At 36.6% G+C, this 144,179-nt stretch overlaps 2 long non-coding RNA genes across 2 annotated transcripts; both read right to left on the reverse strand.

Annotated features, from left to right (window-relative positions):
• Window positions 1–1,440: 1,440 nt before the first annotated feature.
• On the reverse strand, window positions 1,441–5,350 carry LOC145667791 (uncharacterized). Its single transcript, XR_014127915.1, has 2 exons — window positions 5,226–5,350; window positions 1,441–1,682 (listed from the first exon to the last, which is right to left on the reverse strand). It is a non-coding gene; the product is annotated as an uncharacterized LOC145667791 (long non-coding RNA).
• Window positions 5,351–36,749: 31,399 nt separating this feature from the next.
• LOC145667799 (uncharacterized) lies at window positions 36,750–115,078 on the reverse strand. Its single transcript, XR_014127917.1, has 2 exons — window positions 114,429–115,078; window positions 36,750–37,306 (listed from the first exon to the last, which is right to left on the reverse strand). It is a non-coding gene; the product is annotated as an uncharacterized LOC145667799 (long non-coding RNA).
• Window positions 115,079–144,179: the final 29,101 nt, after the last annotated feature.

Below are 144,179 nucleotides of genomic sequence, written 5' to 3' on the forward strand. Positions count from 1 at the left end.
AGTGCTTCAGCGCAACGAAGTTCTCTAAAGCTATGTTTTCTACAATTTAGCACATTGATTATTAGCAGTACTAATTGGGCCACGGTGGTTCGGTGGTAGAACGTTTGTCTCTGGTGTGTGGGGTCTCTGGTTCGATCCCAGCTTGTACCAAGTGAATTGTCAAACCCCTGTGAGTGTGTTTCCTCTAGATTTTCCTATCTTCTCCCACTTTCATATTACACCATTTTCTTCATTATCATCATCACCGTCTCCCATAATTATAATCATGAGACGTTAAACTAAAAAAAAAACAAACTAAAAATTGGTATTAATCAAGGCCAATACGATAAAATGTCGTCTTTCTTCAACAGAGTTGAATATGCGGATTTATTACGTAATAGAATTATAGTGAAATGAAAAACTAAACAAATTTTCTTAGTAGCAGCAAAAGTGTCAAAAAGGTATAAGCGGCCACGAGGAAACTTTCGATGAGTCTGGCGTTGTCATTGTTATCAAGAGTTAATTTGTCATTATCGTCATGAGGCACCTTATTTTTTGAACAATGCCTTCCTCCGATACTGGCCCTTTAAGGAAAAGGTTGGAAGTTGTTATTTCAAACTAAAACGTGAGACATAACCAACCGATGGCGTGTAGCCTAGATGAATGAAATGAAGACAAGAGCACGTCTAATTCAGGTGTACCCTCGGAAAATATGCGAAACGTACTTCGCCTCCACCCCCGCCACCCTCCCTTTCCTTAGGAAAAATATGTGAATGACCTTAGCTGTGTTGCCAATTTGTTATTGAGTCGTTTGATCTTGAGTGAAGATCGTAGGCTACTTAGAATAACTAAGAAAACAGAACACAGCGAAGTTCGTGAAATAATTCATTGTGGCAACGGTTCCGCATCCAACAATTGAAAGATCTCGGCCGCAGTAACTTGTTCCCCCTCTTTCGAGGAAAGTATGGGAAAACACTCATCGACAGCAGCGACAGAAGAGGCACAGTTCAAATAGAAAGGCTCTAGGACGCGACATTGTTGGGTAATAAAGGCATGGGCTAAACAGGCGCTCTACAGCGCGACCACATGAACAGCTGACAGATACATCTCGTTAATTTATACAAAGATGTGACAACATTATAGGTCTCTCATTTGCTATCAGTTCAAAGGAAACTCGGAGTGCTGCCTTCTAATACCATCAGTGGCGTATTTAGGATTTTGTTTCCGGGGGGATATGCACTACACGTGAATAAGCACTTATATTTTTCCTTTTACGTGCTGACAGATTTTAATGAATTTGTGCATATAACAAATTTATTTCGGGGAAGGGATTGAACCCGATAGCCCTCCTCCTAAATACGCCACTGAACACCATATACCTTATCCTTTAACATAACTCCAAGAAGTTTGCAGACTGTTTCATAAGTAACAGTAACTGATCAGAATTGAAAGAACTATTAATGTAGGTATGGTATATATTTATTTACATAGGTACAGAAGCCTGGAGAAGACAATTAGTTATTGTTCTTCCTCATTTAGATGTAATAGGCTCCCAAGCCCACAAGTCCAGGATTGTAGGATTGGATCCTGGAGCTTGCGCTGCTGGCGAAAGGCCCATGGAGAACAGCGCTGCCCTGAGTGGAAAGAGCTGATGGAAGCAGCAACTGAGCAGAGGCAGCGGCCAGAACGAGCAGAAGAACGAACTGGAAAAAGAAAAGTAATTTTATGTTAGTGAAACAATCTTTAAAACAGGGTTTTAAATAAGTAAGTAAATAAAGTAATCTGATATTTACACAGCGTTCATGTATGCAAGAGCTTTCCTAAAAGATTTTGGAATATTTTTCTTCAAAATACATTTTGCATACATATAGGCGCGGATCCAAGAGGGGCTATAGCCCCCTTGACACTAAGGTATACACGTGATAAAACGGGCTTTAATCCTGCTTTACACTAGATATAGCTGCAAACTATGGTTTAGCACCTCCCTTGATCATATCCTGGATCCGCCACTACATATATATATATATATACAGTGGCGGATCCAAGGGGAGGGCTATAGGGTCTATAGCCCCCCCTTGACGCTCAGGTATACACTGGATAAAATGGATTTCAATCCTGCTTTACACTGGATAAAACGGCAAAATATGTTTTACCCCTCCCTTGATCATATCCTGGATCCGCCACTACATATATATACCATACATTCAAATTCTCATCGTTCTTGGAAATGCATCAAAGACACACATTACTGCATTTTCTTAGGAAATACAACCGTAGAGCAATAAAACGATACAACTACTTCATGCTGTAAAGGCACTTCCTTGTTATTCAATGGTTGACGTCACTGAGTGTGTGAGATCATGATTTGTTATCTGGTGGAAGCACTAAGAACCCTCATTAAGCGAAGATTTATATATTTTCCTAAGTGAAAATTCAAAAACGAGTTAAGATAGTTTCCTATATTCTTTTTAAGCTTTCATGTCAGTAGAAAGCAAACATGAGTCCTTATTCCAGAACACTTTCTCCGGGGAGAGGGGAAGGAGCAAAATCAAAATGTGAGGAGGCTGCATTAGTATACTATTTGCTTAAAAACGTATCCTGCACAAGAAATGAAATTTTTCAGGTTTACGTCCCACGGTTATGCCGGTTAGGCTAAAGGAGACGGTGATGATAAGTGAAATGAAGAAAGTGGGAGAACCCCGAGAAAACCCACGAGCACGGTGTTTGTCCACCAGAAAGTCCACACAGCGCGAGCTGGGATCGAACCAGGGACCCCAAGCACCGGAGGTAAACGCTCTACCACTGAGCCACCGCGCCCACATATCCTACACAAGAGTTACATGTAGTGGCGTACTTACGATTTTGTTTTTGGATGGCTTTGCTAACTTTATTCCTGGAAACGTGAAAATTCTGCAAGATATTCCAATATTTTAAAATAGTTTATTGAATTTCGAGGGGCTTAAGCCAGGAAGCCCGCCCCCTTAAATACGCCATTGTTGGCATGTAATCGTAATTTAATTTACCTAAGCTCGAACAGGGAAGGGGTAATGGTTCCTAGAAGTATACCTAGAAAAAGCACTGGTAACATTGATATTAGTTGTGGTAAGACACTTCTTGTAGTGATATGAAGCTACACACCGCGCACTGAACTTTAAAAACATCAACATAGGATTTAACGAACTAAAAAACCTGTGGTGCATAAAGAACCTAGATAGATTGGGATTGAATGAACAACCTATTATATCGTTCTATCACCAAGCCATCGTGCCTGCTAATAGGTATCTGGGACTGAACATGGAGCATTCTAAATATGAACATTGTTAACTCGCTCTGACATTTGAGTTAAAACCAGTGGCGACTTTAGCGGGTAGGCACGGGCCTGCCCCAAAATTTTGAAAATATATTAATTCTAAAAGATACAATAAAGAATAACTATATTTCATGTGTATCCATAAGCGAGGGAAGGGCCTACCCAAAATTCAAATCCTAAGGGCGCCCCTGGTTGAAACACTTTTGACATCTACATTAACTGTTAGTTATGTATATTCAAGGGTGAAATCAGAATTCCAGAACTAAGGAGACGGTCATTAATTGACACAGTCTGATCAGGCGACGCCATAATACAAGCCCAGGGGGAGGGATCACAAGTAAACTTTCGTGGGCCACCAACTAAAACATCAGTGTTTGATGCAGAACAAACAACAACCAAATAAAATTAAGATCACTATCCAAGTTTTTTACTAATAACCACGGCTATTCTTCCCTATTTTGAACAAACACTGCAGCATATTAAGAGAATGGCGTCCCTTCGAGTCCCCTCTCATTTTCAACCCCTGCACTGAACTTTAACTTTGGACCCAAACTACATGCACCTCATTGGTTGGTTAGTTGATTTCAAGTTTAACATGCCCTTCAACACCGAGGGTAAATGAGATATGGACTTACATCTCAACATGGGATTCGAACCTCATGAGCTTTCACCTAGAATCGAAGCCAGATACAATCACCGTGCATGTATGTATGTATGGTCACCATGTATGATGTATGATCACTACATATATCTACACAAGAGAGCTCATGCACTTCATCCGAGAACAAACCCAAGAACATATATTCACAAAGCACGACCGAGTGGATACTAATACATGGTATTCTATTTAAGAAAATAAAGTTCTTAAATAAACCAGCTTAAAAATATCTTTCTAAACTAACCAAATCCCATTTATTTATTTCAGAACTTCGAAGTACTGCAAGCGAAGACAATTTACATTAACTTCATTAAAAATCAACCACTAATAAAAGTTTTTAAAAAATTAAAAAAAAAAAAAAACTATCCCAGAACTTATAACTAAAGATCGCGTAGCGGAACAGGAAAGCGCTAAAAGAACTTTGACCAACTAGCCATTAGGTTCGAAGACGGGTCTTCTCAATTATGAAACAAGAACGTTAACCACTAAATTTCACTTGCCAGGTAAATTAAATTATAGGTAATTTACGCTAACCACGATTAATTAAGATATCAATAAACTAATCATCTTCGCAACACCTGTTAATCAAGTTGATTGTTTTGAAAGATAACATGAAATCTTTGTTCTACATCCCACGGTTATGCCGTATAGGCTAAAGGAGACGATGATAATGAGAAATGAATGAAATTGTGGAATGAAGAAAGTGGGAGGAAACGGGAGAATCCTGAGAAAACCCCACGCACACGGTGTTTGTTCACCACAAAGCCCAATTGGCACGAACGTGGATCGAACCAGAGACCCCGCTCGCCAGAGGTGAACGCTCTACCACAGAGCCAACGCAGCCCCTGATTGTTTTGAAATTTAACATTCCTTTATCATGTAGATACAGATCTATAACTTAAAATGGTCTCCGAACAACGCGCATTCACAATAGAAAAAGTTGTAATATGTTGGATATTTTGATACTGTGAATATGTATGGTATATTGAACTTATTAAAACTGCCTACTAATTCAACATAAAGTTAACAAGCATTAACAGTAACAAGCATTTTTCACTTAAAAAAAAAAAAAAAAAAATACGCGAAATTAATTTATCATTAAACAGACCTGGCATTTGCATTTGAAGTAACAACTGAGAACACAAATGACTGTAAAAATTAACACCATTTACTATTTCCATTAAATCTTATTTTCTGGGAGATGTTGAAGTCTGTCTTTAGACCGGATAACTGAATTAAATTCCGAAAGAAAGAAAATAACACCCTGTCTATACTTACCAACTTGAACATCTTGGTAGGTGTGAAGGATAGGCTTCTCAGATCAAACTGATATCTGGTCAACTGTTCTCGTACCTTTATATACAGTTTGAGAACGGAAATTCAAAACCCCTTATGTCCAGCTGAGCAATCATTTTGAAGATGTAAGCACAGGGGAAAAAAATACCATACAAGGTCGTATGAAAAGTAAGAGCGTGAGAGTCATTGACCACGCCCGATAAATAGACAAACAAACTGTATATATTATAACAAAGAGGGATTTTTGCGTCAACCAGCTTCAGTTTCCGATAATTACCAGAATGCCTGTTTCTTGTGGTGCGTAAAAGAGTGTTGGATTAGGACAGCTTAATCGCTCTTGTTCTTCCGCATGTGGAGAAGACCTTCAATCTTCCGTGAGTGGACGTGAATTCTTCCTGTTAAAAAAAAATGTTGTAGTTCCCTTCAAAGGAATTTGTTTTTGTCTCATTATGAAGAGCCCTTGATCTTCATGCACGAAAGGTTTTCTCTGGAGGTGATTAGTGTACTTCAAAGAAAGAAAAGTGGTTTATTCTCTTCGAATGGTTACGCCCATTTTTCATACTCAATTATTGAAAACCATAATCGATATATAAATGGATTTTGGACTAAATGAGATCGTTGAAGAAAGCAAGAAGAGTAGATATTTGTAATTGTCTTCTGCGTCTTTTTCCAACCAGTGTCAATCCTAGAAGACGGGACAGGAGCGCGCGCACCCCCTCGTGACTACAACTGCCACGCTCCCGTCTGATCCCCACACATGTAATATTATAATATAGATTAAGTAATACAAAAAACATCCTTCTCGGTATACGAACAAAATAATTTACCCCTAAATGTTTTCTATCCTTCCGTTTGCTCCCTTCTCCAAGAAATTAAAGGTGGAATCGCCAATGCCGTGCCGTGGGGCGACGATTCCGGGCGCCAAACTAAGGGGGCAAAAAATTCGGAAGGAAAGAAGAAAAGAAAAAAGAGAGAGGAAAATTACTTGGAATATTACTAGTATGTACTTAAATCCTCTTCTTGTTTTAGGAAGTGGTCCTATGATGTTACTAATGTTATGAAAATGCATGTTCACATATAGTATATAAAATGGAAGGAAAAAAGTAATGGAAATTGCTCAAAATCGAGGAAAAGCAAGGTTTTGCGCCAACCATGGTAGCACTTCGATGCTGGTCTGTCGACATCGCTCATATGTACGGGGGCGCGTCGTCGTATATTCTTGCCCCGTGCGCTGATTTTCTATGGCACGGCACTGGGCATCGCCATTGTTTTGCAACACCAAAGTTACGAAGCATTATTATCATTAGAAGAAGCTTCTATGCACTACGATCCCCAGGCGACGTTTTCGCCTTGTCAAGTATAGCCTGTCTTCCTCTCTCTAGTTTTCCTTCCGCCACGTATACTACATAATTTCTTCTCAAGCAACCTTCTAAACAGTTTTTTTTCCCTTCTCATTAATTGTTCAATCTTATTATTATCTTCCTTTCTACTCCTAACACTTTCTCGTTGATTTCCCATTCTGCCTAGCTAATTTCTCCAGTTTTCTCTACATCTGCATTTAGATTGTCTAGCTGTTTCTCGTTGAGTTTCCGTAATATTCCACACAAAGTATTTCCGTAATGTTTCTGCTCCACACAAAGTATTTTATGCCTATTAATTTAACTTTATGTAGCGTAAATTTAGAAACATATGACCTACTAATAAACTTGGATTCAAATTACTACTATAAATTAAATGAAATCTTATAGTTTTACGTTCCACAGTTATTCCGTGCAAGCTAAAGGAGACGGCAACGAGGAGAAAGAATGAAACAATGAAATGAAGAAAGTGAGAGGGAAGGGAGAACCCCGAGAAAATACACGCACGTGGTGTTTGGCCACCACAAAGCCCACTTGGCAAGAGCAAGTTTTTAGATTAACTCTCAAAAAGATTTGAATCTGTAATTACGCTTTCCTTTAACCCTTTCGTAGGCAATGGGAAGTACACTTCCCCTCAAAGAAGCCTAAGTATGCTCTTATTTGCTTCACTGAAAAAAGTTACCCGTACTACAGCCGAGTTTTTTTTTTCATAGGGAAATAGGATTTTTTTTTTTTTTTTTTGTCTTGAGCGTATGTTGCGTAAAATGGAAAGGGTATCGTTCTATCACATCTAGAAAAAAAAAGTGGCTCAAGAAAGGGTTAGAACTAAAAATCTTCAGACTGGAGGAGAGTTGGAATAGAATAAGGTAAGATCATGGATATAGAAAGAGCATTAAGTTAAACACGAGGATTAGTTGTAGTTATTAACAAGTGCTTTACATTTAAAATGTGTAACAAAGTGTATATTAAAGCCTGCGACAAACATCTTGGCATTTCAGCTAAACGAATAAAACTCAAGCTCTAGCGCGACGTTTTCAAGTGGTAAATGGGTGTGGCTATGGCTAAACAGACAAACTACGGGGGATCAGATGACAAGGGATAGACGTGGATGTGTACAAAATAAACGTGGCAATAACGCTGGTCTCTCATTTGCTGGCAACATTTAAAGAGATTTTGAAGCGCCGCCTTCAAATGCCAAGATGTTTGACACGCCGTTTAGTACAGTATTTCTTAAAAAAAAAAAAAAAAAAAAAAAAAGCGTGTTTATTAAGTCATAAAAAGAAAACATTCTGTTCCTTTTTTTTAAATCACTGCATAGATTATAGTTTGAGATACAATATCGATATTTGTTGTGAAATTACGGATTCTGTGCTCAGTACTACATAGTGCCACTACTTTAAAGAAACTAGTAGGCTTACACCAGGGGCGTACCTACGCAAGAGGTACAGCAGGTACGGAATTCATAAATCAGTATTCATTTGTATACTTTCTTAATAAAACTGTATTAGATTAGCAGAGAAATTACTGATGTAGCCTAAAGATTTGACCTTACCCTCTACCTCCATCTTTTCCTTTCCTACAAAAACAAGCTAGTTATTTTATTTATTTATTTATTTTGAGAGTATAGGTGATAGTACTTAAAAATTATATATGTGGTCTTTTCGGGTGCAGAATAATGCCAGTTTAATATTACATAAACCTAGTGTCCAATGGCGTATTTAAGGGGGGCTTCCGGGCTTAAGTCCCCTCGAAATTTTACTTACTATATTAGAGTAAATGAAATATCTTGCAGAAGTTTCACATTTCGAGGAATAAAGTTAGCAAACCCCCCTCCGAAACAAAATCGTAAATATGCCACTGGTAGTGTCTAACAGTATTGGACCCCTTCCAACAAAAAATTCTGTATGAGTTCGATTCCTGGCGGGAGCTCATGTGGTTTGGATCCCTCGTTAAGCTGTAGGTCTACATGTTATATAGCCTTGTTGCTGAAAGGGACGTTAAACTTAAAACCAAGTCATTGAAAAGAAATTGTGAATGTAAGGTTAACTCAAGTTAACTCGTCCCAAAATTATATCGAACCCCTTGTTTTAGTTTTCTCACTACGGGCCTACAGCAGATCTTTTATTACGTTCGTCAGAATACAATTGCTTCTTCGACAATGCCCTAACAACCTTTATTTACTCTTCTAAGTATAATATTGTTCTCTCCTTTCCTCCTATTCTCAACACTTTTTCATGGGATTTCCATTTGACCCATCTAATTTTCTTCTTTCTTCTCCAAAATTAACGCTCCATAGTTTTGGAGCTATGGACCTTTAAAGTTCATATTTTCATATTTTCGGCAGCCTATAACTCCGAAAGGAAGCATTTGTGCACCCAGATTAATGTATACTTTTGGTCTTATTTTGGTGTCAGGAATCACCTCCCAAACGTTGTCGGTGTTGTTTTGAAACACCCTGTATAAATAAATTATGATTGACTTGTTGTTCACCCAAATCTTTATCTTTTAACTAATCTGTACTAAGTGTGTACGATCATTACTTAGATCTGAAGCTATCATATGTAAAATTAATAAGTCGAAAGTAGGGGAGACGGGGGGAATCCCGGTCATTGGGTAATACCGGTCACCCTGATATCTCGAACACGACGTCACGTGAGAAAGTTTAACATGTGCTATCCTCTTGCTGTCTGTCTTACAATTCCACACGTGAAGCCCGCCAATCTGGAGAAGAACGACAAAGAAACAGGAAATGAAATGGTGATTTTGCAACTTTTCATATAAAATTCATAGATTCGAAGAAGTGCTGTAATTACCATTATTATGATAATTATTTTCGATAACCTGTTTGCATTTAATATATATTCCTTGTACATTTTAAACGTGCATTGAAGTTGCTTCGGAGTTTATGATTAGTCGTGGTGTTATTACGTTTACGACAATGTGCGCGATGGGGGTAACAGCAGTCATGGTGACTGGCATTCCCCGTAGGATACAGGGATTTCCTATAAAAATATTGTCTGCTAATTATCGTGTGGATGTGTGCTAGGTATGTGCATGAGAGAGTGCATGTAAAAATACAAACATGTGTGCCACTTACCAGAGACTGAGTGTAAGTATGTGGTTTTGTTGTACGCTTAAGAGTAGACTGGACCTTTGGTCCAAAAAAAATTGATCTTTTGCCAGTTCTCACAAACGAAAGTAGATAATGAAATATAAATTAACATGATCAAAAGTAATACTGTTCTATACAACCCGCGACTGGTTTGAATCATCTTCAGTGTGTCATCTTTAGAAATTCGCAGTGTTGCCAGAATATTAAAACGCAAAAAAATTTGATTAAGACAACAGATAGAACAATGAACTCAACGGCATGATACTTTCATGCGGCTAAATTCTTTGAAAGTAACAAGACCACATGACTTCACGGCATTGTTCAGCAAAGCATATTCTCATGTAGCTACTGTTGCAAAAGTTGTATCTTCTTTTTAAAGCCACTGGTATTTATCCTCTGGATGCGAGACTTTGTGGAAGATGTATGTAAGGCTAATGAGGTTGTACCTACAGCTGTAAACAGCTGTCAATCTCCAGACATTTCTGTAGATAATAACCACTTCACAGCTCCATCTGCATCTCCAAATTCTCCGGAAATTCAACCAGGAACTTCCACATCTGGATCCACAGCTCCATCGCATCTTCAAATTCTCCGGAAATTCATTCTGGAACTTCTGCATCTGTATCCACAGCTCCGTCTGCATCTCCAAGTTCTCCGGAAATTCAACCTGGAACTTCTACATCTGGATCGACGACACCTTTTCGTGAAATATTACCGTTACCTGGACCAAGTCATGAGAGGTAATCATGTCAAACAAGTAAAAAGTTCCGCTCAGAAGCTTTGACTGGCACTCCAATGAAAACATCTTTGCAGCTAAAGAAAAGAAAGAAAGAAGAGAAGCTCTTGCAGGAAAAGAAGGCAGAGGCGATAGTCAAGAAGGTATGCAGAAGAAAACACCTTTCGGGAATTCTAAAAGACGTTTGGACAAGTCTTTTGAAAACATTTCTCAGAAGGCAACAATATTCAAATAAGTGATAATACAAACCGGGGGAATCTTCTAGTAGATCAAGTGGATACATGTTTGGTTTGTGAAGACGTTGGCATGGATGATGAAATGTGGTATAGATATACTGTTTGTGGTCAATTTGCTCATTCATAGTGTTCTAGTTGTGTTATTGCTGAGGGATGTATGTGCGATAATTGTAACAGGAGGCCTAAATGGGTGTAAGTGTATTAGTAGGGGACTAAAGTGTACTATAGATGTACTGTTTGTGGTACACGGGCTCATTCAGAGTGTACTGGTTGGAATACCTACAGCTGAGTGATACATGTGTGATACGGGTAAATGGAAGTAAGTTCCAAACATAGGACATTAAATGTATATTACAATTACTTATGCAACCTGCTAACTCAAAGAGTAGTCAAATATACTGACGATTATTATGACTGTCATTACCCCGCCTTTGGGAAATCCCGGTCAATCGTATGTTTTTTGTTTTTTGTATTTAGAAATAACACTAAAGTTGCAAATCTATTTACCCCTATGCTATCTTGTACTAAAGACTCTACTCTACATTATAGAGTTTTTTTTTTGACGAATCTGCAGTTATTTTTTGTCATTGAAGTAAGCCTTCTTCCTTAGGTGACCGTCATTCCCCCCGTCTCCCCTAATGGTTTACTATTTCCGGTTTTCAGTTTTTGGTGATTTGGTAGAAAGCAGCTATAGCCTAAATACATTACCTGTTTCATAAAAGAGCCACATTCACCAAGCAACACCGGGTACAGCAAGATTGATGAAGGTAGTCAATGGGCACCCAGTACGTTACGTAATAATTGTGCTTCGCGTATCCGGGCGTGCTTAAATAAGTCCAGTTACTATGCCATTGGGGTCCAGATATGAGACAGTAAAATACCAAAGTATCTTGACAATATTATGTTTGCAGACAGTGATGGCTTAACCGGTTCCTGTACCCCACAGGAACATTCAATGAAAGAGGATGATATGGATATAGCCAGTGGTGCCCCCCTTATGTCCATGACGCACCCTCCAATTGTCTATCCATAGGTGTTCTTCCATGAAAAAAAATCTTTTCGATTAATTTTTACACCCCGTCAAACATTTTTATATAGATTTTTAACCCTCCAAATATTTCAATGACGCATTTTGCGTCAACCCCCCCCCCTTGTGGGCACCCCTGAATAGCTGCTTCAGAATCGGAAAATGTAAGCTCAAATTTTGAATCTGAGGAATGAAAGACGACATATTTTTGCAACACAAAGTCACTTAAATAATCTTGTGGGAGATTTGCAGCTAACGTAAGTCACAAGCTAAGATTTTTGAATTTAGAATCAAACAGTGAAATTTACCGTACTTGTTACGTGTATAACTCTATGTTTGCACAGGAAATGGCATCTGTCATTAAGTGCTTTTTGCCAAATGCATTATACACTCTACTTTTGTTGTGATGTCAATTGTTTATTTGCTGTTCTTGACAGGGTACATGTGGCTGCTTTTAGAAGGAGTGGAGGCTCTTTATCGACTTTCAAGATCAATCTTAAGGCTGTTTTGTTACACAAACCAAAATCTTTTCACCTGTACTTGTCCCAGATGAAAGAAATGCATACTATCATGAAATTACAAGAAAATGTTCCATACAACATTCATAAATGGTGCACGTGTACAGATTTGATTTATAGGCATACTTACAGGATATATAAAAACATTGATGCCTCCTATGCGAATGGGATAGCCGAGCCCGACATACCAGAGGAAAGAATGGACACCACATAGTAATGAAAGCAGATGTAAAGAATGTTACACACCCCTCTAATCAACACTAAAATCATATATCTACCTTCACTCCATATTAAGCTTGGTCTCATGAAATCTTTAGTGCCTGCAATGAACAAAAGCAGAATTGCCTTCCAGTATTTGATACGTGAATTTCATATTCTCAGCGCCAATAAAGTGAAAGCCAGTGTGTCCGTAGAATCCGATATAAGAGATTTCATGTGGAATCAGGCTTTCGATACGACACTTGGACCTCTTAAACTGTAATCTTTGGTGTCTTTCAATATGGTTTGTTTCTGTTTCTTTGGCAACACAATTGATAAAAAGTTACAAAGGACTTGATTCGCGTGGACAATTTACTAAACAGGTACGGAAACCATGGAAGCAATGTGTTCCAAAAACTACATTTAATGTACAGTTGCCAGAACTTCTTTCCAGTTAACCATGGAGACGCAAGTGATCAGTATGGTGAACAGTTTAATCAAGTAATATCAACAGTGGAGAAACTTACCAAGGTGAATGGAATCCTTATATATTTGCAGGTTAATGCTAGGGGATGGGTAGGGACACCGCAGACACCGATGAGAAAAAAGATCAATCGTAAAATAATGAATTAGGCATGTATGTCGGTTCATATCATGTACTATTTTACATACATCTAGTTCTATATTATTCGTACAATATGTATTCTATATTTTAATTTCGCTAATTTCTTAGAAAATTCTGCTTAGAACTCACACTAAATGCTAATATGCCGAGGTTTCATTGTGTTTAAAACAACATTCAGAATGAGTTACATATAATACTAGATTTTAACTAGACATCGTGTATGAAGTCTGTACTTAACATCGCATTCATATACACAAACTCAATACTATCCATTGGCATTATTTCTAAATCGGAAAATGCAGGGTGAAAAAAAAAAAAAACTAAGCTCAGATTCGTATTTAGCAGCTCAAAAACTTTAAAGAACAGCAGTTTCATGAAAAAAAAAAAAAAAAAAAAACACTGTCTACCACCGTCATTATCTTTCTTCTTATGAAAGTAATATTTCTTATCCTTGGAACATGTCATACATTAGATTTACAACCTGACTTCACGGTTGTGTAGATTATTATGATATCAAAAGAGCAGTAAAGAAAAGGTTTCCCATATGAAGTAAGGAGAAGTATTACCACATTTCATAATCTACAGAAAAGCATAAGAATCGTCCTTTTTTTCTTTTATTAAAAATGACCTTTACTTCATATTGTGAAATAGAATTCAAGGTTAGCTTCGTCTTTATTATTCAAACTCGAAATTTTCAGTTACTGCATTTCAGAGTCAGACAATTTAGAAATTCATTTTTTTTAAGGAGTAAAGGGGGTAAATATGATCGAGATGATACACGAGATTGCATACAAATGCTGCCTCATCTCGATTTACAGATAATTGTCTCAGTCTTCAGTAAACTCTATCTCAGTTGCAGAAGATACTAAAACAGAAGTACGTAAAATATGTCATAGGAACATAGCCAGTAGTAAATGGTGCGCTTTTCTGTCAAAAAGACAAAGAATTATTTGTTACAATTATTACTATCCGTATAATACATAGTTTCTTTGACAGTGACTGTTGTTGCCTCTATTCGCAGCACAAGTAAAACGTGAATGACATAGGTAACTTTTTGTAGTTAGTTTTTTTTTTTTTTTAATACGTACTTAACTTTATAGTCTATGTAGTTCAGTTCATATAAGTACTTGCAACCATAACTGCAGAACAACAGGAGAAGTAGAACGCGAGAAAGGTTGTCAGTTTACCCACGCTCAAATATACGAATATGTTTCATTTTGGACGTAAAGGTCACCAAAATGTGACCAATCAACTTATGGACCCCAAAAACTACGAATTCGACACTAATATAGGTCATTTTCAATTATTTTTACGTCACCATCCCCCCTTAGGAGTACTAATGGGGCTGAATTTGGATTTAAAAGGTATCAGAAGTGTCACAGTTCGTCTTAGCGACCCCATAAACTATGGATTCGATACTAATATTGATCATTTTCGATCATTTTTATATATCTCCTCCTTCTCCTTCCCCTTGTCGCGGGGCTGAATTTGGATTTAAACGACGTCGGAAGTGTCACTATTCGTCTCAGTGATCCTGAAAACTATGAATTCAACACTAATATCGGTCATTTTGATCTTTTTTATATATCTTCCCCCCCCCCCTAAGTTGCACCGCCGTCAAAGTGAAATTATAAAAAACACTCCAGGCCCGAACCTCATCTATGTTGAAAATTTAATCGAAATCAGTCGGGTGCTTAAAGAGTTAGTAAGTCACAAACGTGGCCACTTTCATTTTTATATACCTTTATATATATGCCCTCCCCTTATTTACACCGTCAAAGTGGTGAAATGATAAAAAAAAAAAAAAACATCCTGGGCCCGAGGCTCATCTGTGTTGAAAATTTGATCAAGATCGGATGGGTGGTTCAAGAGTTATTAAGTCACTAAAATTGACACTTTTATTAATAATATACATAAATAGATTGAAAAACTTTAAATAACGTAACTTTTACAGTTGCTAAACGATGAAAGTAAGAATGACTATTAGGTGAGGTGAGGGGATTTTGAGTTTTACGTCCTGTTCAGCAGCGATGCTATATGAGACGTGGACCTACTGATTAACGTGGAATCCGAACCACATGAACTCCCGCCGGGAATCGAACCCGGGTCTCCCACGCCAAAGGCGCGTACGCTAACCGCTTAGCCACGAAGGAGCTCGAATGACTATTAGAACAACGGTAAGAAAATGTCAAGGTCATTCATCCTTTCTCGGTGAAATTTCTAGCGATAAGTTTGGCAACATAAGAATGGGCCAGTCAAGCTGAGGCATAGTAGAGGTGTTCGATAAAGCTGAAGACCTATCGAACTTCGGGAGTGAAAATTTATCGAGTTGTCATCGGTTACTCAAAACCGTTCGAGTATTTGAAATTATCGAAGTTTCGGGTATTATCGAAATTTCGAGTATTATCGAAGTTTCGGGTATTATCGAAATTTCGAGTATTATCGAAGTTTCGGGTATTATCGAAATTTCGAGTATTATCGAAGTTTCGGGTATTATCGACATTTCGAGTATTATCAAAGTTTCGGGTATTATCAACATTTCGAGTGTTATCGAATTTTCGGGTATTATCGACATTTCGAGTATTATCAAAGTTTCGGGTATTATCAAAAGTAGTGATGAACAGTTCGGTTACTTCACCTCTCCAATGATTTCTTCTTGCAGCCAAACTAGTCAAACAACTTTTTTCATCTGATAAGTTATTGCAAAGTTGTATTTGTCGAAATCATATGTAAATTTTTCTGCCTGCCCCGTTATTGGTGTATTGGCGCAATCGGCAAAGTGACTATTAGTAGACTAATGTTGTCTTCGATTCCAATTCCATTCGTGTGATGCATGTTTTCTCTTCCTCTTTCTCTCTTCTGACAGACTGCTTAAATCTTGTACAGATTTGTGGGGAAAAAACTTTTCCTTCACTACATTGCTAAGGGAGAAGTTTTAAAATGAACACTCTGCATATATGTAATACATATACAACTATTATAACCTCGAATACATCGTTTCTTTCGAACACTCCGATAATCCCGAACTTTTCTAAATATTCAAGCGACTCGACAAATGCGATCATATTGATATATTTCTGTATTTGCTGCTTTCAAACAATTCGAGATTCTCGAACAGTTTGAGTGTCTCGAAGTTGTCTAATGTTTCTTACATTTCGAGTGCCTCAAACACTACGAGAGTCCCGAACATTTCGGGAGTCTCGATCATTTCGAGAGTCTCGAACATTTCGGGAGTCTCGAACATTTCGAGAGTCTCAAACATTTCGGAAGTCTCGAAAGTTCGATAATTCGATAAAATTAAAATTCTTTATCGATGAAACGGTTTTGAAATTTTATCGAATTGTTATCGATTACTCGATTATCGGAACAGCCCTAAGGCATAGGGGATGTAGAGAGAGAATGCCGAGTGCATGAACTGTGTGTCACTTGGACCTTTATCTAGCACGTGATTGAATGAATAGGCAATATGAGCTTCGTTGCATTGCTTACAGTACTGAACCTTGGCTGGGCTGTCCCGTCCTTTGGTCAATATACGGCCAAACTAACAAAAGTCAGTTGTTGCCACTATCTTTCGGCAATATTAAAGTTGCTGGCCTGTGACCTGTGTTAGAAATTAAGTGAATTGTGGTGTGTTTTTATTGCTTAAAATAGCGTAACACAATGCTGGAAATTGATCAGTTGCTTTGACAATATTATTATTATTGTTCGTTTTCGGTTTTGCCTTCTTTCCTTTCTTGAACCGTACTATCTCTAACAGTATGACAACTATTAGTAGCAACGTCGTCCTGCATGGCGTCACCTTCAGCATCAATTCAATTTTGCTGTTCTCTAAAAGTGAGATGGAGTTCAGATCTGCAGACGCTATCTCTCGATCAAGTTTCGATAATATCGAAATTGTGTTTGCCCACCACAAAGTTCACTTGACAGGAGCAGGGTTTGAACCCAGGACTCCATGCAGCAGAGGTGAACGCTCTACCACTGAGCCGCCGCGATTCCAAAACAGGAATAAAATATACAGAGGAATATTTCCGGGGGATAAGTAGACCATGTTCAAGGGTAATATATCAAGCTCAAATCTGTTCAGGTCTGGGCTTTGGGATACAGTAGATCTTTTTCACTCACCGCAAATTTTATTTATTTCACAGCTATTTAAAGATGTCGCCTGCTATTAGCTATCTGAGCTGTTAGCAAAGCCATATAGAAGGTGAAACAGTAGGTGAAAAACTCTCCCCCCCCCCTATGAGGAGGAATTCCTACTTGGTACACTGATAGCCCGTATGACGTCATCAGTTTTTTTTATTTTACAAAACCGGATCAAATTTGAAATTTGCTATGAAATTCACCGAATCAACATTTTTCTTTGAAACTTAGGATTTCTAGGTCAAGAAACTCAATGGTCACCATTAGAATGTTTACGATTCACTTGGAAAAGCAAGTGTTCATATGCCCTATGACGTAAACAGCAGAAAACTCGTAGTAAAAATTGGAATTCGCCGTTAAGGGGATGTCTACCCACTTGCAAGTGTTTCAGGTTCCCTATAAGATAACACGTAGATATTTCTATGTGAATATTTAACAAGATATTGCACTTACCGTCTCAAAATTTTCCATGATATTTTCCAACAGCAATACCTATATGTTCATGGTTTCTGTTTTTGATTTAATGCCCCAGATCAATTTAGATTAATTATAATGTATACTTCCGTTTACACTTGGCAACGTAGAGGATAGAATTTCTCCAGGAATTGAGAGCTCTCTGCTGAACCTCTAGCCCTAATAGTCTTCGCGTCACGTGGTAGTGATTTATGAGCGCTTCTGGCTAAAAACAAATGTTGTCTCTGTTTCTTCCTTTTTTTTTTTCAAAAACTTGTTTTGGGCAGCTTTGTCCTCAGTTTTGTCCACTGCCTCTATCGAGATAGCAGTTATACAATGGAGATCGTTTGCAGATCTCATAGCAGATAATGTAACATTCTTTGAAGAAACTCGAAGACTGACATACGAACCGCGTGACAATTTGGGTAGTGAATCTAGAGCGTTGCAATGTTGTGTTCTGAAGTCCGCCTTATCACACAAGACGAAATGACCATAAACAAGAGACTTGTGAAGGAAGAAGGAAAATGTTCTTAGTAATTGTATCCAAATGTTTCCACATTTTTCACCTTTCCCCCCGAAAGATCCCTTCGAAAAGGGAAAGAGGGGAGGGAGATTTTGTGACCCTTGAGTTTTAGAATAGTCTTGAAACGAACTGCAAAGTGCACTTACTGGAAATTCTACTGTCGTTGTGCTATAATATCTGTGTTGCAAGAAGTGTGACAAAATGAAGGAATCAAAGAGGAAAAGAGTTGATTTTGAGTTTAACGTCCTGTTCAGCAGCGAGGCTATATGAGACGTGGACCTACTGATAAACGTGGAATCCGAACCACATGAGCTCCCGTCGGGAATCGAACCCGGGTCTCCCACGCCAATCAAAGAGGAAAAGAATTTGGTACTCTCTCCTTCCAAAAAAGAAGTCTCGCCAAGCTAATTCATATGTGTGGTCGATCTCAGAGTATGGAGTTCAGAGACTGGATAGTTAATATTTACCATTCAGGATTATCTTACAACCAATTAAATTCCATTTTCACCTAGCTTGGGCTGGGTTTGGGCAACTCCCTTTTGTGCAGTCGCCTGGACCCAGATCAGGCTCGTATTTATGGACATGTGTCTATTTCCGGATCACTTCGGAATTGATCCTTCGTTAATAACCATTCAAGTTCATTACTATATTTCCTGAATTATCCAGTAATCCTTTCTCCTCCAATCCTTTATCTTTCTCCATTCTTTCTCTTTTTCTTTTCTTCTCTGCCTCCCTCTGCTACTCTTCTTTCTCACTCTTCTTTTTCCTAACACTAACAAAACTGAAAAACGGTGTCGTGACGGGGAGTAGTCGCTATCAGCACGGTCAATAAGTTGTTTCGATAGTTTTTTTTTTCTTCGGAAGTCCGATATGGAATGATTAACTCGAAAATGAACATATACAGAAAGAATAATAATAATAAAATTTATTCATGATTTCAATTATCAGATAGGAGAGTATTGTATTTCTTCCTTACTTCGGGCGACTCCTCCTTCCACCCACGAATAAAATTACCCGTATACATGACAATAGGAAGGTATTTCGTTGAAAAATATGCTTTTTGTAGGATCATTTTAATTTCAGGCATATAGTCATTCTACTCCTTTTCATAATGTAATTAATATAGATGTATGCACAGTATAAATGTAATGTGTTCGAGATGTAATAAACTATTTCGTTGATAATTGTTTTTGGTAGAATCATTTGAATTTCAAGCATAACGTCATACTAAGGGGTTCCATAGTCTTGTGGTTAGAACTTTTGACTCCTGTTCGCGTGATTCTAGGTTCGATTCCCTACTAGAATACTCAAATCATTGGCGTTTGCTCATCGTTGTGAGGCAAGCTGGCAAGCTGGGGAGCCACGTGATTAAAAGACGTGACAGTCTATAGAATTAATATAAATGTATACACAGTACAAATGTTGTTTGACAGTAGTAAGATATTTCGTTGATATGTATGTACTATTTCTAGGATGTATACATTTCTTTGTATACGACTTTTATAATGTATAATGTATTCTTATAATCAAGAACGAAATTTTAAAATTCTTCTTCTTCTTCTTATTATTATTAAGTATTCTGCCTTTTGGCCGGTCCTGGGACTGATGAGATTTTTTTCGTTTCTTCTTAATTTTCAGTTTGGACCTTGAAATATTTCTTCCATGTTTCTCGATTTTCAGCTTCTTCTTAATAATAAGTAATTATTAATGCTTAATAATAATTAGGCATAACAATGTTAGAAAACTGAAATATTTTAACAGAGCAGTTGATTTCCACGAATGTCTAATAACAAATTTTACCACCCAAGTGAGATTTATACCACTTGACACTATGGTTCGGAACTCATGACTATCATATTTGTGTTACAAGGTTATTTTCTAAAGACAGCTGTTTATTAGTCTAAAATCTAAACTCAGCAATACAGCCCATAGGGACCTGGACATGCCAGCTGGTAAACATTCACAACCTAGAAGATCGTGATCAGTGCAATGACATCAAACAATCCTTTCGTCTTTCTTGGCCAGAGATCGCTACCACTTTATTCGGATAGTTCTCCATTTCTTTCACGATGTTGACTCAACTTCGGAAGTTGTGAGCTTACACTGGCAATCGAATCCTATTCTACGTACAATGGAGACACAATATAACGAGATTCAGCTAAGGAAAAACTCCTAAATAGTCATTAGTAGGAAAAGAAGCTGAGTACTATTCAGGAATGAATTGTTGATCATCTCTTAGGGGGAGGATATTTTCGAGAAAATGTACGCATGGAAAATAATAATAATAATAATAATAATAATAATAATAATAATAATAATAATAATAATAATAATAATAATAATAACACAGCTACACAAAAAGAATAAAAGTTCTGTGCACCAGACCCCAGGGTATGGATTCAAAATATTTTGGTACCCAGAATCCAAATTTCGAAACCCCAGGACGATTGACCGTGATATTTTTTTAAATGGGCGATAAACATAAGCAAACGTAAAACAGCACTTACGTTCTTCGCCCATAAAACAAAGTTGACACGGTCAAATCGTCCTGGAGTTTCGAAATTTGGGTTCTGGGTACCAAAATACATCGAATCAATACCCTGGGGTCCAGTGCACAGAACTTTTATTTATTTTGTGTGGTTTTGTAATAATAATAATACTGTATAAGGAAAAGGAATGAAGACGTACTAAAGGAAGCTAATGAAGGACGACAGATCATGAAGATAATAGAAAAAAAAAGAAACAGCATGCTTGGACATCTTGTTCGGCACTCCGATTGGATCACCATGTTGATAGGGGAAAAGGCAGAAGAAAAACCAGGAAGTGGAAGATCAAGGATAGAAAAATCTATAAGTTTTACGTCCCACAGTTATGCCTGGTAGGTTAAAGGAGCTAGTGATGTTGAGAAAAGAAGGAAATGCTGGAATGCAGAAAGTGGAAGGAAACGGGAGAACCCCGAGAAAACCCCACACATGGTGTTTGTCCTCCACAAAGTTCACTTGGTGCGAGCTGAGATCGAACTAAGGACGCCATGCATTAGAGGTGAACGCTCTATTACTGACCCACCGCGGCCCGACCAGGGATAGATGCAGTTACGAAGAAGAGACCTTATCAAATTATAAAACAGCTTTCCCAGGGGAGAGAAAAGTTTTAAAATTTCCTTCTTGCGCATCAACCTATGATTGAAGTGAGAAAGATTATTATTATTATTATTATTATTATTATTATTATTATTATTATTATTATTATTATTATTATTATTATTATTATTATTATTATTATTATTATTATTATCATATCGAGAATGTACTTCTGGGTTTCCTCCTTAAAAAATACACACACTATTTCCAATTATGGTTATCCTACTTTTTACAAATTTGTCTTTTTTTTCCTCTGTCTTTCATTCCCATTATGCGATGGGTGGGCCATAGAAGGTGACGCCTTTTCTGTGGCCAGAGTGATCAAATTTGTCTAATTCAATATTGGTTTAAATAGTATTAGTTTTCAAGCTACATATATGAGTTCTTTGACTAACTGAATAGTGCACGCCCCTTCTGGCTCACTCGCCACTATTTAACATTAAATTTCAGATGCCTCGATATACTTGCATAAGTTTATTATTTCTAAAATAAACATTACGTAAAAGGTTATTCAAATTGATATCAAGTTTTTCTGACATTTGTATATTACGCATATCTTTCTTAATTTGCATTACTCATATTACCCCAGAGAACGAACAAATTTTAGAGTTCTGGTTTGAACTTCTCTTACAATAATAATAAGCAAATATACGAGGAACAAATTTACCATTATTGACGATGCGGAGGGGAGGAGATTTTCTGGACTAGGTAGAAATGTGTGCGGGTGCAGAGCAGAGGTCTGCACGGGCCGGAATTTTCAGCCCGGGCCCGGCCTGTGAATTTACAATGTGAGGCCCGACCCGAGTCCAAAATATGTCTTAGCATTTAGGCCCTAGCCCGGACTGAGCTCTGTGATAATCAAATGAGCCCGAAATAAGCCCGAATTGCAGAAACTTAATTATTAATGCAAAATTGTATTTTTATTTACAGCAATTCGAGGTTTGATTTTGCAGTTGTGTTTTAAAAGCCCTCCAGAAAGAACAGTGCAATGTGTATCGTTTTACACTATATTTACAGTTAGGCCCGAAAAAGTCCGAGAAATATGGTTGTATATTTAAAAATTCACAGCCCGAACCCAGGGGCGTCATTTAGGAGGACAGGGAGAGGCATTTGCCCCCTCCCGAGTTTGAGATTTATATAATTTTATCAATAGCATAGTAGTAAATCAGTGAAAAACGCGAAATTTTACATATATCAAGGGGTCTTGGCCCCCCAAGCCAAATCTGAAATGAACCCCTCCCGGGCCCGAAGTGATACATTCTTTGTAGGCCCGAGCACGTGCAGACCTCTAGTGCAGAGGCGTTTCAAGTGGTGGGCGACTGCCCACGGCCTTGCATCTTGAGGGACCTCGCAAAGATCAACGAGCCTAAATCGATTTAGCACTCACTTTTGTCGATGCAACAATAGAAACAAATATGAATTCGGACTTAATTACAGAAAAACAATACGCTTCAAACTAACTTTTCATCTATTCGTATATATTAGATCGCTAGCATACGCGACAGGCGGCGAGTTTATTTTAAAATTGCAATAATGAATGTGTATAAGTCTTTATCGTTGAGATGAATTGTTTTCGATAAATTTTATTATAATTAGCAATTTTTAAAAAAGGGGGCAGGAAGGACTCGTAAACCTTATTCGCCTTCTGTGCAGATGGTATGGTGAAAATCAATACTGGATAATGAAAGTGTAAGTGTAAAGGCTAATATGGAACAGGGAAACAAAAGAGAACTTCTTCAGAAGGGAATTGGGAGGGGAGGGGATGAGAGTACAATGCTGTGACACTTAAAATGCGTCTTGATTTGTATACTTCAACAAACTTTTCTTATTAGATTACGCAATTTCTAGTTTCTTACTCCGATTATTCAAAGTATTCAAATGTTCTCGGAGGGAGTGACCGCCCCTCCCTTTAATCCGTCCGTGATGTCATTCAGTTTGGCTTTTCGCTACTAATTCAAAGTGCTTTCCGAAACAAGTTGTCTTCTTGTAACAGCAGGGGGTGGAAGAAACAAACAAACCGTGAAAGGAAGAAAGAAGAGGTTTTGGGCTCTTCCAGTCCAGACCATTCTAACCACTGAGAAGTGAGAATCACAACGTGATTTTTCTGGTAAGAGCGTCCTTTTAAAAGCAGCTAACAAGCAAACAGATGGTCAGCCCTCTCCCCTCTGCAGCATACTTTTATTCTCTGTTGCCAAACTTACTGAAAAATATATTGCAATTAATCTAACGCATGTAACGTAAATTGGAGACCGTGGTTGGATTTATATGGGTCTTGTGTATTTGTATTAAAAATTTCAAGTTATTACCTGCAATACTTTGTTAGAAATTACCATATTAAATTTTACATGTTATCAAATGGAGAGTTAGAAACCTAAGCGGAGATGGTAGAAGATCCCCTTAAACTAATCACTAAATTCACCGAACCACGTAAATGTTTTTCAAACGTAAGTTTATGACATCAAGAAACCCAACGTCACTATTAGAATGCTTTACCATTACCACTCACCTGGTGACCTGGAGCTGTGTAACTACATAGAGGCCTTATGACGTTATCTGCTGTGACATCGTGAAAAGTCTACCATGAAATTTGGCATGAAATTCACCGAATCGTCTCAACTTTTTTCTTAGATTTTCGAGGCCAGAACATCCAGAGGTCAGACTTAGAATGATGTAAGTACCTGGCAGTGTATGGATTTGGGCCCTGTGATGTCATCAGCTACTTTTCCTTGACAGGAATTTTGAATGGGAAACACACCACTGTAATCGTATAAAATAGCATTACATTAATGTTGGAGAGATTTTGACGTGACTTTTTGTTTTGACTCATTTTTCCCTGTCCATTCAGTAGCCTGTTGACTTCTTGTCTCTAGTAATAATACGTTTTTATGAATGTAGGATTAGATCTGGTCCGGTCGAGTATGTCTAGCAATTGTTTCCCATGTTCTTTTTAGAGAAAAATTTCTCTCTTTCGGAATAAGTTGAATAAGTCTCATGCTCAAATTATCAATGAGAATGGTACGAACGGTTTCGTGTGAAATGTCGAGATCCACGGCCTCCTCCCTCAAGCTAGCACGACAACTTTTCATTGCGATTTCTTTTACTTCGTTGCTGTTTTCATCGTTGGAAGAAGTTGAAGGGCGATCGAAGCGAGGCAAACTTCCAAACACTTCTCGGCCTTTTGGGAATGCTTTGTATCACTCGTATGTATTAGTTTTGAATAAAACTGACTCACTAAAGGTTTTTTCCCAACATTTTCAAGGATTCCGCACACGAAATTCCATTGGCAACACAAAATTTCGGGCCAACTCCTTGCTAGACATACACAATCAATAACACAGTCAGATGTAGACTGACCGCGCTCATGTTGCACATCGTAACTAGAAATAGTGCTGCCATCTTACAGCAGAAAAAAGATTACAGAATATTATACGACGGCTTTATTATAAAAAAAAAAAAAAAAAAAAAAAAACTCCGGATACATTTTGACAATGTATCTTCTTCCGTCGGAACTTAAACGTTCTGTATAATACTTATGTACGGAATAGCACGGACAAAATCCTGATATTTGAGTGAAATCAGCTTTAGGATGGTTAACGATGTGGCAACTATAAGTAAAAACAGGGCTTAACCATGGTTAGTTTACTCAGTATTTATGAGAAGATAACGGATCCAGTATTCCGATTTTTCGCTACATGAGTATTATCGCTGATGCTACCAGAACGTTACAAAGCTTTATCAAGTTTAAATTCTCTCTCCCAGTCCCATAACTGGAAATAGCGCATGGACTACAGGATCTCCTGATAGACTTAAAAAGAAAAAAAAAAAAAAAAAACATTAGATGCTAGATTTCTTTTTAATCAAAAGTACTGCATATTCTGCAAGAAGGAGAGAACAGTGGTCGAAGTGAGACGGTATGCGGTGGTATGCCATACCGCCTCTGGTTTTTCAGTGATAAAGGCATACCGTCTCTGTTTTTTCAATGATTAAAATCTACTGTCACTGGAAAGTAGATGCTAAATACCTTTATTAAATCCATTTATACACAATAATGGACGAATAGCTTTGCACATAGAAATATTTTATTTGTTTTGTAGAAATAATTTCTAAGTTGACAACACCGACATTTTTGTTATCTTTTTCCTATCTTTTTGTTTCTAAAATTGAGATGTCTTCAAAGTAGTTCACCAAGTTTATATGTTGATGTACCATATTGAATTCTTTCTTTGTTATGTATGTGTTTGTGTCTTCTTGCCTAAATACATATAAATGCCGTGTTTTGAACATGGGAGGATTTAGGGATTGTCTGCTGAGGGGAAGGACTTTCCGGGGTGTGGAATACCCCACAGTCAAATGGGGGACCTGGAGTTTTCCCGCAGGAAATTGTTAATATAAAAACTAGGTTTTTGAGCATTTTCGTATATAATTCTCTGTAATACAGCATATTGTGATATTTTAATTTTTTTTTTTCAGGAAATTGTTGGCGGGTGATCAAGGTCTCTTCATGTACCTCCCCCCCCCCGTAACTACAGAGAAGCTCTTCGATGATTTTGAGTCATTATGTAAATAGAAATGCAATCTTTTAGGCAACATAACCTCACTGTATTTCAACACTTAGATAGCCGGTATGACGAGTCAAAATCATAATAAAACATACCACCTTTGCTTCTTTTTTTCCACTTCGAACACTGGGAGAGAGTATACGTAGACGGAATAAAAGTTCCTAACGACAGTGGGTATCGCTTATTCAATGCATATAAAAAAAATACCGAGCATTCTGCACAGGAAGCAGCTGAAGCGAAAGGTGAAAAATGACTAGTGCAGATACGAGAGGTTGACTTATCGCAACTGAGCTGAAATATCATGAATCTTGTCGGAAGTCATACACTAGACAATCCACAAAAAATCAACCTGGTTCAAGTGAAAGCACTTTTGGAAATGTTCGCAGTGCACACAAAAGCATTCGGCAAGCTATACAAATATACTGAATGAGAGATTATGATCAAAATCAGAGACCAAAATTATTTTTCAATGTTCACACCTTGGGCGTTGTACAAAACTTAGTTATGATTAGAACAGAAGTGCTTAGAGGCAAGTATTAGGGCTTTGGATGCTCTCATGAGATTTTATGGGGGGGGGATAATTTTCCATTGAAAATTGCACAATTGAGCTTCAATTGAACCAGAATGACTCATTTATGAACGTTAACTGTGAAAGAGAACTTAGCATGAATAACAATTCAAAATAATTGTTCAGTGGTAGCTCAGCGCTGGCCCAATTGTCGAACGATCACCTCTGTTGCGTGGAAATCCTTGGTTCGATTCTAGCTCGCTAACTGGGCTTTATAATGGACAAGCATCCTTTGCGTTGGTTTTCCAGTTTCTTCCAGCTTTCTCCATTCTACTATTTAATTAATTACAATAATCTCCGTCTCCCTTAGCTTCGGTGCGTGATCGCGGGACGTTACACTAAAAATAAATAAATAAATAAATAAAATTCTTTTGATTGAAAGTAGAAAATTGTGACGGAAGGCTTAAGTGGACATAGGTTGAATTTACGTAAAAAGAATGCAAAGGATTGTCCCTGAGAATTACTTTACCTTGATATATAGTGGGTATATACCAAGGAACAAAATGACTCTTCGGCAAAAAATTGCTCTTGTGTTATTCACATTGGTGCAATCCTTCTGTAACTTTTACAGAACCCGAAATATCAAGCTGTCAGAAACATATTTTTCCTTTAGCCCTAAAAAAAATCCAATTCTTTACAGCAAAATATAAAGTATCCCTGAAGTGAGTATCTTCCCTTATACGATAAGTGATGCACTTTTTGTAGAAAGGTTTCTTTCAGAACGATAACAATAACTATTTTTTTTATTTAATAATCACCCTGGTGCAGTTTCCCAGGTAATGTCTCTTTATAATAAAAATACAGAGAACTTTGCATTAGCCATGATTTTTATTTATGAATCATAGCTAATGCCAAATTACTTTTTTATATATATAAGTTATGACGTATGATTTCAAATTACTCAGTTAGTGTGCCAAAAACTGGATAAATATTGAAAGTGTTATGGTAGATTATGCCCGTTCCGGGCATGGGCGTCTCTGGCATGTTAAAATTGGGGGGACGGGGACGACTAGAATGCTAGTGGACCCGAACTAAAGTTACGTCAAAATTATGAATAAACTGAAATCTACTTTACTAATGGCATCCGCTCTTTCTACCTTTAGCAACACAATTCATCATAATTTTCTTCCATCACTAGTAGACTACTTGCCGATAAAAAAAAAAAAAAATTAAGTTTATACATAATATGGTTTCTAGATAATTTCTTCACCTTGACATTCCTACTGGTGAATTCCTGCTGTGTTCTTAAACGTATTTGCAGCAGTGTGGTTTTATAGTCCTCATATGTTTCGATTGTTTAGCTAACAAAATCTTAACTCTATGAAAGAAGTCTTACGATGACACTTGATTTGATTGCGAATTTTTTATTTTTATTCTTTTGTATTTTTTAATAAACTCAAAAAGTATATTATCTACCTTTTTGTTCGTCATCTCGCTGTATGTTTTTGTCCAATGAACCATCCTCGATTACTTCGTTTTCCGTTTTAATGTCTATGAACAGTTTATTCTTGCTGTAATCCAATGTATTCTTTCAATTTTCTTCAAACTCGAATCGTTCATTACACACTTATTTCTATCTTTAGTTTCTATATTGTCATAGTAGTTGTCCCTTGCTGCCCTTCTACAGTATTCGTATGAAATTTATTCTCATATATAATATTCAAATTTCTCTATCTTTTTAAATTCTTCTTGTCACCTTCGCTCCTATTCTATATTTTCCTGTCTTTATAGATTTCCCTTGTTAATTCGCAGATAAATTTTCTATACATCCTTTCATTCCCTTCCCAGTCTCCCTTCGTCATGGAAACCAATTGTTGCTGGTTAAGCAATGAATATATATATATATATATATATATATATATATATATATATATATATATATATATATATATATATATATATATATATATATATAGGGCTATGTGCCTGCAGCCGATACTACTTTGACTACCAAGAAGCGTACCAAGATGAGAGGTGCCTATTCCCCGCTTTTCCATCATCATAATCATAATCATAGGTAATCTGCCATTATTGGCAGGCCATTGGCCGTAATTGAGAAGCTTACATGCTCCACGACCTTCTGTTAACCTCTTCATCTTCACGCACAGTTTTTCTGTTTTGATATCGTCCATCAATTGTAGCTTCCTTCGTCCCCCCTTTCTTTCCTGCTACCAACCCTCTAGCACGTCTTCATGATACATTGCCTTCTTAACCAATGTTCCAACCAGTTTATCTTCCTCTTCTTTTTCTCCTGCCATTTCTAACACTCTCTCATTCATTTTCCACTCGACCCAACTAATTCTCTCCGTTCTTCTTCACACCTACATTTCGAAAGCTTACAATCGTTTCTCATCATTTTTGGATAATGTCCATATTTCTGCCTCATGCAGTACTGTAAAATACAGTGCACGAAGTATTTATGAGACTTTTCCTCAACGCTTTATTCAGGTTCCACAAAATAGTATATATTTCGTCCTAAAGGCTTCTTTCGCCACTCCTATCCTTGCTTTTATTTCACGTTCACACTTCATATCATCACTAATAATACTACCGATTCATCGAAAACTAGTCACCTATTATATTTTCTCCCCTCCTACTTCCATGTTTGACACCGGCCGCTTCGTTCCAATCACCATGGATTTTGTCTTTCTGACATTTATTTTCATTACATATTCTTCACAGCCTTTCTTCAAGTTTTCTAACATTTTCTTCATATTCTGTAACACGGGCATACCATCCGAACCGTATACATCTAACCATTCTACCTCCAGCTGAAATGTTGTCTTCATTATTTAGGCTATTTTTCACTCTTTTTTTCTAGATAAATATTAAATAATGTTGGCGAGAGACTGTATCCTCGTTGAACTCCTCTTCCAATTGCACTCTCTTCTGTCATTTCCTCTCCTATTCTAACACTTACTTGTTGGTTCATATATGTTTCTTATGAGTCTTCAGTCTTTCCATTTCAACTCATCCTTCTTTAGAACTTTCAACAACAATTCCCAATTCACGCTGTCAAAAGCCTCTTCTCAATCAATAAATACCACATACCTTTACCTTTTCTTATAAACCTTTCACCGATCACCCTTAATAATTCAACTGCATCTCTTGTGCCCATACCTCTTCTAAACCCAAACTGTTCCTCCTCAGCTTTTTCATTTGTTCTCCCATACAACTTTCTGTTCAGAATTCGAAGCAAAATTTTTGCTGCATGAGGCATGAGACTAATAGTTCTATAACCCTCATATCTCTTTGAGTTCGATTTCTTAGCCATCAGTGTAATAATCGTCATCAGTTAGTCTTTTTGCCACTCTCGTGTTTCATATATTTCATTGTACATTCAGAAAAAAATTTTTCTTGCCCTTGTCTTCCATATTATTAATGAATTTGATCGGTATATTACCTATCCCGATTGCCTTTCTATTCCTAAAATCTCAGATATAGCCTTTTCAAACTCATTCCGAAGAATACTAAACCCTTTATCATCCTCGCCTACTTCATTTTCTACTTCAACATCTAGACCATATGGTCTGTCCCAACTCCCAAATAAGTCCTCGACATATTCTTTCTATCTTCCTAAGACTTCATTTCTCTAACTGACTGCCGACCTATTCTTATTTTCTACTACCATCATAAAATTCCATAGATTTCACCTGCTTGTATATACATTTGCTCATATTTCCCAACTCCTTCTAATTCTTCTATGTTCTCGCAATTTCTTTTGTAAAACATTTCTCTCGCCCTATCTGTTTCCTTTCGCAAGTCGTTGTTTAACTTTCTGTACATCTTTGTGCCCTCTTCCGTATCACCCTTCTTCCACGTCTTACTTTCTCTCATTTTTGGAACATCTGTTCTTCTATAGCCCATGTTATCCTAGCTGTTTTGTGTTTGCTACTACTACTGCTACTACTACTATGTAATCTATTACTTTTTCTGCAGCTTTCTGTATGCAAAGTTTAATACACTCCTACCATTTGTTACTATTACTACCTGCACCTATCCTTCCTCGTTTGAGTATTTTTCTTCGAATTTCTCAACGAAAGTTTTCTTACTTCCTCGTCTTTCAACTTTTCAGTATTCAACATCTTGTTGCCTATTCTTCTTCTGTTTACATTTTCCAATTAAATATCCATTTTGGCCAGCACAAGGTTATGATAAGAGAAAATGTCAGTTCTTCAAGCTATTCTGATACCTGTCCTAAACCATAACATGGTCTATCTGTTATTTTCCGCCGTTTATTGGGGATTTCCATGTATATCTTCTTCTCCTGTGCTGATTGAACCATGTGTTCCCAATTACTACTGAATGTTGTCTACAGAAATTGACTAGTCCTTCTCCCCTTTCATTTATTTCGCCTAAACCGTATTTGCCTACGACACTATCTTCATGTCCTTCTCCCACAACTGCACTGAAATCTTCCATTATAATTATACATGCACCCATCTTCTCTCTGTCGTAATTTCTACCATTCTCTCATAATTTGTCTCTATTTCTTGAAGTGTATGTGAAATCGTTTGTGTATATGTCTGTATCACTACTAGATCCTTCTTTTTTAAGTCTTAACATCATAACTATATCTTTAACACATTCTACTTTCACTACCTTCTCTTTTATGCGCTTACCAAAAATAATTCCTACACCATTATGACGGGTTTTTTCATTATTTAAGTAGAACATTCTATATACTTCGCTGTTCAACACTCCGTTATCTTTCCATCTAATTTCACAAACTTCTACCAAATCTACATTATTTTGTTTCATTTCCTGTTTAAGATTTTCTAATTTCCCTAACAGTAAGATTGTATGTACGTTTCATGCCCCTATCCTAACATTTTGCTCTTGGATGTGTTTCTTCCCGATATTGATACTTTTCGTCCAATAGTCCTGAACAACCCATCCTCCTCCCGAAGATCCGAATGAGAGGATATTTTACCTCCGGAACTATGTTTTGACCTGCGAAAGACCATTATACACTCATGTCCAAAATTATTGTCGCATGTCTATAAATATGTTGTTGTAGGAATATAATTTGATAACGAATTCACCCGGTATTTCTTATAATGTTAGTATGTGTATAATCGGTAAAGACATGTATGTGGAAAATTTCATGTCAAAAGAGCAGTAAATAAGAACAATAAAACGAAAATAAAACTTTCTTGTCCATTTAGCAACATTTTGTTTTCCTCATTCTAATTTTCGTATTTATAATTCTTTTCCTATGAAATTTATCACAAATATACATTTCCCGATTATACTCATAGTATCAGTGTAAAAAGTACCCTGTAAAATCATTATCAAATTATATTCTTACAAGAAGACAGTTATAGATATGCGACGATCATTTTGGACATGAGTGCACATATTGCACATATGTTCTCTTTCTGCTGTCAGCAAACTAGGGAAAAAGAGAGTGATGATGCCTTCCCTCCCGCAGTATTCCAATAGTTAAGGCTGAAAATGACTGGTTGAAAATGACCACACCTGAACCCCTGGCTGAAAATGACCACGCTTGGAACTAATGTTCAAGTTACCATACCAATCACTATGATTTGCACCAACTTGGGTACTGGAGAACTGAAAACACTCTTCGTCTCACTACTTCATTTAGGTAAATTCGGTAAGGGTGGCCCTTCTGGTAGCGATTAGCGCCGACATAGCTCTAAATTTCACTGTAGCACTCAATACTTCCCACCCGACACACAGGGGCGTCACAAGAGTGCCACCTACAAGAGTCTGAGGAATACATATACTTTAATCGACTGTCTACTACTATACTATTACAAAACGAGAAAGTCTTATGTCAGTGGTACTCTTGCCCCCCTCAAGCGAAGTCTGAAATGACGCCAATGCCGACACATAAGTGTTTTTGTAAAGATTATGTTTATTGGGGGGGGGGGAGGCAAGATACTTTCTCTGAATACGAGTTTTATTAAAATGTAATGTCCTTGCATATATACACTATGTGATCAAAAGTATCCGGACACCTGGCTGAAAATGACTTACAAGTTCGTGGCACCCTCCATCGGTACTACTGGAATTCAATATGGTGTTGGCCCACCCTTAGCCTTGATGACAGCTTCCACTCTCGCAGGCGTACTTTCATCAGGTGCTGGAAGGTTTCTTGGGGAATGGCAACCCATTCTTCACAGAGCGCTGAACTGAGGAGAGGTATCGATGTAGGTCGGTGAGGCCTGGCACGAAGTCGGCATTTCAAAACATCCCAATGGTGTTCTATAGGATTCAAGTCAGGACTCTGTGCAGGTCAGTCCATTACAGGGATGTTATGGTCGTGTAACCACTCCGCAACAGGCCGTGCAGTATGAACAGGTGCTCGATCGTCTTGAAAGATGCAATCGCCATCCCAGAATTGCTCTTTAACATTTGGAAGCAAGAAGGTGCTTAAAACATCAATGTAAGCTTGCGCTGTGAGAGTGCCAAGCAAAACAAGGAGTGCAAGCCCCCTCCAAGAAAACACGACAACACCATAACACCACCACCTCCGAAGGGCCGCGGTGGCTCAGTGGTAGAGCGTTCACCTCTGGTGCTTGGGGTCCCGGGTTCGATCCCAGCCCCCGCCAAGTGAACTTTGTGGTGGACAAACACCGTGTGCGTGGGTTTTCTCGGGGTTCTCCCGTTTCTCGGGGTCCTCCCACTTTCTTCATTCCACCATTTCATTCATTTCTCATAATCACCGTCTCCTTTAGCCTAACCGGCATAACCGTGGGACGTAAAACTCAAAGATTTCAAAGACCACCACCTCCGAATTTGACTGTTGGCACTACACACGCTGGCAGATGTTCACCGGGCATTCGCCATACCCACACCCTGCCATCGGATCATCACATTGTGTACCGTAATTCGTCCTTCCACACAACGTTTTTCCACTGTTCAATCGTCCAATGTTTACTCTCCTTACACTAAGCGAGGCGTCGTTTGGCATTTACCTGCGTGATGTGTAGCTAATGAGCAGCCGCTCGACTATGAAATCCAAGTTTTCTCACCTCACGCCTGTCATAGTACTTAGAGTGGATCCTGATGCAGTTTGGAATTTCTGTGGATGGTGTGGATAGATTTCTGCCTATTACACTTTACGACCCTCTTCAACTGTCGGCGGTCTCTGTCAGTCAACATACGAGGTCGGTTTGTACGCTTTTGTGCTGTACGTGTCCCTTTATGTTTCCACTTCACTATCACAACAGACACAGTGCACCTAGGGATGTTTAAGAGTGTGGAAACCTCGCGTACAGACCTCTGACACAAGTGACACCCAATCACCTGACCACGTTCGAAGTCCGTGAGTTCCGCAGAGCGCCCCATTCTGCTTTCTCACGATGTCTAATGACTACTGAGGTCGCTGATAATGAGTACCTGGCAGTAGGTGGCAGCACAATGCACCTAATATGAAAAACGTATGTTTTTGGGGTTGTCCGGATACTTTTGATCACATAGTATATATATATATATATATATATATATATATATATATATATATATATATATATATATATATATACAGTGAAACTTGCTTAAACCGGAACTTGAATAAGACGGAAATCTGTCTATAGCGGACATTTTTCAAAGTCCCGGCAGCTCTTATGGGAATTCCCTTACAAATAGTTTCTATAAAACGGAATCTTCCGTAACGCGGAAACGGAAAGCAAAAATAGTCCCAGGGAACCTTTGAAGCTTGCATAAAACGGAATCTCTTTTTCGCAGTGAAAGGCTGAAACAGGTTACCTTTCATCTCTCTTGTGCGTGTCTTATTTGGAGGTGAAGACATCAATATGGAATGCTACTTAATAGAACAAGTGAACCCTCCTCCATTAGTTCTTGCCTTGAAATAATGCATCACAAAATACCGCTAGAGATTTGATCTCGTTTTCCTATGACGATCTTTTGCTGTTCGGAAGCACTGAAGTAGAGGATTGATAGGTTATTGTTCATGTACCATTTTTTCTATCTGCATTTGCTTTCAATCCTCCACCTGTGAACTTCACCTGGTCTTAAAATAATGCTGGAGTCCACAAGTCTTTATGTTGGCGGCTCTCGAAAATCTAAGAATCTTCATTTACAGCTGGTGCTTGTTCACGGTTCACTAAATTTGCCCCAAGCAAATGCATTTCGAGCATAATGACAGAAAGTTGTCATCAAAAACAGAACTAGAGGGGGAGTGGAGCGAGAGACAACTATATTTCTACAGTGTTCTGAGTTTGTATTCAGTATCGTGTTTTTTCTTCTGTGGTTAAAACAAGCTGTTTTTTAATAGTGTTTTTATTTTAGCCGTACACACAATGGCTAAAAGACACGTGACTGTTATTTTGGATGATAAAGTACAAATCATTGAATCCAAGGAAAAGGACAAAATTTCGGTGAAAGAAATCATGTGCCGTTTTAAGTGTGGAAAAACACAAATTTATGATACACTTAAAAACAAGGACAAAATTTTGCAGTGCTGGATGGAAGGAAATGGCGACGCGAAGCGGGTAGGAAAAGTAACTGGCAACGAGAAAATAAACGAACTGGTATGGGAGTGGTTTGTAAGTGCCAGATCAAAAAATTTGCCAATTTCTGGTCCTATCTTTCAAGCTCAAGCTCTTTCGATTGCCAAATCTTTGGGGAAGGTTGACTTTAAAGCATCGTCGGGGTGGTTGGACAGTTTTAAGTCTAGGCATAATGTTGTGTGGAGAGAAGTTTGTGGTGAGTCAAAAGATGTCGATCCGAAAGCAATTGAAGAGTGGATCCCCAAGGTGCGTAAACTGACACACAACTATGAACCAAAAGACATTTTTAATGGTGATGAAACTGGTCTATTCTTTCGGGCACTTCCGAGCAAATCGTTGGCATTGCGTGGGGAGAAATGTACAGGGTGGAAAATGTCGAAAGAAAGACTCACTCTGTTTTTGTGCGCGAACATGACGGGAGAAATGGAAAAGCCTCTAGTGATTGGGAAATCTGCAAAACCTCATAGCTTTAAAAATTTAAATGTTAAATGTCTGCCAGTTGTGTGGCGAAACAACAACAGTGCTTGGATGACAAGTACCATTATGGAAGAATGGTTAAATTCTTTCAATGCGAAGATGAAGAAAGAAAATAGTCATGTTCTGTTATTCTTGGACAATACCCCATGCCATCCCCACATATAAAATTGTCCAACGTTACTATAGCTTGGTTTCCTGCGAATACTACAAATGTGTCACAAGCTATGGACCAAGGTGTAATTTTCATCCTTAAAAGTCACTACAGGCGATTGATGATGGAATATCTAATAAGTAACATGTCATCAAGCAATTCTGCAAGCCAGTTAGTGAAATCGGTGTCTGTACTTGATGCTGTAAATTGGATTGCTGTTTCTGCTAAAAGAATTAGAAAGGAGACCATAGCTAAATGTTTTGTAAAAGCTAGGTTTACTGAAAATTCGTCTTCTGAAAGCTCTGACATACCAGAAATAACGGAGACTGCTGAAGCCGTTAAACTCTTGTGTCAACAAAATGGACAACCGGATGACGGAACAGCTTAAATTTCAAGTGATCAAGATGTAGAAACTTATTCTACGATTGAATCGGCTGCGGATCTCTTGCATGGACCTGAAACTGAAGAAAGAAAAAAAAAAAAAAGACTGTCACCGAAGTTGAAGAAATCAGAGAACCTAAAATTGGTTCTTTAAGAGAAGCTCTTCATTATGTTGAAGACCTCATTGAATATGCGGCTGACTCAAATTATTCAGACCTTCTAGGACCATTCTATTCTGCCAGGGAAGTGTTACAAAAAAAGTCTTGTCACAAAGAACAAAACAACTTACCTTGAAAGAAATGTGAAAAAAAATGTGAATAAGCATAACATTTACTGTATTTGAAGTGTTCACATCACTGAAGTGTTTTAGTGCTGTGAGAATATTAAGTGTTGTGTGTCCTGAAAACTACAAAAATATAGAATATTTTGCGTACGTGTGTGTGTGTGTATGTGTGCAGAGTATGAAAGACTGCATTTTGGAATTCCAGAGAAAATATAAAGGTAAACTATAAAACCATTTCCATCTGTCTTATTTTTGTAGCTATTTATTTTCAGATTTGTATAAAACGGAAATCTGTCCAAAACGGAAACAAAATTTGGACCCGTCGCTTTCCGCTTTATACAAGTTTCACTATATATATATATATATATATATATATATATATATATATATATATATATATATATATATATATATATATATATAAGCTCAGTTGAATGGATGAATGGAGCACTAGAATACTTTGACCTTTACCACACTAACTGCATAATATTAATATAGAATACTAATTTAAATTAATATATGTTACGCCTATTGGATTTTATTTACTACAATGACCAAGCGTCATGGAAACATAAGTGAACAACTAGGAAAGTTAGTTTCTGGAAAAAAAATCCAAGCCAGAAAACAAAAGACATTCTGAAGTAAAAACAAAACAAATAAACAAAGAAATATTTGTATAAAAACAGTCATATATTTTCTTTAATTACATCAAAGAAAATATTGGCCATTGGAAACGAAAGGCCATTGCTCTTATGACGTAAGATGGTTGTATAAGATATTTTTTTCTTTTCTTTCTTTCTTTCATTGAGAGAGCAAGGAAGTTGTCGTGAACTTAATACGTTAAACATACACACACACAAAATGTTCGATGTATATTGATATAGAATTTAATTAGTTCTTTTTCTAGCACATTCTAAACTGTCATCGATATATTCCAATTAAAATGGGCCTTCCATGGTACAGACGCAGCCAAATGGGATGAAGTCTCTGTCCATGAGATAATATGGGATAGTCCAATGCACTTCGAAGGGCCACGATTTGAGCACACACTATGGTCAGCAACGCAAGGAACAGAATCTGGAAAGAAAAGAAGGAATAATGTTAATAACAATTTTTAGATGAAATTCACAATGATTAACAAAGACATTTGATACGCAAATATATATCGGGTGTTCTAAAAATGGCGTCTACGGACTACGGAGCACTATTTTAGAAGTCAAAATAAAGGTATATATAATTGTATATATATAATTGTATACCTTTCTGACTCTTGTATGGAGGCTCGAATTACACTATGTGGCAACGTCACGGATAAAGAACAATGGAGAAGATCTACAAATCCATCAAATAATTACATCGGTTCTTTCTAGATGGAAGTTAAAATCGATATACGTTGACACTATTAGCCACTTATTAGCATAACAATCGATGTAACTGGCTTATGGATTTGTTGAGCAATGCTAATGGTTCCAAGTTAATCTGCGACGTTGTCACATAGTGAAATTTTGATTCCTTATAGTGGCTGAAAGAGGCTCTGAAGGGTATACCATTGCATGGGACTTTCGCTTTATTTTCACCTGAAGAATAGCACTCTCTTGCCTGTGGACGCCATTTTTAGAACACCCCATACATGCGTATATAGACTATATACGTCTACATACCTTCCCTCTATCTATATTAGAGGATATTAATCAACTAGTAATGTCAATACATACTATAATACTATATCTTCTAATGATTTGCAAAATATTTAATCGTGACTGAACTATCTATATTAAACCAACAGTGGACCCAGAAGTGTCGGTCATTTGGAGGGGCAGATATATATAAACTAATTATATTATAACTTTTTAACACATAGTATACATATTTATAACGGAATATATACAAAATTTGTTGTATTTCTGTTGCTAGCTTTTATATACCCTCGATAAGTTAGAAACGCTAAGTAGCTGAGCTTAGAAAAGATAGCCTTTGAGGGGGGAAGTCGGCTCCACCGCTTTCCCCTAGATCCGCCACTGTATTAAACAGCAGTGGAATATTATCTATGTGGTAGTTAAGGAGCTCAAGATCATTACAAAGTCAACTAAAGAAACATAAAGAAAAATTTATATACTACTACCACTGATAAGTTATCTATTAAAATGTTACAATAGCAACAAAAAGCGACTGAACTCCAACCTATAACTTTCAGTATGTGTACTTTAAATAAATTAATTAACTAGATCTTTTTCATAAAGTTTGTTTTAAAATTATTGATCAAAGCCTTTGTACTTTAATAAGCTTTCTCTAAAATCAATGCACGTGAACTGTGCTTCCATCTTCTGAGTTCTTTTAAACTATATGTTGCGGACGTTTATATGTTTGTGGTCAATCCTTTCGACAATGAGATCTCGGAAACTACAGGCTCTAGAAAGATGACGTTTTCACTGATTGATTGGAATTTTTGCGCAGATTGTCCAGTTCTAATTGAATATTTTTTTAAAAAACATGGCCTTTATTTCTTTATTACATTTTTAGGGTACGCTGGAAGCGTTGAAATTAAAAAAAAAAAAAAAACTAAAGCATTATATCCTACGCATTATACATTCCAACACCACACTGTTGTATATAGGGGTTGCATATGTCTTAGGTGTTTGTTTCATGGCTAAATAATAATGAAAAAGGAAGGATAATCATTTCTCCAGTGTAAGATGAATCTTGATTTTGGAGTGTATTCCCCAATGAAACCATACATAACTGACATTATAATTAATTGTATATGTAATAGTATTTGCTTATTATATATTGCATGCAAGAAAAAAGAAAACACTAGTCATGCATGAATTAGAAACTCCAACCGGAAGTAGGCTCAAATCTTGTAAACGGTGCGAGATATTGAGAAAGATATAATCGATAAAATCTCCCCTTTGTGATACGCCTTGCCGATTTTTTTTTTTTTTTTTTTTATCAAGACGTCTTTCACTTGTGTCTGTAAAGGGACATATACAGATGTTATGAGGAATGAGAAGGATATTTATGTCCATATGCGAATGTTGCGCTGTGTAGAGAGTTAGTAGATATATTAAAATGCTGAGTTTATATGTTTGTGGTCAAGAAAAAGTTTATGTTTGTGGCTAATCCTTTCGACAATGAGTTCTCAGGAAGCTAGGCTCTAGAAAGATGCCGTTTTCAGTGATCGATTATAAATTTTGTGTAGATTGTTCAGTTCTAATTGAATATTAAAAATTACCGTTATTTCTTTATTACCTTTTAGTGATGCGATGGAAGTGCTGAATTTTTTTTAAAAAAGCATCATATCCTACGAGTTATACATTCCAACGCCACAAAATTATCTGCGACAAAGAGTACAGAAAGTATAATCCTTTGTTCGTTACTGGTATAAATTTGAAATATATCAAACAGCGTTGTTCATATCTCAAATAAAAACTACTACAAATTCTGAATATCAGTTACGATGGGGGTACGTGATAGAGTTGAGTTGATTTTGAGTTTAACGTCACTTTCAGCAGCGAGGCTATATGAGACGAGACCTACTGATTAACGTGAAACCCGAACCACATAAGCTCCCGCCAGAATCGAACCCGAGTCTTCTACGCCAAAGGCGTGTACGCTAACCGCTTAGCCACGAAGGAGTTGGGTACCTGATAGAATAACGATTATCGTAACAATCTTCGAAAGATATAAATTCTATTGATTACATACTGATAGTACTAGAATATCGTGAATAATATAGCAATTCATTGTGGGAGTATAACAATGTGTCATCAATGACCGATGTTTAGAAAGGCATATATGCTCTGTTTACCAAGTCTTCACATGTCCTGAAGAAAAATACTTGTATAATAGGATTAATCTCACATGATAAACAATTTTGTTATTATCAATTACTGAGTATCACCATCAGTCCTGGAATTTTATTGTCAATCCTAGTATCAACGGATCATAATCTTTCACCATGTGACTATTTTCCGAGTAGGACCTATTCTACTTTTCTTTTCCAAATATTCCCATTAGTGTTGTAAGAATGTTTAAAAATGCTCGGTTACATTGAACGAAGAACATCACTCTCACTCATTCCTTTCTCTTGCTTAACAATGTCTTGTCAACTGGTTTGACCATCAATGTTTACACATTTCTGTTTCAAGGTAAGATAAGGCGCGAGACAAAGGGACAATCTCCCATCTACGTGCTACTATAAACGTTGAATATGACTTGCAAATTTTGCAATTGTTTGACAAGTCCAGAGGCTCTGCACATTGTCCCTTCTTACTTGTCAACGACAATTAGCATTGAAACGAACCTACAGTACAAAGTCTTATTATATAGTCTTACAATATTTTGCTTTTAACCACATTATCACAATGTTTATCCAAATATTTTGTCTAACGATCAAACTTTCATAGGTACGTAGTTGTACAGTATTGCCCCCGGAATCCAAATGCCCCAAACCTCGAATAGCTTGAAATACGAACGAAAAATTCGATTCTCGGTGGGGCCCACTCAGTCGAAAAAGTGTTAAAGCTTTTTCAGGCTTACCATCCTGAGTGCGGTTTTCATTATTCACACCAGGCAAATGCTGGAATGCTACCTTATCTAATGGTCCTAGGGTGCTTCATTCCTTCCCCGTGCCATTGTTTCTCCCCAATTCCCGGGCAGTATGATCGCATACGGACGTCATCCCTCATACGTGATTGGCCAACATGGCCATAGATGCCGTAAGTCAAAAAATCTAATTCCTAATTCTAATCCTAACGAACAAAATATTCTAGCTTTTCCCGGAGTAAAAACTGTGCTTTGGAATCCGAACCCCCAGCACGTTCTTCGTGCGTGTGCTTGGACTACCCATACGCTTTGCCATTCGATTCAATGTCGGAGGGAGCCGCAGTGGCTTAGCGGTAGAGCGTTCTCCTCTCGTGCATGGGATCCTTGGTTCGAACCCAGCTCGCGCAAAGTGAACTTTGTAACGGACGAATACTGTGTGCGTGGGTTTTCTCGCGGTTCTCCCGTTTCCTTCCTCTTTCTCAATTCAACCATTTCATTCTAATAACTCTTCTCGGGCTATCAGCAAGATGAAGGCATTGAAATCCATAATACCTTCAATATGTCAATACCTTCACCAGCCCGAGAAGAGATACTAAAATCACGTAACCAGGAAAAATTCAGTTTTTTCTCCACTATTTCGTTCTCATCATTATCGTCTCCTTTAGCCTAATCGGCATAATCGTGAGAGTTAAGGATTTCATTTCATTTTCCTTGTCGGAAGCTGCAGTGAAAGAATCTCGTGTGATTTTTCGCTGCTAATGCTTTTGTATATGATTTATGTTATTTTCTATTATATAATAATAACTTAGTATATTCGTCATGGATTCTAAAAATGCTCATTTTTATACAAGTATTATTGTTGTTTGATAGTATTTTACCTAGTGTATTTACTGTTAAAATCATTTTGGAAAGAGTTCGTGAACTTTAAACGGATTAATGCAGTTTCTATTATTTTAAAGGGGAAAAATAGTGTATATTGGAACTTGAACGATTCTAGGTTCATTTGAAAAGTTCTCCGAATGACGTACAATACACTGATTTACTTCACGGACACCTCTCATTTACAGACAAATAATCATGTTTCTTCGGTGTTCGTTTCAGAGAGGCACATAAATTGAAATCACTCATGGCTCACGTGGTAATTGTGTGCAGTACACAGTAAATACATTTAGTTATTAATGTAAATACTGTATATGTTAATATCGAAATACTGTACCTAAAGTTCGAATTACTGGATGTTTCATTGTATTTGCAATGTGTGATTTTGCTTTATGCAATTCTGCATTACCACTGCTACCAAGAACGAAGGTTAGTAATAAAGTGTGATCAGTGATACGAACCTGAAAAGTTATAAAATCCCATATCAAGAATCAAAAGTCCCATTTTGGTTTTGATTTCCCTCGTTATACTACAGTAATCACAACAACAAAAAAGGTAATAAAATATGAAAATGAAACTATTCGGTCTTCCACGTGTTTAATATAGTTTGTCAATAAGTATTATCTTGATCAAAAATAAGTATATTTTGTTGACAGAAAAGCAGTGTCTTCATCACGTTTTTGTGTTATCATCTCAAACTGAGCCCAATAATGCTACAAAAACTTGATTTTCCATGGATTTTGCGTGGAACTTTTTTTTTTAATTGATTATCTCTCGTTTGACTTTTTTCGTAATTTCATTCAATTATTTTATTTTTTTTTTCTTTCCTTAGGGTCTAAATACCAGAACCAATTCTCGTCCCTTTACGGTTAGTTATTGAGTAACTTTGTTATCATATGGCCTTTGTTATCATGGACTTTCCTGATTTAAAAAAATACTAAAATTTGATAATTAACACTGAATGTATGTTTGTTGACAACTCATTATGTTTATGTTTTGCTCGTATATAGCTTTGTTTGTATGGATTTTATATCATCATCATCATCATCATCATCATAGGATTCAGTCATTGTTGGCAGGTCACTTGCTGCAACTCAGAAGCTTCCATGCTCCAAGTCTTCCGCTAAACTCTTCGTCTTCACGTACGATTTCTCTGTTTTGATATTGTCCATTAATTCTAGTCTCCTTCGCCCTCTCCCTCTCTTTCCTGCCACCATACCCTCTATCACGTCCCTCATAATACAGTTCCTTCTTAGCCAATGTCCCAAACAGTTTCCCTTCCTCTTCTTAATAATATCTAAAATTGTTCTTTTCTTCCTCACCATTTCTAACACCCTCACATTCGTTTCCGCTCCACTCAGCAAACTCTCTGCATTCTTCTCCACACCAACGTTTCGAAAGCTTCCAGCCGTTTTTCATCATTTTTGCGTAATGTCCATATTTCTGACCCATACAGTACAATACTCCACATAAAGCATTTTATAAGTCTCTTTCTCAACTCTTTCTTGAAGGTCCCACAAAATATTTTCTTTCCTCTAAAGGCTTCTTTCGCCATTCCTATCTTCCCTTTTATTTCACGTTCACACTTCATATCATTACTAATAATACTACCCAGGTATCGAAAACTAGTCACCTGTTCTATTTTCACCCCTTCCTACTTGTATATTTGACACAGACTTCATTGTTCCAATCACCATGGTTTTTATATTTCTAATATTTATTTTATCGCATATTCTTCACAACTAGATTTTATATATGTATATGAAAAATCCCATATAGGCGTATTTTAGCAATTTTCGACAAAAAATCCCATTATTTCTTTTTGAAAAATTGATGTAAAAAATCCCAGGAAATGAAATGTTTCTTATGGATTGGCATCACTGAGTGTGATCGGAACTACTGCTCTGGTCTAGGTCAATATCTGAAACGTTACTCAAACAGGGTAAGAATCTGACGTCACACGCAAAAGCAAATGTTCTAGCAATGAAAGTATGAGGAAGAATTCTAATATTCCAACGTTATTATTCTTCATATTTAACATCATACGCGAGAAAAACTAAAAGTCAAGGTCACTCTTTAGGATAATTATAGTAATATATTAACATAGTAAAAAAAATATGTGAAAAGAAAGTCACGCAATCATTATCTCCTTCTCCCTCCTGTTTTGAAAATTCCCTCATCGTATATTTTCTTACACGCCACATTTGAAAGTCGGAAACCAACAAACATTGCTTTTATTTCTTTCCTTATTACACTTCTTTAGTGCTACTGCAAATCACAGCGTATTAAAGTGTTTGAAATGAAATGGAATATTTAGTTTAACGTCCCGCGATTATGCACCGACGCTACGGAAGACAGTGTGATGATGAGAAATGTATGAAATGGTGGAATAAAAAAGTGGGAGGAAACAGGAGAACTGCGAGAAAATCCACGCACACAGTGTTTGACTACCACAAATCTCACTTGGCGCGAGTTGGGATCGAAGCAGGAACCCTAAGCAGGGGAAAACGTGTATTGGTATACAAACTTTTTCCTCGTATCTATTCCGTCTACCAATATAAAACTTGGTACACACATTTCTTATTCCCTATAGTATTGTTCGAGATACATATGGATTGTGTGCTTTTACGCGGGACCACTCCAGTGGGGCCCAAATTTGATGGGAGGGATTTGTGGAGAGAATTTTCCCGACATTCTTCCAATTTTCCCAGTTAAAGTACATCATGGGCCCCAATGCATAGCACCTCTGGAAAGCTTGTTTCATGTTGAAGAGAATGAACTATAAACTATGACTTTCCAATGAACAGTGTTGATGCAATAGCTATTTAACTGTGAGTCTACGATTTTCTTTGTACTAACAGGGATAATGGGCCCCAGGGATTTACTTCTTTGTCCATGGCACCTAATTTTTTGTGCATGAACATATCTTTGTTTATCGAATGGACTAGGTTTTATTCGGGTGTCCGGATGGCACGTTCATGTCCGTTCCTTGTCAGAAGCTCCTTGAATTAAACAACCCAAACTACTCTATTGTGTTGCAGGTTGTATATTGTTCTGTCTGTGCGAAGAACGGGCAATTCTACTAGTAATTAACACAGCTTGTTAAATTATAAAAGCTATCTATTAATTTAAAGCATTCTCTATCCTTCTATAGCAAAAATGATATTGTTACCTGAACAAAACAGATATCTCATTCTGAGGGAATACTTTTGTGGTTTTAAACATTCGAGGCAAGATGAGGCATTTAAGAGCTGTCTCGTGTTTCGTCTCGAAAGTCCTAGACATTCATTTGTCTCGTCTCGAATTCTACAAAGCATGTCTCGTCTTGAATTTTCTTATTTTCGTGACGAAACGAAACTTGAGACATGACTGGTCAGTACGTGTGCATCACTTAGAAGTGATGCAACATTCAGGTTTGGCTGTCATTAGTGTTGTAAATTATAAAAAAAACGTATTTTTTTAGAAATGTTCTTTTTTTAAAAGAAGAAAACATTGCCTCTCGTTTTTTTCTAAATTTCTTTTTTTTTAAATAGTCATTTGTAATGTATCTTACGTCTATTTAAGTCTGAAGTATTTTTATGTAGGTGTAATTATCGTAAAACATAAACATAAACGCTAGATACTGATACGGTACAAATATTTTACAATTTATATGAGTAGCATATCTACAAATAATCTGGGTTTCTGTAGTGTTTCACCAATATCAACCAAGAAAGAAAAGTATAAATGAAATTTTGTTTTTTCGTGAAAGTATGCCTTTAATAAGTACGAAAATAATATCACGAACAGTATAAAATGCAAATAACTTGTCTAAAGGTAAAAACTAATACTAATTTGCCTAATAGTATTTTTCTAAATATCATATATAAATAATTTGTCTACTAGATATATGATATGCATTACCGGCTCTACCATATGTGCAACACGTGCATTTGCAGGGGGTTGCAATATCTGTCATAAGTATTTTATTTAAAATAAATATTTCTTGTTGGAAACAGACTTCATGATCATGGTAGTTAAATTTACTAAGCTGACCTTCTATTTGAATACTACATTCATAAATTATGTTTAGGTCGCATTAGTTTAAGTCACATGGACAGTGCTAAAGCAAATGGTAAAATAAATTCCAACACAAATTGCTTGATTGTTGTCAAATACAAGAACTCAGTTCTCGAACACCTGTTCCATTTAGTTAGTTATCAGAGTTCTGACATGAAAGCTAGTCTTGTCTTTGTCACATATGAGATCGTTATCATTGAAGGTGGAAACTACTTCTTTTTTTAAAAAAGAAAAAGAAAACATAAGATGTAGAAGGAAAATCAAGAAATAAAGATAAAAGAGATAGTTGCACTATAATTGAAAAATGATATATTGCGATTGAAGCTCGATATTGAATTCTATAAAAAGGATTATCATCTTTCAGATGTGTTTGCTTTATCTTTCACTAACATAATAGATTAATATTTAAAAAAGACACAACGAGGTTGTATTTGTAGTAAGCATTTAAACCTTTCTGAGTGCGAGTGCAGTTCCCTCCCCTTCGTTGTTCATGTTGGAGTAGCATACTTAAAATCATGACTTTTAAGATTTGTTCTTTCTGGAGAAAGAGGGAGGCAGCAAATTACGTCATTGCACTGGACAACAAATTGTCTAGGGCCGGCCCTATGAATATGCACATACAAGACATGAATATAGGATGACATAATTTGAAGTAATGCAGGGTGTTTCAAAATGAATATTAGGGTTTTCAAACTTTGTAATATTTATTACAATTAATAAACTTTATCAAGTGAAAAAGCAACTCAAACCGTTTTGTACGTACGCATGCACATGCATTGTTTCCTCTTTCTACCGTTAGAAAGAGCAAGTAGCGAAGATGGAGACTACTGAGCATAAAGCTTTCTATGTTTTAATTTTGCAAAGACTAAATCTGTAGTTACAGTGAAACCATCTGTGTGAATTGAATGTTTTGTGCCATATGGCGGAAAGTTTATGGGCCTTTTTCACCTATCGACTCGATGTGTGCCGTGTGACGATTGAAGCTCACATCGAACACTTGTAGCAAAAACTGTTTGAGGTGTTCTTTTACTTGATGCATTGTTTACAATTGTAAGTAAAATGTAATAAACTACGAAGACTCTCCCCCGATATTCATTTTGAAACACCTTGCATTTCTCAGCAACAGTATTGGAACTAAGATGTAAAAAGAAGAGAATTTTTTTCTTATAAAGTGATTGTTTACAACAACGATATTATTATTAGTCAAGACTATAACTACTAAAACAACACGAGTTATTAGTAAAAAAAAAAAAAAAAAAAAAATGTAATCAAATGTATATACAATAACCCTTTCGGACCCAGGTGGCCAAAGTGGCACATACGGATGTGTCACTTTTTTAATCCGCTCCTCTGCGGACACTTGCCAAATATGGTGGGACCATAGTTTATTATATTAATTTCTTTTTCTTCTGTGTGTCGAATTTCCTTCTCAAATTTCACCCCAGTCAAATATTCGAGAATTTTCGAATTTTCTTTATTACTTTTCCCCCCTGTAGCTTCCTTCGTTGTAGAGACGACCTTAAGACTTGTCAGGTAGAGACGTCGGATGGATATCTAATTGTTGCCATCAATTGGACTGGCCTGCGCGCAGTGTTGCGAACTACGGAAATTAAAATTTCCCTAAATTTGGGCAAAATTTTCAAAATTTTTGTTTATAAATCCGTACCTATACGTCCGAGTGCAAGTCAACTTACGCCAGTCGAACATTTGTTCTTACTGAACAAACGCGGATACATATCGTTACAGGGGGGTAATTAGGGGGAGCACGAAAAATTTGGATTTAGGTTCTAACCCTTGATTTTTCCCTATTTTTCTGTTTTTCTGTTTCTATTTCTGGTAATTAGAAGCTTTGTTCCTTAAATATCACCATGATATTTGAGGGATATATTAGTGGTGTACCAATATTTATTTTAAGATAGTTTTCGTCTGTATGGTAGCAGTGTTCCCAGCTACATAAAATTTTTATTCCAGATTTTAGAGGGAAATTTTGGAAAAATTCCATTTTGCCTCTATCATTTCCCTCTTGTTTGCTACATTCGAACAAACGTACCAGTGTCTGAAAGCCTCGTCCTTAGCCTACACAGCGCACCATAAAAAGTTGCGGTAGAATAATTATTGGGAGTAGAGTTGAGGTTTATAATAAACCATGTTCTATAAATGGTAAGAAAATGGTGAATTTCTGAGATAGAATGGCATTTTTTAAAATTTCATGCTTACTTTGTTAGATATCGCCATGATACTTGTAGGATATATTCTTGAGGTACCAAGGTTTACTTTCAGATAGTTTGCGTCTGTCTGATGGCAGTGTTTCCAGCCAAAACAATTAATTTCCGATTTTAGGTGAAAAATTCTTAAATTTCCCTTTTTCCCTCTTGCTGGTTACATTGAAACGAATGTACCACTTCTTGAAAGCCTTCTCTTTGGCCTACAGAACGCACTATAAAAAGTTTCAACATTATAATTAGAGAAGCTGTAGCCCCCGCATATCTGTTGATTTTTGCTTCTGAGGCGTAAAAAGTGTCAAAATTTCATGTGTATGATGACAGAGAATTTTTTCTTTCTTTCTTTGAATGGAAGCCAGCGACTTCAGCTTTTCACTGTACCTTGTCAACACACCAAAGAATTTTTTTATGTGACTTAGACCCATATGGCAACAGTGGTGCTAGATACAAAAAAAATCTTTAAATTCGGTTAGGGAATTTTTTGTATATTTTCATCCCTACATTTCCCTCAGTAATTTTCCACCCGTTGGCAACACTGGCATGTAACTTACACCAAAAAAAAAAAAAAAAAAAAAAAAAAACAGCCACATTCCTTTTCTGAAAAACAAGGTCTTAACCATATCAATCGGGTAAATGGTTTTTGAGCAATAAGTCACTAACTGAAACATGTAGGAAAACGCCCAAAATGACCTGGATCCAGAGCCGTAGCTAAGGGGGAACCAGCGGGGCGCCCGCCCCGGGCGCTGACAACAAGGGGGCGCCGAACGAGCAAGGAGAAAGAAAAAGTTGTGTTGGACATGAATAAAAGACGAGTCGCCCCCAGAAAGTATTGGCGCCCTATTAGATCAATATTGCTGTCGGTTATCAATGAAATACGTAGATTTCTTAAAAATTTTCTTGCTCGCTTCGCTCGCAATCCAAAAGTTTAAATAAGTCACAACAAGTTTTTACTTATTACTTAAAGAGTTATAGATGATTTCTTAATGACATGTGGTATACAAGGTGCCGAGTAATGACTTATAGTGTACGCAGGAGCATTTTCAAACTCAGAAACGAACAAAGTCGTGTTCGGCGTTTTGACAGTGATGAGTTTGCTTAGTTCAAAACGTTTTTCTACCCCTGGGGGCTCAGTGGTAGAGCGTTCAACTCTGGTACTTGGGGTCCCGGATTCGATCCCAGCCCCGCCAAGTGAACTTTGTGGTGGACAAACACCGCGTGCGTGTGTTTTCTCGGGGTTCTCCCGTTTCCTCCCACTTTCTTCATTCCACCATTTCATTCGTTACTCATCATCACCGTCTCCTTTAGCCTAACCGGCATAACCGTGGGACGTAAAAATCAAAGATTTCATTTCATTTTTTTTCCTATCCAAACCGATTAATCACGACGCACAGTGGAGCCAAGGCACTGAATTCTTGGCAAAAATAAGAATTCGCAATATGAAGCAGAAAATTGAAAGAAAACCAATTAGTTTGGTGTGTGCAGTGGCTACAATAATGTTATTTCGACATTATTTTATCAAAAACATAGAGTGTTACATCATAAAAGGAAATATTCCTTATATTCGCGCCTAAATAATATAACAGATTATATGATTGGCATAAACAAACGCGTGGGCAATATGCTTTGATTTGGCAACTTACGATTGACTTACATTCTTACGCATGAAAGGAAAAAGTGTACTTATTCTTTTTACAACTGAAGAGTAATAAAATTGAAGAAAAGTTCTTGCTTCTCAAAATTATTTCCAAGTTGTGGAGGATTCGTTATGACAATGAAGATGCAAGGACGCATCAATACATAAAAATTATCTCATCACAAGTTCTCGATATATTATCAGATGTATTAAACATATTATGGTTTACAAGCATCAGTAACCTGTTCAGCTTGTTTCATATATTGCATCGTGCATTACGTGGGCTGATTTCAGGGCTTGATTGGAACACTCTGAGCTGGAGCGAGCGGAGGCTCATTACAGTTGATTCCAATGTCACTTCTGTGCACGCATCGCATCACAAAAAAACGCAATACTGAATTGATCAACACCATTTTAAATATGGTTCTACCTTATGGTCCATAGATTGTTTGGCAAACATTGACGTTTCAAAATATCGCCACCATTAATCACACATGTTTGACTAGAGTTTAGTTCTGTTGGCGAATGCCAGAGAAGTATGATTGGATGTTGGTAACAAGATGGGTCCTAGGGGGCGAAGCACCAAGTAGGTTTGGCGGCAAAATTCCCAGAATCGATCTATATTCAACTTTGTCACTGCGTGCATGGGGATCACACGTCTAATAATCTAAACTTGCTCTCACATTCATCCCACCTCAATTCAAAAGCAGCATTGCATCCAAAATGCGGTTTTCCTTAAACATTTTCATGCGCTATATTTCCCAAAAGTGCAAATATGTGCAGGTTTTCACTTTGCATACAGTAAGAATAATGTTTCCGCTACGATATATTAAAAAATCACAGACATAACATTATTATGCCATATTTTCTACTAAAATGCCATTCTATCGTTTGACTACAGTTTATATGCTTTCAGTACCACAGCAGTTTCCAAATATGATATTAAGTAGGGGATTACCATAGGGATATGATACTGATATTAACATCATTCCAAATATGATTATTGATTACACATTACCTCAACATTCTAAATATACAAAACGATACATACATGTCGGTCGTGTCACCATGTTTACCAATCACGGAATATCTACACGCAATGTAGAAATAGTCACATTCAAAGTCAATTTCCTATCTTCTGTCACTAAGCAGCACCTTTCCTGCTTCGGTGCATAACCAAATTTACACGTCCCATGAATTCATTGTAAATAGCTATCACTTCTTTTCCTGCACACTATCTTATGTGTACACTATTAAGGTTTCATTATAGCAAATTATATCAAGTCAATCTTTTACTTCATTCTTCGAGTTTTTGCTAAGAATTGCCTGGTTTGGCCCCACTGTGCGACGTTGCGAATGAAGGTATGAAAGTGAGAAGAGTGAAGAGACACATTCAAGCTGCTGTTTGCGCGGGAATATTAAAAATAAAAGTAAACGAGGGAAACAATAACATTTTCGAACTTCAAGCAGTTGTAGAATAAGGGCTTAAGGGATCAGAACTTAGCCCGACGAAGTTCGACTTTTTTACACACACTAATCACTACCAATGATTTATTTTAAAATTCCATTGACATATCAAATGCTTCCAATTTGGAGGAATTTATTGAGGTCATTTTTCATCAACTTTTTATATCGGCACCATATTATTTTGTGTATGCGTGTCTAGTTGTGTGATGTTTTTATCTATCTACATACATACAAAACATAAGTACACACATTCTTCATATATGTACGTGTTAGTGTATTTTAATATGTTAATTAATAATAAGTACCTTAAATTCGGAACTGTCATTCATTAAGAAATTAAGTAATTACTATAATTTCAGACATATGTAGTAGCCAAAGTATATTTTGGATTTTAAGTACAAACATTGAACATATTCTTCACCTCCATCGATCAATATTTAGAAATTCACAAAGAAGGATCCTTCTGAATTTCCATTACATTTCACATTTTTTTACCGTTAAGAGATCGAAATTAACATACTATTGATGTGGTCACATACAGAATAAAATTAAAAAGTTTACAATTATTACTGGAAATTAATACTGTCACCATGGGCGGCGATTAGGGGGGGCAAAGGGGGGCAGTTGCCCCCCCACTTTTTTGAAGCAACCCATTAATGTATATACCGTAGTTTCATTTGGAAATGCTGTATAAAGTTTATGTATGTATTACTGTTTCATAAGGAAAATGGTGCTATGTAACATTTGTCGTTGCGTGAGTACGTATTGGTTGTCTTCCCGTGAAGTTAAGAAAGCTACAGGAATTGCGTTTTAAGTGCGATGGAAAACAACCCAAAAATTAACCTATTGGAGCACAACAATTCGAGCATACTTTCAATCCAGAGGTATGGAAGCCAAACCTGCTAAATCCATTTTCAGTTTTGTCAGGAAACGAAGAAGTGATGTCCTTATGTTTTAGAATTCTGTATTGTTTAACAATTTTCTTGTTTAGAGGCCCCTACTTAATACAAATGAGTCAAATCAACCATTAAACAAAAAAGTTGTTCAACAATTCTGAAAACATGAGGGCGTCACTTTTTCTTCGTTCCCAGACAAAATTCAAAAATGGATTTAGCAGATTTTGCTTCTATACTCCCTTACAAGGGCTCGATATGTTAGTCAGCCGCTTTGAAACTAATTGAGAGAACATTTCGCAAAAAAAGAAGTATTTCACAAGTTATTCTTTAATTGCACAAAAATTGACAATTCCTAAAATGTCTTCTCTTCTTTCTAAAATAAAGAATATTGATTAAAAAAAGCGTAATAAGAAACAACTTCTACCTTTTCCATTGTTTTGTAATGTAATATACGAGTGAAGTGGTGTGTGTTTAGGGGTGTAACTGTATATACAATTAAATTTAGTGAATTCAACATAATTCTAGGTTTTAGGATTATTTTGTATAGCTGGAGTGTAGAGTGATTCTAAGTATTGTTGTGTTTTGATGTGTTCCAAGAAAGTAAAAACTGCACCTAACGGCAAGGAACATGTTTCGGGAAGCTGCAAAAGCAAATATCGCTTTAAATGTCGTATCATATGCTTGTATTATTTACTGTCTTTAATTTTCTAAGAGTAATAACATGCATGTAATAGCATGTGTGGAACTAAAAATTAAGTTGTTCGATTATTACCAGTTTCAGTATAGCACCTACAGAACAAGACTCCTTATTTATTACTATGATAAATATTATTATTTCTATTTATTTGGTTTTCAAATTTGTTATTAAATAATCTGATTACACAATTTTCCAGACAGAATTTTAAGATGTTCATGAGCAAGGAATCAAGCCTCTTCTTACTTTTTCGTTATTTCAGAGTACAAAGGTCTAGTACCTACTTGCGTTGGTTTCGTCAATTTACTTAATAAAATATGAAAGGCTTACGACTCGGTTAGGAGAGAAACATTATACAACGTTCTTACAGAGCTTGGAATACCGAGAAAGCTAATTAGATTAATTAAGATATGTTTAAGTGAATCCCAAAGTAAAGTCCGGGTAGGAAAATTTTTGTCCACGAGCTTCCACGTCGAAAATGGCCTGAAACAAGGAGATGCGTTGTCGCCATTATTATTTAACTTTGTGCTGGAATACGCCATAAGGAAAATCAAAGATAGCAACCAGGGCCTAGAGTTGAACGGCATTCACCAGGTTATGGCATATGCTGATGATGTAAATTTAATAGGGGATGATAGGAGAACAGTAGAAATAAATGCAAAGATATTATTAAACGCTTGCAGGGACATGGGTTTAGAAGTAAATGCAGAGAAAACTAAATACATGGAAGTGCGTCGGGACCGTAATACGGCAAATTGTGGAGGCGTTAAAATATTAAATAATACTTTTGATAAAGTGGATACTTTCAAATATTTAGGATCAATATTAACAGACGAAAATCATATTCACGAAGAAATTAAATGTCGACTAAAAGCAGGGAATTCGTGTTACTATTCGGTTCAAAATCTCTTGTCGTCGCGAATTCTGTTGAGGAATTTGAAGCTTAAAATATATAAAACGATAATCATGCCTGTTGTTCTGTATGGTTGCGAAACATGGTCGCTTACTCTGAGGGAAGAACATAGACTGAAAGTATTTGAAAACAGGATCCTGAGAAGAATATTCGGACTCAAAAGGAACGAGAATGGGGAATGGCGGAAGCTTCATAACGAGGAACTACATAGTTTATACGGTTTACCCAACATTGTTAGGGTCGTCAAGTCTAGGAGGCTTAGGTGGGCAGGTCATGTAGCTAGAATGGAAGAAAGTAGAAACGCTTTCAAAGTCTTGAGTGGTAGACCCATAGGAAAACGACCATTAGGAAGACCTAGGCGCAGATGGGAGGATAACATTAAGATGGATCTCGCAGAGATAGGAATACAAAGTAAAAACCGGATCCAGTTAGCTAAGGATAGAAGTCAGTGGAGAGCTTTTGTGAACGCGGCACTGAACCTCCGGGTTCCATAGGCCATAGAGTTAGTTAGTTAGTTAGTTAGATATACAGTATTTTAAATTAAAAATATAGTATCCTATTAGTTATAGAACCTTTCGTGAAACAAAGTGTTAGAAACAACCAGGAAAACTAAGATTGATATACAAATATTCAGATCATGTCTTGCCCCCCCACTTTTAACGTCCAATTGCCGCCACTGACTGTCACCCATTTGGAACAATTTAAAAGCACATAGTTTTTAATGTATTAAAATTTCATTTCTTATCAATAGTATGAAATGTTGTAAATAGTAGTAACTTTCCATAACTGTTCTCCTAGCGAATTTGTATACAACCAAAGGTAGTTTTGTCAAGTTTAACAAAAAGTCCAAAATAAGACTCTCGAAAACAGCTCTTATTTGGAAAAGGATACATAATGATTGTTTTTGGTTGTTGTAATGGTCTTTCCAAGAACATTAATAAAAATTCAGCGTAACAACAAAAGCTGCTTTTCTTATATATATATATATATATATATATATATATATATATATATATATATATATATATATATATATATATATATATATATAATGATTGCTAAAGTGAGTGTAGGGGCGCTGAATTCTACTTCGCCCCGGGCGCAGAAATCTCTAGCTACGGCTCTGCCTGGATCCGAAAGGGATAATCACACGATTTTGCTCGTACAGGTACAAAGAAACAAACGATTTGTAAGTTACGAGGGTTTCGACTCAAGTTCTGTTGATTATTTCAATAATCTTCAACGTAAATCAATAAATAATAGTTGCCAGAAAAAAAACAGACATTTGAAAAAAACATGAAAAAGAACGATGTTTTTATTGAAAAAAAATTCACAGAAAAAAAAAACTTTTTTACAGCACTAGGTGTCAGGGTCTTACTCATGGGCGCCCGAAGTTGGAGGAGGCCCGGGCCCCCTGGCTCACGAAAATCTATACGTAATATAACAAACCACGTATATTAAATACCAGAAATACAGATGTAATATAGCAACCATGGAGATGAACCCCCTCTAGAAAATTTTCTTCGGGCGTCCCTATTCTTCCTCCTGGTTTTACAGCAAATATTCTGTTTTGTTCTTATCACTAGCTCCTTTAAAATAAACCCTTTCCTGTTAGTTTTCTCTGAAGTATTCCTAGCTGTAAACTTAATTACAACTTGCATAGGTAGTTGTTAATTGTACAGCCTGCTCAAAAGGAGTGTTCTCCCCAGAAGCAAATTACTATTTAATAACTTTGAAACAAGAAATTTCACTATAATCACTATAATATTCCTAGATAACCTTAGCATGGTAACAATAGGAAAATACTACTTAACCTTAGTTGTCTATTATTCTCATAACTTACGGAATTATACAATTTTAATCTCACATATATTTTTTTTTTTTTTTTTTTATATATAGCTTTGAAGTTAGACCTTGACACTAGCGATTGTTTATTATTTCAAAGTCAAGGTCATTCATAGGATAATATTACTAATGTTATCACGGTACGTAGGAAAACATAGCTTATTTTATGTTGGCTTCCTGTTTTAGTAATCATTCATTACGTCACATATCCTGGTTAGTACTTAAAGGTCTGAGCAGGGCCGTCGCGTGGGTTGCAAGCGCCCGGGACGAGAATTCCAAGGCGCCCCCCCCCCTAGTGTGTTATAAAAAACAACCAGGGTTTATTCTGTACTCATAGATTTAAATATGGAATGTAAAATCATAATGTAAGATAAAAAAAGAGTTAGTATATGTCATTTTTTAAAAGTGAATGGCTTTTGTAATTAAAACCTAAAAGTTAATGAAAATACTGTTTTGAATTATTGAAATCGAGTGCTATTCTTGTTTATGTTGAACTGACATCAACATAGCAGATACAAATATTAAATTCCAAGATTAAAAAATCTTCTCACAGAAAGCTGGAAAGAGTTCTAGTTGAATAATCCTAGACGATGTTTTACATTACCGATAATTTTCAAGTTCAATACTCTATCGGGAGTCCCTCAAGGATCTAATCTAGGTCCCCTTTTGTTTCTTCTTGTTATTAATGATATTCCTTTGTGTATTAAAACTTCATGTATTAAGTTCTTGTGTTAAGTATTAACTCTGTGTATTAAGTTCTTTTTGCAGACAGTCTCAAATTATACTTCAAAGTAAGTTCAATTGATGACTGCGGGAAAGTTCAATAGGATCTACAAAAAGTTCAAATATGGCGTAATAAGAACGAATTAGTCCTTTAATGTGTTCAAATGTAAATCTGTATCTTTCATGAGGAAAGAAAATCCAATTAACTTAACCTATACAGGAAGTGGCACTTTCTTGTCTATCCCCAAATACTATCAAAGATCTAGGAGTTATATTTGATAGCAAATTAACCTTTGCTCAACACGTTGACGAAATAACGAGTAGTGCATATAGAAACCTAGGTTTAATTTATAGGATAGAACAGGATTTCTACAAAGAATCAACATTTATAAGGTTATATTTTTCGCATGTGAGGTCAAGATTAGAATACTGTTGTACTGTTTGGACACCAAACGTCACTAAATATTCTGATATAATAGAAAATATAGTTTAAATTTTAAAAAATGCTTGCATACAAGAAAACCAGTTTCTACCCAAAATATGTCCCCTACGAAGACATAGTAACGAATTTTAGTTTTCCAACATTAGATAAAAGGATATGGGTGTTTGATCTATTGTTCTTACATAAATTATTAAATGGTAAAATTGACTGTCCGGAATTGAAAACCTGAATTGCATAACATCCCAAGTCCACTCTTTTTCTTCGTATTTTGCTTTTTTTTTTTTTTTGTTAATATGTTGTTAATTTTTTTTTTTGTTAATTAAACGACGTACCGGTATTTGTATAATTGTGTATGATAGATAAATATCTATACGACACTAACTGGGCATTAAGCCTGTTGTGTTGTCCTTATGAAATAAATAAATAAATTTTACTTAGCCGAGACCTCATCATTATTAAAATATCTGATTTATCATTATTTTCTAATTCCTTTACCAAAATAATCTGAATTCCTTGAATTTTGTTGACTTGTCGTTCTGGCATCCGGGGCAAACGCCCTGGTCGCCCTGCCCAAGCGATGGCCCTGGGTCTGAGGGCAATAACTATTATTTTTGCCTTTATTTCTTATGATGCTGCAAGTAAAACTTCTGAAGTATTATTAACATTTTTTTGTGATCTATTTTTAATTTCAGTATATATATATATATATATATATATATATATATATATATATATATATATATATATATATATATATATATATATCTGTCCATAAAATATAAAATATAATCAATCTTTTAACTTCCATTTTATCAGGTTAGCGTTTTGTAAGGTAAGAAAAATTAGTAATATGTTCCGTTCATCAGTCACTTTTACTATTAGTGAAGCGCTCTTTAATATCGGTCATCTTCGATCATTTTTATATATCTCCTCCTCACCTTCCCCCAATTTGCGGGGGATTTAAACAGCATCGGAAGCACCACTGTTCATCTCAGCGACCCCGAAAAGTATGGATTCGATATTAATATCGGTCATTTTCAATCATTTTTATATATCTCCTCCTCACCTTCCCCCAATTTGCGGGGGATTTAAACAGCATCGGAAGCACCACTGTTCATCTCAGCGACCCCGAAAACTATGGATTCGATATTAATATCGGTCATTTTCAATCATTTTTATATATCTCCTCCTCACCTTCCCCCAATTTGCGGGGGATTTAAACAGCATCGGAAGCACCACTGTTCATCTCAGCGACCCCGAAAAGTATGGATTCGATATTAATATCGGTCATTTTCAATCATTTTTATATATCTCCTCCTCACCTTCCCCCAATTTGCGGGGGATTTAAACAGCATCGGAAGCACCACTGTTCATCTCAGCGACCCCGAAAAGTATGGATTCGATATTAATATCGGTCATTTTCAATCATTTTTATATATCTCCTCCTCACCTTCCCCCAATTTGCGGGGGATTTAAACAGCATCGGAAGCACCACTGTTCATCTCAGCGACCCCAAAAAGTATGGATTCGATATTAATATCGGTCATTTTCAATCATTTTTATATATCTCCTCGTCACCTTCCCCCAATTTGCGGGGGATTTAGACAGCATCGGAAGCACCACTGTTCATCTCAGCGACCCCGAAAACTATGGATTCGATATTAATATCGGTCATTTTCAATCATTTTTATATATCTCCTCCTCACCTTCCCCCAATTTGCGGGGGATTTAAACAGCATCGGTAGCACCACTGTTCATCTCAGCGACCCCGAAAAGTATGGATTCGATATTAATATCGGTCATTTTCAATCATTTTTATATATCTCCTCCTCACCTTCCCCCAATTTGCGGGGGATTTAAACAGCATCGGAAGCACCACTGTTCATCTCAGCGACCCAGAAAAGTATGGATTCGATATTAATATCGGTCATTTTCAATCATTTTTATATATCTCCTCCTCACCTTCCCCCAATTTGCGGGGGATTTAAACAGCATCGGAAGCACCACTGTTCATCTCAGCGACCCCGAAAACTATGGATTCGATATTAATATCGGTCATTTTCAATCATTTTTATATATCTCCTCCTCACCTTCCCCCAATTTGCGGGGGATTTAAACAGCATCGGAAGCACCACTGTTCATCTCAGCGACCCCGAAAAGTATGGATTCGATATTAATATCGGTCATTTTCAATCATTTTTATATATCTCCTCCTCACCTTCCCCCAATTTGCGGGGGATTTAAACAGCATCGGAAGCACCACTGTTCATCTCAGCGACCCCGAAAAGTATGGATTCGATATTAATATCGGTCATTTTCAATCATTTTTATATATCTCCTCCTCACCTTCCCCCAATTTGCGGGGGATTTAAACAGCATCGGAAGCACCACTGTTCATCTCAGCGACCCCGAAAAGTATGGATTCGATATTAATATCGGTCATTTTCAATCATTTTTATATATCTCCTCCTCACCTTCCCCCAATTTGCGGGGGATTTAGACAGCATCGGAAGCACCACTGTTCATCTCAGCGACCCCGAAAACTATGGATTCGATATTAATATCGGTCATTTTCAATCATTTTTATATATCTCCTCCTCACCTTCCCCCAATTTGCGGGGGATTTAAACAGCATCGGTAGCACCACTGTTCATCTCAGCGACCCCGAAAAGTATGGATTCGATATTAATATCGGTCATTTTCAATCATTTTTATATATCTCCTCCTCACCTTCCCCCAATTTGCGGGGGATTTAAACAGCATCGGAAGCACCACTGTTCATCTCAGCGACCCCAAAAAGTATGGATTCGATATTAATATCGGTCATTTTCAATCATTTTTATATATCTCCTCCTCACCTTCCCCCAATTTGCGGGGGATTTAAAGAGCATCGGAAGCACCACTGTTCATCTCAGCGACCCCGAAAAGTATGGATTCGATATTAATATCGGTCATTTTCAATCATTTTTATATATCTCCTCCTCACCTTCCCCCAATTTGCGGGGGATTTAAACAGCATCGGAAGCACCACTGTTCATCTCAGCGACCCCGAAAAGTATGGATTCGATATTAATATCGGTCATTTTCAATCATTTTTATATATCTCCTCCTCACCTTCCCCCAATTTGCGGGGGATTTAAACAGCATCGGAAGCACCACTGTTCATCTCAGCGACCCCGAAAAGTATGGATTCGATATTAATATCGGTCATTTTCAATCATTTTTATATATCTCCTCCTCACCTTCCCCCAATTTGCGGGGGATTTAAACAGCATCGGAAGCACCACTGTTCATCTCAGCGACCCCAAAAAGTATGGATTCGATATTAATATCGGTCATTTTCAATCATTTTTATATATCTCCTCCTCACCTTCCCCCAATTTGCGGGGGATTTAGACAGCATCGGAAGCACCACTGTTCATCTCAGCGACCCCGAAAAGTATGGATTCGATATTAATATCGGTCATTTTCAATCATTTTTATATATCTCCTCCTCACCTTCCCCCAATTTGCGGGGGATTTAAACAGCATCGGAAGCACCACTGTTCATCTCAGCGACCCCGAAAAGTATGGATTCGATATTAATATCGGTCATTTTCAATCATTTTTATATATCTCCTCCTCACCTTCCCCCAATTTGCGGGGGATTTAAACAGCATCGGAAGCACCACTGTTCATCTCAGCGACCCCGAAAAGTATGGATTCGATATTAATATCGGTCATTTTCAATCATTTTTATATATCTCCTCCTCACCTTCCCCCAATTTGCGGGGGATTTAAACAGCATTGGAAGCACCACTGTTCATCTCAGCGACCCCGAAAAGTATGGATTCGATATTAATATCGGTCATTTTCAATCATTTTTATATATCTCCTCCTCACCTTCCCCCAATTTGCGGAGGATTTAAACAGCATCGGAAGCACCACTGTTCATCTCAGCGACCCCGAAAACTATGGATTTGACACTAATATCGGTCATTTTCGATCATTTTTATATATCTCCCGCGTCACCCTTTCCCTAAGTTGCACCATCAAAGTGAAATTATAAAAAACATCCCAAACCTGAACCTTATCTATGCTTAAAATTTGATCGAGATCGATCAGGTAGTTCAAGAGTTAAGTCACAAACATAATCATTGATAAATAGATAATTTTTGAGCTTAAGAGCGAATTGTCTCCCTTAGATTCGTCCACGACGCAACCTATGTAGATACTAAAAAATATTAAAATGGCCATCATTTTGTGCTTCACACATATGTACCCTTCTGATCAGGTTCTTGATTATGTCCAAGCTCTCAGCGGTGAGTTAACAACGAATATAAGTATTCTCACTGGGGATCCAACCAGGTTCCAACCATTCCGGAAGCCAGGGAGCGTACGTAGATACTGGGTCCAAGGGATTCGGTACCCCTCAATTTTCAGTAAATTTGGTCTAATTTTAAAGGTAACATTACAAATATTAATATAATTTATACTCATATTGAATTTGTCCCGTCTAAAAGCTTTGGATTCCTCCCGAAATTAATTCCTAAATGCATGCCTGCCAGAAGCACATGTTCAAACTATCTGACATATGGACATATTTGAAGGTAAAGGATTGGACAGACAATGCGTCTAGAAAATATACAAAATTGAAGCGGGTTGAAATTTGTAGTATTTAAGAGAAAATCAAGAAGATCTATTAAGAGATTTAAAGAGATCAGTTCCTGGGCAAAAAGTTTGTTCCCTTTTCTGTGTATAGATGTTTGTGAAATACTTGTGAAATGAAATACTTGTTATATCAGCTTTGACAGCGCGTACAGATTGCTTAATCTTGCTAAGGCTTTGTCCATTATATCGGTGGGTACCTTTCTTCCCAATTTTATGTAGGCCTATATTAAGAAAAAGGGATTTTTTGTTGTCAAAACAATATAATGACCATGCTAGGAATTACGCATATCTTCACTTCACCAGAACGAAATGATTTCGAAACATAAAAATTTACTTAAGTGAAAGTTCCAACAAACTACGGTATTTCTCAAGCACTTTTCGGTCTTCAGTGCTTTGTAGTTACAGAAGTAGATCTGTTACATCTCTCTTTTAGATGAACATGTCATAAAAACAAACAAAATATCCACAACAAGCTGTGAAAAATATTAAGTCATTGTATTGCGTCATAGCAACTAACTTACGGAAACAACATTGAAAAAATACCTGTACATTTGAGTACCTAGAGAACGCACAGAAATAAATCATATTTCGAAGTGCTGTAATTGATTACAGTAATATACTTATATCATGTTGTCTAAACAGTATTCAGCCTCTGGAGGTCAACATTTAATATACATGTATTGTTATTTGAAAACTAGTGTCAATCACCCACTTCGCTAGGTTAAAATAAGAAAAATTAGTCACTCACTTTTTACTATTACTAAAGCGTTCTCTGATATCGGTCATTTTCAATCATTTTTATACATCTTCTTCCTTCCCCAAGTTGGAGGCTAAATTTTGATTTAAACGGCATCAGAAGTGTCACTGTTCATCTCAGCGACCCCAAAAACTATGGATTGGGCACTAATATTGATCACTTTCGATCATTTTCATAATTTTCCCTTCCCCTAAGTTGCACCGTCAAAGTGAAATGATCATCTCAGACCCGAACCTCATCTATGTTGACAATTTGATCGAGATCGGTTAGGTTGTTCAAAAGCTATAAAGTCATCAACATAGACACCAATGGCGTGCCGTGGGGGGGACGAGCGGGGCGATGGTCCCGGACGCCGAAATAAGGGGCGCAAAATTCGGGAGGAAGAAAAGAAAATATATGTAGTATAAAATGGAAGGGAAAATACAATAAAAAGTGCTCAAAATCAAGGAAAAGTCGGGTTTATTTTTTAAAGTTTTCTTACGGTTCGCGCCAACCATAGTGGTGCTTCGCGACTGGTCTGTCGACCTCACTCATATATACGGGGGCGCCGTCGTATACTCTCACACCGGCAGTCATATATACGGGGGCGCCGTCGTATACTCTCACACCGGGCGATGATTTTCCACAGCACGGCCACTGATAGTCACTTTCATTTTTATTTATTTAGCTAGATACTATTACGAAATCACATACGCAACATCTTGTTCGATGATCTGCTAATTTTCCGTCAACACCATAATCTCGTCGCGGTAGGTCAAAACATTGTGACACGTGGTTTTCACAGGTCTCTTTTAAAACTCACTTCATACCGTTCAGAGAGTTCTGCAAAGAGTGAAACGATACTCTGACAGTGTCAGGTCCTTACTACATGGTCGATACATGAAAATATACCAGCGAAGTTCTTTCAATTTCTGATGGGTTTTTAAAGATGTATGTCGTCTGGCGTTATCAATGTGGTATTCAATACCCTTTTTATTGTCCAGTTCCAGCAAGACCTTTTCAATTGCTAAAATACACTCGTGCTAATTATCGACAGTACAATCTGACTCTATCGTCCTGATCCACAATGCCGTTACAATCCCACCAAACGCACAGCATAACCTTTCTGGGCCAGTGTGGGCATCGCCACAGACTATGGAGCTACTTCTCACTCCGACCACTAATTTCTTTCCACACTGTTGTCGTAGGTTATTCACTTTCATCTCTTGTGAACATCCTCCCAGAAATGGCTCAAGTTCGTTACGTTTCAGTAGAGATTCGCAGATGAAAATTCAACTGAGTAAGGGCCGCGGTGGCTCAGTAGTAGAGAATTCACCTCTGGTGTGTGGGGTCCTTGGTTGGATGCCAGCTCACACCAAGTGAACTTTGTAGTGGACAAACACCGTGTGCGTGGGTTTTCTCGGGATTCTCCTGTTTCCTACCACTTTCTTCATTCCGTCATTTCATTCATTTATCACCATCACCGTCTCTTTTAGCCTAGCCAGCATAACTGTGAGACGTAAAACTTTAAGATTCCATTTCATTTTCCAACTGAGTAAATGTTTTTAAGTCAGATCATGTGACACCCAAACGCCGAGCTTCTTTTTGTAGCCAGCTTTCACCAAATGAGGTGAACGGTTTGGTGATGGATGTCCTTTTGGCCAAATATCTAGGGCGACCATACGTCCCGTTTTGAGCGGGACAGTCCCGTTTTAGGGGTGTGTCCCGGCCGTCCCGTCAATAGATGAAAAAAGTAGTAATTGTTCCGTTTTACACAAGTGAAAAAAGTACATAATAAACTCAACACCTTTAGTCCTTAATAATAATAAATAATAATGAGCAATAACAAAAAGGCAAGAATTGAACGGAAATTTCCTAAATTAAACATGATTTATATTTGGTAGTACTGCTCGAAAGGCAGCAGCGGTTTTACCAGTTGCTCGTTTGCTGAACAAACTTCAACGCGACTCTCCTTTCTCATAAGTATCGAATTACTTCACCCACAGGAACCAATTTACTCTCTGACTTGTTTCTCATTTTTTCATGATTTTTAGAAAGCCGGAACCTGTCCCGTTTTCAGCTGAAAATGTTATGGTCACCCTACAATTATCATCCACTTTTGTTGTGATTGGTTGCCGTGCTAGAAGGATCTTTGACATTGAAATTTCCAGAACAATAGTGTCTGAACCATCTTTTGACTGTTGCTTTTCAAAATGTATCTTGTCCATACATATTTTTTTTTTCCACGGGCCTGCGTAGCATTTGTGCTTTTATCGAAATAAAATTTTAAACTGTAGGTGTTTTGCGGAAAGTTCATACGTCTTTACTGCGCAATACCTTACGTCTGATTCTAAGAATTTGAACACTTTTTTTATGATATCTACTAAACTCAACTGTCAGCTGCCAAATGACGTCAAGCCTCTCCTGCTGCGATGCATATACTTTGAGTTAATGTCATCTTGTGCGCAAAAAGGCTCAAAACTTTTTCCACGACCTGATAGTAGTAATTCTGTAACAGGTATCACAGCAGTGGCGCAAAAACTGCCCTGAAGTACGGTTGTTTCCCATCCTTTAGGAGTCCCCAGAAGTAATTAATTTCGTATTATGATTATTAGGGAATTTCAGTCTACCCATAATCTTACAGTATATACTTCTAACGATGTTTTTTTTTAATGCTATGGCAAACTTATGATGAAAAATTTTTAACCTTTCTATATCCCATTCAAAAAATATTTGATGCATGATGCTTTTGTAGGTGACAATTAAAAAGTAAATAAAATAATGAAATCATGATCGGTAATACAACCAGTTTTAAAGTTAGGCATACTCCCTCCCAGACTTGAGACATTGGGATTTTTTTTTTAAAAAAAAGTAAAAAAAAGAAGAAAAAAGAAAAACCCTTCTCCTTTCTTTGGGTTTGTATTTCCAAATAATTTCTTATCTCTTATCTAGGCCTCCACCATAAAAAAAAAACTGTCCAAATTTGAGGCTTCTGAAGAGAACCAGGCGTAAAAGCAAGTGGAACACCGCGGTACGTTGTTCCCCCACTTCCAAAAATATATCTATGACGTCCCTCCACTTCCTGAAAAATTACAATGGATAAAGATAGACACAGAGGAGGGTGTGACGTCATGCGTTCCCCTACCTTTTCAGATCGACTTTTACCCCTGAGTGCAACAGTTCTGGATGGGCGTTGAGGAATCAGTGTTTTACACTGTGCGGTACAAAGAGATTTCAATTAACTTAGTAAATACTTGCATAACGTAAAAACATGATATCACTGTTCTGATAGTACAAGTGAGAAACTTATTTTTAACTGGCATCTTTAGTTAGAGCTATCGCCTAAACGAAAGAAAGTATCTTCCATAAATCAGCTAGCCCTAATGTATTTTTTCCATCAACATAATACTACGTACTAAACTTATTTTTTTAATTTTTCGCTGCCAAAATTCTCTTTATTCATTTCTCTCTTCTACTATTAATATCAAACCGTCATTGTAGTAACACTATTTGCTTTTTCGAAATGTTAAGCATTTGGTATTTGGATACTACACATTCTTGCTTTTCTAACGGACAATAATTTCTGTATTGTCAAGTAAAAAATACTGGCATTTTTATGTGTTGTTCAATCTATTATGCAATATAACAAACATGTGTCGACTTTTTAGAATTCATTTGCCAAAGAAACTTTTAATTAGTGAAGTTATGTGCTGAGTTAGTACTAAATGAGATATATTACATCACACAAACATAGCAGCGGTTCGGTTCACCTGTACTTACTTATGTTCAAGATTTTTTCCTTAGTTAGGTGAATACATTGTTTCATTGCGGAAAATCAGTTGCTTCGTTACAGCAAGAACAGTAAGTAAATGGATGACTAAAACGCCCACAAGATTTTTTTTCAAGGGAGGAAGGGGGACAAAAAACGGAAATAAAAGCGAAGACGAATATAAACAGCTTGGCCGTATTTTTACTGTATTTCAGGTAATAAAAATGGAATATTTCAGTTGTCTCTCGATTATGCTCTTTAGGCTAAAGAGGCATACTAAATATTGTTGAAAAGTTAACAAATTTTCTTTTGCCCGTTTTTCGTAAGTGAAAAGAGATAATGAAATGTAACTTACCACAATAATAGATAATGTTATTCTACAACAGAAAATATGAATCAGAAGAATTATCAGTGTTGCCATCCATAGAAACTACAGTGTGACCAGAATTTGAATTACCCAAAAATCTAGGTTAAGGCAGCGACTAGAAAAATGAACTCAACGGTAGTTGATTACTTATCATGTTGTCTTTGTTCCTTGTTAACTACTTTTTTAATAATATTTGTATTTATTTTGTAATACAGTAGAGCGTCGATTATCCGAACGTCGGTCAACCGAACGACCGCTTAACCGAACTGTGTACTCGCTCGCACCTGTTACTCTCCCACCCAAGGATGTTATAAAATAGAGGATCTGTCCATATGTATCTTCATACTATTAAATGAATTAACCAAAAAACAATCTAGCATCGGCACGTCTGATTGGTTACTCACGTTTCCGCCATCGTCTGATTGGCTACTTTCGTTTCCGCCATGATTGTTGGCTCAAAACATTGCGATCCTATTGGACGGAGTGGGCAGAGTAGGGGTGGTGAAACTGTGACGTATGGCTTCAAGATTTTGTTGTAAGGGCAGATCCTCTATTTTATAACATCCTTGCTCCCACCCTACCGTCCATCATCCCCCTCACTCCCAAACCAAGTTTCCCACAGTAGTCGCCGCACTGAGCCACCGCTGGCGGAACATTGCTTCAAATGGGGACTTCATAAGGCGCTGCTAACCGGCCAAGCCGCCAGTCGCTGTGTTTCAACAATCAGCACACTTTTGTCGGTTTGGCACTGGCTGTAAAAGTAGCGGCAGTATCAAAGCTGTTCACAGCAACAGCTGCGCCAGCTTAGAGTTGAGGCGTGCCGCTCCGAGCAGTTTGAAGGATTGCGCGCCCCCAAGAAGAGCTTCTCACGGTGTAAACAGTAACCTTCAGTTCGATTATCCGAACAAACCAGTTTTCCGAACACCCATGTCCCCCAATTACTTCGGATAATCGACGCTCTACTGTAACTTACATAAGTTATTAGAAAATAAGGTATTACAAAATAAATACAAATATTACTTCAAAAGTAGTTAACAGGGAACAAAGACAACATGATAAGTTATCACGTTGAGTTCATTTTTCTAGTCGCTGCCTTAACCTAGATTTTTGGGTAATTCAAATTCTGGTCACACTGTAGTTTCTATGGATGGCAACACTGATAATTCTTCTGATTCATATTTTCTGTTGTAGAATAACATTATCAACTATTGTGGTAAGTTACATTTCATTATCTATTTTCACTTATGAAAAACGGGCAAAAGCAAATCAATTTTCCAATAGGTCAAAAGGGGCTCCAAATATTGAATCAATTTTTTTGAGGGGAGAAAATGATAGGGAGGAGCTGTTAATTTTTTCAGACAAAGCCTTGTATACACCTATACATACATCCAAGTTTGAACAAAATCGATCGAGCCATTCTTGAGAAATAAAGTAATTCCTCTTTTCCGATTTTGCGAAATTTCTCATGAACCAATGAGAGTTGAAGTTTGAAACGTGAGGGATTATTGTATCTTGGAGGTACCTACATACCACCCACTTGTCATCCCAAGATTCACCTGGGGCCATTTCACTATACTTATCCACCCGCGCCCTTTATAAGAGGAGACGGGACAACCTTGTTTATCGTCTCGTCTCCTCTCGTGGTCAACACTGAACTCACATGTCCAATTTTTATTGGGTGATATGTGGTCAGCATACCAGCTTACATTGCTGTTCATTCTGATTTAGCTACATCGAAACTCATTATCTCTTAATTCAAGCCGACTACTATCTCGTAAATTGCCTCACAATGCTGGATCATCGAAGCCGAAAACTCGAAACTCAGAAAGTCATTATTAATCCGTGGGGCGTTCAGAGCTCAAGGGATTCAAGCCAAAGTTATAGGAAAAAAAGAGTTAAAGTTATAGGAATTGCCAAAGTTATAGGAAAAAGAGAGTTAAAGTTTGTATGTTCCTTTTAAATGCATAGAAAAATGAACACTCTTTCTTACAGTATGAGTTGTTTACAATATTTGGGCGTGAATCATTTTAGCACAGAAAGGAGCTTCAGGTAAAGATCTTAAATGTGAAATATGGCCAAAATGACCAAAACTGGACTTCAATCCCTTGTGTACTGGGCGTTACAAGTATCCTATGTGTTTCCCAAATTTATTTCCTTCACATTACTAGATTGAAACTCAAAGGAAAACAGTTGTCAACTTATATTCCCATAGACCGTTTACTTTGTTTTCTTAATAGGAAAATTACCTGTTAAACGTTGCAATATGAATTTTAAAACACGCTAGTATTTTGTTTTTAGACGCAGTTTCCTTTCTTTCCTTTTCTCTTTCATAATATTTTTAATAGATTATAGCAAGAAACAAAGAAACTTGGTTCACCGTGTGAATCACTAATAGTTGAATATTTCCTTATGAGAACATTGGTTGCAAAAACATATAATGTGAGCATCTGACTCCTTACGTAAGCAACTCGCAAAATTATCCGAAAGAAAAACACTTGTTCCTCTTGAACTGCTTTTCTTTTGCAGCTCAATGCTTTCACTCATATGTTCATAAGTTACATTTTCAAATGATTCGGTCCAATTTCGCGGTTGTCTCAACGACTTCTCAGTAGTTCCTGTGTCTATTGAGGCTGCGTTCTCAGAGTCGAAATCAAAGTTCAAAGAAAGAAAAAAATGAAATTAAATTAAATATTTCAGTTTAACGTCCCACAGTTATACCCTTTAGGCTAAGGAAGACGATGATTAGGGAGACTATGAATGATGATGGGCAAATTGGTGGAATGAGAAAGTGGAAGGAAAGGAGTACCCTCGAGAAAATCCACGGACACGATGTTGTTCACCACACACTTACTTGGACGGGGATTGAACCAGGGACCCCACACACCAGAGCTAAGCGCTCTGCCACTGGGCCATCGTGCCCCCATGAAGTCAAACTTGAAGTTTAGCGTCCTTTTTGGTAATGGTGGTCTATGGTGGAAGTAATCCATCATGTCTTTCTCAGACAAGGTAAAACCAATAATGCACATCGTTACAGTGCTCAATTTTATAAATGCTCTGCAATCTTGTCCGCAATCATCCATCAATAGTCAACAGATATGATGTCCTCATATTGGACGACAATGCTGTCTCGAGGACAATGCAGGCTCTCAATGAGTTGTACTATGAAACCCTTCCTCACCCACCGTATTCTCCTGAAAACTATCCCACTGACTAGCACCTCCTCCGGAATCTCGATCACTTCTTGGAAGGGAAAATCTTCCCTGATGATCGTGCTATGCAACATGTAATTGATGACTTCTTCGTATCGTAGACTCTAGACTCATTTCGTCACAGAATCCAATCATTGGTAAGCGATGGCAAACGCGTGTAATTTCAGACGGCGGCTATTTTGGTTAACCATTTTGTTTTTCGGCATTTTGAACTGACGCACCTTTGACGGACATTTCATTTGCACCAATTTAATATTCATCAACAATATTGCAAATGAAATGAGAAATTAAGGTATGTTCGGATTAAACGTGCACAGATTAAAGTTACTATAAAAACATATTCAGTGTGAATCCCAGTTACCCTGTTCCCCAGGGATAAAAGGGCTGCTTAAACGTAACTCGTAGTAAGTTAAATATTCCTTTGTTTTATGCCATATTGAGTATCTATAACACAAGAGGAAGACCTACAGTTCAAAATGAGTCCTGGACCATTTCATTCAATAAGATCAATACGGAGATCGAATTCAGATCCAGCGTACAGAAAACAAACATATTGGTCATTTGAATATTCGATAGCTCACATGACTACCCACTTATAAATTTAATACCTAAAGGTTCATCACCACAGAATCAAAACATCGCTCTTGGATCGTGTGCATATTTTTAGTAGGCAATTCAATTTGCATGATTATCCACCTCCCTATGTTTTATATTACTCGACCACTTTTTTTCATGATCTTCTCAATAGTCTCTTCCCTTCAACACCCTCTATTTCTTATGAGAGTGACGTATTCCGTATATCTTAGACGTCTTGACCTTACTAATCATATAGGGTAACGAAAGTCATGATGTTGGCGTTCACTAGTTCGAAACTAATGGTTACTCAACCTCAATGTCACGAAGTAAGCGAAAAGTTGAGTGAGCGTGACATCTGACTAGTGATTGTAAGCCTGAGGTTAAGGGAGTTTGATGTCAGATTGACATGAGTGTAAGATTGTGTGATGCAAAGATTAATTGGAGCATCTTTTGCTTACTGTGACTGTCGTAGTTGTCACAAGGAAATATTTGTTTCTTGAAAGTAAATTTTTCTGGAAGCTTATCTGCCATAAAAGAGTAATAAAAAAAGTCAGTTCTATAATACAGTAATTACTTTGACACCGCTATTTAGTATCTAGATTACGTGTAGACGCTTCAGTTTGATAAAGAATGAAAAAAAAAAAAAACACTTCATACCGATCCTTGTATTGATCGATTACAAAATTGTTTAGCTTTCAATCTCCTGTTAAAGAAAAATATTTGGGAATTTTCTAAGAAAAACTGTATTCAATTGTAGAACGTAATTTCTTACCTTATCAGTAGCTCACAATAAGAAATTGTTGAGTAGGTGTATAGATTTAACGTAAGGAATAACGTCACTTCAAAGAATTCTCGTGAAATAAATAAGCGTTTATACTCAATTGCTTCGAGATTAGAATATCAACTTGCTGATAAGTTTAAAGTTGCTGGCGAAATTATTATGCTTTCTTTGTTATTTGATTGAATGACGTTTTTTTTTTTTTATTATTGTAACTAATAGCAAGGTATATTCATGTGAGCATTACAAATATTCATTTGAACATAAAAACTTGATAGGTGGCTACTTGCAATATATTTACGATTCAATAGATGGAATCAAACATGACTGTTGATGTTTTCTCATGAAATAAGTAGAAATAAATATGTAATAATAATAATAAACAACGGTTGACAGGATTTTAATGCCTCTTTTCAGCACGGACCTTGGAATGGTACCGAAACAAGAGACTAGTCTCGAGACAAGATCGAGACAGAGACGGGTGTTTGTAAATCGAGCCGAGCCGAAATTGAGACAAACATTTGTAATACGAGACAATACCGAGACGAGACTAACTCTGTTCTCGAAAGTCTTGAGAGGGCACGGTGGCTCAGTGGTAGAGTCCTTACCTCTGGTGCATGAGGTTCCTGGTTCGATCCCGGGCCAAGTAAGTTTGTGGTTGACAACATCGTGTCCGTGGGTTTTCTCGGGGTACTCCCGTTTCCTCCCACATTCTCATTCAACGAATTATACCATCATCATTCGCTTGCCTAAATCATCGTCTCCCTTAGCCTAAAGTGCATAATCGTGGGACGTTAAACTCAAAGATTTTCTTTTTGGGAAGTATCGGCTTCGTCTCGAATATTGACAAAAAAAAAAAAAAAATACTGAAATTATCTTTACCGAAATTTCGAGCATTGTTAGGATACACATTATGAGATGGTGGAACAACTGCCTTTGCATGGTTAAATTTGAGTTGGAATTCAATGAATTAGATTACTCAGATAGGGTGACCAAACTCTGACATGCGAAAAGTAGGACACAAATATAATAGCATTTGGTAGCCGACTGCGCCGCTAATACTACGCAGGTTCTTATTTCATTTAACATTAACCTTAAGTTAATTATTTATTATTATTATTTTTTTAAAAAAGAAAAGACACACAACAAAAATATTACAGGAAATCATTATAACTTCAAATACTTTGATAAAGTGGTTTATTTTTATGAACGTACAGTGAAACTTCGTGTTGGGTTAAAGACTTTCTTTTTATCGATTTTCAGAGCATTGTATTGTTTTAAGGAATGAGAAAAATATTAGACCGACATAAGGGAACTTCTACTTAACTTGGTTAGCATCACTGTCATAAGTTAGAAAAGAAACCTTTCCTACACCGAAAAAAGTATGTGGCGTACGTAAAAACGTAAGTTTCATGTGTAAAGCCTGTAGTTTTTGGAATTAACATACAGCAAACGTATAACTGAAGAAGTATATTTTATACGTACTATCCGTATAAGTATTCCGAATAAACGTACTTACCGTACGAACGAAAGAACTGTATATAAGTGGCCAGGATCTCACATACAGATGGACGTATGTAACATATAGCTGACATATCTAACATACGTATACGCATGTAATATACAGAAAACTGTAAGATGTCAGACATCTTGCAACGGCATGACGTAACATCTAAGCGGGAAAGAGGTCAATCAATACGTACGTAGCATATGCATATTTCTGTAGCAAACATAAAGATTCCGTATATTTGTACAATATACCGCTGTCCGGATAACGGATTTTTCTCAGTTTACTTTACCGATATCTCAACAAGCTCTTCTTTGTAAAAACAGTGTATTGTAAGAAAATGGTTTGTTGATTACTCTCCTTCTTTCTTTTAAGGAGTGTTATAAAACATAGCGGTTCGTCATTCAGGAAAAGAGTACCTGTGATTTAAAATGTTATGTATAAAGAATGAAACATTCAACTATTGGAAATAAGTTAACTTAGGACATTTCGAAAAAGGGCATTTCTTGATTTTCAAGGTGTCTTCGTAACAGTACAGCTCTTTGAAAGACAGCACTGTACTGTGAAAATCAATACATCTGGTCACCTTAACTCAGATCGTATGTTGCCAACATATTCCGAAAACCAAATTCGGTAAATTCTTGTAATATTCTCCAATATACCAGTTTTGCCTATTCATACTACAATAAAAATAAACTAATCGATTAGCGAAACAAACTAATTTATTATTATAAAACTAATATGTTGTGATAGTTTCGCTAACCACTTCACTTCATCAGACACTATGACATATCTATCTGATTGTAAATCAGTGTCTGATGAAGCCAAGTGGTTAATTGACGAAACTGTCACAAAATACAGTGATCGCACCGAGTCGTGAAGCTTGACCTAGATCTACCAATTTCAGCATCCAATAGAACGCGATCGTGTATCCCCAGTCGTTAACCCCTATACTTTAAATTTTGTCAGTATCCTCTCTTACGCTAAACAGAGAACATCTTTTGCAGATGCAGTGTTGTTGGATTGTCGTTAAGTTTTGTTTTGTTTATTTTTTGTTGTTATTGTTGTCATATTTTATAGTTTTGATATTATTGCTATCTTTCAATTCGAATAATTCTTAGTGTTGTTATAGTTCATTTAAGTGCTGTTTTTTGTACTTGTTTGTTTGCCTTGTCTTCTACGTTTGGCAAGATTGTTGCTCCGTCTTTGCTGTTTCACGTTTTCTCACGTGTGCGTTCGGAAGGTGGATCTACGAATCGTGCCGAATTTTTCCGATGCATCACACGTGAGACGAAGCAGTTCTATGATTGGTGTAAAGCCCAGTACTGGCGGTCATTTAGTTTTATAATAAAAATTGGATTGTTTTGCTCAGCGATTAGTTTATCAACGAACGTAATAAGTTTGTTACTGAATTTTCTGTCTGTTTGTGTGTGTGTGTGTGTGTGTGTGTGTGTGTGTCTGTTATTTGCGATTTTTTTCAATTTCGGGCCCTCCATTCGATAGAGCATTAAAAACTATCTGAGAAAGTGATGGAATTTTTCGTCACTCTTACCGTTTCTGAAATATTGGCCAAAAAATGGCCGATTTCCGGAGATGTAAGGAGCCTTATCTCGGGAACCGTAAGTTATAGAGAGATTATATTAGTGTTGATCAATACCTAAGAGGATGGTAAATATTTTGGTACCAAATAGTAACCGGTGGTCACTAGTATAGCCCTGTGTCCAGTTGGCTACTGACTACCAGTTAATATCTGTACCAAAATATTTACCATCCTCTTAGGTACCGTATTGATTAACATCAATATCATCTTGCTATGACTTACCATTCCCGAGATATCGGCCAAAAAATAGTTCCAATTTCGGGAGATTTAAGGAGCCATATCTCAGGAACCGTATGTCATAGAGATATCATATTGGTGTTGATTAATACCTAAGACGATGGTGAAAATTTTGGTACCAAACAGTAACCCGTGGCCACTGACCAACTGGCCACCGTTTCCCAGATATTGGCCAAAAAGTTCGAATTTCGGGAAATTTCAGGATCCATATCTTCGGAACCGTAAGTCATGGAGAGATGATATTTTGCAAATTTTTGCGAGAAACAGAAGAAGGTGCAGATAAAAAGATTTACTTTTACATGTAGGAACAATCACAGTTATTCGTCCCGCTCCATTCTTTTTAAGTTCGTTTTAGCAATGCTCTTTGAGCATTCTGAAGTGCTTTTTTATTATAAAATACATTCTTGCTTCTATGTTCTGCGTTATCTAGTATGTGGAATTGAACAAAACTGATTCATCAGGAAGGGTACACACAATATAGTATTGGAGTTGATTGTTTCGATTTTAATTGAATAGTCAGTACTGAGGATATATGAGCCAAGATTTATTGCTTAAAGTTGGATGTGGATTACTAAGGTTATTTGGATTTTATTCAAGGCTTGATATACCCACTGAGGATTGAATCCGTGAACACACGTACAGAAAGCACGAACGTTAGCCACTTAGCTATGAAGCAGTACGTAGTCTACAGTAGTTCTCCAGCCAAAGATGAAGTGGACAAGTGAAAAGGGAAAACGATAGGCTACTTACAAATGTTTAATTCCGCAGAGTTTATTCCCAGACTATCGAGACAAGACTGAGACGGCGATTTTCGACTCGAGACAAGATCGTGATTAAAACCACTATTTATCAATCCAGACAAGACTGATCTTGTATGAAATCAAGTCTTGACATCATCCCTAATAAGACTGGAGCTACTGTTCAAAGTGGGTTCCAAACAACTACTCGGTTTTATATTCGAGACGAGTATTTCGACCGGGAATTGAATCCGGATACGAGCATTAGCCACATAACCACCTGGAAGCGAAACGAGAATGTGCGTACGTGGAAAGCCATTGAATCGATCTTAGACCATTTAAATTTCTAGTGAAAATCAATGTATGGGTCTAGTGAAGATTGAGTGTATGAGTCTAGTGAAGATTGAGTGTAAGATCTAGTGAAGATTTAGTATATGAGTCTAGTGAAGATTTAGTATATGAGTCTAGTGAAGATTTAGTATATGAGCCTAGTGAAGATTGAGTGTATGAGTTTAGTAAAGACTGAGTGTATGGGTCTAGTGAAGACTGAGTGTATGAGTTTAGTGAAGACTGAGTGTATGAGTTTAGTGAAGATTTAGTACATGAGTCTAGTGAAGATTGAGTGTATGTGTCAAGTGAAGATTGAGTGTATGAGTCTAGTGAAGACTGAGTGTATGTGTCAAGTGAAGATTGAGTGTATGAGTCTAGTGAAGATTGAGTGTATGGGTCTAGTGAAGACTTAGTTTATGAGTCTAGTGAAGACTGAGTGTATGAGTCTAGTGAAGATTGAATGTATGGATTCTTGTTAAGGAAATTAAATTTCTAGTTTTCCCTCCCACACTTACGTTCTTTAGAATATAGGAGATGGTAGAATTAATGAAAGTGAATGATTGTAAAATAATGGTGGAATGAGAGTGTAAGAGGAAACAAGAGAAAATCGAGACAACCTACGGACACGATGTTTGTCCACCTCAAACTCGTGTGGCCAGGGATCGAACTAGGAACCCATCGCACAGATGTGAGCGCTCTACCACTAAGCTACCGTGATGTGCAGGTACATTACATAATGTATATGCACAATAATACACATTTGAATATTATTATTCTTATTTAAATATATAAAAAATCTGGTGTTTGAAATTTCCCCTTGATGAAATTCTGTGTACGCCAGTGACAATTGCTATGGAACAAACACTGAGAGAAGTGAAAACAATACACCAAATGTGAGAAATATAATTTCAACTGATATTTAATGTGGAAAATGTGAAAATGAATTCTTCAATAAAATTTTCTTCAACGTTTGATTAATAGCCCATAAAAGTTACAACTCTATTAGCTAACTGAAACTATTATATTTGTAACTAAGAACATAGTTATAGGGAGCAGAAGTTTCCGTTCCTCGCACGGAGAGGATAAAGTTTAATGAATACTACAAAGCAAACATATACTTATTTCAGTATTTTATATATCCTTGATTAGTGAACCTCTTCCACTCCTTTTTGGTCATTATGGAAACAAATCGCTGAAACATGTGTTTTTACTTTAATTTAAAAGTCTCTAAATACTAAATATTATATGTATTTAAACTTAAGTTATTTCAAAATATGGAATATGGATAACTTTTGTAATAATCACAACCCCCCTTCTGAGTCAAATATCCAATAATAATATGTTCAAATCTCCAACTCTCTTACTTTTAGAGACGTAAAATTTTGAATTTCTACTTCCCATTTAAACTAATTGAGCGGCTTCGGAGAAGACAATGTTAAGTCATACTTTCTAACTTTCGAGAGAACTAGAAAAAAAAAGTTCAACATTTCCATGCAATCCAATAAAATGACACATACCAAACAAGCTTTTCTTCCCCATCTGCAGGTCAGTTTGCAAAATTAAACTGCCTAACATACTGTTCCGTGGTCCGATCCCAATCCATTTCACCTAATAACTCAGTTTCTCGGTAAGTGGAGCTTAGCACTGTTTCCCCTGATCCGTTCAATTAAACAGTATTGTTTCAGCGGTTTATGATACTTGTTCTAGATAAGTAAAAGGCCCATTTTTCTTAAGATCTTTGCTTCCCTTCTAGGTCGATCAGAAAAATGCTGAAACGTATGTTTAATTATTTTCAATGAGAAGTCTAAATACCAAATTTCATGTCCCTAAATTTACGTGATTGTGAAATATGGACATTTTAATATAATTGCAAGCCCCAATTCTTTTTCTCCTCACCTCTTTTTAGGTTAAATATCAACAAACGTTAAAAGCACATTAATTATTTTAAATGAAAAATTCAAATACCAAATTTCATCTTTCACCTTAAGGAATTCCGAGACATGGACATCTTATTATAATACTTGCAACCTCCAATTCCTTCTCCTTCTATACAGAACTTTTAAAAATCTTTCCTTAGTGGTCCTTTACGACACAAATTTTAAGCACTGTTCTAATTTCAAGTTCTAGGTTAAGTAGTTTGTGCTAGGCGTTTATCAGTGTCAGGACGTCTTTTACGAGTATACGGGGTGGCCCAAAAGTAGGTATAGAGTACCGTACTGGTCAGCTCATTGCATTTTATATCATTTCTTATTGTTATCGATCAGGTAGACTTAGTTTTTTTTTATTATTTGTTCTTAATGCGTTTTTACTTATATCTTAAGCTCGGAATGCCGAAGCAAATAAACCCATAAACTAGAATGTTACACTTGATCAATGAAGGGATGTATACTTACTTTTGAGCTACCCTGTATATAATCTATAAATATATTGTGTCTATTTATGAGTCTATAAATAGTCTATAAATATATTACGTCTATTTACGAGTATATGTAATCAGTGTTGTAGGCGCCTATCATGTAACTTTCGTTATGTATAATGCAGCAAGTACACAAACTACTTTGCTAACGCTAATTCACACGATATTTACTAATACATTTGGTCTAGGAATTAATTCGTGCGGTTTTACAAAAGATGGCGTAACTAGCTTATTGTCCCATAGTTTCGTTGATCCAAACATGCGTTGAAAACTACTGTCATTGAGCATCTTGTTTAGTATATGTCAGTTGCTTGAAGCGGAAACAACAACATTTTTTCTTCAACTGAAAATGGCGCATTTTGTGCCTGATAAAGTGTTTTTGCGGGGAGTTATTCTTCATTGCTTTAACATGAAGAAAAGTGCTACCGCAAGTCATCATATTTTAGTGGAAGTGTTTGGTGACCATGCTCTAGCTGAGCGAACGTGTCAGAAGTGGTTTGCACGGTTTAAAGGTAGTGATTTCAGCTTGGAAGACCAAAAGCAATTTGGACAGCCAAAAGTATTTGAAGATGAAGAATTGAGAGCATTGCTTGATCAGGATTCGTGTCAAACGCAGGAACAACTTGCAGCAGCATTAAGCGTTGATCAAACAACAGTTTCCAAACGTCTCAAAGCCATAGGAATGATTCAAAAGATGTCTTATTGGGTTTCACATGAATTGAAAAGAAAGACGTTGAAAGAAGAAAAACCGTTTGCGAATTGCTGCTTCAAAGACAGAAAAGGAAGGGATTTTTGCATCGAATTGTAACTGGTGATGAGAAGTGGATTCATTACGAGAATCCTAAACGAAAAAAGGCCTGGGTGAAGCAAGGTGAACCAGGTCCTTCACAACCGAAACGAGATATTCATTGTGCAAAGGTTATGCTGTATATATGGTGGGATTTGAAACGTGTGGTGTACTATGAACTTCTGAAACTTGGTGAAACTATTAATGGACACCGCTATCGACAACAATTAATGCGTTTGAAGCAAGCTCTGGCCTGAAAACGACCAGAATGGAATAACAGGCATAATAAACTTATTTATCAAGATGATAACGCTCGACCACATGTCGCAAAACCGGTCAAAACCTATTTGGAAAATGTCGGATGGAAAGTGTTACTCCACCCGCGATATTCACCAGACACTGCTCCGTCTGACTACTACTTGATCGATTGCATGAATAACGATTTGATTGGACAGCGGTTCACTTCTTCAGAAAATATCGAAAAATGGATCTTTGTTTAGATTGCGTCAAAAGATGAGGAATTCTTTCGACACGGAATCCGTAAATTGCCTGAAAGATGGGAGAAAGTAGTGACTAGCGATGGACAATATTTTTGTTAACGTATTCATTTACTTTGTTTTTGAAATAAAGCTTCAATTTTTATTAAAAACCGCACGAATTAATTCCTAGACCAAAATATATACGCGTATTTTTTCCTCTGTATTATTTTCAACTTATGTAGAATGTTATAAGAAAATAAAGGGGGAGAGGAGTCTATAAGTCTTTGTTTTAAAACGCCATAAAAATAATATTCTGAGTTGGTTTAATGTTTATAACGAGAACATTTAATATTTATAGCATTCGTAGAAACTGCAACATAAAAAAATGCATATTCTTACATAATGATAACCTTAGCTTCCATCTGAGAAATGAAACAACTTTTTTGAACTCGAATTCAAATTAACATTCTTTCAAGAACTACACGTGTATTAAAGAGAAAAAAAAGTTCCTTCTGGTTAAGTAATCTTTGAATTGCAATAAATATCTTACTAGTTAACCTTCAGTTTAAAATATTTTAAATACTAAAGCAATTAATTTCACTAATATTGCAGCTTGAATTACTATGTTATCGAACTAATACAAGGATTGAACAAACGAAAAGATGTCTCCAGTCTCAATGCGAGCTGATGCTCTTAGAGCAGGGAATGGCGCCAAAATGACGAATTGTGTGCAAGGAAGACAGTAGGCTAAAAAGCACTTCGTGAACGTTTGCTTGTATTAATAGAAAGGAGTAGCGAAAAAAGTACCGTGCAGTTTTACTATATGGATCCACAGATTGTAAAATGTGCAGAAAAATTTGGGCAAGTGTTTAATTTGCCCATTTTATGTAGGGAAGATAACCCAACCAACTCCCGCGGGGCTTCTAACTCGTTCCTACTACTACTGCTATTCCTCCTCCTCCTCCTCCTCCTCCTCCTACTACTACTACTTATACTATGGATCCGTGTAGTAAAACTGCACGAAAAGTGTAATACGCAACAGTACGATGGTCATTTCTGGAATATGTTTGATACATCATAAATATCATTGCGTTGGAATATAATCCATTCCAACTGCACCTTTGCTTCGTTCCTTCGTTTATAAAGTAAATTATCTTTATCATGTCCTTTATTTTATACTTGTTGAAATAAAAGTATGATTATATATAGATACTTGTATGAGAAAAATATATGGTGATGATAACGTTTGTCCCTGCTTCCACTTCGTTTGGTAGTTTGGCACCCTGTTTAACCGATTGAATTGTCCTGGTTCTTCTCGGTCCTCAGGCACATATGCAGAATTCATTTCGGGAGGGGTTCAAAGCTTTCTGGGGGGTCCAAATTCAATGTAAGGATAAATTATATTAACCCTTTATTGCACGAATTAATTTTGGTCGTGTTCAAATACGTTTGGTCGTGTTTCTTCTTTCTTTTTTTATGAATTACGTAGATAAATGTAAATAATATCCAATAATATGATTTTTTTGTTTTGTTTTTACTTCTGGGGCATCAAGTTACAGGATAGATGTCATGGTTGTATTACACTAGTGAAAACAGAGTTTAGTGTCAATATCAGCAGAAATTATGTGGTATGGAAGATTGTGAAGCAATTATTTTTTTAATGTTAAGAGAACAAAAAAAAAGTTTTGTGTAAAAAATTACAAGTAACAAATGCGTACGTTTTTTGTTTTCTATATGCTTTTTGACGCTCTCTGAAACTCTCTGTCCGACCTATGCCACTAGACGAAAACTGTGTGATAGAAAGGTGAACTCCATTGGTACCACATGGCATCGGCGTGCGCTATTCGCTAATGTACATATTTTCAGAATATCATTGTTATTGTTATTATTTCACTATGATGCCAATTGGCATCAAAATGCTTTTTAGGGTTAACATTTATCAAATCATCACAAAAATCAGACTACAGAAAATTCGGGATTTCGGGGAGAGGAGCCCGGAACGGTTAGCATATAGACTCTAATAATGTGAAATTACTTGTGGAATCTTGTTTCCATTGTATCCTTAATCCTTGATTCTTTGTCTATCCCTATATATCCTAGTACAGTGGCGTACGCAGAATTTCATCAAAGGGGAGATTTAAGCACTCATGGTCATTCAGGACAAGCGTGATACTATATATATGGCCCAAAAGTAGGTATATACAGCTGCATTGATCAAGCATAACATTCTAGCTTATAGGTTTATTTGCTTCGGCTGTTCTGAGCTTAAGATATCAGTAAAAGGACACTAAAAACAAATAATAAAGTAGCTATATCTACCTGATGGATAAACAATAAGGAATGATATAAAATGCAATGAGCTAATTAGTACGGGTGAATACGTACTTTTGGACCACCCGGTATATATATATATATATATATATATATATATATATATATATATATATATATATATATATATATATATATATATATATATATATATAAGAAATAAACTTAATTTTGTAATTACCGACCATGCCACTGGCCTACCAGTACACTTGGAAGGTTCTATGTAGGCTAATAGTCGACATGATTGGAAGTTGGTAATTACAAAAATTAAGATAAAAATTCTTTCGCCCAACATATTTTAAAATGTATGTCGGCCAACCAACAATTTGTCGCCATTTATCCAACAGTTTTGACTCGCACTCCTAATTGAATGTTACTCCTTACGTAGGAGTTACGCTACTGAGCAGTGTTGCCAGTCCTAGCTCTGGAATGGGCTGAAAAAAGTACCAAATTGAAACAAAAAGGGCTGAATTCATTATTTTATACCAGCGTAATACAAGGCTCTATAACACAAAACTAAAAGAGGTAAAGTTCTAGAAAACACCCCTTTCCCTCTTCAAAGAGTACCAATCAAGAACGTGCTCTTTATAAAAAAAAATACTTTTGAAAAATATCCAAATAGGAGGACCCTGAACAACTATGGAAGCAGATGAAACTTTTCTTGCACGTAGGAAGTATAACGAAGGCCTCAAATTAAAAGGAAAACAGTTATCATCTTCGGTACGTATTGTGAGGAAACCAAACATTTCTCCATTTCAAAGTGTCCAATAAACCAAAACAGATTCATTCATTCATTCATTCAATAAACCAAAACAGAAATGTTCGGGTATTTTTCTATTCGTCAATATGGCGTCATTAGTAAACAACTTAGCCCGGTAACCCGGTAACTACGTCAATGTATTTTTTTCGTGCTATTGTCGTTTTCGTGTGAGATCTTTGCAACGACATATAAATTATAGACCTATTTCAGCACACGCTGGTCTCCTTCAGAATATTCAGCACATGATTCAACGTATGTATGCTTCTTCTCGCTCTTTTATTTTTGAGATTTCAAGCTAAAATTTCCATTACATTGCTTCTTTCTTGTCTCCTTCATGCGCGGCACGGAAGTCCATCTAGCGTCATTTGTTTCCCGGTATAGTTCCAATTTCGAATTTTATACATAAAGTTCGTAGGGTTATACGGTGCAACGTCACAGAATATTTTTCAACAGGACTTTTCACGAGTCCAACACACAATATGAGTAACGTGAGATGTTGGAAAAGTCTTACTGACACGTTTGAAAATGTGACAAGTATTTGTTAAATGGTGCTGAATTGGGTAGAATTGTACCAACTTTTTCACAAAAGGGGCTGAAAATGCCAGCGTGGTACCAACGTGGTACCAGCGTGGTGTCATTTTGATGAATGACAAAAAGGGCTGAATTTGGCAACACTGCTACTGAGTGAATTAACAAATGTTCGACAAAGCAACCAATATCAACGTAGGCAACGTTGGCTGTTAACAGTCTTCTGTTTCCCCACTGTTGAGCCTGTTGGTTGTGCTGCCTTCTGAAGCACAGATCAGCGATCGTAGGTTGAGGTAAATTTCCCTAATCTAGGGAAATTTTGGAGATAAATTCAGCAAAAAGGTAGAAAGCGATTTTTTCGATAAGACATGAAAATCCAGATAAATTCTTGCACTGACTGATTCACGCCCAAACAGCAATAGTGTGTGTATTCAAAGTAGCATAATTTGCACTCATTATTGGTAAGGTGTATTTGTATTTATTTATTTATTTTTTGTAAAAAAAATAAGTGGAGGAAAAAGTAAAAATAGAAACAAAAAGCAAATGAAGAAAAGAAATATGATTGGTACCTCCTTTAATGTAAATAAATTATTCTTATCACCTAACTTCTGCTATAGGAACTGGACACTTAACAAGCTAGGGGAAATTTGATTTAAAAAAAGAAAGAAAGAAAAGAAAAGAAAAGGAAACTTTTGCATCAGTCTAGCTAGGGAAATTTACTTAAGGAAATTATGAACAATGGCAAAGACGAGGAGAAGGATAGCCACTACGAAGTACTGTTCTAATGGCTTACGTTAGTAGCCCCATTAACTAGATTAGATAAGTGGACTGTAACTTTCCTTGAGGTAAAACACTGAAGATATAATAAAAAGTTGTCAACAATATATTTTCATGATGATTATTCAGGACAATTTCCTTCATAGTTAATATTGATAAAACATTGTTATTAGTAACATTGTAGCATTCGTATCTATAGTAAAAAAAGATATAAAATATTTGTTCCATATAAATCATTTCAGGATCAAAATGGCGACCAAGAAGCTAGGTATAAGAGAGCTTTGCTCTAATATTTTATTATTATTATTTTAATTTTAAACAATTTTTACTTTAAGTCAATTATATTTTGATACAACTATAAAAAAATATTTAGCGCACGTTAATTATGTTTGGCGCTACTTATCCTCCTCCAATATATGTTTAATAGTAAATAACAAGTTTACTTATAACCGGTCATTCGTCCATATTAGACGGGCCATTGTGAAAATCAATTATACAGTATATTATAACAATTTTTAGTGATATAGTCGACTTGGCTTACTTAAGCTGCGACTTCTAATAATTATTACTCCTCGCAAGAGGATGAAAAGAAAAAAATAAATCAATTATTTATGACAAAACTCGGTGATATATGTAACTGGATCCAACGTCTTCGCTTAAATATATATAACCTCAATTGAGGTTGAGGACCGCGGTGGCTCAGTGGTAGAGCGTTCACCTCTGGTGCTTGGGGTCCCGGATTCGATCCCAGCCCCCGCAAGTGAACTTTGTGGTGGACAAACACCGTGTGCGCGGGTTTTCTCGGGGTTCTCCCGTTTCCTCCCACTTTCTTCATTCCACCATTTCATTCATTTATCATTATCACCGTCTCCTAACCGGCATAACCGTGGGACGTAAAACTCAAAGATTTCATTTCATTTTTCAATTGAGGTTAAGATAGAAAGAAAGAAATTCGTGTTCTTCCTTATGATTTTTAAAAATAGTAATCAGTACTTCAAAATTATATTTTTGTGAACCAGTTTCTTCAATAGACAATACCGTACTTCTTATAGATTATTTTATTTGTTACTGAGATTTTATAGCTTAGAATAACTTTCTTCGTCTTTTTCTGTGTGTAAAAGCAATTTAACGACTTATTCATCCATATAGTTGTTCAATTCAAGAAAAGTTTTTCGAATTTCATGCAAAACCCACTAACTATGTGTACATGAGGTTGTTTGTATGTTCCGTATTGCTAGTAAGTCAAACTCTTTTGTTCATTCATACTTGAAATTAGCTTTGCATTGTTATGTGTAGTCTGTATTCCTTGGTTTTTTTTATAACTCTTGCTGAAAGAGATGTGTGACTTTCAATGACAAATACAATGAAAGACTATTCAAGATATTGTCTCGTAAGGGGAGCTCAGGGAACTCAAAAGAAACTCATGTGACAAGGGGAACTCAAAAAGAAAAAGAAACGCAAAGCTTGCCACAAGAGTTTAGATTTTGTTTTATGTATACCCTTTCTATATATTACATGTTGATATTCAGAAATCCAGCAGCTTCCGGCCTTGGATTCCTTCGAAAATGCCTGGTGTTTTATTGTTGTACGAGGATAAGTCAAAAATTATCCGCAATTTTGATAAATTGTCAAAATGCATCAAAGATGCAAGGTGCAGGTAAGATAGTGGTGTGTTGTGGAATATGAGGCGAAAAACTTATTGGACCTGTTTTAATTTATGGGACCTATTGGACCTATTTTCATTGATGGGACCTTGGATGCTGCATAATATTGAGATATGCTTGAAAACACTATGACACTTTTGTTGCAAGAGGAAGAAAAATGAAATGAAATCTTTAAGTTTTACGTCCCACGTTTATGCCGGTTTGGCTAAAGGAGACGGTGATTATGAGAAATGAATGAAATGGTGGAATGAAGAAAGTGGGAGGAAACGGAAGAACCCCGAGAAAACCCACGAGCACGTGTTTGTTCACCACAAAGTTCACACGGTGCGAGTTGGGATCGAACCAGGGACCCCAAGCACCAGAGGTGAACGCTCTACCACTGAGCCACCGCGCCCCCCATTGGAAGAGGAAGAGTGGCAACAAGATGTGGCACCGTATTATGTTCGTAATGTAATCGATGGCTCAATGAATACTTTCCCGGTTGCTGGATAAGTCAGCATGGACCAGTTGAGTGGCCAGCAACTCTGTTGGGTTTCTATCTTTGGGGGCACTTTAAAGCTATTGTCTACCAGTGTAAAATTATTGACATTGACTACCTGAAAAGGAGAATCATTGCTGTCTGTGAACAAATATCATCAACTACGCTTCGCAGAGTGCACAAGCACTGGGTCTCACGGTTAAGGGTATGCATAGAACAGAACGGTGGGCATGCTGAACACGTCATGTTACTGTAATTATCTCATGTTTGTTAGCTCTCTCTTTTCCTGGTTATTAAAGAATACGTAATGTGAGATATTACAAAGCTTGTTTTTTTTCTTTTTTTAACTTTATTTTTATCCTTGAATTCAAAACATCGCACAGCACATTTCACAGCATTTCATATAACACATTCTATATCTATTCACAACTTCAAAACTGTTGAAGGTTTTGGAAAAATAACCTCACCATTGGGTTTCTCTTCGAACGAGAATTGTTTAATATGTTACATGATCATGTTGCCATTTAAAATAAGTTGATTCCAAGATGGCGGTCACCAAGATGGTGGAGAATAACCTTAAACACGTCGTATTGTTTCCCCCCCCCCTCGCACCGCCATTGATCCCAATTGACTTCGGATCGACTGCATTTACAGTTTCTCAAATATTTAGCCCGGTCCAGATTTTGTATTTCACTTAACAAAATCTTATCTTTCAACTTTGGCGTGGGAGACCCGGGTTCGATTCCCGGCGGGAGCTCATGTGGTTCGGATTCCACGTTAATCAGTAGGTCCACGTCTCATATAGCCTCGCTGCAGAACGGGACGCTAAACTAAAATCAACTCAACTCTTATCTTTCAATTACTTAGGACATTTGGACGTTTTCCAATAGGGCGAACGAAGAAGTTGTGGGATTTGAGTATTTCATTTAAATCATCTTTATCAACATCTATGTCAAATTTTAACTTGTTAATAATTACTTCCTAAGTTCAATAAAATTTTAAATCTGTTTGATGGTTGTTTTCGGAATTTTAGAATTTAGAGCTAAATATTTCTGTTTCTTTTTAAAAAATATTGTGTTATCTATGTTCTATAAAACGACATTTAGTTTATCTCTTTATGTTCAACCATAGCGAAGACATTGCTATTTTTATGTGGGTATTGTTGATTCGACACTTCCAGCGGCCATTTTTCAATATGGCGGCGAAGGTCACCTGGGATTTCAGGGGACTTTTAGTGTGTTGTTTAGAACATCATTCCCAACATCTGTACCAATTTTCAGCTTGTTACTAATTTGTTCCTTCCTTTTTGCTAATTTGACTGCACTAGTATTGGAATGACCAAGTTATCACATGTATCATTTATTAGTATTATTGCCAAGCAACAAGGTTATGTCATAGTCAAAGTAGCTTTATGACTTGTTTATTACTTACAAAGTACGTGTCCGAACTTCCATGAGAGGTAGTGTAGATGCTTCTAACATTACATACATATTCCTAATAATGACGTATAGGGTCTATACTTCTAACAGTTACACACATATTTCTAATAATGACGCAGATACTCCTAACAGTTACACAAATATTCGTAACAAGGGATCAGATGCTCCTAACAGTTACATATTCCTAACAATGACGCAGATACTCCTAATAGTTACACACTTATTCCTAACAAAGACGCAGATACTCCTAACAGTTACACAGATATTCCTAATAATGACGCAGATACTCCTAACAGTTACACATATATTTCTAATAATGACTCATATTCCTAACAGTTATACACAATAATAATGACTCATATACTCCTAACAGTTACACACATAATAATAATGACGCAGATACTCCTAACAGTTACACACATAATAATAATGACGCAGATACTCCTAACAGTTACACACATAATAATAATGACGCAGATACTCCTAATAGTTACACACATAATAATAATGACGCAGATACTCATAACAGTTACACACATACAGGGCAAGTCAAAATGATGAACCAGAAAAGTATTTTGTGAGATATAATAAGCATATGTTATTGTGAGACATCTGCTAAGGACGGTAAACTGTCAGAGTTTGCTTCAGACATATCAGAAGTGTTCTATGTGAGCAACTGACTAACATCATACAGCCTATAGACTAACTCATGCGAAATCTTTTGTATTATCTTGCGGTCAATATCAAAAATGGCTACTGTGATGCAGGGACGCAGGCTATCCAGTGTTGTCGGAAGTGGTGGTACGTCGTTGCCGTCTTCTCCGTGGGTGGGTTTTTCCGATAATTGGTACGGAAATGCCGATGCACACTAATCACAGACTTGTTTACATGATAATCAAGCACACAGAAAAATCTCTGTTCTTCAGTCAACACCATTTTCCTTAACTACTCGCTGCTGACTCTTAGCGGTAGAAGGTGGAAACACTGCGTGGAATGAAAACTAAACTTTGAAAACCTTTCGAAGCACATGCCTGACAATAACTTGTGTTTATTCGATTGCACAGAATAAATTACTGAAATCGGGTCCATCATTTTGACTTGTCCTGTATTAGTTACAGATGTGACAATGTTTTCGAAAGAAGCTATACGTATACATTAAATTGTTTATTGTTTCTGTTTGCAGCATATGAATGAAAAGAGAAAAGAAAGAAAGAAAATTTAATGGTGTGTGTAACAGATAAGAGATGTGGCATTGTTAGTATGTTCAATGAGATTTCATTCTCTTGCATAGAGTTCCTTACAGATCAATGTCTTTACAATTGCTCAATGTTTTTTTTTTCTTCTCCATTTTAATTGCAGTCTCAATGATGCACCTAAAGATACGTTGAGGATTACATACATCTGATAATTGTTTCTGAGTTATGGTTGGATGTTAAGAAATTATGACAATACAATTTGAAAACAGGAATCTGCATATCAACTATTTCTCATAGCTTGTGAAACGTTATCGAGATAATACAACTTCAATCAGCGTTATGAAACTTTGAAATTTCACAAGACTATGTTAACCACATTTATCTACTACAGAGCTCCATGAGGACTGGGTTGTTAAAGCTCACTCAGAACCGTGAATTTAAGTCTTAGTCATCCAGATCCGGGCCAGCAATATGAAGTCAGATTTACTCATTGATACAACAGTGATTAACCATCTTTAATGCGAAGCAGGGGCGGATCCAGGACCGACTTCTGGGGGGGGGGACGCTGGGTTGTCATACTGCTACTTTTAAGGGCTCCAAACTTTGGGATGGTTATATATATATATATATATATATATATATATATATATATATATATATATATATATATAATAAGAAAATTTCCTCTGGGGGGGAATCGCCCCGATCCCCCCTGGATCCGCCCCTGATGCGAAGAATCTCTGAGAGGCCTCCAGCTCTTTTATGGTCAATAACATTATCTCATAGCTTTTCTCGGAATTCCTTGTTTCAACTCGCTTCCTTATTTCAAAAATTCTTTCCGTCCTCTCCGCTTATCTAGTGGCTAGCGCGCACGCTTTCGACGCACGGGAGTACTGGGTTCGGCCTTGAAATTTGAACGCATTACGGCCATTCGGATTCCACCGTAAACTATGGGTTGACATCTCATATGGTCTCGGTGCTAAAACCATTCAAAATTCATTTCTTATTCTTTTCATTTTTAATCGCTTGTATATTGCCATACTTTTCGCTTTCGTAGAACGTTAACCTAAATATTTTATTTCATTGTCAAGTCAGAACTGTGTTCACATTTCTTAATTTGAGTGCGTCCATCGTCATAGAAATAAGATCAAATGGACCTGAATAAGGATGTTATAATATAGAGGATATTCATACCTATAGGTCAGCATGGATATATAAAATTGTATCCGCATCCGCAAATAACGACATTGCAAATACACATAGTTGTCTGTTCTACTACTATTGTGATCTCAAAAATACTTTCTAAGGTAATAATTGTATCTCCTTTATGTTATCTAAATCCTATGATATGATATCAATGAGAATCACGATGGCTCAGTGGTTGAGTTGTTCACTTCTGGTGCATGGGCTCCCTGGTTTGATCCCGGCTCACACCAAGTGGACTTTGTGGTGAACGAACATTGTATACGTGGGTTTTTCGGGGTTCTACCGTTTTCTCCCATTTTCTTAATTGCGCCATTTCATTCATTTCTTATTTTCACCATCTTCTTTAGACTACACTGCATAACTGTGAGACGTAAAACTGAAATATTTCATTTCATTTTTATATGATATCAATGAATTTAAATACGATTCTCTCTTTTTGTAAGACAACTACACGAAATGAAATGGAATAATGTTCATGCAGAAACAAATTACGGAATTAATAGAAAACGTGCATGATACTTCAAAATTCCCTCGAAAGCAGATTTACGACAAGAAGATTGTCAAGTTCGTAATACCATATCTGTCAGTTAATTTCACAGTAATTCCTTTTTTCATTTGATTATTTATAAGAAATGGCGTCTTTTTTTTGGGGGGGGGGAATGCAGAAGTGAAATGGAGATAAAAATCTTTCAGAAACAAGAATAAGTCGCTCCAAATTAACTCATATACAATCACATTACCACTTAATATTTACAATAACCTTTTGATAACAGAGAAAAGTTAAAGAAAACCAAGCGAAATACAATTTTCCTTTGGCGGTTATTTGCTCCTTAAAAGTAAATAACTAATACACGGCATTAATACTCGTCTTTTCATAAGTACCCACAATGTTATCAGTCATCCGTAAAGAAACTAAAACTACATCCGCAAGAAACTATATTGTTGCGGATATCCGCATATGCACAGATCTCATAATTTGGTCTTCATAATTTGGTTAAGCTGAAGAACAAGTGAGCATCGTTAAACCTGGTTGGGTCTACTCTTTTCCGCCGTTAATGTTGGCTCAAAACATTAGGTTTTCCGTGTGTGAACATGTAGGATTTATTGCGTTTATTTTTATTTAAATATTTTCTTTAACGTTCTAAATGGTTACTTGACTCAAAACAGACCTACTTACTTGGGCTCGGGCTCACTACCATCAATGGGGGCTCGAGCTCACTGCCGTGAGTAGGAGCTTCATCCATTTGGGGTCGGATTTATTACCTTTAGTGGAGCTCGCGCTTACTGGGGCTCGAGCTCACATCTTTTAGTGGGGGAATTTTTAACCCAGTCATCCATGAAATTATCACTAGTATATATATAGGGGAAACCGGGGTATTCGCGAACACTGAGGTAATGCCGAACACCCAAGTTTACATCCAGGGAAGCTTGTTAGAAAACAGACGAATTTGCTGCACGCTAGCGGAGAGACCTGGAAAAGTGTAGTATAAATTTGGTGACAGTCAGTTGAGTGGATTGCCAGGAAGAAGATGTTTTGTTGTTTTTGTCGATTCACTTATAACGTTGATTCAACAAAGTGGGCAAAGTAAGTTGGCTCTTATCTTATCTATATTGTTACAGATGAGGCTATATATTCCTTTACATTTGAGCATTAGTTCTTTGTAATCTTACTAGCCTATATGCAGTCAACAATTAGTTTCAACTTTAACAATAAAATGATGCCAAAGGGGGAAATACCAGACAGAATGTTCGCCATTACCCCGGAGTATTCGGGATTGCATCATGATGTGAAATAAATTATCAAAAAAACTTTTTTATTGAAAAGTAAGTAATAAGGTAATTAGATTGGTTTGGGAAATAGATCATGTCTTGGTAATAAGCGTTATTAGCTTTATTAATTAAAATAGTTCGCTATATTTATTATTTATGTCTGTAATTATAATTCTTATTAAAGATTTAAATATTAAATTAAGGTATATTTTTAATGTATTTTAATGCATTTCGCTTGTTTCGTAAAGGAAAGTTTAAAGTAACCAGTATGTTCGGGATTACCCCGACCACTGGGGCAATCCGAAAAATAGGTACATTTCTATAACATCTCACTGATTTGTTGAAAAATATTAATTTTGACTTTCCTCTGTACTTTAGTAAACAGGAAAAATTCCAAGCTTTCTATACACAAAAAAATCTTAATTTTATCTTCAAAAACAAAAGAGTTATTTATAATTAAAGCTTAAGTGTTCGTTAATACTCCGGTCTCCCCTATATATATATATATATATATATATATATATATATATATATATATATATATATATATATATATATATATATATATATAGGGCTATTCAAAAGTGCGCCGATTGTGTTACTTCAAATTATGAACTTTATTTTTTAAAAACACACTAACAAAATTCATAAACATGTTCATCACACATTTTGATTTCAGGTATGGTGAATAATGTTAAGCGTATGACCTTCTCTACTGCGCTGACATTCAATAACTCTGTTCGTGAAATTCGCTTTGACTGCTTAACAGCCACACTGTCACGAACCACCGCAATGTTTTGCTCAGAATGATCACTAGGACGACGCCCAGGATTTTTTATGTTCACTGTTGAACCTTTTACATAAGTCTGCGAACCCTTAATTAAGCATAAACTATATATGCTTAATTAAGTGTGATGTGAAATAGTATGAAGCTCCAGTGTTCAAAGTTGGCCAATAAAAATGGTGAAACGATTCTTACCTGTTTCTTTTATTTCTGTTTATACCAACATATAATTGTGCATTATTTGATTTAATTTTTAAGTACATAAACTGCAATTTCCAAAAATGTGTGGCTCTGTATATCGTAAAACAACTAAGCTCAGAAGAAAAAGTAGCCTTGGAGGGGGCCAGCTACCACCTACGCTTTCTCCATGGGTCCGCCACTAATACCAATCAAACCATTACTCTACCGGTACATTTCAATAATTCTTGTGGTCCGCTTAAATTTAGCTGCTTCAGTTTACGTAACAGGAGTTTAAGCCTTTGTTTTTCAATGACTATGCAGTTTATAACGAAATGTACATATATTAATTATAGAAAGGGAATTTGCACACACAGAGACAAGTTAAGGAGAAAAGTGAAGAAGGCCACCCAGTACAATTATTCCAACCGGTCCTTGCACTCCAAGTTGTGACGTAACCAATGACGTATGAAGTTACTCAACCAAAGTAATTAATTTTTAGCATTCTTCAAGGCTTACAAAATATCTGACAGACAAGAATCATAGCTAGGAAATATATATATATATATATATATATATATATATATATATATATATATATATATACTTATATAAAACAGGTATAGTATTACAACAGGAAATAATTTTGTGCATACATAAACAAATAAACAAAAACATTCAGGGTATTGCACAAAATGTCTGTCGACAGTTTGTAGCTCGTAGGCGGTTCAATATTTGTGCTACCAAGATGTTTACGCCCATTGATTTATAGGAAGAAGCTGGTTCTTCTTCTTCTTCTTGTTCTTCTTCTTATTATTATTATTATTATTATTATAGCTCAGATTTTCATGCACAAACCCCGAGATATGCATGAAAAATATAAAAAATATGCACAAAAATTTAAATATCCACTGAAATATCCACTACTAAAATACAATTTCAATTTCTTACAAATATATATAGTGGATATATATATCGAAGCACTTGGCAAGAACAGGATATTCCTGTGCAGTGATACCAACAATCGAAAGTGAATTTACGTAGGATTGTCAGCAACAAACTCAACGCTTTTTTCTTCAAAAAACAAATTTCATTCTACATCTACGTTTACACAGTGATTCAATTCATTTTAAATATAATCTAGTTTCTTGTGATATACTCTGAAATATGCTAGTATGTAGCAATAAAATTCGGAAATATACACTATCCTGCAAAGTTTACGAAATATACATGCACATCGAAAGAAATTCTCTCAAAATATGCACTTATATCATATGCGTCTCAAATGAATCCTTACAAGTCCGTCGAAATGGAAAAAAATACTTTCCATGCGTTTCTGCGTGTTACTATAAACATGCATTTTGAATATAAATCCGGGCTGTAATTATTATTATTATTATTATTATTATTATTATTATTATTATTATTATTATTATTATTATTATTATATACAGGTTAGCATAAATGATTCATTCGTTTTGAAAAGGCTATATTTTCAAAAGTATTACACGTACACACATGATAGAATGAAAATAACTACAAACTCGTCAAGTTTATACATACTCTACAAATGTTCAATATGTGCCCCTTTGGTGACACGACACGCGTCCAACCGATACTCGAGGTCATTCCATACATTTTGTAGCATAGTGCTGTCATTTGTCTGCACTGCAGCACTGATGCGTTGGCCACGTAAACAAGGCCAACACGCCAACAAGACGGGGCACCCTCTCATGGGCACAACCCAGTTCGTGACTACGTAAACGATGAACTTCCGCATCACTGGATTAGGCGTATTGGTGAGAATAACCTAGTTTTGTTCCCCCGGCCTCCCAGATCTCCTAATTTAACGCCCTGCGACTTCTCCCGGATCTTGTTTATGTACCTCCACTACCGCAATTCTTGGTCGAGCTCAAAGAACGCAGAACTATGCTACAAAATGTATGGAATGAGCTCCAGTATCGTCTGGACGTGTGTCGTGTCACCAAAGCGACACATATTGAATATTTGTAGAGGGTATATAAACTTGGTGAGTTTGTGGATCTTTTCATATATCTTTCATGTCTGTACGTGTACATACTTTTGAAAATATAGTCTTTTCAAAACGAATTAATCATTTATGCTGGCCATGTATATTTTTATATTTTCAAATGAAATTTACCGCAGTTTAAGTAGTAGTAAATTAATGTATAATGCAAATTCATTTAGAGAGTGCATTTAACTAGACTTAAACTAGGTCCCAATCAGCCAGAACAATAAGACAGGGGAGGAATAATCTTTGGTGGGGGGAGGGAGGGTAGCTTGAGTTCATCTTTTATTCATAGTTTCTAAGTAATCGATTATATATTTTCCTAAATGAGCTATGCGTAGAAACTAAAGCATTTACGTACGCCAGAACAATTAGCACAGCTAAATGGGATTTTAACAGCTGCTGAAGATACTTCGGACAAAATGCTTAAACTCATTTCTCCTACCTGTGCGATAAGAGAGGTCGTTAAAAATAACTAACTGTTGTCCTCTCTCGAAGTTAGTTAGAAGGACATATAAGATTCTAAGTAGCAGATTCTATAGGAATCAATATGCATTATTTCCAGTTCCAACGATTTTGATAAAGCGCACAAATCACGTACATGACTGCTACTTTCGCAAGATAGGTCTTTCTCCCTATAAAATGGAAAATCGAACTTTATTCTATTCAAATATTTCGTCTTCTTTGAGTTACACGTAAACACACCCAGAAGAAATATTGAGAGGTCCAAAGTAGGAGGGAGACCGTACCGGATGATGACAATATATTATTAAAAAAAAAAAAAGATTTACGAAATTTGGGAAGAGTCCTAATCCGCACTTGGGTGCGCCCCTGAACAGGACTACTTGTATTTGAACCTCGAAAATTACAAACATCAGAATTCAAGTTTCACCACATATTTTTCTACAGGACATTTGATTCCTACTCGATTTGTAGTAAAAATCATTAAAGTTAGATCTATTTTAAAGAATAAGCAATCCTTCACAATATAAATCAATGGCCTAAGAAACCAGGATGGAGCAAATATTAGATTGCCTTAAGTGACACACTTGTTTTTGGATCAAAAGATCCAATCTATTTCAATAAAAAAAAAAAAAAAAAAAAATTCTTGTGTGCTTTATATCTGGAGAACTACATGTAGTGTGGCCAAACCCAAACTTTCACTTAACTCAGTATGATGTGCTTATTCCGTAGAAAATAGGAAAACTCAATTTAGTGGCCCCTGGTCCAAAATCTAATTATTGGCCAAGATCGCAATCTTTTGACGCATTTTTTTTTTTTTTGGATCATTCCTAAAATTCTTATTAACTTACCATGTCCATATACACTTCATTATCATTTCTTCATAAATTCTACACTCAGTGATGATTTCAGATTTTCCCCGGGGGAATTTAAATATCGTGTTGGGTTGTGTTTTCATAAAGCAAAGTATTACTTAAAATTAACTTTACAACCTTACTACACGTAGTAATTACTAATGAATGTCAAAACTATTCTCGGTCCACGGTCAACTTTTAATATATCTATATGCCTCTGGATACATAAACGTACGCTATTCCAACCACTAAGGTTCAGGGACATTCACACCTCTTCAACAACTTTATTCTTGTCGTACCTTTTACGTAACTATTTTCTCACACAGCATCATTAACATGTCAGCATTCATTATCTAAAGCGAACCACAACTAAACATTAAAAGCTTTTCAATAAACTCAGTCATTTATTTCTCAACAAACCTACAAATAATTTTAGCTACATCTGGCTCATTTGCGACATCAAACCTAATACACACTATAAGTATTACATGGTTACGTCCTTCAACTGTTGTTACAACTTCTCAACATATTGTCCGATATTTCTAGGTAAGTCCAATCTTAGCTCACCAAATCATAACGTATAGTAGAGTTGAAAATTAGTATTGCAAAAGTACAGTAGTGAGAATCTACATTGAGCACAATAGGATATGTCAGGGGTTTTCAAACTTTTTGCAGTTGAGGCTCCCCTCAACCACCAAAGTCTGAACGCGCCTCCTCAGTCAAAAATGAAATGTGTCAGCAACATAAATACATGAGTCCCTAAAAGAAAGACTATCACTTTGATAAGCTAGGTTTCATTTACTAATCACTAATGGAAATAACTCATTAATACAGGTGACCGTGTAACATTGTACACACTGACTACACTTTTTAATGTCATTAGCCGGTGTTTATAATTATAAATTGTGGTTGTCAGATATTTATGTTAAAATTGAAAAATACGAGCAGACAGGAAATTTAAATAATAAAAACCGGCACATTTAAATGTTGAGCAAACTCAATGGGATGGTATGAGCTTATTTTGAATCTCACAATTTATTAAATCTCGGCACATATTTTGAAATGGCAAGACGAAAGACGGTTTCAACCAATGAAAATAAAACAAATAAGTCTATTTGTGAATGGTATTAGTATTTTGGAAAATATTAAAACCCAAGAATCGTCCCAAAAATAATAACATAAAATTAAGAGAAAGAAAAATTCAGTTTTCATGGTGTCGCGCGAAATTCCTGAGACATTTAAGAAGACATATTATTCTTCAGAGATAAAGTAGAAGATCGTTAATGGCCATCTGACAAGCATTATACACGTTTAAGCCAAAGGTGACAGGGTCATCCCTGATCGTATGTGGAACAGAGGAGGCTTAGTCCACTATGAATTACTAAAGAAGGATGCAGACATAAGCATGCGTGTTGCATTATAAATATGTTCCTTTGTAGGATCTTTTTTTAAAAGTCCTTGCGCCTCTTCAGGGAGGCACGCCGCACAGTTTAAAAACACCTGGAATATATGGATTTTACCCCGGATCACCCTCTGAAATCAACACTGTCTACATCTTTTGTAGAATTTACGTCCTCCTTCATTCCGGTTGAAATACTTATTTTGGATAGAAGCCCTAGTAAGTTGTTCGTATTTTACGTTAAACATTAAGTCGTGCCTCATATAGCCTCGATTCTGAAAAGATACACGTTAAACTTCAACTAACTAGAACGCTAAACCAGACAGAGCAAAATAATTTTGGGATGGGACTCACTTGAGTTCACCTTATCTTCTTATACTCCGTGTCACCGGAATTGACATATGGAGTCAGCCAATAAGTTCGCAGTGTGCTGTTACCAAACCTTCAGGGAGGAATCTAATCTTTAATTATTGTCCACAAATACGAACAAAATCGATTATGAATGTTTAGATTCCGCCTTGAATATCTAAGATGAATCCGATGTCATACGCCAATTCGGTGACGTGGAGTATAACTAATTATTTTTTGAATATATATTTATATAAACAAGCAACTTGATTGGTTAGTTCAGGTTTAGCGCACCTTTCAGCACCAAGGTTATATGAGACGTGCACCTGCAGTTGAATGTAGAATTCGAACATAAGCTGCACCGAAAATCGAACCCAGGACTTTCACTTCAAAAGTGAGTTTCATATGGTAATCATATAACGACGAGAGAGCTTTAAACAAAGTTTCACGAGTGGTTGAAGCTGGTCGCAGAGCAACTGAACACCCTTCCTATCTAAGGGTGTCATGTATGGAGGTAAGAGACAAGTGCCTATCTGAGTTTGGTGTCTAATATGTACTAAGGAAAACCATATCGCTTTTATATCGATGAATAATCTCCCCCCCTAATCTAAACCTGAAATGATACTACTGTGGCCGCCCCTAGTTATGGGTCTACTAACTAACTAACTATATATATATATATATATATATATATATATATATATATATATATATATATATATATATATATATATATATATCAATCTATCCATCTATCTGTCTGTCTGTCTATATACTATCTACATATATAATCAACATATTCTTGAAAGTTCAGCATTTCGAACCGGAAGGAAACTCATTGCATAAAGTGGAGTTGGAGGTAGCACACTCCGAAACTGGAGGCTTTGAATTCAAGTCCCGAAAGTGTCCAGCAATTTTCTTTCCGTTATTCATCTTTGAAATTACGAATAGGCTTAGTAATATTATAGTAATCGGAAAACTATCCTAAGAATATTTTCAATTCTATTAATTTTTCGTGTACATCTTTAAATTATGTTGCATAACAGATTTTAAGAAATAGACATAAACTATTTTTAAAAAACAGAGAAAATGTTTATTTATAGAACGATTCCACAACATTAGCAAAGTTGTCTATTAAGCATAACGTAAATTTTTGCCAACACAATGACGTCGTCTTATTGTATAGTTTGCATGACCAAGCACTACTGGGAAGAATAATGCCCAGTCATGTCTCAATGTTGCAAACTGCTAAAAGTACATAAGATAAACTACACATCATTCACAATCACAGAGTTTACGTAATGTGAAATTTGATTTGAACTTCAACTTGTAAACTGGACCATTCTTGTGTACTGTTTTATTATTATTAATGTTATATTAGGTCATATTTGTGGAGTCCTTGTTATTTGTATGTAATTTATTAATGCCTCTGTTGAAATTACCCACATAATGATGATATAATTTTACACTTTATATGGAAAATTAGAGCATCTTTACAATTCAAAATTAAATTGTGGAACTACCAGCAAAGTTGCATATTCCTTGGGAATAGGTTCGAATGAAGAGATCAATTTGACAACATTATTCTTTGTAAGATATCGATAATTGTATTCCGACTATTCATTCGTTCCAAAGTTATTAGTAAAAGACCATGTATTAAATGGGTTTTATTCGCATAATTAGTGGAACAACTCCTCGTTATTCAATTTATGATCCTAATACTTGTTCGTTCTTCAAATAATGATTCTAAAAACTGCTGATTATTCAAATAAAGATCCTACTAATTGTTTGTTATTCAAATATGATTCAAACAATTGATGATTATTATAACGGTCAATCTAGTAATTGTTCGTTATTCAAATGATGGTCCAATAATTGTTATTCAAATAATGATTCTAATAATTGCTCATTATTCAAATAATGGTAGTAATATTGCTCATCGTTCAAATAACAGTTCTAATAATTGCTCATTATTCAAATAACAGTTCTAATAATTGCTCATTATTCAAATAATAGTTGTAACAATTGTTCATTTTTCAAATAATAGTTCTAATAATTGTTCATTATTCAAATGATGGTTCTAATAATTGTTCATTATTCAAATAATGATTCTAATAATTGTTCATTATTCAAATAACGCTTCTAATAATTGTTCATTATTCAAATAATGGTTCTAATAATTGTTCATTATTCAAATAATGGTTCTAATAATTGCTCATTATTCAAATAATGGTTCTAATAATTGTTCGTTATTTAAATAATGGTTCTAATAATTGTTCGTTATTTAAATAATAATCCTAATAACTGTTCGTTGTTCAAATATTGATCGTAATAACTGTTCTTTATTTAAATATTAATTCTAACAATTGTTCGTCATTCAAATGATAATCCAAATAATTGTTCATTATTCAAATAATGATCCCAATAATTGTTTATTATTCAAGTAATTATCCTAATAATTATTTGTTATTCGATAATTACTAATTGATTCAAATAATTTGCCGGAATATTTGAGAAACAAACATTTGTATTAGGAGAATTTAATTATAATAATCATGGATATTGTACTGTCAACAATGTATCGATTGCTGGGATTTAAAAAAGCTTCCATGCACTACGATAATCTCTCCAGGTAAACATGAAAATGATCCTTTTCTCCTATATTTCTTTATCATTGATTACCCAGGCATCTAAGTTTGCGAGTTCCTTAGGACCATGTTCTTCCACTTATGATGGACACTGCATGCTTATTTGCTCCTGAGTGGGAATGTGTTGAATAATTTGTCTTACATCAAGAGTAAATAGCAGGCTGCGTAAAATATGTAGACTATGCAGTTCTTTTCAGTTATTTAACTTTTTAAATATTGCAACACCACGTCGAATTTTAAGTATAGTTTCTGATATTTTTATTCTAAGTTTACTTGTAACTATAACCAGGCAGTTGCTTGCATAATACTTTTCTATCCTTGTTTTTACTGTAGATTTAATTCTGTCTGCTGCATAACATATATATTAAACTGAGAAATTTCTTTCTTTGTTTCAAGGGGCAGGTGGTGCAGGCCCATAGCCAAAAGACTAAGACAGGGGAACCGAGATCATTTTGGGGGAGAGATAACTTGAGTTATCTTGTATTCATACAAACATACCAACAAATAAATGAAACTTCCAGTGAGGCTCAGCTTCTTTCTGGTCACCCTCTAACTATGGATTTGTGGAGAGGCTGAGAGGTTCTGTTAATCAAACGACTTCACAGAACTTGCAAAAATAGGCAAAGTCCATTTAAACACAAATCGGGAGTTCTGATATGGTAATACGTTATATAGAACAAGTATGATGGCTATCTGTTAAATTTTGCCTTTACCAGCATGCTGATTGGGTAAGGTCAAGAAAATGCATTGAACTTTAGCCAGTAATGATAGTACATAGTGATCTTATGTTATTAGTTTCAAGTTATATAAATGTAATCAACATATTTTACAATGATACGAGTAACCTTCGGGTTACTTCTCTCGTTTGTTCTCTGAACATTGCACTCCATTAGGTTTGTTTAAACTTGCATTTACAATTGAAAAAATGAAATGAAATCGTTAAGTTTTACGATTATGCCGGTTAGACTAAAGGAGACGGTGATGATGAGAGATGAGTGAAATGGTGGAATGAAGAAAGTGGGAGGAAACGGAAAAACCCCGAGATAACCCACGATGCATTTACAATTATCTTTAGATATAGGCTAATTTTAATATTTCGGTACAAAAGGAATTTGTTAATACATAAACGGCGAAATGTCAACACCTATTCCTACTAAATATTATATATCAGTAAACATGTAAAGTAATTCATGTAACAAGCACAGGTATATTCAGTGTTGCCAACAACTTGTGAATAAAATAGGCTAAATGGACTTCAGAAAGAAGCTTTTTTACACAAAAATTGGCTAATTTTGAACTGCTAACCTATAACCCACATTGTAGATTTTAAACCCCTTTTGTGTGTAGGATTATAACTGAGTTATAGTAAAATTTGAAGTGTTACATTTTATTCGCTGAAGACTAACAAGCAACCTGTACATGACTTTAAATTACAATAAAATCCACCAACAACTCATCTGATTTGTGAAAGTCAGCAGCGATATTATCAAGTGAATTGAAATAAGTCATTTTAGAATTTTCCATAGTACCTCTTTCGGCAAGTCATAGTCCTTACAAACACTTCTCATTTCTGCGTACAACTACATGAATCATCATGATTGCAAGGAGACTTTTCAAGCTAATTTGATATCCTTAAACAAAAACAATCTCTGGTTCGAAGAACTGAACAGTTTACTAAATTTGGATTAGTAAACTTTCATTCTTGCAATGAAATGCGAAAATTAAAATAATTAAAAAGTAGCAAACGGGGCCGTTACGGGAGTGACATTCAAATTATTTCTGAGTCGATATGCTTCGTTAAGTAGTTGTAAATCTGTAGGTGGGGAGAGAGAAGAAGAATGGTTTGCCTGTGGGCTAGGTGTCACAGGCAAAAATAAATTAAATGATTCCTTGAACGCAGACTAACACAACTGTAGATGCACGTATACTTTGCTACCCTGCGCAGATATAATCTGAAAGGTATAGAGACCTTATTGACACAGATTTAAAACAATGACAAAATATAAATTTATCCAAAGTCGGAGACACTGTCGGACCCAGCCCGTTTATTGAAGAGTTAAGATTGTGTTATAATAAGCTTTATCCACGAAAAAAGATGCAAGACGTTTGGACATAGGCGTTTGCATCATTTTTCGTAGGATGGGAGACAAAGTTTCTAGTCCTACGGTTTATTTTACTTTTTAAAACATTTCTGGCCTTTTGGTATCTAAAATTCAACTCGAGATTGAAGAAGGGAAAGAATGTGGAAAGGAGTTGCCAAGAGGCTGATTTATATAGTATTATTCCGGTATTCGCCTAGTGTAGCTAAGGAAAAATTATGGAAAAATCTATTCAGGATGGCAGATCAAGAGGTTTGAACTCATACCCTTTCGAAAGTAAAGCCAACTCTCTACCATAGAGACAAGAGGATGACGGACGAAAATAAAATCTATATAAAGAAAGTGTCTGTGGTATTCATGTTATAACAAGATGACCATATCTAACAAGTACGGTAAGTAGCGGAAAATGACACAGCGATATCAGTGCTCAAGGAGAATATCTCAGAGATTAATTTAACTTTTTATCAATATAATGAAAATACGTACTGCAACTTTTCTTTAGTTCTCGTTGTTGATTACTATGTAACTCCTAAAAATAGAAACACGCTTTTAAACTATCAATACAAGAACAGTATAATAGAAATAATCTCTATATATAAAAGATGAAGCCCTGACTGACTGATCACCGCACAGGCCAAACCGCTTAAGCTAGAAACCTAAAAATTTTGACAGTGCAAAGGATTTGTGACGTAAGGTACTACTACAGAAGGATTTTTGAAAATTCGACGGAGAAAGGGGAATCGGAATTCCAATTTTCATAGTAAAATATCCATATCTCCGAATCTCTGAAGCGTACAATCATGAACTTTGGTATATGGGCTTCTTATTTAAGACAATTAGACATGGATTTCACTGTTCTTTTTTTTCTTTTTTTAATATTTCCCCTAGAAGGGAAGATAAAAAGGCAAGAAGAGACAAGGTGGGGTTTAAAATCGTTATAAGAAGATTACCATATCTAGAAATTCCTTTAAGTTAAAGACATGAAATTTGGTACTGTATATGGACTTTTCATTTAAAACAATTAGAAACGTTTTTCAGCGTTTTTTGATATTTTCCCTAGAAGAGAAGAAAAAAGGCAGGAAGAAAAAGTGTGGTGTTACAATTGTTACTACAGAATGACCATATCTCGAAATCATTTAAGGTAAGAGACATGAAATTTGGTACTTATGTTAGACTTTCCATTTAAAATAATTGAAGGGGAGGGGGAAGGCGGGAAAACAAAAAGAGTGGAGTTGCAGTTGTTAAAATAAGATGGCCGTATGGTATTTAGACTTTTCAAAGACTGAAAAAAGAGGCACGAGACCGTAAGCCGAGTAAATGCGGGTTAGGGCTGTTCCGATAATCGAGTAATCGATAACAATTCGATAAAATTTCAAAACCGTTTCATCGATAAAGAATTTTAATTTTATCGAATTATCGAACTTTCGAGACTCCCGAAATGTTCGAGACTCTCGAAATGATCGAGACTCTCGAAATGATCGAGACTCCCGAAATGTTCGAGACTCTCGAAATGTTCGGGACTCCCGAAATGTTCGAGACTCCCGAAATGTTCGGGACTCTCGAAGTGTTCGAGGCACTCGAAATGTAAAAAACATTAGACAACTTCGAGACACTCGAACTCTTCGAGAGTCTCGAATTGTTTGAAAGCAGCAAATACAGAAATATATCTATATGATCGCATTTGTTGAGTCGCTTGGATATTTTGGAAAGTTCGGGGTTATCGGAGTGTTCGGAAGAAACAATGCATTCGAGGTTATCATAGTTGTATATAATATGTATTACATATATGCAGGGTGTTCATATTAAAACTTCTTCCCTTAGCAATGAAGTGAAGAAAAAGTTTTTTTTTTCCCACAGATCTGTATAAGGTTTAAGCAGTCTGTCAGAAGAGAGAAAGAGGAAGAGAAAACATGCATCACCTGAATGGAATTGGAATCCAAGACACCATTAGTCTACTAATAGTCACTTTGCCGACTGCGCCAATAACGGAGCAGGCAGAAAAATAATTTTACATATGATTTCGAAGGTTTAATTTAAAGTTCTGTATAGAGACAGCTACTGATATAGGTAGAAGTAAGGAAATTCGATAAGACTGAAGACTTATCAAACTTCCGTTTCGAAAATTTACTTTCCGGCGCTCGAATGCCTTCGAGTATTTGAGATTGTCGTGAAACAAACCTTTAGAATTTTGGGTGCGAAGCCGTCCTGTCTGTCTGTTTGTATGTGGCATCCGACGATAACTTTCGAACGGATTGTCCGATTTTGATGGAACTCATTTTAAAATGCTCTCGTTTGCTTTCACCAGACACCTATTGTTTTGGTTGCCATACTACAAGGGGATTTTTTCCCGAATTGAAGTATTTGTTCTTACTTTGGGCGTAGGCGTGTGAAAGCTACGATAACTTTCGAATGAATTGTCCGATTCTAAAGAGGATTGGTCTAAATGCATGTCAGGTATCTGTTGCTCTTGGTTACTTTACGATATTTGATTTTGTGCATAAGATGCCGTGCGGCTCTGGGCATTACCAACCTCAGATTCAATGCGTACCTGGGAGGGGGGATGCGGTCGATGCGTGGTGCCGACAACACCACATTCATCTACGACTGAGGGCACACTCCCTACATGCCCTCATGGCATGATGCTATGCACAAGGGAGAACTTTACATATGACAGAAGGAAGACTAAAGGAAAATGAAATGAAGTGAAATCTTCCAGTTTAATGACCTACTATTATGTCTGTTAAGCTAAGAGAGAAGTATGATTAAGGCAAGTGAATGATGATGGAATAATTGGTGGAATGGGAATGTGGAAGGAAACGGGAGTACGCCGAGAAAACCCACGGACACGATGTTGTCCACCACAAACTTACTTGGTCGGGGATCGAATTAGGCTGGGACAAAAGGGATGAAGGGGAAAGGGTAGGAAAACATACATGCTCTGACTTACATTTCAATGGCTCTGATTCAATTTCCATATGAAATTAAAATAACTTCCGATCACTTCTTAAGGAAAAATAGAAAACATTATTTCCTCAGGAGTTCTCTCCGCTACTTCGTATATTGTTGCAAACAGCCTTTCAAAGAAAGATGGTCGTGCAGTTACTTGCTTTGCAGTTGTTGAAAGAAATATTAGACCCTATCTCTCCTGTCGTGTCCTACATACAATAGACTACTCACCACTGTTTCTTTCTTTTCCAAAACAAGAAGCCAATGTCTTTGAAACCGATTGCGATTACATTGCACTTCGGTTGTAATCAGATTTTTCTATGGGAAACAAGGTTATACTGCTAATTCAAGCTGAAACGGTGCCGGAAAGTGTGTTTAAGTTACTGTAGTGAAAATGTCAACGAAAAGGTCATGTGGGATATTCGGATCATTCTGAAACTTGGATATTTGGATAGGGCACATACTAGTTCCTAACTAAAATCTTGACCGGACTACGGTAGATCCTATAGTATTGGAGCTATGGACCTATAAAGTTCATTTATTCATGTTTTTGGCATCCTATAACTCCAAAAGGAAGCATTTGTGCACCCAGGTTGGTCTATACTTTTTGTTTTATCTTGGTCTCAGGATAGGGTTGCCATATTTTGAAATTAGAAAAGCGTGGGATTCTAAACCGTAAGTACTGATGTGAATTTGTGTGTTAGAAATACTGACGATCCTTCTGACCATTTTTTTAGTGATTTCGACACTTCCAATGTACTTTTCTAACAAAACTAAAGTAAAGAAAATTTAGTTTTTGCCTTTAATGTTTTATTAAGTTCAACAAATGTGAGTCTCGAATTTTAAAGTAAGTATTAAATAAGTATTGAACAAACTCCATGGCTCTGGATAAGTAGAGTAACAAATAAAACACAGTTCTGACCAGAGCAGAATGAAATATATTAAAAACTATACTTACAATGTTACAGTTTCAAGGACCTAACGTAATCTTCATCAGACACAAACACTGAGAAAAGACATGTGACAGCAGATCTTATATACATGAGAAAGTGAAAGGCCACGCCCCTTCTTCTCTCTCATTGGTCGGAGGGAACCAATGAGGATAAAGTTACTTACGCGCAAACAGAAAAATATAATGAGCCCTTTCACTTTTTCTAACAGTTCCTTAATGAGATCACATACAAAGAAAGTAAATACCAAATAGAAAATATTAAATAAGAAAAAAATATATATATATAACTAAATATATAAATATATAAATTTAAATAAATAAATATTAATAGCCTATATGCACTTTTCTTGTTCCTTTTCTATCACATCCAACAATTTCTCCCATTGCTCGTGTATATTCATACCGCTTGTCCAATTCATTAGGTTCTCCTCTTGTTCTCTCTTTATTCTTCTAGCCTCTTTCCACTTTCTAATAATCTTCCTCTTCTCTCTCTCTAAACCCCTAGCTCCCTCCCAGTCTATTTTATGTCCCGTTTCCTTCACATGTTTGTATATAGCATTATTATCCCTTTTCAGTCTAACATCATCCTTATGTTGTTTTAATCTGTCCATAAGCCTTTTCCCCGTCTCCCCTATGCGCGTAAGTAACTTTATCCTCATTGGTTCCCTCCGACCAATGAGAGAGAAGAAGGGGCGTGGCCTTTCACTTTCTCATGTATATAAGATCTGCTGTCACATGTCTTTTCTCAGTGTTTGTGTCTGATGAAGAGGACGTTAGGTCCTTGAAACTGTAACATTGTAAGTATAGTTTTTAATATATTTCATTCTGCTCTGATCAGAACTGTGTTTTATTTGTTACTCTACTTATCCAGAGCCATGGAGTTTGTTCATTATGATCTACCTCCAAGTCTGAAAAGGAGGATTAACACGTGGAAAGACAAAAGGAGGAAGGAAATCTCGTATGTGCAGCAGATCAAGTTCTTGAGGAGGTGTCTGGAAGAGGGAATTACTCCAAAAGGTCTACGGGTGAGAAAGAAAGGATTAGTGTGTGAATCAGTGAGGTTCAAGAAACTAATTAAGAAAATTGAAAAAGAAGTTATCTGGGACGTCATAAGGAAAAGAAGTAAGGAAGTGAAAACAAGTGAGGAAGTGTCTAACCAACTTATGGAACATATAAAGGACGGTGTTAATATTTTTATGAGAGAAGCAGTGATAAGAGATCTAAGAGAATGGGAAAGGAGTTTTGAAGAAAAAGTTAATACCAGATTAGCCAACAAAGGAAGATTGTTAGGTTGGAGAGGAGAAGAAAAGGATAATAGGAACAGAGTGGTAGTGATAGGTGACATAGTTTTATCGGAAGAAGAGGAGAAGTGCTTAAGTCTAGGACATAAATTTAAGGTTAAAGAGGAAGAAGTGGACAAGAAGGAATTGGTGTACACAGTAGAACAAGCCATTGTAGACATAAAAGATAAGGACGAGAGAGAGAGAATAAGGAAAAAAGCATTGTCGATTGTTAGGCAGAATATGAACAAGAAGGAGAGTAACTTAAGGAAAGAAGAGAAGGAAGGACTGAAAAAGATTAAGGAAAAGAAAGGATATCGTAGTGGAACAGGCGGACAAAGGAGGCGCGTTGGTAGTAATGGAGAAAGGATGGTACCAGGAGAAGCTAGAGGAGTTATGTGATCAGACATATGAGGAAGTCGGTAACAAGGACATGAAAGATGAAGTGTTGGAAAAGATAGTACAAGAAGGGAAAAAGGCGGGGATTAAAAAGATGATCAACGAAAAAGGAAGGATTCCTGTCATGAAAGGTTTTCCGAAAATACATAAGAAGGACGTGAAGCTAAGACCAGTACTGGACTGCAGAGGTAACTATTTTGAACCACTGGAGGAGAAATTAAGAGAGATAATGGACGAAATCAGACAAGGACAAAAGACATGCAGAGTGAAGAACACGGAAGAATTGAGGAAGAGGATAGATGAGATTAAGTGGAATCAGGAGAAGGTGTTAATGTTTAGTGTAGATGTTAAAGCCATGTTCACCAGTATAAGAAGGGATTATGTCATAAAGGCAATAGAAGAGGAGATGGAAGGGAAAGTTATAAGTCAGTGGAAAAAAGAGAAAGTTATAAGAGCGCTTAAGACTTTGTGGGAAAATAGCTATTGCATAATTGGAGAAAGACTAGTGAAGATAAAAGAAGGTTTAAGCATTGGATCCAAGCTGAGTCCAGTTCTAGCGGAAATAGTAATGAACAAGTGGGAGAAAAAAGTGACAGAACAAGCAGGAGGAAAGTTACTGTTCTTTTGCAGGTATGTTGATGATTGTTTAGGCATATGGACAGGGAATAGAAATCAACTGGAGAAATATGTTGAAAGTATAGAAGACCAAGAGAAAGGCATAAGGTTAGAATTAGAAGTTGAAGAAAATAACTCTATCAATTTCATGGATATGAAGATAGAGAAGCAAGGTGAGAAAGTGACTACTAGTTGGTATCAGAAACCGTGTTGGGCAGGTATTTATTGCCACTGGAGAAGTGATGTAGACAAAGCAACTAAGAAGAATTTCATTAGGAACATGGAAAGGAAGATAGAAAACATCAACAGCGAGGAAGAGGGAAAGAAAAAAGATTTGAAAAAATTCTACAAACAATTGAACAATAATGGATATAGGATAGAGCAGTTTAGGAGAAAGAGAAAAGAAGATAATATGGATAGGAAAGAAGAGGAAGACAAGAAGTGGTACGGCATTCAGAGCATAGGCGAAAAGACCGAAGTGCTGAAGAAGTTATTAAGAAAAGGTGGTGTGAAGACTTATAGAAAAGGAGGAGAAACTTTGTTGAAGTGCATAAGGAAGAAAAGGAAAAGGAAGGAAAATCATATAGAGCAGCAGGAAGAAGGAGTGATATATGAAGTGAAGTGTAGTGAGTGTGACATGAAATACATAGGGGAGACGGGGAAAAGGCTTATGGACAGATTAAAACAACATAAGGATGATGTTAGACTGAAAAGGGATAATAATGCTATATACAAACATGTGAAGGAAACGGGACATAAAATAGACTGGGAGGGAGCTAGGGGTTTAGAGAGAGAGAAGAGGAAGATTATTAGAAAGTGGAAAGAGGCTAGAAGAATAAAGAGAGAACAAGAGGAGAACCTAATGAATTGGACAAGCGGTATGAATATACACGAGCAATGGGAGAAATTGTTGGATGTGATAGAAAAGGAACAAGAAAAGTGCATATAGGCTATTAATATTTATTTATTTAAATTTATATATTTATATATTTAGTTATATATATATATTTTTTTTTCTTATTTAATATTTTCTATTTGGTATTTACTTTCTTTGTATGTGATCTCATTAAGGAACTGTTAGAAAAAGTGAAAGGGCTCATTATATTTTTCTGTTTGCGCGTAAGTAACTTTATCCTCATTGGTTCCCTCCGACCAATGAGAGAGAAGAAGGGACGTGGCCTTTCACTTTCTCATGTATATAAGATCTGCTGTCACATGTCTTTTCTCAGTGTTTGTGTCTGATGAAGAGGACGTTAGGTCCTTGAAACTGTAACATTGTAAGTATAGTTTTTAATATATTTCATTCTGCTCTGGTCAGAACTGTGTTTTATTTGTTAAATAAGTATTACAGTAAAATATCTCTAATAAGGATTCTGTAAGACAAGTTTTCCAAAAAACAAAAAAACAAAACAAAACAAAAAAAAAAAAAAAGCAAGCGATATATGGTAGATGTTGTTCATACGGTTTTCTCTCTAAGGAATACAAAATAATTTCTAAACTTTTATCGTAAGAAAGCTAAAACATACTTAAGAGTCTTGGTCCATCTCGTATAAAATTTCTTATCATTTTCATAGATTTCTACTTGAAGTCATACTAACATACGAAAATACCACAGTTTCACAATATATGAAATACAGTATAAACATTTTAAAACAAAAAATACTAATAATGAATCTAATCTAAACAATATGCTAACGATCTGTAGGTTCAATTTGCAATCATTTCTGAATATATAAAGACTAGTTGAACACAAGGGCGGATCCAAGGGGGGGCTAAGGGGCTATAGCCCCCTCCCCTTGACGCTCAGGTTTGTACTGGATAAAATGGGCTTCAATTCTGCTTTACACTGGATAAAACGGCACGTAACAACATAGACGTGTTCATTTGAACTGGACAGAATGTTATCAAAGAAATACGCACCCATGAGATCATACATTAGTATTCATGGGTTGAACCAAAATGTGTATGATTATGCCAATTTTTTTTTTTTTTTACATTTTTCATTCCCTTTAACTTCCTTTAAAAAATCTCGATGGCATAAAATCTTATCATAAAATTCTACGCATGATACGTCTTTCATATTGTACAAAACCCGTAGTAATAATTTGACAGTTTTTGCGTTCATCTTGTTTCTGTCATCTGTCCATTCGCGATTGAGATTGACACAGAAATGTAGCGGTTTACGTTCAATATAACAACACTTTATCAACAAAGTTGTCTTAGATTTTTCTCCAATCCAAAAAAGCGGGTGGTTTTTCGTGATTAAGAGATGATTAAGCGGGAGACGAATATAAGACCTGAAAATCTGGTGGTATCCGCTAAAATTAGGTAATGTGGCAACCCAAACGTTGGCGGTGTTGTTTTGAAACACTCTATATAAAATAATGCACCACGTTATTCTAAATTGATGCAAAACTCTTACGTTTTTAAAACCTACATTATTCGTCCAGAAAGCAATTTGCCTCCACCAAACGACGCTTCTGGATCCGCTAGTGTGTGGATTCATTATAATGTACAAACCAACTGTATAGAACATGTGCTACACTGTATATTCACTGTCGAGGAAATAGATTTACTTCCTTTTTTCACCTTCATTAAACTTAGTGATGATTTCAAGGTTTTCCCCGCGTAGTCTTATCATACGTCCTAGATTCAAGCCCGATCCGGAAAATTGTCTAGGATTAACTAATGCCCGAAATTTTAGGGAAAATGGAAGACTGGGAAATTTCGCTGTGTTTGGTCAAGTGCTTGGCTTGCAATTCTGTCTTGTGCTGATATTTATGAAAAAATCAATAACGATAAGGTGTTCTTCGAAAGAATACTTTACTCAGGAAAATAATTAAGACAATAATATAAAAAAATATATTTTAAGTATAGAAAATGAGCATAAGCATTTTAGGAAGTTAAGATTAGACTTTTCTTAACTTCTCAATAAACACACACATCATTCTTAAAAATATCCAGAAATTATGGTAATCCTACCCCGGGAGATTTTGAATACACGGAGGGTGAAAGTAGCAAAAATACTGGTAAACCACAGTGAACATGATCAGAGATATGTTTGTGGGGAAATATTCCTCCTGAACAACCCCTGAAATCACCACTGATTTGACTAACATTTATTTTACTGAAAGGCTAAAGGGGGAGTTTGCGCCCAAAGCATCATTATATCTGATTGCGGCAATGTGTGAACTAGTGGCCATTAAGAGAAAGCAAACATGACAGAAGATAACACATTTAGCTTAAAAATAAAATTTTGCTATAACATTTTAGCAACACCGTGCGTGATTAATATAGTTGAGGTGTTGGGTGTATACTATATCATATGAAGAGCAAATTACCTTATTTGTACGCTTAAGACCGTATCTCTGGCAACACTAATACACTAGCTGTTAGCAACTAACAAACAAGAGATAAAATTCAGGAAAAAAATGAACGCTTTCTGTGTGTGTGGGGGGGGGGGGCGGGGGGCGAAAAAGCAATCCCTTTCTGCACGGTTTCCTTTCTCCTCACAAATACAACTTTGCAATAACTTATCAGATGAAAAATGTTGTTTGACTAGTTTGGCTGCAAGAAGGAATCATTGGAGAGGTGAAGGAACCGAACTGTCCATCACTACTTTTGATAATATCCAAAACTTCAATAATACTCGAAATTTCGATAATACCCGAAACTTCGATAATACTCGAAATGACGATAATACCCGAAACTTCGATAATACTCGAAATTTCGATAATACCCGAAACTTCGATAATACTCAAAATTCCGATAATACCCGAAACTTCGATAATACTCGAAATTTCGATAATACCCGAAACTTCGATAATACTCGAAATTTCGATAATACCCGAAACTTCGATAATACTCGAAATTTCGATAATATCCGAAACTTCGATAATACTCGAAATTTCGATAATACCCGAAACTTCGATAATACTCGAAATTTCGATAATACCCGAAACTTCGATAATTTCAAATACTCGAAAGGTTTCGAGTAACCGATGACAACTCGATAAATTTTCAGTCCCGAAGTTCGATAGGTCCTCAGCCTTATCGAACACCCCTAATGCGGGTGTCTCGGGCGAAGTCCCCAGCTAACCGGATGCTGCTTAATAATATGAAGTCACTCTGAAATACTGCAGTCACTTTAAAGTTGGATATTTGTAACTGGACTCAGAATTCCACTATACAATGCAGCAATCTCTAATTCAACAACGAAAGCACTCAATAGATGATTATGTTCCCGGTTGCGTTGCAGTTAATTGTTCAAGTAGCTTCAATAATCATGACATCGTTTTAAGCAAGAAGACAAATGCTTTCGTATTTTAGGTTTTTGCTTCCCACTTAGTGTCTCCAGAGGTGGATATAGAAGGTGAAAACTGGGGGGAGGGCAAGCAGAACCCAGACTATGATAGGTACTGAGTTTACTATAAATTTTCAAAAATATGTAGGTAATAGCTTAAATTATTTTTGTCATTCAAAAAACTGGGAGCCTAGACCCCCTGGCCCCAGGTAGATCCGCCTCTGAGTGTCCCTTTCCGCTATTTCTAAAATTGGAAATCTAAATAAAGAAATAAAGAAAATATTAGTGAATTAAATTTAGAAAATATTAGCGGACCAGTAACTTCAATTCAAATTTTTGATTCACTTGAATTGCAGGGATCCCACTTGCGGACGTCGCTGTGCCTAGACAATTATTTTTAGTTTTTTCACAAATGTTCAAACTCACTATATCACATAAACTGTTGGTTACAAGAGGTGATTTGAAGATAATGAACCTGTGTTTAACCTGTAAATCCATGTCCCTTTCAGCATCAAACTATTTGGGACGTGGATTTACAGGTTAACATGAAATCGGAGCAAACACCAGGAATCGAATCCGGCTGTCCTGGGCCTAAAGCGAATTTGCGAACCATATAACCACAAGAAGGTCTCCAGAAACCATGTTACAACTGAGACAATACATAAAAGCAAAGGAAGAAGTAATGACCGTTTCTTAAGGAAAAGAAGGTCACTGCATTTTTTTTTTTTTTTTTTTTAATAGGATTGCATCAGTCAGTACCGAGAATTCGTATTTAGCTGAAGCACTTCATTATGTCACGAAAGAACTATCATATCATGTTCATATCAATAGCAAGGTTAGTGGTCGTTTTGAGATATCGCTAGCAGCATATCATCGGATGCTTCATGCCTTCTTGAGAGCGTATCCCTTCATTGAACTCGACGGTTCACCAAATATTTTTGTCTTCCCAAGGTCCCCACGTACTCTATAAGTCAAGACAAATATATCACCTATTTATAGCAAAGTGGCAGCTTTAAATAGGCTAAAGTAACGTTTTCTGACAAAACTGTAGGTCGCCGGTCAGTAACGACGTCAAAGGGGGGGGGGGGAAAGAGGACGACCCCCCTTCTCCACGCCTATCCCCCTTCCCGACTGCCCACTAGACATCCTATATTATGATGTAGGGTAAATAATATAAAACAAAAGTAACACATAAACTATCTGCCGTCCCCTAAAAACTGTGTCTCCATTTGTCCTCCAGAAGAAATTTAAGTTGGCGTCGTCAGTGTCGCCGGTCAGAAGAAGCGTGGTCAGCATTAAAAAAAATATATAATGCTACTGACGATTTTCCCCGAGGAATTCTAATTTACAGGGAGATAAAATAGCACTACACAAGTACTAGTAACGTACGTTGAGCACGATCCGAGATATCCCCAGAAAGAATTTCGTAGCTCCATGGGCGTTTCTGGCGGTGGGGAGGGGACGAGGGGGGCGCGTCCCCCCATATTTTGAAGTATAAAATATTCCATATTTTACTCTAATTTAATTTATTTACTAACGACAGAATAACATATAAATAATAATAATTATATTTACTTGGAATATAATATTCAGGCTGTGTATGACGGAGTTCTTCATAGCTATACCTTAGGGGATCCGTGAAGGTAAGCAGGAAAGTAGCAAATGGAATCGAAGATAATAAACAGATTGGGATAGGTAGTACCAAGCCCTTTCTTTGATGTTCCCCAAATTTTACATGCCAGAGACGCCAGTGCGTAGCTCAGAGGCGTGGAAGGGGGAATAGACCCGGACACTCACTGAAATCATTACTGTGCATTGTTGTTATAGAAATAAAAATTTATGAGTCCGTTCTAGTAAACTAAGTCATGATTAGGGATGTCCGGCTTAAAGTTATGTTTGTTCAGAGGAGTTTCCGCTGGATGGCGACTCTGCTGCATGTGGTCGAGGGTTCGTTTACCGTAAGAACAGTATTAAAAGTATGAACAATTACGATGGTTAGAACTCCATCTTAAACTGTAGGTAGGCCCACGTCTTACTCTGTTAAAAAGGGCGATGAAATGAGCTTAAGACGAAGGAACAAACAGAATGATTTCACTGTATATGACTTATGCTCTATAAAACGCAGTTATAGGTATAAATCATGCGACTGACACGTTCAGAAGAGTGATTCATTTCTGTGATAAGTATGACACAGTTTGTTGCATATTTTCTAAATTTTACTATTATATTTAATTATTAATTTAACACATTGTTACTTACCAAAACATACGTTTCCCTCTCATTTGACTTGAAAATTACACCATCAATATCCGTTTCCACTAAATGAGCGAAAATATATTTGGCTCCGGTATTCAGTAAAGTCAACATTGTATCAAAAACATACGGTCACACGCACTATAATATACTATTGAATACTGTTAAAGTTGGCAAGTTGATTGCAACGTTCGTGTTAAGTCTTTTGATTACGTATTCCGACCGCTTCTGAGTAGCTCAGGCGGAGGGACTATAGGAATTACTCACTCTAGTCAAAGAACACCTTTCGCCGACAGTGAGTAAGTAACTTCCACTACTGTCTTACAGACACACAACACACTTCGCATACGCACACACTCTCGCTTTCAAAAACAGAAATTTCATTCGTGTGTTTGTCGATGAAGAAGTATGTTGTGTTGATAGATGTGTGTGAATTCTCTGCGTTCTCTTCTCCCCTCCCCCCTCTGCACTACACAACTCAGCTCTTTCGCATTGGGAGATTACGGAAGTGACGGCCAAGGTGAAATCGCTCGTGATCCAACCCGTGTCTCCCTCGTGCGAGTATGTATATATTAGTTATGTGCTGTGTATGTCTGTTTTGTGGACTTCACAACTGCTCAACTAGCCTCCGCTCGCTCTCAAGGGTAAAGCACACTACTATATACAGTGTTGTGTAATCGATGGCATGTTTTGATATTACGTTATCAATTTCGCTCTACTAGCTCCTCCCAGTCATAAAACAAAAACGATTGACGAAATCTTAGTGTAAGATTGAATGCTTTCATTCTTTCTTCTCGAAACCTACTTTCCTAGGGAAAGAAAAATGATGTTTTTCTTCTAGTTTAAAGGCAATGAGGCAATCAAAATATCCCATCAAAACTTACATGATGACAATCCTTATCTTCTTCTCAAAGTCAACTTATCATTTCTAGCACCAAAAAATTATCTCTTGTCTTAGAAGATCTAGGTGACCCATACATATTTTCTAAGTGGGATTATGATGTTTTTAGATCTTCAAAAAGTAAAATTAAATAAAATATTTGAGTTTAATGACCCACGATTATGTCCTGTTATGCTAAGGGAGACGATGATCAAACGCAAGTGAATGATGATGGAAGAAGTGGTGAAATGTGAAAGTGGGAGGAAACGGGAGTACCCCGAGAAAACCCACGAACACAATATTGTTCACAACAAACTTACTTGGCCGGGGGTCGAACCAGGGACCCCATGCACCAGAGGTAAACAAGCCACCGTACTCCTCATTAGACCTTAAAGTTTGTAGTCTCGTAATTTTTAAAGAAAATTGCTAATTTATTCTGTGTTGAGCTAATCAAATTTTAAATTTGATTTTTTTTATTTGTTTACCGTTTCAAATAAATAAATAAATGAAAACAGCATCTTTTAAAAAGAAGTATGAAAATATAAAGAAAAACCAGGGTTATAAATGCTCACTTTTAAAGCGTGCTTAGCTCAGTTCAAACTGAAAGTATAAAAGTAAGTTGACTCACGCTCAAACTCAAAATTATTAAAAGGAACTCGCTCAGCTCACGCTCAATTTTACGCTCAACATAAGGAAAATTAGAAACAGAACTGTGTAATGATTTACTGATTACAAATATTTACTACTAGCAGGAGTGCCTGTTCTTCGCACGAAAAGAACAGTAGAATATTTTGGATTTTCTAATTTGAGAACCTTCTGAGATCCTGCTGAGTGTGTGATCTTCTGTCCCACCTCGAGTCGAAAATCGAAAAAGCGGCTTTGTGCGTGCTTAAATCAGGTAAAGCTCTATTTGTGTTACAAAATTTGGTGGCTCGAGGTGACTCCTTTGTATGCGAAAATCGGATGACAGACACGCACACACATTCTTATATTTGTATATGTGGTACACATTGAGAACGATCCAACATACAAACGGAAGTTGTAAGGTAGTAAGTTACTTTATAAAAAAAAGGAATAATGCCTAAGGAACTTACTGATACAAGCAGTAATCCTGTAATCAGGGCCGAATATTGCGCCCGGGGCAAAGAAGTTTTTCTGGTGCCCCCTTCCACCAAGTCTAAGTACTTTATGTTAGAAAAGAAGTTGAAACAAATCTTAGATTAAAGTATGTATTTTAAAAAGTTTAAACTATTTGTCATCTTTCCCCCTTTTATAGCTTTTACTGAAATTTGTGTACACATACGAGCTTGAAACCAATTACGAAGCGTATCCAAAAGTTAAAAACTGAGAAGTATTAAAAGTCATTTTATCGTTTAATCGAAACAAACCGATACATTATGCAATGTTTACGTTTTATTTATGTTAAATATTTATGATATTTTTAAAACAAATTCTGAAAGCGGTTCTTCTGTTGAAGCTCATTTATTTCGAAAATAAAATACTCTGTTATACTGAAAACAAAATTCTCAAGATTTTCCTCTTAAGAAATACATAGCTGTAGAAGATGCACCTTTGTTATATACAGGTATTGTGACCTATTGTGAAATTCCTTCAGATTTTAACCGAAAGTAATATTAGTGTTGTAATAGAAAAAAACAAAACAAATACATAACAATTCAAACAAGCTATAAAGGTAACCAAGTTCTGTTGCTTTTTGTGGAGGTCTGTGTTCCATTGGCCCTCACACTGTGAGTTGAATGCGAATGGAGAAAAGACGAAGGTCAGTTGTTGGTGTGAGTATATCCAACATACTACATGGTTGTGACAGTTCAGTTACACCGTAAACTTGCGTAAGGACAGAGTGAATATGGGACCTCCACATAGTGTCATAAGGACGTGTATACTTTACGAGTTCAAACTGGGGGCGAAGGTATGCCAGGCCTTTGGTGAGGGTGTCGTGACCACGCGGACATTGAAGCGGTGGTTCAACAAGTTTAAGGACGATGACGAAACACTCGAAGACGCATCACGTGCCGGAAGACCAACACATGTACATAATGAAGATCTTCAGGCAGTAATTGAGGTGAACAATGACTAGACGTGTGAGGAACTGGGACTACAATTCAGTGTGAGTGGAGAAACCATTCGGCAGCACCTCCATCAATTTGGGAAGCAATACAAGTTGGGTCGATGGGTCCCACATGATTTGACTCCAGGCCAGAAGGCAAGACGAGCAACACCTGTATTTCTTTGCTGTCTCGTCTGAGGAAGGAGTCATTTCTGGACAAAATGTTGACATGTGATGAGAAGTGGGTCCTGTATGAAGCTCCACGGGGCCGTTATCATTGGTTAGCATCTCATGAACCGGTTCCAAAACAGATGAAACCACTACTGCAACAGAAGGTCCTCCTGTGTATTTGGTGGATTGCACACAGCATCGTGCATCGGGAACTGCTACCAGCTGGTCAGAGCATCAATGCAACTGTGTACTGTCAGCAGCTGAGCCATGTTCAAGAAAACCTCAAAACTCTGTAGCCAGCACTTCTGAATCGCAAGGGGGTCCTCCTGTTACAGGACAACGCTAAGCCCTCCATTGCTAGGATGATCCGGGACACCATTCTACGCCTTGGATGGAAACACTACACTCCCGGATATTGCCCGTCTAATTATCACCTGTTCAATTCCTTGAACAATCACCTTAGAGGAGCCAGTTCAAATTCGTAGTAGAGGTGCAAAATATACTTGATACCTTTTTCGCTTTACGGCTCACCAAGTTCTACCGCGATGGAAGCCATAGCCTTCCAGTACGTTGGCAGAAGGTCATCGATGCTGATGGGGACTATTTTTGATCTTCCAGGTACGTCTTAGGTGACATATCGATGTTCGAAAGTGGTGGGCGAAAAAGCGACAGAACTTTCTTGGTTACCTTTATATTTAGAAACATTTTTCCATAAATATGGACACTTAACTTAATTCTGCAGAAAAAGGAAACCACATATTTCCATAATAAATATTTCTGTAAAAAATTAAGAAATAAAGAAGTTATAATTAATAAAAGAAATCTCCGAAATTCATCGCCAAATTCTAAGTTCCATTTTTGTAAGCGTGACATGAACCATGGTTAATGATGTTTCTTCGTAGCTTAGTGGTTATTGTACGCGCCTTTGGCGTGGGAGATCAAGGCTCGATTTCCGGCGCGGGCTCATGTAGTTCAGATCTCACGTTAAGTTGTAGGCTCACGTTTCACTCAACCTTGCTGCTGAAAGGGATGCTAAACTCAAAATTACATCACAATATGATTAATGGCACAAACCTATTTCTTTAAATTATAATATTGTCCAAAGATGAGACATATCAAACGACAGATTACATCAAGGTAAAGTAAATAAGACTTTTAAGGCTAAATTCTGATGCGTATTTTTCGAAAAAGAGATAAAAGGAATTTTCGTGCTAATATGTGTCGTTCGTTGCTAATAATTAATTATATATTTTATTCTGTAACGTATTGTTTATTTTCAGTATGTGTCCAGAGATGGCGTAGGTCAATGAAAACTTTACCTATGACCCACGGATTCACCACCCACCATGATCCTACGACCCATTGAACCCACAACTCACCGTGCCCCACTCTGACCCATCATGGCCCACCACACACCAAAACCCATCGTCATCAACTCTGACGCATGACCTACACCCTCCTCACCACTGACTAAAGAATTTACACTTGTAATAAAACAAAACTGTGAAATTGTAACTAATCGGAGTTTGAATTTCTACGGTCAATCGCTCAACCATCGTTCTGTTGCCACACTGGTCGATCTGGCCTTTACGATATAAAATGGTAAGGTGTTTGTCATGTGTCATATTAAGATGAATTTCAATTTAATTATCATATATAATTATCTCCTTGTTGTATTGCAGATACTGGGGAAAATAAGATGAAATTTGAGTCCCTCAAATCAACGTAAAGTAGGCCAACGTAAAGGAAAGAAAAAAAAAAAAAACAGTGTAAAATTCGACTGTGTCTCGAAAGCCAAGTATAAGTCCTATTGCTATTATTACAATTACAAATATCAATATCCATAAGTGCCTGAAGTTCTTTTTTCACTTAGATATACTCATCTGAGGTTACTAAATAGAAACAAAGGAAGGAAACTGCAGGCCTTGAAAGTAAAACGTAGGCAGATTCACCAGTTTTAAGAAGATGCTGTCCACAAAGCACTGAGCAGAGTAAGTTGGTGAGTCAAAGTGGGTCACGGTGGGTGGTGGGTCGCAGTGAGTCACGTCCTTTGGACTTACGGCCCAATGACTCACTCATAAATATTGACCCACTAACCCACATCAACTCTGTGTACAACAATACGCTGTTGAGAGCCAAAATTGTACCTTTTATAATCTTTTCCTAGCGACATACTCTTAACAATGGCATATGTCCTAAGAGTGATACTCATGCTATTTGTAGACCTAATGTTAAAATTAACTTCTCCAATTTTATCTCGAACATTCTAAACCTTATTACTCTAGACACCATGAACCTTGATCCTTACAGAAGAAGCGAATAGGTCAAATGACCAAATGCATTGTTAGGCACTATACTTCATTCCATACAGTTGTTTATATTAACGTAACAGTGATAACAAAGTTGATAAATGCAAATGCACAAGAAACGATGGTGCAACTTCCTTCAGTTCTTTCTTTTCTTTCTTTCTTGTAATTCAGTTCGTTCTCTAGTATACAAACGAAAGGGTAATATTTTCCTTCAGCTTCTAGAATTATAACACCAATTATCAAATAAAAGGTCAAATAAAGGGAGCAGACAATCTGACCGCCTTTTCAAAGTCCAGAATTTAGTCTAATAGATACAAAGTATTTAAAACCTCAAAAACTTTATCAAAGAAGGAAATGACTTTTTAAAAGTTATTGAGAACAAACAAACAAAACTTGAACAGTCATCAGCCAAGCAATAGCATCATCCTCCCAGTGACGTAGGCATGCGTGCCCAAGAAGCTCATACGTTCATGTCTAAGATATAATATTGCACAATACGAACTTAGGCTAAATTTTTATGGGTATAAATGAAGTTAGTAGTGTTGCCCACGTGACGAGACAAAAATGTTTTCTCGTTTCGAAAATTTTGTAGAGATGTCATCTCGTCTCGACTTGTTTTGTAAATTTTTGTACAAAATTTGTGCTCTACTTTTTTTTTCCTTCATTTCATCTACAAGTTATCAGAATCTTTGCTTGTTATGAAAAGTCCGCGAAGGCAGTGACGCAACTACTATGCTAGTTGTCGCCTTAGTGCCCCCTGACCAACCAAACCAAAACGCTCCCGCAAACATTTGCCCAATTTTGCGCCCTCCCAAATCCGGCGCCCGGGGCACAAGCCCCGTTTGCCCTCCCTAGTTACGTCACTGCACGAAGGGGGTGATATAACAATATTTGAACCATATTTATTATTGGAGTGTGTTGTGTAATGAACTTGTATCTTTAAACGTTGATTAATACTGTTCATTGTGTTCGTAAATCACTTTATCAGTTTATAGTTTTTAAACTATGGCTCATGTAACACTAAAACGGTGTCTTAAACCAGGGCGAACTAGCGTTGTCCACGAGACTAGAGAAATTTCTCAGCTCGTTTCCATTTTCATCTCGAATTTAAAGAAAGCATTTCTCATCTCGAATCTCGTTTTGTTTTTAAGACGAGACGAGGCATCTCTCGTTTTCTTGGGCAACACTAAAACGTATCTTGTCAGTCCCTTTCCCGAACATAAATCCTGGCTAACAAGTTGTTAGTTTTTGATCTTGCTTTAAATTATTTACAAAAAATAAATAACAAGTACATAGTTCATATATCATAAAAACTACAGTAATGCAGTACAAGTTATTCATAAATGAACAAGCAGGACGAACGATGTTATTTTTGCTATAAGTCGTACACTTAATGTCAAAGAGGAGGAAAATGAACACTTACCTTGATTTTATAATCTTTCTACTGGCTCCCTAGGTAGAAAATTTTCACAGCCAATGTTGCCAGTTGACGAGAAATTTTCCGTAAAACGGCAAATTCCGAACACTGGCGAGAAGTTAGTGATTCTTCCTTAAAGTAGGCTGAAATAGGCAGTTTTACATTTTTTATTCTTTGTTCCTTGAGCACCAATAATCATGCCTGCTATGTAGTATGGTTACGAAACATGATCGCTTACTCTGAGGGAAGAACGTAGATTGAAAGTATTTGAGATTAAGAACCTGAGACGAATATTCGGACCCAAGGGGAATGGGAATGGGGAATGGCAACGGAAACTTCATAACAGGAACTGCATAATTTATAACGTTTACCAAACACTGTTAGGGTCATCAAGTCTAGGAGACTCAGAAGGGCAAGTTATGTAGCTAGAATGGAAGAAAGTAGGAACTTTCAAACTTTTAACTGGAAATCCAATCGGAAAACGACCATTAGGAAAACCTAACAGCAGATGTGAAGTCAATATTAAGATGGATCTCGCAGAAATAGGAATACAAAGTAGAAGTGGATCCGATCGGTTAAGAACAAATGTCAATGGAGAGTTTTTGTGAACATGGCATTGAACCTTCGGGTTCCATAGGCATAGCTAGTTAAACAGCGTGACAAACATCTTGGCATTTGAAGGCGGCGCTTTAAGTTCCCTTTAAATGCTGCTAGCAAATGAGAGGCCAGCAATATTGCCACGTTTATTTTGCACACATCCACGTCTATTCCCTGTCACCTGATCGCGCTGTAGTTTGTCTGCTTACCCATAGCCACACCCCTTTACCATTTGGCAACGTCACGCCAGAGCTTGCGTTTTATTCGTTTAGCTGAAATGTCAAGATGTTTGTCACAGGCCTTAGTTTCTTACGCACGCATGACAACGCACACTTTCATTATCTCAAGGCTGATGAACTTTGGATCCATCTAAACAGATAGCCAGCAACCACATGAAAAAGAGACAGACTAGATCAAAGTCAGTAAAGACAAAATGAAACAAGGTCTGACACCAAGAACTCCGTCTGCGAATGTCTATCTGTAAACAGTTGATTTATTCGCTCTGATACCTCTTTCTTTGCACAGATGGAATGGAATTGTATTTTCGGAAACAAGTAGCGAAATAACCATCTGATGTTTTTGGGTTTTTCCCGGAGGTATGCAGGCGTTGCTATGTTTCAATGTCCAGAAGAAATGTTTACATCTAATCGGGAAACTTAATGGCTTCAGATGGGAAATTTACTGTTAGAGAACTGACAACACTCTTCGTAGGTCTGGCTGTGTAAGTTGTGCCATAGGATGTAAGAAATAACCTAATTTGTTCATATATTGAATAACAGTAACTTTTTTTCGGGATTAATGATAGAACCGACGAAATAACATGAAATTACGACCCGAATGAGCACATATTCACCGATATGTTTAACGGTAGAGAATAGATCTGTTTGCTCATCCGATACACTAATCTGGCATGTTGTTGAAAACTTTGAGAAATATAATTTGCTAGACCATATTACCCTCTTCCGTTACACATTATTCATGTTTTCTGTTTTTCATAACATATTTTTCGCGCTACCAGGTGCCCGAAAGGTGTTCAAGGTTTAGGAATAGCAGTCTGACCGCGAATATGAATTATACACAGCTCTCGTTGAACTTTAACCGTTGAAACAGGTTGTTCCAAATGTTGATTGAGTTCTGCAGTCAGTTATCCCTCACTAGCTCTATGATTCTTTATAATTATTCTTTTCGATGTTCATCAATTTCTCTCATTTTCCTGTTTGGTTTCTGTCCATTATTTCAAGTCTCTGAAAATTTATTGGCACAAATTCTATATCCCATTATCACATTGGATACTTCGCTTCCGATGTATGTACCACTCTGGCAGTGCTATACCACTTGGTCCATCAACCGTACGCCCACGATTTGCCCATTTGAAAATCGAAGAGGTCTCCAATGTTGCACCACCAACTTATGATCTAGGCCTATTGCACACCTACGAATCAGTACTACACCACCTCCCATACTACTTAGTATCACCCAGCATTCCAGTAACACAAGACAGTTGCAGTGTACGAATATGCAATGTTGCTAACTCACAGACATTATGCTTTTTTTTTTTTTAGTTTAACGTTCCACTAGTATGCACAGAGGTTAGGGAAGACGGTGCTGACTAGATGGATGGCAATAGTAGAATGCAGTGGTGACTCCAGAGTTCTAGAAGAGGGAAGTCACATCGGCAAATGGCATTTTCTCTCAATCCCGCACGCCACCCTGCTTTGGGGCCTCCGGTGATCTTTAACTTTGAAAGCATTCTTTGAATTTTGATGGGAGGCATAAGTGTTACAGGAAAAATAACAACAATTCCATAATCATATATCGAGTGTATATCTTACCACAGAATGATTGAACCTAATTTTAAATACTTTTCTCACCACAAAAGATTCAAGCTATTCAAGAAGTGGAAAATAACTGATAACAGCTCAACTTATTTCTTCATTTCGAATTTCTTAATCGACTCTATTAAAATAATTCTGTTACATGCCCATTAGCATACAGGGGTCCGCGGTGGCTCAGTGGTAGAGCGTTCACCCCTGGTGCTTGGGGTCCCTGGTTCGATCCCAGCCCCAGCCAAGTGAACTTTGTGGTGGAAAAACACCGTGTGCGTGGGTTTTCCCGGGGTTCTTCCGTTTCCTCCACTTTCTTCATTCCACCATTTCATTCATTTCTCATAATCACTGTCTCCTTTAGCCTAACCGGCATAACTGTGGGACGTAAAACTCAAAGATTTCATTTCATTTTTTCTATTAACAATAGTCGTATTAAGAGTAATTTCGGTGGGGACACTCGGTTAGAAGGTGTAAGAGCTTTTCTAGGCCACATATCACGCTTTTTCGTTCATATCATGAAAATGCCGGGATGGCACCTAACATACAAGTCGCAGAACTCCTCACTCCTTTTCTGATATGTATTATAATGATAAATATGAATATCATGTGTTTACTTTATTTAATATTAAAAAAGAACTCTTTGTCGGGGAAAAAATACAGTATTTAAAAATAAGTAAGCAAATATAGTGGGTCACAGGTGGGAACCTGGCTTTTTTCAGTCCGGTTATCCTGTAGTTACTGCCTCTGATTCTACCTTGTAAATTAAAAACTAGTGGTGAGATTGAAGTCAAATTGTAGGATGAGAGAATCGAAGTACAGGCAGCATAAGAAACATCTTGGAAACCACCATCCTGTTTTTAGCTCGATAATTTTAAATGATAAGAGGACGTGTAGCAGGCATATCTTTCTAAGCCAACTTCTTTGCAGAAAGTCAAATGTAAAGTTGTTTTTGACACACCTTTATTTATTTTGTGATTTGGAACGTTAAATTAGGGATTTTCTGAAAGGTGATCATTTGTCATTCTGTCTTTTTAGGTGATACAGAGCTGCAATAAACCTTCCAGGCACTGATCGAGAAAATGCAGATGAATTGTGGTTGCAATCCCAAAGTGACTGTACAGGAGCTGAACATGCGTCATCCAAAACGAGCTTACCAATCATATGTAACTGTTCTCAACAATTTCGTTGGTTAGTTGAATTCTAGTTTAACACTCTGTTAAGCACCAAGGTTGTATGAGACATAGATTTACAGCTTAAGGTGGGATTTGAAAAACATGAAATCCCACTGCGAATCAAACCTGGATCTTTTGCGCCAAAGGCAAGTACGCTAAACATATAACGACAAGGAAACTCAATAAGGTTGTAACTAGGAAGTCAGAGTCTCTTTTCCCCTTGAAATCCTCAACTTTACGGAGGATAATATGACATCTTAAGTTTTTCTAAAATATACTCTTTTTTTTCTCAAAGACAAATCCCGGAATGCTGTTCTGGGTATTGTTTTTTAAGGTATTGAACACATTTCAGGAGACATGGTAGGCAAATACATAATAGATATAATGAAATGAGCTCCGGCAAGGGCGCCGATCCTGGGGGGCCAGGGGTCCCGGGCCCCCCCAAAGCTCATGTGGGCCCCTTATTGTTTTTATGAATATACAATATTTGGCATAATTTGAATGTAATTTGTCGTAAAATCCTCATATATATACCTTCTGCATCTGAATGCCCCCCCCCCCCCAAATTTACAGAGAAATCGGCGCCCTTGAGCTCCGGATCAGTAACAATATAGACGATCAATGCATTAAAATTTTATTTCCACTTATTTCTAGAAAATATTGTATATTTTAAAGTTGTTTTTAAACTACATAACAAATATTATCTTGTAGTTCTTGCTTTCGAATCCATTCTTCAGTTCTGGATGGATCGGGTCTTCAGGTCGGATCCAAAAAATCCCGACTTTTATGTAAACTTAGTCTACTTGGATAATTTTAGGGATGATTTTATAAATTTAAATATACTCGTAACTTTTCCTCATATTGAATTTGGGCTCTCCGAAAACTTTGCACTCCTTCTTAAATAAATTCGTGCGTACATGCCTGCCAGTGTAGTACTTAGAAAAAAATTTATGTTCTATCATGTAAGTTAACTCAATATATGATATACTTATTTCAATATTTTTCTCTCCGGAAGCTGAAAGGACAAGATCAAGTAATAAAATCAATTTTTAAAGTTTTGCTTCCTAAACTTCTCAAATGTGGAGAACACATAAGTAAGAACTTCAATCTGTTTCGTATTCCCAAAATCTTAATTTGAAAGGAACATTTCTTACTACATTTAAAGCAAAAATTGTGAAAATATTATGTAGTGAAGCAGGGAACATTGCAACAAGGGCGGATCCAGGGGAGGCAATCGGGGCGATTGCCCCCCTCCCGCAGAAGAGGAAACTTTCTTATTTTATTTATAAGTAAAACCCATCCCAGAGTTTGGAGATACTAAAAGTAGCTCTAAGTAGCAGTATTACAACCCACCGCCCCCACAAGAAGTCCGTCCTGGATCCGCCCCTGCATTGTAATTGAGTAAAAATACCACTTATGTCTCTTTATAAATAAATAAAGCAAGATGACACATTATGATTCCTAATTTGATTCGTGTGATTGTCATGTGACATGAGGTGTTGCTCGCGTGCTAGAAGACTGAGGATCAGTTGTAAGGTTGACTCTTTGATAATTGTCGCTCGGACTACGATTATGGCAAGATTGTGGGATTCAGTCAAAGTATGTTGGCGAGTCATTATGGCGAAGCTGAATAGACTCAAATCAACAGTTTCGTTAATGTTGTGTAAATGGAAAGTAGAGAGGGATATTGGAAGAACACTGTATGGCCTGGTAGATGCTGCTTAACATTAGACAGTGCTACCTTCAAAAGTGATTTTTTTAAGGCACTTCCAATGGTCATAAACACTTAAATGATTTTGATGTTCCCATACATACGCAAATAAAAAAAATCAAAAATTAAATCGTTTAGCTTAACATCCCACGATTGAGCAGTTTTGCACCCTGCCATTATTCCATGTAGGCTGAAGGAGACGGCGATGATGAGAATTGAATTAAATGGTGTAATGAAGAAAGTGAAAAGAAACGGAAGAACCCCGAAAAAACCTCCACACACGGTGTTTGTCCACCACAAAGCTCACTAGGCTAAAAGAGACGATGATTAAGGGAAATGAATGATGATGGGAGAACCAGTAGAAGGAAAATGTGGGAGGAAACGGGCTTATTCTGAGGAAACCCTCAGACACAATATTATCTATCACAAGCTTACTTGGCCAAGTAACGAACCAGGGACCCCATCATTATAGGTAATCGCTCTACCACTGAGCTACCGTATATCCTATATGCAAGTCAAAATATAAGTAACAATATACCATAAAATTATATTTATCGAAATTATACAAACTTCCAGTAAATGGAAAATAACGTTCACTTTTTATACTTCTACTTTGTTTATATTTTAAAAGTTTTCTCTGATTTTATTTTATTGCAAAGTCTTTGATCAGATCCTTAATCATTACCATTATCAATTTTTGTTTTTGACGGAGTCTGTGTTTTCACCAACGTTATAAATTTGCTATTTTTGGGACTATCGCACCAAGCCAAATGGGAAGTAGCACTATCAAAGCGTAAAATCATTTTATAAGCAATTAAATTATGATTTTTGGAGTTTAATGGATATTCGAACATTTACACTTAAAGACTTTGCAAATGATTGCAAATGATGGGATATTTTAAAAAAAATTATGTAATCTCCGAGATGAAATATTGTAGCATTGAACTTACTTATAAGAAAATGTAAGAAACAACAATCTTCAATTAATTACGCTCGAATGTTTAAAGTCCGGGGATAAATACCTGAAGCTCACAAAGATAGGGTCTGGATGTGGCTGTGATACTGTGTGCTGTGTGAGTAAGGATCTGCTCTTTCTATTATATTTAAACACTAGTTGAATATATTCATGTTTCGCACGGGGGCTGTATTTGGAAGTCAACGCCTGCGGGAGTATCACCATTGATCTCAGCGACCGCGAAAACTATGGATTTGACACTAATATCGATCATTTTGGATTACTTTTATATGTCTCGGTATCTCACCTCCCCCCCCCCTCCCGGAGACCTCCGATCCGGAGCCGAATAGCGTGAATTTGGAAGTTAATACGATCAGAGTTTCACCATTGATTTCAGCGACCGCAAAAACTATGGATTTGATACTAATATCGGTCATTTTCTACTACTTTTACATGCCCCGCCCCAATGAGACCCGAATTATGACAAGAACTAACTCTGGTCTGGAGCCTAGACCAAGGTATTCGTGACTAAAATTTGGCAACTCTCGGTCAATTTGTCTGGTTCCCAAGCCGGTTCCAGTAAACGCTCCCCCTAAGATCCCCTGGTTTGAAATTTGAAGAAAGGGCTTCATGTTGATCTGGGGCCTGGGCCAAGGTACCCCTGACCAAAATTTGGTAACTCTCGGTCCACTTGTCTGGTCCTGATGCCGCACAGACAGACAGACAGACGCACAAACAAACCCTTTATTTTATTTATATTAGATTAGAAGATTAGATTAGATTATGAAGTACGAAGGCAAAGTGTTACCTTTTTTTAAATTTTTATTGAATCCTAACTCTAATAATTTAGGTTTACTAGGAGTGAAATCAATACTTTTAGTATCTACCCGTTACGAAACTCAATGCTAATTCAAGAGTTTCTCAAGTCTTCCTCTTTTTTTCTTTTCTTTTTTTTCATTCTCTTACTTTAGATATCAAGAGGAATTAAATTGATCTGCCATCTATACGTAGATGTTCGAACTACTTAGTATCTTTCTACTCAACTTGTAATAATGAAATAACTTCATAGATGTCACCCTCTTCTACTTTCGTGCTTGTTAGAGCAAATGGAAGTTGTATAATACAGTGCGAGTAATGGAAGTTGTATAATATTTAAATACAATACAGTACAGTACAGTACGGAGTTGTATAATACAGTACATTCTCAATCGAAAAGCATTCAGTTTAACGTGCCATGATTATGCTTTGAAATTATTAGACTAAGGGAGACGGAAATTTAAGAGTCGGAAGGAGTCAAGTGACCTTGACAAATCGAAGATATCGCAGTGCAAAGTGTTTCCTTATTTTGGCAACAGATGGGGTTGTTGCTGAAATGCCGTCAAAGCAAACGGCACCCCTCCTTTTCCTTCGTTTTCCCCTGCATGTGGTCAAAGTTGGACAGCGCAGGAGGGGGATGGTTACGGCTGTAAATGGGACAGAAAAGTGAAATTCTTTTCTTTTGGCTAAGAGAAAAGAAGGAACAGAACTGAAGAAAAAAAAGAAATAAGAGGGACCAACATGATATCAGCAGTCAGCTCCGTGTCTAGAGAGCCACTGAAATATCTACAACGGTCACAAACATACCATAGAAAACTAAAGCACTTGTCGCCTGTCTCTTTCTCAAAGGATTCTACCTAGGTAAATAACGCGGGAATAGTGCAGGAAGAGTCTGATATAAAATAAAGAACCATGCAAATATTAAAAAAAAAAAAAAAAAAAAACGGGAGAGTCGATATTCTAATTTATTTTGGGCCTTCGTGGTTAAAAAAAAAAAAAAAAAAAAACTTGGAATTGAAAGGCAGAAAACCCAGACAAAGATCTGAAATGTATTGGCAATGTGACTCTTTTTTAGTGGAATCCATTTCTTTATTTTCTTTTCAAAATATGATCACCAGATTTACCCTCTGTCTCGCCTTCACATTCGAATGGTCCTGGGATCGATACCAGTAGCTGACCATCCTGAATTTTTCCTATTACAACAGGAAAGGGGCGCAATGTTACATTTAGCCTTGGGTACCGGCTTAGAAGGACAGGAGGGAGCATATGCTCTGCTTGGTATTGGTTTTTATTTGGGAAAATAGACCACTTCATTAACAATAGAATTAAAAGATGTGTCACATTCTTCAGGAAGGTACACTCATGTCCAAAATTATTGTCGCATGTCTATAAATATGTTGTTGTAGCAAGGGTGCCCACAAGGGGGGGCTATGACACAAACTGCGTCATTGAAATATTGGGGGGGGTAAAAATCTATATAAATATGTTTGACGGGGGGGGGGTAAAATTAATCGAAAAGTTTTTTTTTTCATGGAAGAATACCTATGGATAGACAATTGCCATGGACATAAGGGGGGGTGGGCACCACTGGTTGTAGGAATATAATTTGATAACGAATTCACCCGGTATTTCTTATAATGTCAGTATGTGTACAATCGGCAGAGACATGCATGCAAGTTTCATGTCAGAAGAGGAGTAAATAAGAACAATAAAACGAAAATAAAACTACCGTGACCATTTAGCAACATTATGATTTACTCATTCTAATTTTCGTATTTATAAATATTTTCCTATGAAATTTACCATATATTCATTTCCCGATTATACACATAGTATCAGTATTAAAAGTACCCAGCAAATCCAGTATTACATTATATTCTTACATGGAGACAGTTATAGATATGCGACAATCATTTTGGAGATGAGTGTACAAGGACGTAACAGGTGTTTGTTTCAAACATTGAATAAGTGTTCGTATACATTGAACTTATTTCCTGACGTCACAGAACTAAGAACTGTCACAGAGCGACGTAAGTCCGGCGACAATACAATATTTCATTTTTACTTTCATACTTTGCAATATATCTATTTATTTTAAAAGCAAATTTTAATATGTTTTTATTTTCAACTATTTTATCCTAAAATAAATACTAGCCTTTAACCAGCCCTTATTTCCCTGGTTGCATATCACTTTAGGATTTGGAAAATGTGTCCAACGAATAAAAAAATGATAAAACACCTTTTAAAGACATCCTTTTGTTAATCAATTCGCACTAAAAAGTTAAAAATAATCTTATTTATGCAAGCCTAAATAAAAGGAATGGGGCGCGTCATTTTAAGAATTTATAAAGTAACTGTATGTAAGCCTATATTAGAGCGCATCCCATTTTTTTTTTTTTTTTTTTTTTTTAAGTCATGCATAACCAAAATTGTTTTCTACTTTTAAGTGCGACTTGATTAATGAAAGAATGTCTTTAAAATGTTTATTAGTATGTTTTTCTATTATTATTGTTAATGTTTGCATCCTTGGCATAGGATGTTTATTTTGTAAGGTACCGTATGGTGCGTTTCTATACTACTAGGGTATATAAAAATTTAGTTTCCTATGCGATACATTAAACAGCACTTTTAAAATAAATAAATAAATAAATAAAAATTACTACCGAATATAGAGTATTTCTCCGCTAATAAGAGGGAGACAGATTGAGGATACCCAACACCCCTACCATTGATTGAGAAATATTTCGGTGTCGACACTGATGAACAACATCTACATTTGAATTTGAATGTTTTATGAGCTTTAGGCAATTGATTCAGACCAGGATACATGGGGGACAGAATGTTGGAAGCAAGTAGTCCAGTCCCTAGTTTGAATGCCTGGAATGAGTAAGGACTCTTCCCTCCTTGGTAAAACCTGCCGGAATCTGAAGCAATATCAAAGAAACTGCTTCGAAAAGAGAGGGAGCAAACATGCATAAATAGATAGTCAGAGTCGGATTTAGGTTTCGTGGGGCCCCAAGCTGTTTAAGGTAATGGGGTCCTTTATGTGTCCAGATGAACATAGGCACCCTACATACAGAAATGAACAAACTAGAGATAATTTAGGAAGCAGACTAGCAGAAGGAGCCCCATTAATTACATGAACGTAGGCTACACAGCAGGAAGCATTGTTGCTACGTATATATACATTTTATTTTATTTTTTAATTTTCTTATATTTTAGAAATGTATATCCAGTTTTTCTTTAGATTTTTGGGCCCCAAGAGAGCAGGGCCCTAAGGTATAGCTTGTTTAGCTTATACGTAAATCCGGCACTGTAAACAGTATATACATACAGGCGCGGATCCAAAGGTGGCTATAGAGGCTATAGCCCCCCCCCCCCTTGACGTTCAGGTATACACTGGATAAAATGGGCTTCAATCCTGTTTACTCTGGATAAAGAGACAAACTATGGTTTAGCTCCTCCCTTGATCATATCCTGGATCCGCCACTATATATATATATATATATATATATATATATATATATATATATATATATATATATATATATATATATATATATATATATATATATATATATATAATGTTTGTGTTTAGTATGTTGTACGATGGAAGCTGATGAAAGAGCTTTATATTATTCTTGATTTTTTGACAGGTAAACAAAGAATATTTCGGGGATTAATCTACTCGATTATTATAATAAGATTATAATAATGTATTTTATTTTTTCTCTTGTATGTATATTCTCAGTCCTGCAGGAAGCTTTCATTTCTTTCTTGGAATAGATAAACGAAGACTTTGGTTCGGCTTCTCCTTCACAAATCTATGTCGAAAGGTTGACTTTATCGCTACCAACACAAATTACTTCTTCTCATAGAAACCATCTACAAATACACTGTACTGCTGAAACAGAAACCATCAACTAAAGAGGTCATAAATTTTGCCATTCCTCGTGTTTGAAGTTCCCGTTCTTCACAACGACTTCCTTCCTCCCGCCCCTGTTAAGAAGTTCAAAGTAGGTTTTCAAAAGGACTGGCTCCCGCTGAGAAGGAAAGTGGGATGAGGAATGACTATAGTGCCATCTAGCAGTTAGACGGCCAAGTACGTGAACACGAAAAAATCTGATTTCTGATTTCTGTAGATTCAATAATGAAGGATATAATTTCTCATCGATTGTGTAATGAATGTCATTGGAAACAGCGAAAAAATAGTACAGTAGCGCACAAATACAAAGATAGTACTCCATTCTCAAAAAAGTCCGAAGTTTTTAGCTCTTTTCCTTACTGTAAAAAAACAGAAGACTTTTCCCTCTAATTTTGATCATTTTCTTATGGGAATTTGGATTATAATTATCTGTATTTATAAGAAGAAAATATCACGCACAGCGTTCAAATTGCACCTTTAAAATGAGATGCATCATATTGAGTGAGCTATTGAGACATTTTTGCGAAAGAACGAAATGAAACCATGATTTGCCTAAAAAATGGTTGAGATCCCATGTTAAATTGAACACCAATCTTCCGGCCGCTGTGGCGCACTCCTTCTCCCTCTTAAGGAAAGTGCTTGATAATGGACAAATTGGTAGAATGAGAAAGTGGGATAAAACGGGAATACCCCCAAGAAAATCCACGGATACGATGTCATCCCCCACAAAGTCACTTTGGCCAGGGATCGAACCAGAGACCTCACGCACCATTCTCAATCGAGAATGGAATGGCCAATGAAAATCGCTGGAACAGAATATTAACCAATCCAGACGTTCGAAACAACTCCAGGGTACAAATACTTCTATTTTCGTGTCATATTAGTAATTAAGAAAATTTTATTCATACAATATTTATTGTATAATCACCAGCAAAAGTGGGTATCAGTATTCATAATTTCAGTTACCCAGGGGTAAAAGTGAGAGGGAACGCGGGTAGACGCCGTTCCACCACTCCCAAAACAAATATAGCGTCCCTCCACTTCCTAAAAATACAACGGGCGAATATAGACACGGAGGACGGCGTGACATCATGCGTCCCCCTACCTTTTCAGATACAGCAGTTTGTGTAATATTATATAAAATATAAAGAGTAGCCCTATAATAAATTAAAAGAAAAAATAATAAATCATTTTCTTCTTGTTCACCTCAACCATAGATTGGTGAGCAACATGTAAATTTTAATACTGTTCTCTCCTTTGGGAGAACTGTTTTATACTTTGATAAGGTCTCTTCTTCGTAACTGCATCTAGATATTCTAACCTTGATCTTCCTCTTCCTGATTTTCCTTCTGCCTTTCCCTCTATCAACACGGTGATCCAATCGGAGTGTCGAATAAGATGGCCAAGCATACTGTTTCTTCGTTTTCCGATTATCTTCATGATCTGTCGTCCTTCATTAGCTTCCTTTAGTATGTCTCCATTTCTTTTCATTTCGGTAAATGATATGCGCATCATTCTGCGCCAACACCACACTTCAAATGCTTCCAACTTGGATATTTCAGCTTTTTTCAACGTCCACGTCTCTGATCCGTAAAAGGTCAATCCATATGAAGAGGCCCAAAAATGGTAAAAATGGTTGCTCGTCCATCTTCGAAAATCCTAAAAAAAATTCAGTGTGATGAACCTTGTGTATGAGAAGGTCAGTAATATCATTCACGTTGTCGTATGGACGTTGTCTCAATGGTGGCCATCTTTGTTGTCGATGGAGTGCCAATACTTGCATTTGCAAGCGTTTACGAAAACTACAGCTGCTCAGGACCAGTCTTGGGAAGTAACGTAATGCAAGTAACGCGTTACTTGTAACGCGTTACTTTTTAAATAACGTTTCCTAGTAACGCGTAACATTTTTCCCAAAGTAACTGTAACGGTAACGCGTTACAACTTTTTAAGTAACGTATCTACTTCGCGTTACATTTCGGATGAATAACTACAATACGTATATTTTTTTCGGAAACAAATTTTTCTTTCCTGTAAGTGAATTTCTCAGAATGGAACAACGGAGCATGTACTACGTATGTCAGTGACCAACAGTCGGTCACAAACACACAAGGGCGCGCATCAGGGGGGGCAAGGTGGGGCGCTCGCGCTCCCGAAGGGGAAATTGTACTTGTGAATATCGAAAACCCAATAGAAATTTTACATTAGTTACAGCAAAATTTGAAACTATATTTGAACGTTGCTTATACTTACCCCCCTTGGACACCACAACATGGCCGCCCTTGCTGACACACAAAGAAACAGATAAGATCATAATGCCACTTGCTGTTTTTGGAAGATGAGGACAGCCTCAGGGAAATCATGTGTACTGATTGCAAGCACCTGGAAGATTTTGTCGTCGATTTTGACAGCTCCAAATCAATACACTCAGTGAGTGAACTACGAGTGCAATGGTACCAAATTTCACAAAATTAAATCCCCACGTTAAGCGGGTTTGCATATCCAGGCTCCTAACTATGAAAACATTTACGCTCAGTCCAACCTCAATCATTTTACGAATTCAACCTGTTTTACGTATGTTATTAGGACATAATATCGATTGTGATTTATTCTAAAAACACTTTTATACATTGCAAGAGCTGTAACGTCCAAATATTTACTGAGAACTCATAGTCGTATCGGAATAAACAAAAGCGAGTATGGAACAGTAAACTGCTTTCACAAAAGGCAAAAGAAGATGTGCAAAGGCATATAAAACGGTCGATTGGTTTGGGACGACACACTATCAATCACATGTTTGTGTGTTCAAACCCGGTAGTAAGTTGTTTCTTTTTTAAGTGTCTTCCTATTTTCATCCGGAGGCTGAAAATATTTCTTTGAGTAACTCATTGAAAACTTCTTTTGTTTCAAATTCGATTAGAACGGAACATTGTATGAATTGCGAATCTTAAATCCATAGCTAAAAAAAAAATGAAGTATACTCACTACTCCATTATCCTCTGATTTGTAACGAAACACTATTTATAAACAGTGGTGACTTAAGAAAATTATCCTCGGGGGGAATTTCAATATGCGGGCGGAGGGCAAACATTGGTAGTCCATATTGAGCACGATCGAATATATGGTCCTGAAGGCGGAAATTTCTTAGCTCGAGAGGGGTCTCAAATTCTCCCTCAGATCACGTCCTGAAAGCATCATTGCTTAAAAGCTTTTCGTAACAAATATAATATTACACTTGTTTCTCGTTCTACATTTAGAATTGGTAAAATCATAACTTATAGAGGATTATAATAAAAGCATAAAAATTACAATACTAATCATGTATAAATTATCCTGTAAGTTACCAACTTTGGGTCAGATTAAAACTCAAATATTTGTTTTCGGATTGCACTTAGAAGTAAGTCCTCTTTATATAATCCTGATTGGAAGCCATGTTTAACACTAATTAATTAATCAATATTTATACGAATATTTTTTTTATTTTACTATTTTTACTATTCAATATTATATACACTTCATTTCCAAAATCAAAATCTCGAAAATGTATATTGTACGAGTGCAGACTCACAAATAAATGATTATTTATCATATATATTGGTCTCTATTCGAAATTCTATTTAATTGAATCCGACAAGAACACAGACAGAAACATCGAGAACAGGTGAAAAAAGAGAGAGAAAAAAAGCGTTGTACCCGGCGGGGACCCGAAGTAAGTTCGAATGGTGCTTTAGAAGCCGAAGGCCTTAGACCACTTTTTTTTTTTTATATAGTATTTATTGAGCACTTACATAATAGTTACAGTAATAACAATTAGAAAAATGCAACTAATAACAAGAAATACAAAAAATAAACATACCAGTAGTTAGAACAAAAAAAAAATTAATAGATCGCCTGATAATACTGAGCAAACCAGCGATGACGTTGGGGAACAGGTATACGCAAAAGAGAATAAGATAACCAAGAAATGTATAAATCCGGGGAGAAATCCGTAGAAAGATGAAGAAAGAGATCAGCCGTTGTAATTGTCAACCACACAACAAAATTATGTTTAACTGGAGGGAAGAAAACAAAATCGGGGCGCAAAATCATATTGTCACAAGTTATATAGTCGGTACTAGTGCGAAGGATTCTGGCAAGAATCTGAGTATATTTTTGCCAAAGAGGGTATATCCTAGTACAGGTATGAAGACGATGTGAGAGGGTTAGCTTTTTGCCACCAGCACGGTGTTTGTCCACCACAAAGTCCACACGGCCCGAGCTGGGATTGAACCAGGGACCCCAAGCACCGGAGGTGAACGCTCTACCACTGAGCCACCGCGCCCCCCTTATAACAATACACAGTACTAGAAACAGGTGAGGTGAGGTGATTTTAGTTTAGCGTCCCGTTCAGCAGCGAGGCTATATGAGACGTGGACCTACTGATTAACGTGGAATCCGAACCACATGAGCTCCCGCCGGGAAACGAAGACCACTCGGCTATGGTAACAACTAGTGATTATAGCAAAGGCTTCGAGTAGTATTCTTATTACAGAATAACATTTTCTATTGCCTAAAATTTAAACTTAATTTACTTTGATATAATATATCTATTGATTTGTTACATGAACACGTTTTCGTTAGTTTGATGAATGATGTATGTTGTTGATATAGATTCTATTACACGTTCTTTCGTAAATATTATAGAAAGTATCGGGGTTATTTATGATCTTTCATGGAAATTGACTGGCGCATGCGCAGTACACAGACAGTTCAATTGGAAGGTCAGGAAGGAAATGCTAACACACTGTTAGAATGTTTCATCGCTGTGAAGTATAAAGAACAGCTAAAATGTGTTTTACGCTTGTCATTGCGTAAAGAATCGCCAGGTTAATGTTTGTCCAAGTTCGCACTAATCAACTGAACTCATGAAAAATAATTAATATTGCCATTACTGCACAATATGAAGAATAAAGAACGTATATTACACCAGGCCCTATCCAGTGGGGGTCTAGGGGGGCCGGGCCCACCCTAAATTTTTGCGGGCCCCATCTAAAATTTCCACGGTAGGCTTGCAAATGAACTATAATATGGTGATGAACTATAATATGGTTGGTTCGGGCCCTCCCTAACTTCAGCCGGGCCCCCCTATATTTTTGGGCTGGCTACCGGCCTGTATTACACCACATTGTTCTCGAATTCGAACTTAGCTAAGGAAGGGACAATAAACAAAATGTGATTTATTCATTTGAATTGAGATAATTCAATGAAACTAGAAATTACACAATCAAAAGGAAAAATATCGTTAAAAAGACAATAATACTTTTATCCGAGATGTGAAATAAAGTTATTAATTAACTGAAATGAAAGTAATATTGGGCATGATATAGAGTAAGAAAAAAAAGTAAATGTATTCTTAGAAACGTTCAAAGTAAATTCACAAATACTTTTTGAAGATATACTACTCTTCCTTTACGTTTTAACGAACTAATAAGTAAACAAGCCAAGGAAAAGAATGAAGAACGAAAGTATTGCTCTTGAAAAAATATAATAAATAAATGAAACTTAAATAAATGTTTACACAAAAAAATAACACACTAGTACTTCGTGTAGTCACCTCCAGAGTCAGTAACTTCTTGAAGTCTGGAGGGGATACTAGATACAAGTCTCGAGCAATACGACGGTGTGTCACGAAAATGTTGTCACAGTTCCATAACATGATTTTGAAGAAACGTTTGGTCTCTGTCTTCACGTCTCTCTTCCCATTCTTGCACCATGTAGGCCCACAGATGTTCATTTGGGTTCAAATCTGGGGATAGAGGGGGCCACTCAATACAAATTAACTCTGGATGTTCACTTAGCCACTCTCGTGTTTGCCGGGAAGTGTGAACAGCACTGTTGTCATGCATATATATATATTCTTCCTGTTCGGGGAAGTTTCTTTCTAAGGACGGTAACAACGTATTTTCGAGGATATTAATGTAAACACTGCTGTTCATTCTCTCAGGCACCGCAACCAAATCTCCAGGACCAGCAGCCGTCATGTATCCCCAAAAGTGTGCTGATATTCGTCCTGAACAAGAAGTTCTGATAATATTTTGTTCAGCATAAATGGTTCCGCGCGGTCTATACAATATAACTCTGCCTTGTTGGTTAGACTTGAAAACCTTCTCGTCGGTCCAGATGACTAAGTCCCAATATGACTGAGGTTGGGTTATGTTATTCTGTGCCCATTCCATTCGTCTGGCCTTGTGAGTTTCAGTCAGGAGAGTCCTCCTAGCGGGTCTTGAACAGTGTAGACCAGCCCCCAATAATCTTCTTCTTATTGTTTCGTGAGAACAATTATATTCTCTGGCTTTGTCCAAGAGGATTGACGTGGCGTAGAGGTCTGTTGATTACTTCTGTAACTAAAGCTTGATCTTGAGCTGCAGTTGTCACTTTTGGCCTTCCACTTCTTGACCGAGACCTGAACCATTCACCACCTTCTTCATGTCGCTGAACCCATTTCTTGACCGTTTTCTTGTCACATCCCAGATCTCTAGCAATCTGAGGCACAGTTTGTCCCATTTTTGCTCGGCCTATGATTTCTCCTCTCAGAGCAACAGACAGTTCTCCACAACCTTTAGAGCGAGGCATTTTCAGAACCTGTTAGAAATTTGCGTTCTGGCGTGTATGACAAATGTCGGTAAAGTGCATCTTTCTGTTTCTATTGCGCATGCACCAGTCAGTTTTCATGAAAGATTGTTGTAATATTTATGAACAAATACGTAATAGAACCTATATTAACAACATCATTCGTCAAAGTAAAGAATACCGTAAACATAAAACAATTTCAACAGATTATTACATCAAGCCAAAATAGGCTTAAACTTCAGAGAATGCAAAATAAATTTCATACTGTAACAAAAGATTGAACACGAAACACGCTTACTATATTTTCAACTTGTGACATTAGCCGAGTGGACTAAGGCATTAGGCTAGAGATTTTGAGGCACCATTCAAGAGTAGTTCGAATCCCACCACAGTACAATTTGGTTTTACCTCTTCTTGACGTTTCTGTTTGTGATCCTGCCGGATTCTATTAATTATAATTTCGTAATACGCTAAAATATACGTAATATTTGAAATTCTTAACCTCCCATTTTTACATTTTTCAAGCTCAGTTGAGAAGAAAGAGGAAAAATGAAAGTACAAACATTTACAATAATTACTTAGCATTTACTGTCATTGTAATTGTGGATATTTTATTTATGAAAATGTATAATGAACTAAAAATATATTTAATAGGTCACATGTCTCCATTTTTCGATTCTAACTTGAAAGTTACAGTTTAGGCGGTGACATATCAAAAGACCCAGGGGGTTGTAACCCCTCCCATGGAAACTTTTATATTCTATTGAAATAAAAAGTGTTCCAGTTTATAATCTTGGAAAAGCAACAATCACTGTGTGTGGAGGGCGATTTATTTATACTACGATTTATCACTTCCAAATGTGTAGAAGATGTGACTGTATATTGTACATAATCATTCAAGAAATATAACACAACGAAGGGACTTCGTAGACCCTTCACGCCACCCCAGGAGGAGGAAGTGCGTCCCGCCGTCCCTCGGTTGGGAACTACTGCTTCTGAGGGAAACATTCTAACAGTGTGTTAGCGTTTCCTCGCCTTCCAATTGAACTGTCTGTGTACTGCGCATGCGCCAGTCAATTTCCATGAAAGATCATAAATAACCCTGATACTTTCTATAATATTTACGAAAGAACGTGTAATAGAATCTATATCAACAACATGCATCATTCATCAAAGTAACGAAAACGTGTTCATGAAACAAATTAATAGATATATTATATCAAAGTAAATTAGGTTTAAATTTTAGGCAATAGAAAACGTTATTCTGTAATAGAAACTACTACTCGAAGCCTTTGCTACAATTACTAGTTGTTACCATAGCCGAGTGGTCTAAGGCGTTCGGTTTATAAAGCATTATTCGAACTAAGTTCGTCTCCGCAGGGTACAGCACCTTTTCCTCTCTTTTTTTTTCACCTGTTCTCAATGTTTGTGTCTGTGTTCTAGTCGGATTCGATTAAATAGAATTTCGAATAGAGACCAATATATATGATAAATAATCATTTATTTCCGAATCTGCACTCGTACAATATACATTTTCGAGATTTTGATTTTGGAAATGAAGTGTATATAATATTGAATAGTAAAAATAGTAAAATAAAAAAAATATTTGTATAAATATTGATTAATTAATTAGAGTTATACATGGCTTTCCAATCAGGATTATATAAAGAGGACTTACTTCTAAGTGCAATCCGAAAACAAATATTTGAGTTTTAATCTGACCCAAAGTTGGTAACTTACAGGATAATTTATACATGATTGGTATTGTAATTTTTATGCTTTTATTATAATCCTCTGTAAGTTATGATTTTACCAATTCTAAATGTAAAACGAGAAACAAGTGTAATATTATATTTGCTACGAAAAGCTTTTAAGCAATGATACTTTCAGGACGCGATTTGACGGAGAATTTGAGACCCCTTTCGAGCTAAGAAATTTCCGCCTTCAGGACCATATATTCGATCGTGCTCAATGTGGACTACCAATGTTTGCCCTCCACCCGCATATTAAAATTCCCCCCGAGGATAATTTTCTGAAGTCACCACTGTTTATAAATAGTTTTTCGTTACAAATCAGAGGATAATGGAGTAGTGAGTATACTTCATTTTTTTTAGCTATGGATTTAAGATTCGCAATTCATACAATGTTCCGTTCTAATCGAATTTGAAACAAAAGAAGTTTTCAATGAGTTACTCAAAGAAATATTTTCAGCCTCCGGAGGAAAATAGGAAGACACTTAAAAAAGAAACAACTTACTACCGGGTTTGAACACACAAACATGTGATTGATAATGTATCGACCCAAACCACTTTTTTTTTAAACCTTCTTTATTGAGAAGAACAAACAAAGTACATGAACATATTAAAAATTAAAAAAAAGTGAATTTATACATTTGTAAAAAAAATATGGTAAAATAAAAAAAAACGAAAAGAAGAAGAAAGAAAAAAAACTGACATAATGAACAAAGACAATGCAAATATACATAGGTGTCTGCACGGGGCAGGCAGGTTACATAATTATTAGTAGATTTACCATTAGTTATTCCTACATTATCATGAGCTGATATGATAAAAGTGTATTCCAGATTTGTCATCTTTCTGTTTATTATTATTATTATTATTATTATTATTATTATTATTATTATTATTATTATTATAACATTACATACATGGACAAAGACTCTGTAAGAACAGTTAAATAGTTAGCAAAAAATTTCCTTTTTCGTGCAGGTGAGAGAAGGCTGGCCTGATATTGCAAATATTGCTTGTATAATTCTATATGATAAGGCCGATTAGTATGCACAAGAAACATAATTGTCTGTATAGTTATCCAGATAACAGCATTGTTTTTAAATGTCGGAAAATAATTAAAAGCAGGCCACAAAATAAGTTCTGTTACAGTAAAGCTATGAGGTGAAAGACGACAAATTTTGCTAATTAAAATACAAAAATACTTCCAAATGATTGGTACGTTGGAACAGGCATGAAACTTATGCGCTAGTGTATCAAGATTGTTGCAGTATGGGCATATATTACTATTTACAATACCTATATTGTGAAGTTTTTCCAATGTTTCGTATACATTATTGACTATAAAATACCAGGTTGTACGTTGGTGGTGAGTGAGAAAGGAAGCGTTGATGTTTTTCCATATAGCATTCCAATTTTTATGTGGGTGCTTTAAGACAACAGTCGGTATACTAGTAACCCACAAGCGAACATAGCGCCAGTAAAGGTTGTTGACCGAACCAGTTTCAATTGGATCTTTTGCTAGCAAGGCGTATATCATATCAAGTATGACATCACGTAAATGAGGAAATTTGTAGCTCCAAGGAAACACGTGTACTGGCGCCTGAAGGTCTAAACAGTGGAAGCATACATTGATAACAGCAGCCGTAATCGAAGTCTCGTGTTCACAGACCAGCTTACAACTTCTGTGCATAAGAAGGGCACGTGCCTGTGCTTCTATGTGCAAAAAGCCTATGCCTCCTTCACGTGAGGGGAGGTAGAGTTGATTCTTAGTCACGCGTAAGATTTTGGAATGCCATAAGAAAAACAAAGCGTGACTGGTTAACTGGTTAGATATTTTAACTGGCATTGGTAAAATCTGTGCAATGTGGCTGAAAATACTAAAAACAGACGTTTTGAGAAATAAGTTTCTACTAAAAATGTTCATGTTTCGCTGTCTATGAGTTATAAGAAGACTTCGGATTTTATTTGCTGTAAGATTATATGACTGTTCTACTGTTTGATTGATATTATTGTACCACCATACACCAAGTATTTTGACACTTTGAACCGTATCATAGTAGTTGCTATATGAAGCATTGTATTCTGGATGAATACATAATATTTTTGTTTTTCTGTGATTGAGTTGCGCTCCAGAAGCCTGTTGATATAAGGTTAATAACCGTTGTAGGCTATTCATGTCGGCCGGATTTTGTAAACAATAGTGGGAATCATCTATATAACTTTGTACAGTTAGTTTGGTATTGTAGACAGACACACCAGGGAGTAAACGTTCAGTCGCGTATATAAGTGGTGCAAGGGACAAACTGAATAATAAACTTGACATTGGGTCACCTTGCAAAATACCATTATTAATGTTTATTGGGTTACTTGAGCCACCATTAACTTTAATTTTTGACAATCTATGCGTATAAATTCCTCGTACAAGAGAAATAAAGGAGGACCCAAAACCATATTTCTCAAGGACTTTGAATAAGTAGTCATGGTTAATCCTATCAAAAGCTTGAGAATAATCCGTGGCTAAAATAGCAACGGGTGAAGGAGCAGTTGATTCGTGGTAGGAAATGAAATCTCTAAGATTTGATAAAGCCTTATAGATCGGGTTCTGTTGGCCTATTCCATATTGATGTGCACGTAGCAGTTTGTCACTAAACACTTTTATGCGTGCAGTTAGACAGCGTGTTAAAATTTTTAAATCCGTACACAGAAGGGAAATAGGTCTTAAATCATTAACACTGGAAGTGCGAGAATGTTTAGGTACTAAAACTGTAACACCTGTGCGAAGAGATTCACCTAGAACTAGAGTCTGCCTATATTCATTGAAAAGGTTCGTAAGAAAGGGTGCTAAAATATCTATAAAGGTTATATAGAATTCTAGAGGTAGGGAATCAATCCCCGTAGATTTTCCTCGACGGCCGGAAACAATGGCTGATTTAACCTCTTCGACTGTAAATGGACTAGATAGATATTCTTGATCCTGTTTCTGTAGGACTGTAGGAAGATAGTTGAGAAGTTCGGGACTGTCACAGAAGGAAGTAGGCTTAGCATACAGCTGTTTATAATGATTTGTGACACAATGTATTACTTGCTCACCTACATACACGTGACCGGTGGCATCTTTAAGCTGAGATATAAATTTCTGCTTTCCACGCATGAGTTCTTTGTTGATTTGTACAATTCCGGGATTTTCTAAGTCGTCATATTGATGTATTTTACTGCGAGTTGTGAAACCTTGGATGCGGCGTTTGTGCATGGCTAATAGGTGGGCTTTAATTTCTTGAATTTGAGGTCGAAAATTGCTACCTTGAAGTTGTTCTTTCATGTAGTCTCTTAAGAGAGTGGTGTAATATTGATACTGAGTACAATATGAAGCATTCCGTTTCCGACAATATTGTTGAGTAATCACTCGAAACTTCGGTTTGACTTTCTGTTCCCAGAAATGCATAAGGGATCCTTTGTAATATTGATGACGGTGTAAAAGATCTGCCCATTCTTGGTGAATAAGATGGATGTAGTCAGGCTCCTGTAGGATGGAGGTATTAAAATACCACAAGCC

The sequence above is a fragment of the Thermobia domestica genome, chromosome 1, assembly GCF_964235325.1.
Source record: "Thermobia domestica chromosome 1, izTheDome1.hap1.1, whole genome shotgun sequence".
NCBI lineage: Eukaryota > Metazoa > Arthropoda > Insecta > Zygentoma > Lepismatidae > Thermobia > Thermobia domestica.